The sequence below is a fragment of the Erinaceus europaeus genome, chromosome 12 (genome assembly GCF_950295315.1).
Source record: "Erinaceus europaeus chromosome 12, mEriEur2.1, whole genome shotgun sequence".
Taxonomy (NCBI): domain Eukaryota; kingdom Metazoa; phylum Chordata; class Mammalia; order Eulipotyphla; family Erinaceidae; genus Erinaceus; species Erinaceus europaeus.
Window position 1 is genome coordinate 94,730,516 of NC_080173.1, and position 136,334 is coordinate 94,866,849.

Here is a 136,334-nt window from a genome sequence, read left to right on the forward strand (position 1 = left end):
TACTCCAGCAACCCCCTCTGCTGGGTCCAGCATCTCCCAGACTTCTCACCACATCCCACACCCTCTCCCACCTTGCTGCCTGCACTGGGTTCTGACCACATAAGTCTTTCTGCCCCTCAGCCAGACGAGTCCTTGTCCCCTGCTTGGGGACTCACCACAAGCTCCTGTTCGGGCCAAAGGCCACCAGCTAACAATAGCCCAAATTATTTTCTTTGCTGGAATTTTAGCTAAGGGAAAGCGAGAGTGGTGTCTGGGGGCTCAGGTGACAAATATGCAATACAGATCTGTAGGATGAATGAATGAGGGTGCTTACAGCTAGTATTCCTAATATTATTATGTGTGTTCAACCAGGTGCACCACTGCCAGGCCCTAGTAGTCCTAATATTCCCATTACTTGTGGGGAAAATGGACCGAAAGGGTACTTGTTCATCAGCTAGTCAGTGTTAAGATCCAACCCCAAGAGACGGCAACAGTTATGCAAATAGATTCTCATGTCCAAGGCTCCAAGGTCTCAGGTTCAATCCGCCTGCACCACCGTAAACCAAAGATGAGCAGGGCTCTGGAAGAAAAAGAAAAAAAATCCAACCCCAAGTAGACAAACTCTGAACTCCATCACTGAGATGATTCCGTCATCCCAGGGAGAGAGGGGGAGATGCAGGGACGCCTGATGTGGGTGAGGGAGGGAGAGGAGGTGCTGCCTAGAGGGAGTCAGGCCGGCAGCCCAGGTTGGGAGACCTCTGATAATCCAGTCTACCTCTGATAACCAAAATCTCGTTTATACATGACTTGGTTGAAATAAACCTTTGCACACAGCCTCAGGGGGGTTCAGGTGACAAATATCAATACAGATCTGTAGAATCAACGAATGAATGAGGGTGGTTACAGCTAGTATTCCTCATATTCCCATTACCTGGGGTGAAAATGGACTGAAAGGGTACTTGGTCATCCCTGCCCCCCCCCCAAAAAAAAAAATGGAAGGGTTGTTATCAGGCTGACTTCCTGAAGCTTGGTTAGAGAGTGGGGAAAGCCTTCCTTGGCTCCCTGTTGATGGGAACCCTGCAGGCCAGGATCCTTACCCCATGGACCACAAATGAAAATGGCAGGGCTGGGAGTTGAATTGATAAATTCTTACCCTGCCAGGCTCAGGGGCTAAGGCTGACACTCAGGGTGAGAGGGTCTGAGGGTACGAGTGGGCTGAGCAAGTGTGGGACACAGGGGCTGGCTTCCAAATTCCAGGCTGCTTCAGCAGGGCTTCGAGGCAACATCTGTCTGAGGACAGGACCTGCCCTGTGGACACTCCTGTTGGGATGTCCCAAGACTCTGCACAGAAAGTTATCCAGGGGGTGGGGCGGTAGCGCAGCGGGTTAAGCGCAGGTGGCGCGAAGTGCAAGGACCGGCGTAAGGATCCCGGTTCGAGCCCCCGGCTCCCCACCTGCAGGGGAGTCACCTCACAGGCGGTGAAGCAGGTCTGCAGGTGTCTGTCTTCCTCGCCTCTCTCCATTTCTCTCTGTCCTATCCAACGACGACATCAATTACGACAACTACAATAATAAAAAACTAGGGCAACAAAAGGGAAAATAAGTAAATATACATATAAAAAAGAAAGTTGTCCTGAACTACATACACACAGCAGACTGCAGCTTCAGGTGAAGGCAGGCCCAGAGGTGACAGGAGGCAGGAAGGCAGTGAGTCCGAGCGCCAGGCATACCCTGAGGGGTTTCACTGTTCTTGGCTGCTCTGTGGCGGTTTAGTGAGTCCAGCAGGGTTGTGCGAACGTCCCCTCCCCTCCCCTCCCCTGTCCAAATGCTCCAGTGGCACTCAGCGCACACCTGGTCCTGGGGGTGTCTCCCCTTTGCCCTCTGCCCTCCTGGCCCCCTTTAGTTTCCTTTCTCCTGTCTGTCACCATCCTGTGTCTACAGCCTAATGCCCTCCTGGGACCCCAGTGGTCCTTGGAATAACAAAGACTCGCACTGTCAATTTTTTTTTTTTATTGGAATAGAGAAAAGAGGCAACAGGAAATGGCAGGGGCTCTGGCGCTCTAGGTCCCCTGGCCCCTCTATCTCAGCTCCAAGGCCCGGGGGACTCAACACCCCGCGGGGCTCTCCCGTGTCGGGACTGGGAGAGGCCTCTAACTTTGGAAAGCTGCAGACTGGAAACTTCCAATGTGCATTTCGAGACCAGCTTGGTTAGCAGCCACAGCAACAAGACTGAACTTGACATTTGGGGAAAAAGTGTAAGGAGAGTTCATCAGACCCACAGAGCCACGTGTCAGCAGCAGCTCGCACAGAAGACACACACTGCTGGAGACCGGACCCGTGGACACCGGGCGGCAGGAGAGCAGCCCGAGGCTGTGCTTTCACCCCGGCACAAGAAACAACTGGACACAGACACATCCCCCTTCTCTGGGAGGACACGAGCGGAGGTGCCAGAGGGGAGATGAGAACACTGTAAAAAGGACACAGAAAGCCCATCTCCCCGCCTGAGCGGCATGGGGCCGAGCACGGCAGGGGCGGGTGACTAGCCCGTGAGCTCCACAGGCAGCTCGCGGCCACACAGAGCCTCCCACTGGCGCGCCAGGAGCGAGATGAGCTTCTCCCGGCCCTCGGCGCTGGGGACAAAGACCTGCCACTGGACCTCTCGGCCCTGACCGGCTCCGGCCGGGTCACCTGGCACCTCCCCAAAGTGGTCCAGAGTGACGCTGCCCATGAGGTCATGGCCCTGCACATCGTCAAACACCAGGGTGAGGGCCTGCGGGTAGGTCTGGTAGCCCATGAGCACCCGGTCCAGGTCCCGGACTCGGCGGCCGTCGTCCAGCTTGTACTGGTCTCTCTGTGGCGGCTCTTTGGCAAACTCGGGCAGTGGGTAGTGAACGAAGTCCTCATCCAGGAGGAAGATGTCAGCGCTGGTGAGCAGGAGCGTCTTGGGGCGCAGCGTGCCTCGCGAGTGCCCGGGGGGCGGCGCGCCCACCTGGAAGGCCTGCAGGTACAGCAGGATGCTGAGGGCGGGCACCTCCGCCGGGGCCACCATATTCTGGGCCACAGTGAACGTCAGGTCTCCGATCTCCTCCTCGCTCGGGTAGGTGAACCTGACTCGGCTCGAGTGGATCAGCTCGTAGTTCTCCATCTTCCCTGCAGAGAGAGACACGACCCCAAGCCTGTGGGGAGGCTGGGAACGACTGCGGCCCCCGGCCCCTGCCTCGGCCTGTCAAAGGTGGGAGCACGTGCTCCAAGCCCCGGTGCCGGGAGGACGCAGGCCAGGCTGGAGACTGCCACAGAAAACCTTAGCTAAGCAGAAAGGGAGGCGGGAAGAGAGAGGAGGGCAGACAGGTGCTCCGGGGACTGGTGTGGGCCCTGGGCTGGGTGAGGGCTCCGCTGTCGGCCCGTGTGGCCTGCCCGCAGACAGAGCTGGCTCAGGGTACCTGTGCTCTTGCTCCCAAACTCAGAGTAGAAGTCCTTGTCCACAGGCTCGGGTGACGGCGTGCGCTCCAGAGAGGAGAGCACTGTCATGAGGTGCTGCAGGAAGCAGTGTGTCAGGTAGCTGTCCCGGGTGAGGCAGGTGACCACCTGCACTGGGGAGGAGCCTGCAAAACAAGGGGCTGGTCACGGAGTCCCCCCGAGTCCCAGATGCCCCCGGCCCTCTGGCTATCGCTGGCAGGTCAGTCCCGACCTGAAGACCACAGAGCCAGGGTCGAGGGATGCCTGTGTGGAAAGCACCACAGGACCGGAGGAGACAGTCCTTTGTCAGGCCGGAAGGGCTGAGACACTTCTGGAAGGGGGGACAGAGGCACTGGGGAAAGAGCTTAGCTTTCTCTCTTCAGGAAGTGAGTCAGAAACATCCTGCCCAGGAATCCAGGGCCCACTTTGCCTGCCCGCTGGCCAAGCACTGTGTGCCTGCCCCCCAGGGGGCGAGTTCTGCACTCTCAGCAGTTCCTGAAGCTGCTTCCTCCCACCCTGGCGAACTGGCCTGTGAGCTGAGCAGATAACTACGCCTGCGATAACGCACCCAAACACACAGGGCAGGAGCCCACGGGCGACAATGGCCATCACCTGAAACAGGACAGGGCACAGAGCTCGCTCACCCGTTAGCCGGAAATACTGGTCAAAAAGTCCAACGTTGACCGTCTGTAGGTCGCTGAGTTTCAGAACAAAGCACTGGGAGATGTGGAAGGGACTGTTGTTGTAGTCTGTATTTTTCTGATGCCAGAAATCTGTGAATGGTAAGGACAAAGTGTGAGCATAGCTGTGTCCACCAAGAACAGGCACCCTGGGCCAGCTGGTGAGATGCGACCAGCCCTGCTCACCAAAGGCCTCCTGGCCAGTGCACCTGGGTCTGAGCACACTGGCTCAGTGCCATCCTGGGAGCCCAACAGGCAGGGGCAAACAGCACGGGCCCACCCTTCCTCAGCCGTCTGCTGCCCAGCCACGTGGGGCCAGGGCCATTGCTCTCACACCTGACCATAGCTCCTTCTTTAAAAAAAAATTTTTTTTAAATTAATTTATTTACTTTCCCTTTTGTTGCCCTTGTTTTTTTTTTATTGTTGTTGTCATTGTTAGATAGGACAGAGAGAAATGGAGAGAGGAGGGGAAGACAGAGAGGGGGAGAGAAAGACGCCTGCAGACCTGCTTCATGAAAGGACCTCCCTGCAGGTGGGGAGCCAGGGGCTCAGACAGGGATCCTTACGCCGATCCTTGCACTCTGCACCGCCTGCGCTTAGCCCGCTGTGCTACCGCCTGACTCCCCCCAGAGCTCCTCCTGGACAGCTCCAGCCAGGTACTATTATTTTTCCCGCCCCACCCTCAGACAAGAGACTCGCAGCCCTGGGTAGCAAATCTGCTGCAGCCTGAAGCCTGGTGTCTAGCTGGAGGCCGACTCCTGCCTGCCTCCTCGGGCACCTGCTTCGAGCTCCCTGGCATCAGCAGCCCCCCGCTACCGCCCCCCCACCCCCCGCCTACCCTGCAGCGGCTCTGAGAAGTAGCGGCGGAGGCCATCGTGAAGCACGAGGTACACGGCCTTGGTGGACAGCAGCACGCAGGCAGTCACCTCCAGCCCCGGGGTCTGGTAGAACACAACTGAGGACCACATGAGGTGCCTCAGCTCCTCGTTCTCCACCTGGACATAGGGGCAAGGTCTGAGGCTTGGAGAGAGGGGCTGGGCGGGGCACTCCTCCGCCCGTCCCACCTGGGGTCAGGCCACAGCCTCAGGGAAACTCAGGACCTTCGTGGCATCTTCTCCATGAATCTATCAACCGAGGAAGGGGAGGGGTGGGAGATGCGGGTGCAGTGGGCGCTGCCTGGGCCGAGACTATGAGCAGGGGCACTCGGGACAATAGGCCGAGAGGGGAGGGCGGCCAGGACAAGCGGCCCAGCTCTTGCAAGCTGCAGACGGCCGAAGCTGGAGAAAGGCCAGAGGAAAAGTCTGAGAAGATGGAGCTGCCTGTAAGGTCAGCCCCGCTCAGACACTGGGCCGACTGGGTCCCCCTGCTGCACACGAGCGAGGCCGGCACCCGGGCCACTACCTCCGCGATGCTGCTGTGGAAGAATTCGATGATGCTGCGGCCCCGGAGGCTGGCGACGTGCCGGAGCGACGGGCAGGCGGGCAGGTGCGAGGGGATCTGGTTCTCCTCGGAGGTGGACTGGATCAGGTGCTCACTTGGGTATTGGGCAGGGGCCTCAGCTTGGGCTGGCGACTCTGGGACTGGGGCCTCTGCTGGGGTCTCCTCTGGGCCCAAAGCTGGCACAGAGGCCTCTGCTGGAGCTGGAGTTTCTGCCGGGCTTGAGACCTCTGCTGGGGCTGGGGCTGGGGCGGCAGCCTCCGCTGGGGCCTCTCCTGCAGCCGCCTCTGAGGCCTCTGCTGGGGCCTCCACTGGAGCCTCTGTTGTGGCCTCTGCTGCAGCCTCCACTGGGGCCTCTGCTGGAGCATCTGCTGGAGCCTCTGTTGGAACCTCCGCTGAGGCCTCCACTGGAGCCTCTTCCGAGGCCTCCATGGCAGCCTGCTGGGGTGGCTGGTCACTGCTCCATCCCCCAGAAACCCCAGGAAACACCATATCAATGCGTGAACCTCAAATGTGGGCTGACACATGCACAGACTCAAGGTGTGAGGGACGCATGTGCCACGCACCCCCTCTGGGCCCACCTGGGGTTTCACCGCCAGGCTCCTCAGGAAAGACAAAACCACAGGGAAAAGCGCCTTTCTGAACAGAGGGACAAGACACGGCATGACAAGACAGCTGGTGCCCAGGGTTGGGACAGCCAGATGCAAGTGGCATACGGAGTGGGGATTCACTCTGAGAAGCAGGAGGAAGTGCCAGAGACTCGAGCAGGGTTCAAGGCAGGGGTCAGAGTGCGAGCAGAAGGGAGAGCCAATCAGGACACCCCTCAGCTGGCTGTCGGGTCACCCCATGGGCCGCACTGCTTGTGGCTGCGCGGGGCTCTGACTGGTCGAGCGCTGGATCTGAGAAGGTTAAGAAACCCGAAAGCTCGTGATGAAGGCCCCCCTGCAGTGTGTCTGTACTCAAGTCAAGGGGCCAGGACCCTCAAATGGGGAGTACTGAATTTGTACTGGCTAAGTAGCCCCAAGAAGCCTGGTGGAGCTGCACCTGCTGAGGTAGTTACCCACACACACACATGCAGCCCCACTGTGGGCAGGCTTGGGGGAGGCAGACAAGGGGTTCAGCACAGGGCGTGGAGCTGGGGAGAGTCATGGCCACCTTTGTCCAGCACAAGAGGCTGGGCACAGGCCTTGAGCTGGCACGAGGGTGCATCTGGTTCACCCGGGAAGTGGGAAGCTCTGAGAGCGTCCGTCAGGGAGTGGGCTACAGGGAGAAGGCAGTTCGGTGAGGAGCTGCGCTGAGGACAGGGTCTCTGCCACTCTATCAGAGTGATGAGAGAGCGAGTCAGACTGCCAGGGGATGGGGGGGGAAAGGACCGATGGGGGAGCCCCAGCATTCTGAAGCACTAGGAGACAGAGGCAGCCCCTATGGCACAAGGGCCCCTCAAGTCCCAGGTGGGGTGAGCTAAGGGTACTGAGTACGCTGCCCATAGGCTCTTCATACATCCAGCACCTAGTGGTCCTGGAGGAACACTGGGAGGGCGCCCACACTCAGAGAGGGTGAGGGGTGTGAGAGGGGACAGGACAGCTGTCACTCCTCCCTCTGTACCTGGCCCCCCTCCCCAGAAGTGAAGCTTTGCACGGAGCTAATGCACTGAGACCTTGTTCCCTCGGGAGGGACTGATAACGCTACATGCAGAGGACCGCAAAAACCAACCCAGGTCGACCTTCTTACGAAGGGTGTAAGGCCAGGAACTGGTGGCATCTGGGGCAGTCCCCCCGAGACAAGGAATGGCTGGTCACAGGCCTGCCCCTGCAGCCTAACCCGCGCCAGCGGCAAGAACCCTGGGCCCCAGACGAGCAGGACCCCACGTGACAAGGGACTGGCCCCATCTCTGTGAAGGGGCAGCTTTCCCGGGACTTGGCTGCTGCCTTCAGAGATAAATAGCCAGCTGTGGCTGGAGCCCAGGAGACCAGAGGGGCGCCGCGCACACACACACACACGCACGCATGCACGCACGCACGCACGCACGCACGCACACGGCACAGGCATGAAAGATCCGGTTTGGGACAAGTGGACCTGGGCTCACCTGGCCCCGCCCTGGGTGGGTTGGCCATCCACAACGGGGCCCCGGGAGCCGCCCCCGGCCGCGGGGGTCTTGGTGATGACCACGGTCTTGAGGTCCCGCAGGGAGGCCCGCAGCTGGTTGTAGACGCGCAGGAAGTGGAACTTCTCGTGGGGCAATACGAAGATGGCGGTGACGAAGCGGTAGCCCACCAGCAGCTCGAGCACATGGCCGTCGGCGAAGGCGCCCCGAGGCTGGGTGCAGCTGCGCGTGGGGTCCAGCAGCACGGCGGAGAGCGGCACACGGCTGAGCTTGAAGCTGTTGCGGTTGCGGCAGTCGTGAGTGCCGCGGCTGGGCATGGGGTTGAAGTCGGCCTTGATGACGTTGAGGTGCTGGGGCGTGAGCAGCAGCCAGTAGGGGATGGCGGCGGACTTGACGGCCTCGGAGGGCGCGCAGCAGGAGCGGCGCACGGCCGAGCAGAGCGTGCAGCTGGCCCACTCGATGTTGCCCGAGTAGTCCCCGGTGGCCGTCCGCACCATGCGCTTGTCGCTGTAGACCAGGTAGACGGGGAAGCAGCCCTGGCCGCGCTCCTGGCTGCCCCCTGGCACCTTGTAGAAGGTGAGCAGCTGGCGCAGGAACTCCTGCAGGGTGGTGTGGCTGCCATACAGCACGGGGCTGCACAGCATGGCCACGTGCTGGGGGGCGAAGCAGGAGCGCAGGTCGGCGTGGAACTCGTGCAGGTTGGCAGCATCCGAGATGATGAAGAGCGTGTTCTCGCCGTGCCGCACCTTGAGCACCAGGCACAGCTCTGGCATGAGGAAGCCGAACTCCGTGAGGTCGCCGTGCGGGAAGCAGAAGACGAAGCGCAGGGACGACAGGATGTGCTGGCTGCTCCCACGGGACTCCTGGTGCGGGATCTCGAAGACGGCGACGCCGAAGTCTGTGAGCACGAGGCAGGCGGCGAACTGGCGGATGCTGCCCTGCACGTGGATCAGGAAGCACCAGAGCACCTTGAGGATGCGGATGTGCTCCAGCAGGAAGTCCTCGTCCGCACCCAGGGCCCACTCCAGAGCCAGGCGCTCCTCCTCGCCCTCCTCCTCCTCCTCCTCCTCCTCCTCGTCCTCGCCCTCGGCCCGGCCTCGTCCTCCCCCCCCTTCGCGCTCCATGTCTGGGGGTCCCATTTCAAAGTAGCGGTTCTCAGCGGCGTCCTCCTCCTCCTCATCTTCCTCCTCCTCCTCCTCGCCCTGCTCCCGCTCTCGCTGGCTGGCGGCTTCGATCCAGGCGGGCAGCTGCCGCTCGATGGCCTGTCGGATGAGCGTGCTCAGGCGCTGGATGAAGTCCTGGTTGGTGGCCGTGTAGCCGATGCAGGTGAAGGGCAGGAAGATGATCTGGCCAGACCCGGGCACCACCTGAACCTCCGGCTCCGCGTGTTCCGGGCTGGGAAGGGAAAGGCCGGCTCAGTGACACGCTGGGGTAGGGACGCCCCACCCGACACACCCAGGGCCTGATGCTGTGTCGAATCTCCTCTCTCGACAGTTGAATCTCCTCCCAGGTCAGGTGTCCTAGTGGGAGCCAAGGCACTGGAAGGCTGGGGACACCTGACCTGGGAAGAGACTCAGCTGTTTCGAGAGGTTTGGGGCGTCCAGGGCAGTCCTGCACAGAAACCCCAACAAAAGCCCAGCCAGACCGGCATAAGGATCCCGGTTCGAACCCCGGCTCCCCACCTGCAGGGGAGTCGCTTCACAGGCGGTGAAGCAGGTCTGCAGGTGTCTATCTTTCTCTCCTCCTCTGTCTTCCCCTCCCTCTCTCCATTTCTCTCTGTCCTATCCAACAACAACAATAATAGCTACAACAATAAAACAACAAGGGCAACAAAAGGGAAAAAATAAATTAAATAAAAAAAAAAAAAAAAAAAAAAGCCCAGCCAGGGAGACTCAACAGCCCTGAGCGCAGCAGAACCAAGCGTGCACTCCGCTGGCTGGGCTTGCTTGCTTACTGGTATGCCCAGGGCCTGCGCACGTGTACTTTCATGGGCTGCTCTTTTCATTCAGATAGAGAGACAGACGGAGAGACGCCGCTGCACCAGACCTGGCCCCGGTGTTACGGCATTCCCATGTGGCGCCTGGACTCATACCTGGGCCACAGACATGGCAAGGCGGGGCCCTAGCTGGAGAGCTATTTCTCGGGACCTCTGAACTCACTTGTTGAGAACTCCCCTTCAAGGAAACCCAGAAGTCTTTGGGGCTGGGACAGGTTAGAAGCAAGCTAGAGGGGTCAGGCGGTGGCGTACCTGGTTAATCACACATATTAAGGTGCAGAAGGACCCGGGTTCAAACCCCTGGTCCCCACCTGCAGGGGGAGAGCTTCATGAGTGATAGAGCAGGGCTGCAGGTGTCTATATTTCCCCTCTCAATTTCTGTTTCTATCCAATAATAAAAATAAACACATAAAATATATTTAAAAAAAATCAAGCTAGAGTTCCTCTTCCTTCTGAAGAAGATATCGACCGAGGCCAGAACAATCTCCTTAGTAAATGCCGTAGGCTTTGGGTCTAAAGCAGAAGGGCAGCTCTTTTTTACGGGTTTGGCATCCAAACACGCTCTCTCCCAGGCCTCCTGAAGTACTTTCTCCAGGGGTGTCAGCTCATGTGGGATAAAGGTCATCTGGCTTTGCTGTCCTGCCCCCACCCCACACACACCCAGTGAGAATGAACTGCCTGCTCCCATCAGCCCATGGGAAGAGGGAGAGAGGAGAGTGAACACTGGCCCTTTAAGACTCTACTCCTCGAGCCCCAGCTCCCCACCTGCAGGGGAGTCACTTCACAGGCGGTGAAGCAGGTCTGCAGGTGTCTGTCTTTCTCTCCTCCTCTCTGTCTTCCCCTCCTCTCTCCATTTCTCTCTGTCCTATCCAACAATGACGACAACAACAATAACGACTACAACAATAAAACAACAAGGGCAACAAAAGGGAATAAATAAAATAAAATAAAAAATAAAAAAAAGACTCTACTCCACAGTCTTTTCACGCCTTTAAAATATCTTATTCATTTATTTTGAATAGAGACAGACACTGAGAGGGGCGGGAGAGACATTGGCAGCACTGCCTCACCGCGTGTGAAGTTGCCCTCCTGCAGGTGGGGACCAGGGAATTGAACCCAGGTTCTTGCACATTGTAATGTGTGCACTCAACTGAGCGTGCCACTGTCCCCCACCTCTTCTGAGAGAGAAGGTCCTCCCTTCTCTCTTTAGTAACCCCTCCTTTTTTTTTTGCTCCAGGGTTATCACCGGGGCTCGGTGCCTGCACTATGAATCCACTGCTCCTGGTGGCCATCTTTTTTTATTGTTGTTACTGTTGCTGTTGTTGTTGGATACGACAGAGAGAAATTGAGAGAGGAGGGGAAGACAGAGACGGGGAAAGATAAGACACCTGCAGACCTGCTTCACTGCTTGCAAAGTGAACCCCCCCGGGAGCCAGGGGCTCGAACCAAGATCCTTGAGCCTCGTACTATGCACGCTTAACCTGGTGCGCTACTGCCCGGCTAGAACGGAAGCGGCATTCTGAGCTTAGGGCCAGTACAGGACGGGCTGTAGCTCAAACTGGTGTTCCTCTGCTGACCTCTGGGGCAGCACATCCTGCATCAAAGTTTAGACACTAGTGTCTCAGAACAGACCACAGCCTATCTCATCTGTGCTTATTTAAAAGAAAGAAACTGGGGCTGGGGAGAGAGCAGAACAGTTATGCAAAGAGACTTTCAGGCCTGAGGCTTCCAGGTCTCAGGTCTAGTCCCCAGCCTCACCATAAGCCAGAGCTGAGCAGGGCTCTGGTCTCTCTCCCCTCTCTGTATCTCTCATTAAAATAAATAAATAAAAATATATAAAAAAAAAAAAAAAAAAAGAAAAAAAGTCCAGGATGGTATCTGTGAACAGGTTTTTCACAGAATCCAAAGGGCTCCAATGTCAGCTGAGTGTGTACAAAAGGCCCAGCAGCCTCCTTAGCCTCGTACCTGGCACCGCCAACAGCTCCTGGCATGTCCTGTAAGTCACCGACGGACGCCTGGCAGAGAAGAGAATGCGATTAGCCCCCACCTACTACTGCTCTTCCCTGGCATTTACTGTGCTGTACCCTGAGTGCCCAGCCCCAGCCAGCCCCAACCCTCTCCCTGCCCGTGGCAGGCTCTCTACCAGAAAACCCCCAGGTGGAACCTGGGGATACTCTGGGATCTGAAGAGGCAGAAGGACCCACCCTCTCCCCCAGCAGTTCAGTCCTGGGCTGAGACGCCTTTGTGTGCCTATCTGATCCCATCCCAGAGGCCCAGCCCCTTGCCCAGAGGCTCTGACGCTCTGTAGTTCTGTCTGTGTCTGAATACACCTCGGGCTCCAACAGACAGTGAGGACTCCGTGCAGGGCCCAGCAAGATTCAAGGCTGGGATGTTCCCTCCACATGCCACACCTGGCTTTGGGAATAATCCTCAGCAGGTGGTGTTGCAGTGACAGTGACCCAGACTAGCAGAGTGACACAAAGGCATGGGCAGTATGGCCCAGGGATGCCAGGCAGCACAGGAGAAAATTCTTCTTGATGGCTCTGGAGCCCAAACAAGACCTCTTCCCAGGGCCTTCTGCACTGTTTTCTCCGAGTGAATTTGCTCACAGAGGTTAAGGGTCATCTGATCTTGTCCTGGCCCAGGCCCAGGCCCAGTGGGCACTGCCTGTCCCGTCAGGGGAAGGCCCGGGGGGGGGGGGGTTAACAGAGACTCTGAAGTACAGAGGCTGCACCACGGCTCTAGTTAGGCAGGTCACCCACCTCCAGACAGCCTCTGGCCGCAGAGGGAGCCCACCCTCAGCCGCAGGGAGAGCGCAGTCACCTGTTCTGCAGGGATGGACTCCAAGGACTCGGAGCATTCTCTGGCAATGGGCCGGTCCTCAGGACTCAGACTGTCGGTTGATGACAGGCTACTGGCCAGGGCCTCCTCTTGCACGAACATGATTCCTGGAGAGACCAAGGGGGTGGGGGGGGGGTGCGGGCGGGGGCAGGGACAGCAGCTGTTCAATAACCAGGGCCGGGTCCTTGGACTACTGGCACAGCTGGGGGGGGGGGGCAGCTAGTCAGACCCCCGGACTCACATGGACTACAGAAGAACATGTCCGCACATTTTCAAATCTTGGGATAACTTGAAAAGCAAGTGACTGTTTATCTGATCTCAAGATAAGGAGAGACTTTTTGAGTATAAATGAGACAGCAGAAACTGATGTCTGGCTACATAAAAAACAAGGACAAAAAGCAACCTCAGATCAGGAAAAATCCAGTGACAGGTGAGCAAAATGCTTTTCCATCTATAAAGATCCCTGACAGGTAATGAAAAAAAAAAGAAAAAAAAAAAAAGGGAAAAGATGGGGACGAGGTGGGTAGAAATCCCAGTAAGAGACTGCAAAAATAAATAATTAAAAGGTGAGGTGACTCTACAAAGAACGGCCAACAGGTACAACACAAAGCAAAGCTCGCCCCCAAAAGTTGTCATCAAAGGAAAAGCCGGAACACACGTCAGACACACCGAACCACCCTGAAGCGGCAGACTGGCAAGTGAGAGGGCCCGGCGTGGGAGAGCAGTTTGGCGCTATGTCCCTCAAGAGCCTGAAACGTGCCTGCCCCTCGAGCAAGTCCCTTGCAGGCAAAGCGCCAGAAGCGGCCCCATCTCCAGCTGCCAGCTTGGCGAGGCTTCGCAGACACACAAGGACACGGGCTCCTACCTGCAGGCCTGTTTCCTCTGGCCCAGAAGGGACGACCCCAGACCCAGCAACTGTGGGCTGCTTCTCCCAGGACACACATCCACAAGCTCTCCCCCGGCCACCTCCCACACACAGCACACATTGACTCGCACACCACAGGAACACACGGTGTTTGAAAGGCCTGCTCATGACAGCGGTCTGTTAAACACAGTCCTTCTGGGTCACTCTACTCTCTAGACTGGTTGAAGTTAAAACCCTTTTTTTTTTTTTTGATATTGCTTGGGTAAACACTGAGCATGAACCTCGGTTTTAAGAGGCTGGGCCGAGCTCAGGGCTGGCCCGTGGTCTGTTTTTACTAGCAGTGTCCCCGGGTCCAGGGAATGACTCAAGAGGCTGAGCCCGTGCTCACAGGACAGGCAGGCAGAGGGTCCCAGCTTAGCCGCCTCAGATAGAGGGGAGCGGCGTGTGCCACCCACAGGCAGGAGGGAGGCAAGCACGCAGCCAAGCCTGAAGCGTGCCAGCGAGGGCTTCCCCGGGCTTCTCTTTGTGCTGCTCTCCTGGAATCCATCCATCTCCTCCCCCCCTCACAGCCTCGATCCTGCTCAACCTTGGTGACGCACCTCACACACCACCTCCACAGCAAAGCCCTCTCTGCTCAGACATCGTCTCTCCCTCCAGCAAACGTCGCCAGTCTGCCCTGTTCTGTCTCGGGCACACAGCTCATCTCCCAGAGGGTCCAGATTCAGGAGGGGGTGGTGGCACTGTCTGCATCATACTGAACCCCCACCCCAACATGGACACAGGAGGAGGCCCATGGCGGTGCCCGAGCACCTCCCAGTGTGAGCGCGCACGCCTCTTGCTGCTTCTTCCCCACAGTTCATCAGATCTAAGATGCGTGGCTGTGGTGCCATCCTGGTCTTTAGTGGGTGTCCACGGGTGCTTTTCCCATGACTGTCAGGAATGCCAGCTGGCTGACAGCACTGACCAAAAGCTGCACCTCTGTTTCAGAGAAGTCATGAGGTGAAAATGTGAGCATCTTAGATGCGATGAAGAAAGGTGTATTCACTTCAGGGTTGGGAAACACTTGAGGGTACCGAGCCAGGGACGCCAAGGTCAGTTATCCACCCCCAGCTGTCTGTTCCTTCTCTGCAGCCTCCCCGTAGCCCCAAGACCTGGCTGGGGCATCAGCCCCGGCATATTCTGCATATCAGACTCCAAGGCCACAGCCCTCCGTGGGCCCAGTAAGTCAGCAAAGAGTTAACAGGCTGTCAGAGGTCTGGTGTCCACTAGACAGCGCCTCCTTCAGGCAGGCCTGGGTGTCCACTTTATTCCCAAGTGTGTTCACTTCTGTGGTGTCAGGCTAGGAGCAGAGCTGCTGCCAAGCTGGGAGAATCCCTGCCCACTCGGGCAAGAACCAGCAGCACGTGGGTGACCACAGACATCTGTGGATTCTTCCACATTCATGACAAAAAAGCTGCAATTCCCTCACCATCTCCCCCCCACCCCCCGCGCCCCCAGTCCTGTCTGGCGCTGAGGGCCTATGGATGGAGAGAGTCTGCCTCTTCCCCGGACTGTGGTCAGAGGATGGGTGGGGGACGTCAGGAGAGTGTGGAGACAGGGCCCCCGACCTTTGTTGCTTCTCACAAAAAAGGAAAGAGATGTGCACACCGAGACGTCCACTGCAGTTTTATTTATAAGAGTGCAAATCTGGAGACAGTGTCTAAATGTTCAGTAGCAGGGGAACGGGGCACAGACTACAGTGAGCCTCACTGTGGGTGCCCTGGGGAGAGACAACGGGGGGGGGGGGCCGGGGCCTGCACCTCACCACGGGGCGGGGGGGGGGACACACAGCTTGCTGTAGACAGGCCCTCACTCACTCTGCTCCTTAGCAGCCGCTTTCCGCGTGTGTGTTCTCGCACACTCATTCATTCACTGAGGACCCTGGCCTAGACAGTGAGCTGCATCCAGTCCCAGAGCTCTCTGCAGGCTTGTCAGTGCTGAGGGGCAGCATGGGGCTGTGGCCCCCATGGAGGTGATGGGTAAAGGAAGCTTCCTCACAGTACTACAGCTCCCCCCCCCCCCCCCCGCCAAATCTGCAGGTGAAACAAACAAACCAAACCCCGATTCAGTCAGAAGTGCTATACAACCAAGTCCATGATCACTCTGGCAGCTACAGTCACCGCTCTGCCCTAGTGGCCTGTGCTGGACCCCCAGGCACCTCTTCCCCCTCCTCTCCTGCAGGTGACGTCTGCAGAATGCTATACCACAGCTGAATTTCCCTCTCATCTTTTGATTGGTCACATCCCATGTTTTCCTGGTGGAAATATCGCTGCAGTAAGCATTTTCCCCTCCCCTTCCCATGATCTTATCCCGCTAAGATAAAATCCCCACCAGTGGGGGTTACCAGGTCAAGGGATAGGAGCGTTTTCTGGCTCTTGAAACATAGAGTCAAACTGTTTTCCCAAGACCTCACACCAAGTTCTGCGTCTCCAGGAGCCCGGGCGGGCGGCGTTCTTTCCTGTGTGTCCCGAGCCTCGGCTCCACTCGGGAAGGCACACCCTCCCCTCTTCCGTGGGGGCCGGGCCAGCAGTCACTCTCATGGGACCTGCTTCACTCACTCATCTCCGAGGATGCCTGGGTTCAGAGGTGAAAGCCCTTTGAAAACGCTAAGACAGTGGGCAGGTAAAAGGGAACGGTCTTTCATGGGCCTGTGGAAAGCCCGTCTGGTCCCACAAACAGTTTTGGGACTAGGCCACACCGGGAGAGTCAGAGAAGAGGTGATGATGAAAGGAGGCTCCCCACAAGGTGCCCAACTCCAGAAGTGGCTTCCTGTTAGTGGGGAGCCAATCTGCTCTCACTGCCTCTCTCTGTGGGGCAGGGTCTTCACAAGCCAACAGCCCCAAGTTCAGGATGGCTTCAGAGCAGAAGTGCAACTGGGGTGCTCACTGAGTAAGTGGGAGCTGAGCTCAGCCCAGGCACCCGCCCGGCATGGGGCCCTGCCCTCCCCCAGGAGCTGGCTGCGGGCAGCACTGCTCTCTGCTTGGGTCTTCAGGGAAGAGGCGTTGGCATCTTCCCCCCCAGTCCCAGCCCAGTCCAGCCTGGGGCCCAGGCAGGGCCTGTGTGCTCTGCTGGGAACAAAGATCCACACACGAGTACCTTGGTTGGAGAGGATGGGCTGGGGCAGGGAGGCTGAAGTGGGAGCCACGGTAGGAGGCGAGTTGCTGGGTCTGACGCAGGAAGCGGCCGAGAGCCGGGAGTCCTCGCTGACCTGAGGAGGAGTGGGAGTCAGGCCAGGAGCTGACGACTGGGCGGTCAGGGGTGTGAGGAGGGAGGGAGGAGTCAGACAGTTCCCACAAACACTAGTGACGGTCAAGGTGATCTCACTGAATATAGAGCGACCCCACCAAGCAGGCACTACCACAGCCCACCACCTGCACCTGACAGATGGGGCCGGGCACGGCGTGGCCATGCAGCTCCGAGGGGTGCAGCGTGCACCCAGTGGCCTGTGTGCTCAGGCCCGGCTCCTCTCCGAGCCAGCAACTCCCGCCTCCCAGTCTCACCTTCTTCTCAGGGTTGCTCAGTTTACACTTGACCTCTTTGGCTTTCTGAATCGCTTTCAGCACCTCCACCGTGTCCAGCTCCTTCTCTGTGGTGGCCGTGTTGTCCAGACAGACCTACACAGTGCAGACATGGCTGTCAGCACGGGGCAGGCAGGCAGAGCAGGAGCGGAGCAGCAAAGGAACTAGCCAGGCGCGAGCCAGGCTCTCTGAGACGTGGGAGGCTGTCCCCGAGCTCACTGCCACTCACTGCTGCCCACTGGGGCGACCTGGGGGTTCTGCAGAACCGAGGAGACGAGCACTGGGCAGAGTCTATCTGTCTCTGGGAGCTCCTCTCCAAGAAGGGAAGGCAGGCTCCATTGAGGCAACCTCCTGGGTGGGACTAGAAGGCAACAGCTTAAGGGAAGCCCCTACCTATCGCGGAAGAGACAGGGAGCCAGTGGAGGAAGGAGGGGGAGGCAGCTACTGGAGGCCGGCACTGAGAGCCTGGCTAAGGGCCTGCTTGGTTGGCATGGCAACAGGTGGAGACACACACACACACACACACACACACACACACACACACACACACACACCTGGCAACATACCACACACTGGGCAAGTCTACACTGGCTAAGGGGGGCAACCCACTGGGTCTGCAGACAGACTTTACAGCCAGAGGTTATTCAGGAAACATGTTAGTTTAAGTCTCTTGTTCCGACTCTCTTCAACAACCTGAAGACAGTTCCTCTAGACCGAGCCTATGTTGGCTGGTCCACAGGCAGCCAGTGGCCCCCGCCCCCCAAGGGAGAGTGGAAGGGCCGAGGGGATCTTCCTGGGGAGACAGTGGACTTCCCAGAACCCTTCTAGGCTGGGGTGTCCCAAAGCAATCAGAAGCAGAACCATGGAATCACCCCCACCCCCACCCCCAGCTCTATCCATACGGACATGGGCCGTCTTTCTGCCGGAGCCCAACACCCACCCCCAGCAGCTTACCTCAGAGGCCCGCTCCCCAAACTGAGCCAGCACCTTGGTCCGGTAGTCGGGGATGATGCTCAGGGGGTTGTTGAGCAGGGCCACATGCTCCAGACACGGGAGGCTCCCTATGCTCCCAACCTCCTCCATCTGAAAAGACATGAAATTCGTTCCTCGTGGTTTAGCATGACAACAGCTTTTTTTTTTTTTTTTTTTTTAGATAGAGTTGTGTGTGTGAGATAATAGACCACAGCACTGAAGTTTCAACGTGGCGAGGGAGCTGGGCTTAAACCTAAGTCATGGACATGGCAAAGCGACATTCTCCACGTGGTAAGACCCCAGAGGCCCTCGGGGATGCTTCTCACCTGCTCGATTCTGTTGTTGCTAAGGTCCAGGTTGACCAGGGAATAGAGCTTGTGCAAGCCACTCAGACTCTCCAGCAGGTTGCCTGCCAGGTTCAGCGTCTTGATGTTCCCCAGCTTGGTGTGAACGCCCTCCAGGGAGGACAGCTTATTGTAGGACAGGTCCAGGTGGACAAGGTTGTACAGGTGCTGCGACACAGAGGACGGGAAAACGGTTCATTCCGGCCCGGCTCTGAGGAGAAAGGGCTGGTGCCGCTGGTGCAATGGGCCTTTCAAACAGAAACGACCACTTCCGCAGAATGATGCTCATCCGAGAGGAAAGCCCGTCTTCCCGCCTGCCCACTGGCACCCCCTAAGAGCATGCTCCTTTTGAAAAGGAGGCTCTTCCTCTTCATAACAGAGGCAACGTCCTCATCCGTATCCCTCGGGATGTGTACTTATCTCTCTTCTAATTCTCTACAACTAGAGCAACAAATGCTGAGTGTGTTGTCAGGATCTTAAAGGGTGGCAGCAACTACTGGCTCTCTAAACTTTGGGTGACTCAGACACTTTTTGAACGTCTGTGAGTGAACACCCCTGGATATGGTCCAATCCCTAGGACTGCACCAGCCCCCTGACCTCTGAGAATGGACGGCACGCTGGGAGCAGCCCACAGGCAGCGGCAGTCTCCAGAAACTCGCTTACCTGCAGGTTGTCCACGAGCAGCACGCCATTGTGACTCAGGTCCAGGAACTCAATCTTCGGAATCAGTTTCTTGCAAATGAAAAGACAACACCTGATGTTAATCTAGGAGGGTGGTCGCCACGTGGCCCCTGGAGACGGTGGACAATCGGAGGCGGGGGAGAGGTGCTCTCCCTCCTAACCACAGGCCCCTGGGCTGGCTGGCTATGCAGCCACTGAAAATGACACCTCCCAGGACCCCCTAGCACCATGCCCACGGGAGCACACAAGAAGTGCAGTGCTGAGCACCAACCCATCGTTTCCAAGGTCCCGCAGAGAAGGACCTTCATACTGTCAGCCCTGTCCACACTCACTAAGCACATCTGTATTCCACAACATCACCTACTGCTTTTTATCACAGCAAATGCACCTGCAACTAATACGCTCACTGACCTGCAACAAACCCTGTTCCGAGATGCTTCTACTTTGCAGGCAGTGCACAGAGCACTGGAAACAGGGTTTCTGTGGCCCTTCCAGAAAGAGCCACGTGAGAACCTCAACATCAGGACCGGGGCAGGCGAGGAAAGCCCCTGGTGCCCGCTGCTGAGAAAGCATACCACAGACTCGTCGATCTCAGAGATGCTGTTGTGGCTCAGGTCCAGAGTGGTCAGGGCTCGCCACGTGGGGATGACGGCGGTCACAGGGCCTTCCAAGGCTGTGCCTTCCGGCTCCCACTCGTCAAATTCTGAGGCTTCGGGAACGAGCACTTCCTGTGGAAGAACATCTGTTGGGCACACACTTGGGCCCTCGTGCAGGACTTATTGGAAGCACAATGGTTGCGAAACATCAGGAAGGACCTGAACAGATTTAGCATGTGGAAGTTAACTTGCACTTAAACGGAGATCTGGTCCATATGTCTTTGAACGATTGTGAAATAACCGAAAGACCTGGCAACATGACAGCCCCATGGAATATGTTCTGGCTCTGCTCTAAGAAGCAAATCCTACTCAAGCCCACAAAAGCCTTCTGCTCTCTGTTGCTGTCTTTCCTGGATGAAACCTCGCAGTGGAGAAGTCAGGATCCTTGGTGTTTCCAAGTGACCGTGTTTCCCAAGTCGGCAGTCTGGTCCCCAGGACAGGCAGCAGGCTCTGGCACTTTTGCTTCACGGGAACAGACTCCAAGGGCAGCAACACGAAGCACAGGGCCATGGTGGGGAGGCAGGCAGGCCTCCCTGCTTGGCTTCTGAGGCTAAGGAGATTTCTCTTCTCAACGGACCGATTCAGTTCCACTGAGACAGGGGAGCAGGGAGCCCCTTAGTCAGTGGCAGGCTACCTGATGCCCCTATTCTCCGCACAGATCTTTTTTTTCTTCTTAGCCTACAGCCTCACGAGACTTTTCACCAAGCCTGGATTTATTTATTTTACTAGAGCGCTGCTCAGGGCTAACTTATGGCGGTGCTGGGGATTGCGTCTATGACCTCTGGTACCTCCAGCAGGAGGGGCTTTCTTGTGTACCCATTACACCGTGTCCTCAGCACCAAACCTCAATTCTTGTGAGAACACCCGTTCAGCTGTAAAGTAGCCGTTATGTTTCTCCCCCCCATATCTTAAGGTGACTTGTAGTATTAAAAAGGTAACCAGGAAAAAAAAATTAACTTCTTACATTTTCAGTTTGAGTATTTCTACTGCTCAGATACAAAAAAGGCCTAGAACACCCATAACCTCACCTACAGACTTCAGCACCACAGACAACAAGATGCAACGGAGTGCTAGCCAGAGCTCTTTGACTTAGCAAGCCAGTCAGAGGAGGTGTTGCAAAGCCCTGGACTCTTTCCCCCAAACTCCTTCCCACCCTCCAGTAGAACAAGCAGCGCCTCAAAACCCAGTGAACTATGGCTGGGAGGAGGCTCAGCAGGTAGAGTGAATACCTTTAATGTGTGAGGCCCCAGGTTCAATATGTCCCAGCACTGCATATGAAAGGGTGGTGTTCTGGTCTCTCTCATAAAGACAAACAGATCTTTAAAAAATAACTAGGTCTGGGAACTAAGTTGTTTCTTTGGGGCTGAGGGGGTCCAGTTTCCTAAAATACCCATTTTGATAGCCTGTTTTTCTGATGAAGAGGTGACCAGAGCATTCCAGGGACTGTCAGTGCTGGGGGAGAAGGGGGTCCTGCCTCTGGCTTACGGGAGACCACAGCAGTGTTCACACCCACCCCCGGCGGAGGGGTGTGGCTCCAAGTGCGGGACGGTGCACCACAGATGCACCCTGGGCGGGGAGCAAGTGCCACTCACCTTCATAGAGGTTGCTGAGAAGCGGACGCTGATTGTGGCCAAGGTGGGCTTGGACGCCACCAGTCCCCGGATGTGCTTGGCATCACAGTGACTTATCTGAAACAAGGAACAGCTGGGTCTCAGAAACTTCATCCTTACTTCACTGGGAGACTCAGGGGCGGAGTTGCTGCCACCCACACACAAAAGGAGCAGTCACAGATGAGTTCAAATCCTTAGAGACCTAAGGTGACTCAAGCGCTAAGTCTCGGGTTTTCTTAGCTGGGAGCATGGCCAAGCGCTCTCTGTGGTATCCAGTAAGACTCAGTGAACTGTGAGGCCCATGCTCTCCGTGAATGGCTGGCAGACAGAAAATGAGCGCCATGGAAACCAGAGCTAGACAGCGGGGGTCTCCGCTTACCAGCCCCACCTACCTGGCCTCAGCTGAGCTGAAGGCAGAACCCAAGCACGGTCCCTGGGTCTGAGTGGTGGGGCCTCTGGTTGCCATGCCAACGCTGCACCAGGCACCGCTCTCACCTCCCGGCTCTTACAGGGGCCGTGCCGGCAACGGCGACAGGCCTCAAGTTCCCAGGGAGCCAGGTGGGCCTCGTGGTCTCCGAGACCAGCTCGGAATGCAACAGGCAAAGTGGTCCAAAGGGCAGCAGGCATGCTGGAGTCAGACTGGTGAATGTGGATGCTAGCAGTCCCCTTGCTAACTGTGGCCCTGGCCACACTCCCTTATTTTCCTAAGCCTTGGTTTCCCCAAATGTGAAATGGGAGTGAAAGTGCCCACTTCACAGGGCTGTCAGGAAGGGTCCATCAAGGGGTGTGTGCACAGAGTACAGGGCTGAACGCAAAAGCCTACGCTTGAGAAAAGAGCTGTCAGCACTCATTAGTATTTGTTATCGAGTCCCCTTTTGTTCAGAGAACAGAAGCGGAACTGGCACTGTGAGCCTAGAGTTGCAGAGTTTTGCAGTGAGTGAGCTGCACAGGGTGGGCACACGGGACAGCAGTGCCCCCAGGGCTTTGCTGCCCTGCCTGCCGGGGGTCAGAGGCAGAATTGACTCTGTCAGAGCCTCCTGCGGCTGTGCGGTGCTTCAGCTGTGAGCCCGGGAGGAGCTAGGAGCTGGTGCCGAATCGCACCCCAAGGCTGCCAGTGCCGGGCGCAGACACACGGAGCCAGACTAAGCCAGGAGAGGCCCCTGCTGGCGTCCGGGTGATGGAACCTGCCACGTACCCGGGAAACAGTTAAGCAGCCAGAGAGAGAGCACGCCTATGCTGGGCTCAGCCCTCACTGCAGTCTCACCTCCACCTGGTGAAGAGTCTTAAATATGGACAGGTCGAAAGGCAGCAGCTGCTCCTGAATGTTGCTGGTCCCGAAAGGTCCTTCTGTGCCAGACACCTGCAGCCAGGGAGAGGCTGAGTTAGGCTGATGCTGGCCCAGGACTAGAGCAGTCACCCAAGCTGACCAGAAGCTGTTCTCAACTCTCTGAGGCACCCCCAACACTACTCCCCTCCCTGTCCACAAGCCAGGCTGAAGCCAGGGGACGCTGGGTCAAGACTGCCCCCTGGTGCTCAGAGCCGGAACACCGCGCCAAGAGCAGTAACAGTCTTCTTTGCACACAGTTAGCTTCCCACAGTGCCGGCCGGTGAGTGGGCAGACGCCCTCACCAGCTGCAGCGTTACCTTTAGGTACTTAAGGCGACAGGTGAAGTCCAGGATGTGCCCCAGGTCAGTCTTGGCATCCCCGCTGGCACAGGTGGGCTTTCCCTGCTGCAGCTGCTCAGTCACGGCGTAGAGCTGCAGCGGTCCGATGGCAAACACCTCGCCAGCCCCCAGGAGCTGCTCTCCTACAACAGCCGTGCCCGGCAGGCTAAGTGCCAGCCCCAGCCTGAGAGACAGCGGCCACCGCCCTGCCACATGCAGACGACCCTGACCTCGTGATCATACGTGGGGACGAGGGCTGCACAAGCGTGTGGCGGGGGGGGGGGGGGGGGACGGACGGCGTCCCTGAGGCAAAGGAGGGAGGGAATCTAGGTCTGAGGCGCTGAGTCTGTAAGGCTGGTTCGAGGCAGTATCACTTCCAACAGACCCACGCTGCAACCTCCAAGAGACAGACACAGGTCTGAGGGCAGACGGGGCTTCTAACAAGGGCACATGGCCCGTGCTCTGCCAGGGCCCCTCAAACAGGGTACTCATCCCATCCCCTGGGGAGGAAGGCAAGAAGTTGCTGTACACAGTCCCAGACTGCAGAAAGTACTCAGTACTTGCTAGCGGCTACCTTTCTGCTCTCTGGCAAGACTATGAGCCAAGGCCAGTTTTGGTTTACCACCTGAATCCCTTATGGTAAGGACAGGCCAGGCGCAAGAGGCACCATGTCTTGGGGTGGGCCCTGGGCTTGCGATTAGCTGTGGACAAAGGGGCTGGAGAAGCCCGAGGGAGGACACAGCAGGTGAGCAGCCAGGTGCAGGGGTCTGGGCGACATGGGGGGAGTGTCCTAGGGAGGACTCACTTGGCATGGCACAGTGGATGGAGTTCTGAGCCACCTGGGACCCCAAACACCTTATGGGATGGAGCAAGTCACAGGCAGTATTTCGGGGTCTCTGTTCTCTTACCTTTTTCAAAGAGCTCCTCAGCCAGTGCTGCAGTGATGCCATTTATCTCCTACAAAACAAAACAAAACAAAACAAAACAAGACTTAGGGTGAAAGACGCAGAGACAAAACAAAACAAAACAAAACAAGACTTAGGGTGAAAGACGCAGCTTCCTTTTAAGCTGTGATAAAGGAAGTACAGCAGTGACAAGCTTCCAGCCCTCTTCACAATGATGGTGGGGTCCTTTACGTTTATTTAGTATTTTGTTTTTATTGCCACCATCGTTATCGCTGGGGTTCAGTGCCTACACAAGGAATCCACTGCTCCTGATGGCCTTACTAATTTATTACTGGACAGAGACAGAGAGAAACTGAAAAGAGAGGGGGAGATAGTGAGGGAAAGAGACAAGACACCTGCAGCCCTGCTTCACCACTCATGAAGCTTTCTCCCTGCAGGTGGGGACCAGGGGCTTGAACCTGGGTCCATGTGCACTGTAATATGAGCACTTAACCAGGGGTGCCACTTCCTGACCCCCCTCTTTTTTCTCTCTTTCTTTTCTTTTCTTTTTTTTTTTTTTTTTTACACACCAGAGCACTGCTCAGCTCTGGCTTATGGTGGTGCAGGGGACTGAACCTGGGACTTCAGAGCCTCAGGCATGAGAGTCTCTTTGCATAATCATTATGCTATCTCCTCCCACCTCTTTTTTAAAAAAAATTTTAGTTTATTTTTATTTGACAGAAATTGAGAGGGAAGCAACGACAAAAAGAAGAGAGAGAAGCAGAGAGAGAGAGAGAAGTATCTCCTTTATCACACACTTAAGAGCCCTGCTTCATCACTCGTAAAGCTTCCCACCTACAGGTGGGGGACCGAGGGCCTGAACCTGGGTCCTTGTGGTGGGGCCTCACACTGCCAGTCAACACTACACACCGGCTCACTCCACCCCCCCAGCACCCCGCACCAGGCAGGTGTTATTCTCGAGCGAATCAGGGACGAGCAGACTCAAGTGGAGAGGTGCTGCTAATGCCCCAAGTTCACACAACAGACAGCTGGGAACAGCACTCTCCAAAGCTCCTGGCTTAGAAGTCCCTCTCTGCGGACAACCAACAGCCTTCGCCCTTCAGCGGGGTGACCGCAGGGTTGGCAGGGCCCCTTGGGTCCTCTGTCACACACCCTGGAGGTGAGAATGTCAACTGAGAGGTGGCAGCCAGCAGGATGTTCCATGAACAGGTGCAGACAGAGGCTGCTCTGGCCTTCGCTCCTGATGGCACAGACAGAGGCACGTGACTCATGTTTGTGGGCCTGGAGGCGTAGCAGGCCACAGGAGACACAGTGTTCTCCTCCTGTTTTTGTTTGCCTTTGTCTTTTATACATAATGGATATAATTTTTTTCCCCTACGTACTGGATAATGGTTGTTTGTATGCTGTAAATATTTTCTCTGTTCTCTAGACATATAAACCTTTTAACTTTGTCCCTGGTGATTTTAGAAACACACAGAGAGAGGATCTTTCTTTCTGTTGTTTCCAGGGTTATTGCGGGGGCTCAGTGCCTGAATCCACTGCTCCTTGAGGCCATTTCCTCCATTTTGTTGCCCTTGTTGTAGTTGTTATTGTTGTCATAGCTGTTGTTGGATAGGACAGAGAAAAATGGAGAGAGGAGGGGAAGACAGAGAGAGGAAGACAGACACCTGCAGACCTGCTTCACCGCTTGCGAAGTGACCTCCTGCAGGTGAAGATCCTTGTGCTTTGCGCCTTGTGCGCTTAACCCGCTGCGCTACCGCCCAGCTCCCGAGAGGATTTATTTATTTATTTATTTATTAAACCAAAGCACTGCTTAGCACTGCAGCTCTGGTTTGTGGGGGTTCTGGGGACTGAACCTGGGAGCTCAGAGCCTCAGGCATGAAAGTCAGTTTGCATAACCATTATGCTATCTTTCTAGCCCCAGAGAGAGAGAGAATTTCTTTTTTGATATTTATTAATGAGAGGAGTAGGAAGAGAGAAAGAACCAGACATCACTCTGGTACATGTGCTGCTGGGGATCAAACTCAGGAACTCATGCTTGAAAGCCCAATGCTTTGTCCACTGTGCCACCTCCCGGACTGTGAGAGAATTTCTACAATCACAATGTTTAGTCTCTGATCCTTCTGGTTTAAGAGTTTCCTTAACCCAAGATTATAAAAATATTCTAGTCTTTTTTTAAATATAGCAAAATGGCCTTGTGCAAATATGATACCACCTGCCAGCAGCCTTCCCTGGCTAATTTTCTTGTACCTCTATTTTTAGAGAGAGGAAGAGAAGATAGCTACCTTAGTAGCAATAAACCATCCACAGTGCTCCAATATGGAGTCAAGGGCTTGGTAAATTTGGTGTGTGTGTATGTGTGTGTGTGTGTGTGTGTGTAACCAAGATCTTGCACATGTGTGATACCACAGCTCCAGGCCACTTTCTTTCTTCCTTTTTCATATTTTATTTATTTATTAAAGAGAAGGGTAGGAGGAGAGAGAAAGAACCAGACATCACTCTGGTACATGTGCTGCTGGGGCTTGAACTCAGAGTCCAGCACTTTATCCACTGCGCCACCTCCGGGACCACCAGGCCACTTTTCCACGTAGAGATGACAGGACTGGAGCTTCCGGAGTGACAGCACCTGCTAACGTGCCAGGGCTCGAACCAGCATGGCCGGGCCTGTTCCCTACCCGGCGAGTAATCTTTCTGGCCTCCAGTGTTTTCATTTGAGAATTCTTATTTATGAAAGAGACAGAGAGGCAGAGAGTATCAGGGTGTTAACTCTGGCACATTCAATGCCAGGCCTCAAGCTTAGGACACCATGACTATAAGCCTAATTCCTCCTGGGCTGCCTCCCCAAATGTTTTCTTTCATGATAGTCCAAGCTATCTCTAAAAACATGCTTCTAGGCGGGGGGGATAGCATAATGGTTATGCAAACAGACTTTCATGCCTGAGGTTCCTAAATACCAGGTTCAATCCCCCGCACCACCATAAGCCAGAGCTGAGCAGTGCTCTTGTGTTTCTCTCTGTGTCTCTCTCTGCATTTCTCTCAGAAATAAAATAAATAAAATATTAAAAAAAAAAAAAACATGCTTCAGCAAGGAGGCATGCAAGGATCTCAGTTCGAGCCCCCAGCTCCCCACCTGCAGGGGGGTCGCTTTATAAGCAGTGAAGCAGGTCTGCAGGTGTCTGGCTTTCTCTCCCCGTCTTCCCCTCCTCTCTAGATTTCTCTCTGTCCTATCCAACAACGACGACAGCAGCAACAAAACAGGAGCAGCAGATTCACAGTAAGGGCACCGAGCCCCAGTGATAACCCTGCAGGTCAAACCAAACCAAACCATGCTTCAAAGGGCAGCGGAGGGGTAGAAGAGAACTCTGGGGACTGGTGCGTCCTGAGATTATGCTCATGTGCACTGACTGTGTTGGAAAAGGTATGTTTCAGGGCTTGGGAGGCACACATGGTAGAGGGCACATGTTACCATGCACAGGACATGGGTTCAAGCCCCAGGCCCCTGTCAGCAGAGGGGAAAGCTTCACCAGCAGTCAAGCAGTGCTGTGCTTGTCTTTCTCCCTTCCCCTCTTAATTTCTGTCTTGATGAATAAAACGGCTGCTAAGAGCAGTGCATCTGTTGTGTTGGCACTGAGTCCCAGCGATAACCTCGGTGGCAAAAACCCCAATATTTCTTTCTTTAACCTACCTTAAATTAAGTTTGTATCTAGTGTGAGAAAAATTCCCCACCCCCCCAGGCAAATGAGCAAAAAGTCAAAGAGATAAAAATGAGCAAAGAAAACCCCAGTGTCACGGGGTTCAGAGTCTGACACGTTGCGGGGCTAAGTGGAACCGGGCTGCCTGAGGGTCGGGGCAGGCTGTGAGGTCTGAGCGGGTGAGGCAGCCAGCTCTGAAGGAAAGTTCGGCTCACCTTGAAGCTCAGCTTCGGTCTCCTGTGACAGTGCGTGTTCAGCCACATCCCCTTGACTGTTATGAGGAAGAGCTTGATATGAGCCCCAAATGTGTCTCTCTGCGACAGTTCCGAGAATTAATCTGCTTCTCTGTGCTGGAACTTCCCCATCCTCTCTGGGTCAGAATCACCTGGAGAGCCTTGAGGTTCCTGAGCAGCTCCCAGTTCATGTGAGCCCCTCGAAGGTCTCACATCAGAAAAGGGTCCCTGCCTGCCCAACTGAATCCAACAAAGTTGACAGCTGGTGTCAACCCAGGAGTCTGGAGGAAAAACCCACTGAATACTTCAGCCCTGCCAAGGAGACAAGGCTGGACTTTCTGGAAAGCACAAAACCTAAGTCACAGGGCCGGGTGTTGCTGCACCCAGTTACGTGCACATAGTCATAAGGATCCGGGTTTGAGTCCCCGCTCCCCACTTACAGGGGGGGTGCTTCATAAGTGGCAAAGCAGGTCTGCAGGGGTGCGTCTTTCTCTCTCCTTCTCCATCTCCCCCGCTCCTCTCAGTTTCTCTCTGCCCTATCCAATAAACTGGAAAAAATAGCCACCGTGAGTGATAACCCTGACAGTAAACTTAACAAAAACAAAACAAGACAAACAAACAAAACCTGAGACAGAGCACACATGTTCTCTTCTGAGCAACCTCAAAAGCAAACCATGTAACCATTTCTCTTCTTCCTTGGGGCACAGGAAGTAAGCTGCTGAAACATTATCTAAGCATTTCCTAGGCTGGCCTTGCACCTCAGGAGAATCTTAATCAGAGAGAGACAAAGAACTGCCTCAGGCCTCTGAAATCTAGAGTTTTGGTTCCTTCTGAATGTTCTAGTTACAGTTTCTAAGATTTGCGAGAACTCTGGTGGTTGTCTCTGGGAGGTGGGAGGGTAGGGACATGGGACTTGGGCAGTGGGTGTGTTGTGGAACCACACACTGTTGTAATCTTACAATGTTGACACACACACACACACACACAGGAGAAAAAAAAGTTCTAGTTCCATTGCTGCCCTGTGTGCAGAGCAAGGGCATGCAGGCCCAGGCCTTCCCCTTGGCCAGGAGGAGATGGGGTGGTCTCCTGAGGGGCCCCAAGTCCAAACGACTAAAGATAGCAGTGCCACCTGAGCTGTGAAGGGACTAGGAAGGGCCCTGAGGTGCCACATGCTAATTAGAAAAAAAATAATTCCTTCTACTTCACTTAAGAAAACACTAGCTATGTTTTTTTTTTCTTCTTTTTTTAAAGATTTTATTTATGAGAAAGATAGGAGGAGAGAGAAAGAACCAGACATCATTCTGGCACATGTGCTGCCAGGGATCGAACTCGCGACCTCATGCTTGAGAGTCCAAAGCTTTACCACTGCGTCACCTCCCGGACCACTACTAGCTATGTTTAAAAAGCATTAACAGCCCTGCCCTCCACACATTCTACACCCAGTAGTCAGCCACCTGCCAGGATCAGCGGGAGGCGTGCAGCCTGCACTTCCCAGTCACGAGCCAGCGAGTGCTCTGTGACCAGGTGCACCTCACCACAGGCCAGCCTGCTGCCTCGCCCCTGCCGGGCACACACCTGTGTAGAGGACCTGCCAGCAGGGCATGACAGTACAGCACTCTGGGTCGCACACGTGCTCGGACCGCGGGGCTGCATCTGACTTTGATTTCATGTCTGTGATGAGCCATTCTAGCAGGAGGCAGGTTTGACAGGGGAAGTTTGATTTGCAAAACTAAACATTAGGGTTGAATCGTTGAAGCCCAAACTGTCATCATGTATAAGCACAATACTCTACAGCTGAAACAAACGGACTGGGCTAAGGCCGGTGCTAATATGGTAACGCTATCACAGATCCTGATTTTTTTTTTTTTTGCAAATATTAAAAGTTGCCTTTGTTCTCCAACTGCTTTAAAATCAGAAAAATTAGATGAACGTCTCTGAAGAGGACTGATGGCTTTTGTTTGCCAGGACGGCTGGCATCTGGTGAGTGACCACCATGGGCACGGAGCTCTGCCTCCTCCCTCCTGGGAGGTCTGGGTCACTGCCCTCTAGTTCACAAAGGAGGGACTGGAACACACTGAGGTTAAACAACTGACTTGGAATAAACTATCTAGAAGCAGGAGGGGGATGGATAAGCAAGCGCCTCTTGGCTCCTAAATCCGTCAATGGAGGGGTCCTGCTCCAAACCGCATGCTAGAATTCTCTGTGAAACTGCACTTGCTGAATCTGAACACTTCTCCTCTAGGAATTCTGGGACAAGGCCTGTCACTGACAGGCCACGTGTCCTAGGGCTACCTGCAGACAGCCAGCCCGGCAGTGGGCCTGGGGCTGAGCCGGGCCCCTTCACTGCAGCAGGGGCTGCACTGGCCCCTGGGTTTCTCATCTCAAAGTTGGCAGGGCGGAGAAGCGGTGCTTTCTTTCCTTATCACTAAAGTCCACACTGGAGGGGCCCAGGAGGTGGCTCAGTGGAGAAGTTTGGGACTTGTGTGTATAGGCCTCTGAGGACCTGCTGTGTGTCTGTATCTTGCTCATAAAATAAATAAATCTTAAAACAAAGCAGAACATGCAGCCTGGGAGGTGCAGAGCCACTAGAAAACTGAACCTCAAAATGCAAAGTGTAGAGTTAAAGCCCCAGCATCACTTGTGCCAGAGATAGACTCTGGTTCTCTCTCTCTCTCTTTCATATTAGTCAATGAAGGAATGAATCAATTAAATGAACAAGCAAAAATATTAAAAAAAAAAAGGGCTGGGAGGCATTGTCTGGCTGGAACGTTGACCATGAAAGCATGCATCTGATCCCCAGCACTGCATGTGCCAGAATCATATTCTGGTTCTTTTTCTCATAACAACAAATTGAAAAAAAAAAAAAAAACCAGAGGAGGGTCTGGGTGGTGGTGTACCTGGTTGAGCGCACGTGTCACAATGCACAAGGACCCGGGTTCAAGCTTTGCAAGTAGTGAAGCAAGGCTGCAGGTACCTCTCTTTCTCTCTCCTATAACTCCCTACCCCACCCTTATTTCTGGCTCTATGTATCCAATAAATAAAGATGATAAAAATTGAAAAAAAAAAAATCTGGGAGCTGGGCGGTAGCGCAGAGGATTAAGCACATGTGGTGCAAAGCGCAAGGACTGGCGGAAGGATCCTGGTTTGAGCCCCCGGCTCCCCACCTGCAGGGGAGTCGCTTCACAGGCGGTGAAGCAGGTCTGCAGGTGTCTGTCTTTCTCTCCCCCCCTCTGTCTTTCCCTCCTCTCTCCATTTCTTCTGTCCTATCCAACAATGACAACATCAATAACAACAATAACTACAACGATAAAAAACAAGAGCAATGAAAGGGAAAATAACTAAATATAAAAAAAAATTTTAAAAACTGCAAAAAACAAAAACCTGGGCTAGAAGACAGACCACCCAGCAGAGCACATGTCTTCCCAAGTGTGAGCTACCAGGATGAGAGGCGGCAAGCAGGGGAGCATGACAACAGCAGGGAAGCTCTGTGAGTGAAGCAGTGCTGTGACGTCTCCCTCCCCTCATCCGGCCCCATCTCCATTCGGAGTAAACAGAGAGAAGAAGTCAGGCAGGGAGCAGGGACGCATGTCTAAGGCCCTAGCCCTAGAGAACAGAATTATTTTTAAAAATCCATGCTGCTAATGAATGAAATTGGACCTTTAATTCACACCGCATAAGAAGTTTACCTCATATATAAACAATTAACTCAAAATGAAACAAAGCCTAAATCTGAGAGCTATAACCCTAAAACTATATATATAGTTTACAGATATATATATCTGTAAAACTAAAACTATATATATATATATATATATATATATATACCTGTCAATTCTTGGGACATTGCATTAATCAAAGATTTGTTAGATATGACACTAAAACCATAGGAGAAACCAAGGGTGGAGAGATAGCATAACGGTTATGAAAAAAAGACTCATGTCTGAAGCTCCAAGGTCATAGGTTCAATCCCCAGCATCATGTTAGGCCAGAGCTGAGCAGTGCTTTGGAAAAAAAAAAAGAAAAAAGAAAAAAAGTAAAAGATAAAATAAAAATAAGATAACTTGAACTTCACTAAAATAGGAAACTTTTAAAAAATATTTTATTTATTTATTGAATAGAGGCAGAGAGAAACTGAAAGGGGAGGGGGAGATAGAGAGGGAGAGAGACAGAGAGACACCTGCACCCTGCTTCACCACTCGTGAAGCTTTCACTCTGCAGGTGGGGACCGGGGGCTTGAACCTGGGTCCTTGCACACTGTAGTGTGAGTGCTTAACCAGGTGTGCCACCACCTGGCCCCTAATATGAAACTTTGGTGTTTTAACAGACACTATTAAAAAAGTGGCAGGGCCTAGAGATAAGCTCACCCAGTAGAGCAAGAACCTTCCCACCCACCAATCCCCCGGGTCAGGCTCTTAACACTTCCCTGCACGTAGTTTAGTGGACCGGAGGCAGCTCTGGATGGTGGAGAAGGGCTATGGTGTCCTTTCTTCTTTCTGCTGAAAAAGAGGGTCAAGGAGATAGCATAGTGGCCTGAAGCCACATAGTTCCAGGTTCAATCCCTGGCACCTCCATAAGCCACAGCTGAACAGTGTTCTGGGACAGACAGAAAGAAAGTAGAAGAAGAATGGAAGAAAGAAAGAGACGGACTGCCTCATCCGGGAAGTGCTATCATCAGGCACAGAGACCAGAGAAGATAATGTGCGTGGTTATATTTCTGATAAGGCTCCAGAGTACATGAAGAATTCCTCTCAAACACAAAATGACAACTAGCTTCATGTTTACAAGGGCAAAGGGTCTGAATACATTTCTCCGAAGATATGAAGAGGGGCTTCATCAGCAACCAAATGCCTATCAACTGACGAGTGGAGAAACACAACATGCACCTGCAACGAGAGGACATCACTAAGCCATACAAGGACCAGAGCACTGACCTACGAACGGACCGAGGAAATATGCCGACTGATAGAAGCCGGTCACACACAGGCACACGCTGTCCCATTCCATCCCCGTGACATGTCCAGAACAGCCGCATCCATGGAGACAGAGAGCAAATTAGTGGCTGTAAGGGGCTGGGGATGATCAGAAGTCACCGCTAATGGGTTTCTTTTCTTTTGTGTGTGTGTCGGGGGGAGGGGTAAGTGTTCTGAAAACCCTGGTGACAGATACTCAACTCTTGTGAATATATTAGAAACCAGGGAGTCGCACACTTGAAAAGGGTGAGTTCCATGCTATGTGAATTATAACGCCATTTTTAAAATATTTTTTTAAAATTTAATATTTGTTATCCCTTTTGTTGCCCTTATTGTTTTATTGTTCTTCTTGATGCCGTTGTTGGATAGGACAGAAGAAATGGAGAGAGGAGGGGAAGACAGAGGGGGAGAGAAAGACAGACACCTGCAGACCTGCTTCACCGCCTGTGAAGCGACTCCCCTGCAGGTGGGGAGCCAGGGGCTCGAACCGGGATCCTTCCACCAGTCCTTGTGCTTTGCGCCACTTGCGCTTAACTTGCCGCGCTACCGCTCGACTCCCTGTAACGTCATTTTAAAAAGTCCATTCTTCAGCCAAATAGGGTACCCTGGGCCTATCCTGGGTAAAAACCAGGCCAAGAGGCAGAATGTATTGAGAACAACTTCAGAGAGGACGCTCTTGGAAAAAAGATGGTGAGAAGCCTTCCCGACAGCTCAGGACCCATGGAGAAGATTGAAGATCTGCTTGGCTCCATCTCATTTGAAGACTGAAGCTTGTGGGTCTCAGCGAGGTGCAATCTTGCCCTTAGGAGGCAGATCTGGGAAGGTCTGTAAGTACCTTCAGTTGTCAAAACTGGGGAGGGGAGGTGCTACAGGCGCCAAATCAGAAGCCAGGAACACTGCTCCCCACACAGAGCACAGCCCCACAACTGTCCAGTCCAAAAAGTCAGTAACGCCATGGCTGAGGAGACCTGACTGCTTTCATGATGAGCTAGCCACTTTTCTTCACGCTAAGTCCTTATGAGTGAGAGAGGAAGGACCAGCACACAGTGAGTGCCAGGGAATGAATGTGGGGTCTGGGGTCTCAGGTATGCAGGCTGAGCTCTCTTCTAGGACCTTCAATCCCTTTACTTTATTCATACTCAATTATTTTATTAATAAAAGAGGGGGGTCCCGGGGCCAGGTGGCAGCGCACCTGGTTGAGTGCACATGTTACAATGTGCAAGGACCCAGGTTCGAGCCTCTGGTCCCCACCTGCAGGGGGAAAGCTTTGAGAGTGGTGAAGCAGGGCTGCAGATGTCTCTGTCTCTCTTCCTCTCTACCACTCCCTTCCCTTTAGATTTCTGGCTGTGTCTATCCAATAAATAAAGATGATAAAAAACATTTTAAAAAGAAAACAAAAGGGGGGGGGGCAGAGAGAATGAATAAACCAGAGCATCACTCTGGCTTACGAAATGCCCGGGTTCAAGCTCAGGACCTCATGCTTGAAAGTCCAACGCCTTACCCATTCTACCAATTCTCAGGCTGCTTCAAATACTTTTTATGTAATTCAGGGGCCTGTCTGTTCACAATAATTTCACAATACCCTGGCCGCTGTAAGCCACAGAGCATGCCTCCAACCGGAAGCACAGATAGCGGCCAGAAAACTGGCAATGGCCTTTCTACACTCAGGAGGAAAGAGGGAAACTCTGATGGAACCATTGCAGCTCTCCTTGGGCCTCTAGTCACTTTTCTTCTTTTCCGATGTCAAGACACTGAGAGGGAGAGGTCTCTGCCCCCAGGCTCGCACTGGGAACGAGCAGCTGCCGTATGTTGCCAGACCAGGAAGCCTGGTGTTGTGCATGGCCATGTAGATACTTTCCTACAGGAGACCTCAAAGGCTCAAGTCTCAAGCGAGTCTTATCCTTACATAGTTAATCAACTCTGGCACATCTGATGCTGGGGATCGAACACGGGACCTCATGCTTCAGACTCCTATGATTTAGCCACTGTACCACCTCATGGGCCCTCCTAAATCTTAAAGTACAGCACGTGCAGCAGGGAAGACCTGTGCTGCAGCTGTTTCTCTTTCTCTCTCCCTCTCTCCCCATTCCCTTCTTAATGTCTCTTGGTGTTATCAAACAGAAGAAAAAACATTAAAATTAAAAATGTTTTCAAAAGTGCTAACTACACACATTGATGGTGGACACAGGACAAGACCCAAGGCAGAGACACATCTTCTACCTATAAACGCCTTTGAGTCTCGTGGCCTAATGCTACCTCCCTGTTCCCTGGCTCCACATGGCACTCCCAGGAGGCTCAGCTGCCCGAGTCTGAAAATCCTTCAAGAAAGTCACATTTTAAGTATTATTTAAAATTGGGTCGTATGACGAGGAACTTTCTGTAAACGTACTGAAAGGGGGCAGACTCTTATCTCCACCAGTCGGGGAGCAAGTAAATGTCAATTAACTGAAAAATCTCTCACTCAAGATCTCCTTTGATGTATAACTTTCTAGAACGTTCTTAAACAAGTATATTCATATAAACCAGTTTTCAAATAAAAACAGGACCACCCATGACATAATGTTTCATGGTCTGCTCATTTTGTATCTACTCCCCCCTCCTTTAAAAAAATATTTTATTTATTTATTTATTGGACAGAGAGAAAAGCCAGGAGGAGAATAGGGGGACAGGCAGGGAGACACCTGCAGTACTGCGTCAGCACTTCGCAAAGCTTCTCCCCCGCAGGAGGGCAGTGTGTGTGGGGGGGGCTTCCCAGGGTCCTGGCACATTGTAACATGTGCGCTCAACCAGGCGCACCACCACCTGGCCCCTATAAACTTATTTTCCATGTCAACAAATCCACAGTCACATTTTTACTTTTCCAGCAGCATGGTATCCAATTATACGGTTATACCTTTTGATTTTTATTGAGATTTATGAGAGAAAGAGAGAGAGAGAGAGGGAGATATATGCCAGATGGCACATGGGCAGATATGCCAAGGATAAAACTCAAGGACCTTTCAGGTCCAACTACTATGCCACCTCCCGGGTTGCTTGATTTATTTTTTTTTAACCGCTCTGTTGGACTTTCGAATTGTCTTTGGCATCTTGCTACAATGCTGGAATAACCTTTGTACCTAAATCCTTTTTGCAGTTGTCTTGATTTTTCCTCCCTTGGAAATGATTCTAAGACTGTTAGCTGTTTTTAACATTTCGGTTTCACTCTACCAAACTTCCCTCCATGAGGGCTGAGAATTCGCTCTGTCCCCAGCAGCCCACGAAGGCTCTAAGACCAGAAAGCACCACACAGTTGCATGAGGATGCTCACACTTGCGGGAATGTCTTTCCCCTAACCCTGTTGTTAGCCTAGGACCCTGACAATAACCCAGGTTGGCAATACCCTGCTAATCGATGCAAACTGATCCCTTAATTAGGCTTGAGCTGTGAACCAACAACTCAACGCTAGTTGATGCCAGGTGTTAGCTGCTTCTCATCTATCCCCACCCATCTGGACAGAAATCCAGTGTAAACACCCACAGGGCATCTTCCTCTCCGGATAACAAAAGGCCTAGTGGTGAAGCAAAACTGCTCTAAAGCCAGTCAGTTTACCTGAAGGCTGAGCTGTCACTGTGTGTGCTTCTGCCCACACCCCATCCTTTTCCGGCGTGATTGCCACCCACCTTCTTACCTCATCTCAAAAGTCAGACCTACAGTGGAGGGTAGATAGCATAATGGTTATGGCAAACAGACTCTTATGCCTGAGGCTCCAAAGTCTCAGGTTCAATCCCCCGCACTACCATAAGCCAGAGCTGAGCAGTGCTCTGGTTTAAAAAAAAAAAAAAGGCAGATCTACTAGTTTGCTGCCTAGAGTCTTGTCTGACGTGGGGCTGCAGGCAAAGGAGAAAACCCGAGGAACTTACGTAGAACTGAAAATGCAGGAAGTGGGCCAGTATCCTGGGGGCCACGCCAGGGAAGGTGGCTAGAAGTGTTTGCAGATAGACTTCCAGATCCTTCTCCCTTTTTTCCACCAAGCTTTTTGAGTTTTTCCCGATTATCTTTTTGGGTGGAAGCAGGTTTCTGTCAATATTCTTCTCTGCAATGAGCTGCAGGAAAACACAGGTTTCGTCAACTACAGACAAAAGGTGAGTAATTGTGTGAGACTGAGGCAAGCAGCCTGGGGTCAGGTGCTTGTCACCCCCCACACACACACACAATCCCTTTCGGCAGGAGGGCAAGGGCTAGTGACCCAACTAGTTCATACGGGATTTGGCCCCTGCTCAATTAAATTAGTACTAGAAGCACTAATACGGTCCCGCCGATGATGAACTCTACCTAGAGACTTTGACACACTCAGCAACTACCCTCAGGCTCCTAAAACTGCCATCTTTTCCAAGAGCAGAATGAGAAGCAATCAGAGCAGTGGCCTGTCTTCAAAACACTCGTGTTCCTGACACACCAGGGGAGACGCCACGGCCCTGGGGGAGGCTGCAGTGTTGTGGTGTCTCTCCTGCCCTTTCTCTGTGTGAATGAAAAAGCAGCCAGGGGCACAGTGAAGTTACGCATGTACAAAGGCCTGGCCCACAAGATCATTTTTTTTTCATTCTTTTGTGATTTTTTATTAGAGACAGAGAGAAACTGAGAGGGGAGGAGGAGGCAGAGAGACACCTGCAGCCCTGATTCACCACTTGTGAAGCTCTTCCTCCTGCAGGTGGGGACCAGGGGCTTGAACCCAGGTCCTTGAGCCCTGTAATGTGAGCGCTTGACCAGGTGCGCCACCATCTGGCCCCACCCACAAAATAATATAAAATACTCATGTCACAAATGACCCAGAGCGGGTCTCTCCAAAAGCAAAGAAAGAAACGGAATTCTTAAAGCACAGACTCTGGAGTAGCTAGAGCCCGAGGAACAAGTTTCAACTTGCTTCCTCCCTGAGAAACTGTTCTAGCATCCTGTCTCCACACTAGAACTGGCTCTCTTCAAAAAGCCGAAGTGCAAGTGCGTTTTGTCTACCATCTCATACTAGTGTTCAGCTCCCAGGACTCCCCAGGTTTGCTTTTGCCAGTTGCATCCGTAAACTGGTTTATTAAAGAACACTATAGGGGCCGGGTAGTGGCACACCTGGTTGAGTGCTCATGTTACAGTGCGCAAGGACCAGGGTTCAAGCCCCTGATCCCCACCTGCAGGGGGAAAGCTTTGTGAATGGTGAAGCAGGGCTGTAGGTGTCTCTCTATCTCCCCCTTCTCTCTCAATTTCTGTCTCTATCCAATAAATAAAGATAATTAAAATTTTTTTTTTCTTTTAAAAAATAATACTGAGAGTCGGGCGGTAGCGCAGTGGGTTAAGTGCACATGGCGCAAAGCGCAAGGACTGGCATTAGGATCCCGGTTCGAGCCCCCGGCTCCCTACCTACAGGGGAGTCGCTTCCCAGGCGGTGAAGCAGGTCTACAGGTGTCTGTCTTTCTCTCCCCCTCTCTGTCTTCCCCTCCTCTCTCCATTTCTCTCTGTCCTATCCAGCAACAAATAACATCATCATCAATAACAACAATAACCACAAGGGCAACAAAAGGGGAAACAATAACACTACAAAGCACGGGGCCTGTACATCGCTAAATCTAATAGGCCGCAAAGCCAACAGAGGCTCGGAGGGGAGACACGGGTCTCTAGTTCTCAAGGTACCTTTTCATGCAGGTCGTGGAAGTCGCTGTAGCGATGCTTGACTGTCCACTCATGACTGCCGTCAGTGACCTGGATGATGTAAACCTGGAAGGAAAAACCAACAGTCTTTCCCCGTGAGCAACAAGCTCTCCATCCCCTCCCCACCCCCTCGCTCCATGACACCCAGACCTGCCTAACCCTTGGGACAATGTCGGGTTACCTGTGGCCACAGTCCCTAAAAGTAGTAACCCTTGCTAAGCAGGGGGACTCCCCCTCTAAGGCCCTGGCACTAGATCTGCCAGCGACGGGCCAAGTCTGTGGTTCTATCTCACAGTGGGGACTGGAAAAGGTGAATGTTTATCAAATCACTCTTCTTTTTTGCCTCCTGGTAATTCAAAGCCCAATCCAAACTGAGCTGTAGGTCAGGCCACTCCTTTCGCAAAGAGGCGGAACAGGGACGGGAAGAGTGATCCTGCTGTATTCTCCCTCCCCCCTACCCCCCAAGTCCTGATTATGTCCTCAAGCAAGTACTTTTCCAAACCCTTTCGGCTGGCTCATGGCTGTGACTCCTGCTGCTGAGAGAAGAATCAGGGCACTGAGAAGCTACAAGGCAGGCAGGGACCGGGCAGTGGCTTAGCTGTTTAGGGAATGGGCGTCTGAGGCAAGGAAGACTTAGATTCAAAACCCAGCTTGGCCATCTCCAGATTCCATGAAGCACTAATGTAAGTGACTGAGAGCCTCAGTACTCTTTTATCTTCAAATCTGGTGGGTACCTTTAAGAATCAGGGTAATGTGGTTGAGTGCACAGGTTACAAGGCACAAAGATCCGGGTTTGAGCCCCCGGTCCCCACCTGCAGTGGGAAAGCTTTGCAAGTGGTGAAGCAGGACTGCAGGTATCTGTCTCTCTCTCTATCACCCCTTTCCCTCTTGATTTCTGACTGTCTCTATCCAATAAATAAATAAAGATAATGAAACTATTTAAAAAAAAAAATCAGGGTAGGGCAGAGGGTAGATAGCATAATGGTTATACAAAGTGACTCTCATGCCTGAGGCTCCAAAGCCCCAGGTTCAATCCCCTGCACCACCAGAAGCCCTGGCCGGTGCGCCGTTATGTTCCATCGCTGGGGAGCCAGAGATGACCCGAACTGCCCCTGCGGCTCCAGACAGACTATGACCCACATAGTCAACGACTGCCACCTCTCCAGATTCAAAGGAGGTCTCGAAACTTTACATCAGGCTCAACCTGACGCTGTTAACTGGCTACGGAAGAAGGGCAAATGCTAGAAGAAGAACCAGGAGCCAGAGCTGAACAGTGCTCTGGTAAAAAAAAAAAAATCAGGGTAAAGCAATGCAAAATACTTAGTGCAGGGTCCGACATATATAACGTTTAACAAAAAGCAGATTATGTGAAGAATATTAAACTCAGGACGAGACAGGCAGCATAGCGCAAGGACCAGGGTTTGAGGCCCCAGCTGTTGTGGTGGTGGTGGGGGGAAGCTTTGTGAGTGGTGAAACAGGTTTGCAGGTGTCTCTCTCTCCCTGTCACTTCCTCCCCTCTCAATTTCTCTGTCCTATCTAATAAAAAGAAGAAAAAAAAAGAAAGAAAAATGGCCATGGGGAGCGGTGAATTCATAGTGCAGGTACCCTGCCCTTGTGATAACCCTAGTGGTAATTAAAAACAAATGAACAAAAAAACAAAACCTCAGTATCTACAGAAAAAAAAAAAAGACAGAACTGGGCGGGCTCGCCCCTTCCCCCACTTCCATTCCTAGGAAAGACTCAGCCTTGCCAAGTAGGGAGAGTCCTCTGGAGCTGACCCTCCGGCAGAATGCAGCTCAAAGGTGGCAGAGTCAGCCTCAAGCTCACAACATGCCCCCAGATCCTAGTGTCCTGCCTTCTCTGCAGCATGCAGGGAAGGGGGAGGAGGGGAAAAAAAAAAAAAAAGGCAACTCAGCTGAACCCAGCACGGAGAGGCAGCCATTTCTCCAGAGCCTCACCGCCTGTTGCGCCAGGGGCGACCCCCTCCCCCAGTAACAGGCAAAGAATCTGAGTGGCCCTCAGGAGGAGGGCTAGGATTAGGGCCAAGTGGGTGGGGTGCAAGCAGAGCCATGGTCTCCCAACCTTGGGGGGGGGGGACAAAGGGCAGAAGCTTGAGAGGTGTTCACCGCACCCCCATTTTAGGGTCAGTGGCTGCCAAGCAGCCCACAGGGCCCATTGGTTTAAGCATCCAACTCCATCGACATTCACAAGTGCTTCAACTCCATCACATTTCTGCACACACCTCCTCCCTTCCATCTCCCGCACACCCCTGAAATGTGTGTGTCTTGCCTGCACCTCGCCCCCCCCCCCCAATCCATGGAGACACTTTCAGCCCCGAGCACATCCCGGAAATGCATGTCTTGTGCCACCTCCAACCCCAAATCCATGAAGACACTTTCATCCCTGAGCACCCCCCCAAAAAAGTGTATCTTGCGTCAACTCTCCCCCCCAAATTCATCAAGGCACTTTCATCCCTGAGCACCCCCCCAAAAAAGTGTGTATTTTGCGCCACCTCTCTCCCCCCCAAATCCATGAAGATACTTTCAGCCCTGAACAACCCCCCAAAAATGTGTGTATCTTGCGTCCCCTCTCTCCCCCCAAATCCATGAAGGCACTTTCATCCCTGAGCAACCCCCCCCAAAAAATGAGTGTATCTTGCGCCACCTCTCTCGCCCCCCAAATCCATGAAGATACTTTCAGCCCTGAACAACCCCCCAAAAATGTGTGTATCTTGCGTCACCTCTCTCCCCCCAAATCCATGAAGGCACTTTCATCCCTGAGCAACCCCCCCCAAAATGAGTGTATCTTGCGCCACCTCTCTCCCCCCCCAAATCCATGAAGATACTTTCAGCCCTGAACAACCCCCCCCCCCCAAAAAATGTGTGTATCTTGCACCACCTCCCCAAATCCAGAAATACACTTTCAGCCCTGAGCACCCCCAGCCCCCCGCCCGGTCTGCCTGGTTTCTGGAGAAGAGCCGAACAGCACCCCCAGCGCCCCTCCATCAAGGCTCCGACCCTTCCTCCCGGTTTCGTCCATGGCACCCCCCCCTCCGCATCTATCTTCAGTCCTCCAAAGCCAGAGGCCCGCAGGGGCTTGGGCTCCACGAAGCCCCCCCCCCCTGCCCTTCCCGCCGGGCCCCCTCCAGGCCCAGGTTCTCCGCAGTCGCAGCCTCCCTTTCTGATGGCGCACCTCCTCCCCGAGGCCCCCCGGGCTGCACCCCCAGACCCTCTTCCCGCGCCCGGGGTGTGCAGACCCGAGTCTCCCAGCCCGGGGCGCCCGCCCCCGGACACCGTAAGACCCTCCCCCCGGGTCACCGGGCCCAGGCCCTGTCCCCCCCCCCCCCCGGCCGGGCTCCAGCCGCCCGCGGGGGCGGCGCACCGTGTACGTGTCCACGAGCTCGGAGCCCACGACGCGCGCCTCCTTGGCCGGCTCGGCCTCCCGCTCCGGCCCGAAGCTGCGCGCCGCCGCCGCCATGTTCCGGGCTCTGTAGCCGCCGCCGCCCGGCGCCCACCGGCGGCAGCAGCAGCAGCAGCAGCAGCAGCAGCAGCAGGAGGCGGGGTCAGCGTCCCACCTCCCCCCGGTCCCCGCCGCCCCCGGCTCCGGCCCCCGCCTCCGCCTCCGCCGAGCGGCGCGCAGCCATCTTGGTCCCACCGCCTTCCGGCGCCCACGCCCCGCCCCTCGCGCCTGACTGACAGGTGCAGCCAGCGGCGCGCGTGCGCAGACGGAACCGCTTGCGTAATCTGTCTCTGCGGGTGGCCGCCGCCTGGGCGCCCTGAGATTCGGCTCCTGGGCATGCGCAGGCGGGGCGGCAGTCTCCCCAGCACCTGGGAGCACCGCCCAGGGCACCGAAAGTGCTGCTGTGGTGTCTCCCTTCTGCCTCTGTCTCTCTGAGGTTTTAAAGGGTGGGGGGAGAGAATCTGGCAAAAGCAATGTCATGGTGGTGCCAGGTCCCAGCTGCAATATACATACATACATACGTACATACACACACACAGACACACACACACACATACACACACACACACACACACACACATATATACACCTTGCAGAGCATACACATTAAGGTGAGAAAGGATCTGGGGTCAAGCCCCTGATCTGCAACTGCATGGGAGAACCTTAGCGAATGGTGACATAGTGCCGCAAGTGTCTCTCCTTTCAATTTCTGTCTGTACAAAAAGAAATTATGAATTTATAAATAATAAAGAATTTGGAGTAGGGCACCAAAGAAAAAACCCTGGGTGGAGGGTGAGGGTGAATGTTCAGCTTCATGGGACGGGGGGTGGGGTGGGGGGGTGGGGGGGCGGGGAGTGGGGGGTGTAGGGACACAGTCTTTTGGTGGTGGGAATGGTGTTTATGTACACGCCTATCAATTTGCAGTCATATACATCACTATTAATATGAGAGGGGAAAAATTGATTGAATATCTCAAACTTTTTAAAGCACAGATTGAGTTTTTTTAATAGATAGGCTGAGTCTTTGATATGCTGACTCTCTTAAAAGCCTAGTCCAGGGAGAACAAAAGCAACTGGTAGTACAGCTATAGGCAAACAATGTCAAAGGCCATGAAATATGGTGAGGGTGTGTATGATACAGCAAGTCCTAACAAAGGGATTCTTCAAAGTTAACCCAATTGCCAAACAATGTGATTATTGCAATAACTATCTATTGTCTTCTTAAACTCTAAGACAACAGGAATCTCCTGCTTCGACTATAGAGCCTATGTTTCTCCCAATCCTGGAACCTCTGGGTGGGGCTCACTTCCCTGCATGCTTCTCTCAAGTCAGGCCAAATGAAATTGCATCCGCTGATTCCAACCTAATCAATGCAACGAGTACCACCTCAGCATGCTTCACCTCAGACTGTGTACAGAGACATCAGGCATGGAATGCCAACCCTTCACCCTCATTACTCAGGTGAGACCTTTCCTTTCATGGTATTCTCTAATTCCATTCACTTTGTTAGGAGGTTCACAAAGTCCCAAAACCTAGACATAGGCCAGGTCCCGTAAGATAGAGCATATGTTCACATGTATCCATAAATTAGGGAAAAATATATACCTGAAAGCAAAAATACACAATAGTCTTTGGTGAGTCAGTATCAAGTTCATAATGAAATAGTGTCCACTTAGACTTAGATACCCTCCTCACCTACTTCCTATTACAGTTCTCTCACTCACTCCAAAGCTAACCTTAGCAAAGCAAGGACTGAAAAAGTTGAATAAGGGCAAGAGACTGGCATACTTTAACAATGACTCTTTAGTCACTATCAGGCCATTCCACCAGCTGGGGCCCTAGTCGGGGAGTCCTGAGATTCCCAAACAGACTTGATGGGCCTAGACCTCAAATAAATCCCTCTCTCCATTGTTTCTGGTCATCTCTATCAGGAACAACACAATAGACCCCTTTGTGGGCCTGTATAGGACCTTGCCCTCAACCTGGATCAACAATGGTAGAGAATGTTCCATCCTCTGAACATACTCTATTCTATACCTGAGCAAGATGGGTCAATACTGGGGCAGCTTGGAATGCTCCTACTCATGACCACAGAATGTGAGCTCAGATCTACAGGGATGCAGAGGTCACACAAGCTCCTAAGCTAATTGTGGGCCCCAGATCACATCAAATCAATGGGGTTTACAGTAATATTTATACCCCTTTCCCATATTAGGGAGCTACTCTCTTCCCTGATCCAGCTTTCTGGTCCTTTTCCAGCCATGACATCATCTCCCCAGACAATAATTAGGATTCACCTGCATATCAGATTTCAGGTTCAGGCAAAAACAAACAAACAAAACAAAACAAAATAAAAATACCACTAGTATAGCTACAGGCCCTTTGAAATATAACTAAAATATGCCTACTAGCTATCTACAAAATGGAGGACCCCCCAACTCTTCATCTGCACTATACCAGCTTTTAGGTCCATAATTGTCCACCAGTTTGTTTGTCTTTGTATATTAACTCTCTTGTCAACCACCAGGTTCCAGATGCTAGCAGGATGCAACCAGACTTCTCTGGACAGACAACACCACCAATGTGCCTTGGAGCTCTGCTTCCCCAAAGCCCTTCCCCATTAGGGAAAGAGAGAGACAGGTTGGGAGTATGGATTGACCTGTTAACGCCCATGTTCAGCAGGGAAGCAATTACAGAAGCCAGACCTTCTACCTTCTGGATCCCACAATGACCTTGGGTCCATACTCCCAGAGGGTTGAAGAGTAGGAAAGCTATCAGGGGAGGGGATGGTATACAGAGGTCTGGTAGTAGGAATTGTGCGAAGCTGTACCCCTCTTATCCTATGGTTTTGTCAATATTTCCATTTTATAAATAAAAATTTTAAAAAAATAATAAAGAGAGTAGATATCATAATGGTTATGCAAAGAGACTCTCATGCCTGAGCCTCTAAATTCCCAGGTTCAATCCCCCACACCACCATAAACCAGAGCTGAGCAAGAGCTCTGGTAAGTAATGGAGGAGAAGAGGGAGGAGAAGGAGGAGGAGGAGGAGGAGGGGGAGGGGGAGGGGGAGGGGAGGGGGAGGGGGGAGGGGAGGGGGAGGGGGAAGAGGAGGAGGAAGAGGAGGGGGAGGAGGAGGAGGAAGAGGAGGAGGAGGCATCTGGCCTTAGGCCCAAGGACTGCATTGTGGGAATGGAGGGGCACAGACACAGATGGGAGACCTCACACAAAGGACGAGCCAGGCCTACAAGAGGGAAGTGGTGGCCCAGTTGGAGGGAGAAGAATGGGAAAGCCTGGTACAGACTGGGCATCTGTGTTTGTTGAATGGCTGTTGTGTGAGTGATCCTCGCTCAAAACAGGTACTGCTTGTCCTGAGAAATCCAGGGTGTGTGGCCTCGACCTTTTCCCAAAGGACTCCAAAGCTGCTCTGCCCTAGGCAGACCAGTGATTTCCTCCACCAGTTGTCCTGTGCCAGACCTTGAGTTGGGTATCCCGGGTTTCTCTTGGCAGGCCCCACTCTCCCACCCTTTCCTTGCCATGCTGCTGACCCCCCACTCCAGGAAGAATCAACTTCAGCCAAGGCTGCCAAGATTGTCCCAGACCATGGCAAGTTCCCACCCCCTCCAGGACGCTCAGATTCCTTATCTGGAGAATGAGAGAATCACCACTCTCCTCTGGATAAAGACAAAACTGGGGCAAGACACGGGCCTCACAAAATTAAATTAACCTGGACTTCCGGAGGCGGAGCTACGAGCAGCAGATCGCTTTCTCTCCTCTCCTCTCCTCTCCTCTCCTCTCCTCTCCTCTCCTCTCCTCTCCTCTCCTCTCCTCTCCTCTCCTCTCCTCTCCTCTCCTCTCCTCTCCTCTCCTCTCCCGGATCAACTAGGAATACCAGAGGAGACCACCCGGACCGAAACAAGACAGGACTAGAATGGCCACAGAAACCCAGTAAATCACCCGTGAGTACAAACACGCGCGGCTGGTGACAGAGAGGAGAGAGGGGCCTAAGGAGAGATTAAGTGACTGCTAACAGTTCAACAGTTTGTCAGTGGAGACACCACCTCCAGTCTGCTCCACCAACAAGGGGACAGCTGAAGGGAGGAAAGGACTCCCCAGAGACTCACCAAGTGCAACTCTGAGTCTCCATTGCTACTACCCTCAGAATCTGGAGCAGCAACAGGGAGGGACACCAGGGTACAGAGATCTAACCGGGAAACTCAGGAGAAGACCTATACCTCGGTGGCATAGCTGAGGGGCTGTGAAAGTCTCTTTGCATAACCACTGGATTATCTCTGCCACACCCTGCTTTATCTCTTGGTCAGGAGTCAGTGATTAAGCTAAGAAGCCTATTGATAGTTTAAAAGCCCTCAGGCTCCCATAGCCTACAGGGGAAAAAAAAAAAAAGGCTTTTACACCACTGAGCTCCAACTCAGGGATTGAAAAAACTGTTAACTTATATAAAATGGTTAAAACAACAAGAAAAAATATTGGAGACTCGAACCAGGACAAGAGTCCAGCTAAAAGTCCTCCAGAGGGTGAAGCACAAAACAACGAGTTCAACATCCAAACATTAGCCAAGGAAATAATAATAGGAGTGAGTAAAGAATTTGAAAAAATTGTAATCAAAATTAAATTAACCTGTTGGGTTGTGGAGAAAAGGGAGCTCTGCTTCACTGCTGGTAGGAATGCAAACTGGTGAGGAAGAAAAGCTTCATGAGGAGTGAAGCTGGGCTGCAGGTGTCTTTCTGTCTCCCTATCACCTCCTTTCCTCTCAACTTCTGTCTATCCAACAAGAAAAAAATTATTTATTTTGTCTCCAGGGTTATTGCTGGGGCTCGGTGCCTGCACCATGAATCCACTGCTCCTGGAGGCCATCTTTCCCATTTTGTTGCCCTTGTTGTAGCCTCGTTGTGGCTATTATTATTACCATTGTTGATGTTGTTCATTGTTGGTTAGGACAGAGAGAAATGGAGAGAGGAGGGGAAGACAGAGGGGGAGAGAAAGACAGACACCTGCAGACCTGCTTCACCTCCTGTGAAGTGACTCCCCTGCAGGTGGGGAGCCGGGGGCTCGAACCGGGATCCTTATGCCAGTCCTTGCGCTTTGTGCCAAGTGCACTTAACCCACTGCGCCACCGCCTGACCCCCTCAAGAAACTTTCTAGAGGAACCCCCCACACACACACACACACCCTCCGCAGGGTGGGGCCGAGGCGCAGGGAGAGCAACCTGGCCCTTGCAGCCCTTCATTTGCTTCCTGCCCTGGGCACAGGTCTGGGGAGCTGAGACCAGCCTGAGATCACCACCGGGGGCTGTGGAAGGGGGTGGAGGACATAGCAGGCCATGATGGGCTGGGCCAGGAATGTGAGGCAGGCTATTTAAGCCCAGGGTCAGCAGCAGCTCCATCAGTCTGACCTGAGAGTGAGCTGCCAGCATGGATGACATCTACAAGGCTGCGGTGAGGGGGTGGGCTCAGTGGGGCTTGGGTGGGCTGGCTCCTGGGGCTCACTCAGCTCAGAATGGGAGCCAGGTTGCTGGGTAGGAGTTGGGGGTTGGGGGGGACAGGAGAGAGTCCAGGCGTTCAAGGGGATCTGGATCTGGTGTTCCTAGTTTTGGAAGAGGTAGTGGTGGATGCTGGAGAGAAACTGTCGAGGTGTGTGTGAGGTGAGGGGAAAGGTTCCTGGTTCTGCTGTTGTGTCTCCCTGCACCCCCATCACCATCAGCCTCCAGACATCTCTGTGGTCTCTTAGCTACAGCTCTGACTTTGTTCTCTGGATTTTTGCCTTTCTCAGCCTCTTGCCGCTCTCTGTCTCTGTTATTTTGTCTCTCTGTTGTCCCTTCCTCCTTCCCTGCCCCAATTTTTGCCACTCACAGCCTGCTTCTTACAAACTCACAGCCTCCTCCTGTGCCCCCTCCGCAGCCCCCCCCAGCCCTCTAGGCTAGGCTAGATGGAGATGCTGTAGAGAAGCCACTGGGGTTGGGGGGATGGGCCTGCAAAGCTGCGTCCTGAACTGCGGAGGGGCCTCTGGAGTCTGGGGCAAGTGGGGTGTCTGGGCAAGAAGGGAGAGGGAAGTGGGTCCAGCTCCCAGGGAGCCAGGCAGGCAGACTGAGAGGCTCAGCCCGGAGTTCAGTCATCCCATCCCTGCCGGCGGCCTCCTGGGGTCACTGAGGGGCTTCAGATTTATAACACGGGGAGGGTGGCCCGTAACCTCTCCCCACCCCAGGGACTAGGACATCTTGGGACAGACAGCTGTCCCCAAGCGAACCCCTCTCTCAACCCCCAGACGGCTCCACTCTTGGGCAGAGAAGAGCCACAGCTGGCTCTGGGGGCGCCTGTCAGAGTCCACTGAGCTGGGCTGGGGGCGGGGAGCCCTCCACACTGTGCCCATACAAGGCTCTCGGCAGGGCTGGGGACTAATTTTGGCTTCTGAAGCACCAGCAGGCCAGGGGGCCAGATAACACTGCCCTTCCCCGTGCATGACACAGTCCCCGGAACAATCACCAGGTTTCACTGAGTCCCCCGGTAAAAATAACCCAGTAGCCACCCCGGTCAGGTTTCAGCGGTGTCTCTGCCCACCCCCAGTCTAGTTTTATTGTCTCTCACTGCAGGACAGCTGTCCCGCAGGCGCCTAGCTTGGGTTTCAGGGAGGGCGGAGGTGGCGAAAGGACATGGGGTGGCCCTTGACCACGTGGCCCTGCTGGGTGCCCACCCGTGTCTTGGTCCACAGCCCTGGGGTCAGCTGGGAGACCTCAGAGCCTTAGGGATGGTAGGGAGGGGCGGGGGCTGAGGCTCCATCTCCCCACCTGTGGGCGAGCTGAGGTTCCTGGAGAGCAGCTGAGGCCTGAGCCCAAGGCCCTTTTCCCTCCGTAGGTAGAACAGCTGACGGAAGAACAGAAAAATGGTGAGTGATTGCCTGACCCCCGTGGGTGGGGACAGAGGGGGCTGGAGCAGCACGAGGTCCTCAGGCTGGACCTCTGAGGCCGGGCCCTGTCAGTGGCCCTGGCATCTGAGCCTGGCCCCTCTTCACCCCTTCCCCTGCCCTCGGATGCAGAGTTCAAGGCCGCCTTTGACATCTTCGTGCTGGGCGCTGAGGATGGCTGCATCAGCACCAAGGAACTGGGCAAGGTGATGCGGATGCTGGGCCAGAACCCCACGCCCGAGGAGCTGCAGGAGATGATCGACGAGGTGGACGAGGACGGTGAGCCACCCTCCCCACAGCGCCCGGCACCCCAGCTCTGCTCCCCAGCATGCTTTAGCCCGATGGGGTCTCCGGCATCTCACCCATAAAGTGGGCTGGCAGTGCCAGCGTAGTGGGGGCTGGCGGCCTGCCGTGGTGACCCCCCCACCTTTTGGACATCCCCCCCCCCAGGCAGCGGCACGGTGGACTTTGACGAGTTCCTGGTCATGATGGTTCGCTGCATGAGGGATGACAGCAAAGGCAAAACCGAGGAAGAGTTGTCTGACCTCTTCCGCATGTTTGACAAGTGAGCCTGCGACCCCTGACCTTTCACCCTGGCCTACAGAACTGGGGGGTGGGGAGGGGAGAGTGGGGGCCACCTCAGTCTCTCCTCCTGTGCATGGGGGAGGGGGAGTACGATGCCCCAGTTCCGGGTGGTCTGCCCTGTGTCAGGGGATCCAGGGGCCCGGGTGGGCTGCCTCCTGAGCTCCCCTACCTTGCCTCCCTCCTGAAGAAACTCAGATGGCTACATTGACTTGGAGGAGCTGAAGACGATGCTTCAGGCCACGGGCGAGACCATCACGGAAGATGACATCGAGGAGCTCATGAAGGACGGTGACAAGAACAATGACGGCCGCATCGACTATGACGGTGAGGGGCTGGTGGGGGTGCGGGAGGGGCTGGGGACACTCTGATTCTCTGTCAACAGGCCGTAGGCGCAAGAGCCAAAGAAATGCTGAGTGTCCCAGCTCACACCCTGGAGGGGAGGGGGCAGCAGGGCCTGGCCGGAAGCCACCCTGACCCCAGCCTGCTTCTCTCTGCAGAGTTCCTGGAGTTCATGAAGGGAGTGGAATAGATGCCGACCCACACCTGGATCCGCCTGTGTCACCTGCCACCTGTGGCTGGGCCCTGGGGCATGTGGGGTGGGGGGGCTGGGGCCGGGGCTGGGGCCAGTGGGGGGGAGCAGGGTTCCCAGGGCCTGAGCCGGGATGTGCTCTGCACTGCAGGCCCCCAGCCCTGGCCTGGGGGGAACTCAAATAAAGCCCAGCTTCCTGGAGGCCCGGTATCTGGCTCAGATGACTGGGGCCCACGGGCCCTGGCGGCATCCTCTCTTGCTCTGCCAACCGCTTCAGCCTGGATCACTCTGGTCCTCTGCTTCTTTACTCAAGAGAGGCTGTAGCTGGAGCCGGCTAGCTTGGAGTCTGCACCTCACACATCCTGGGTGCCCGCTCTGCTCAGCCAGCCAGGAGGGGTCTTGCCTGGAGCCCACAGTCACTGCAGCACCTGGCTGAGTCGCAGAGGCTCTGGGCACACAGCCCTGCACCCTCCTCTCTGCTAGGGAAGCAGGACTTGGTGAGGGCCAGGGAGCCTGCCATATAGCCAGCCTACTCTCGAGGCTGCCGGCAGCTCTGAGGAGTGGTCATCTCCCTCCCCTCACCCATTCACCAGCTGAGGACCCTGGGAGCCTGAGGGAGAGTCCTGGCCCCTGGGTCCTGGGCTCTGGCCAAGGGCTCTGTCTGATGGGCCAGGGCTAGAGGGGTTGGACTTGGCAGCTCCTGAGACACGTGGAGGTGTGGATGAAAGTGTGAAGCCCCCTGTTCTCAGCTCAGCAGGGGCGCTGAGGCCGGAGCAGTGGCAGAGCTGGTGGTGCTGGCAGTGGGCAGGGGCAGGGACAGGCTGGAGGAAGCAGAAGTGCCTGTGAGACAGCTGTTCCTGGCGTCCAGACCCCTTCAAGAATGCTGGCAGCTGTCCTCACCCTGCTCACCCACAGCTCCCAGCCTGGCCACCTGCGCCCAAGCAGCATTCCCCAGACAGACCCAGCATTCTGGGGGTGGTGCCGGGATTTTGAACATTCCTCTCGGGGAGGCCAGAGCTGGGAAGAGACACATGGTCCCCAGAGAGGTGCAAGGCATGGGGTGGGACCCTCAGGCAACTCAGGGACTACATGGACAGACAGACACCCGGAGCAGCCTGGGCGTGAGGAGGGAATAAGGCGGGGCTCAGAACCATCATGTGGCCACGTTACATACCCATGTTGCAGCCTACACAGCCTGTGTGCGGGGGCCCACGGCACAGGGCCCAGGCCCTGGCCTCATGGAATTTACAGTCACTTCGGGGAGACAAGTTCAGTGGGAGAACTGCTGTATCCCTGGAGTGGGAATTAGAACAGTATTGTGGTCCCAGCAGACAGAGTGGTCCAGGAAGGCCTCCTTGAGGCGGTGGCCTGCAGATCCGCTGGGAAGTTGCCATGGGAGGACACACGAGCATCTAGGTGGAGGGGAAAGGAGAGAAAGGCTGGAGCAGAAAGGCCCTGCAGGCCAGGGCCGGGTGAGGTCAGCCACCTGAGACTGGGCCGGGTTCTGGGTGAGGAGAAGGTCCAGTGAATCCAGGGCCACAGGACAAGATGGGTGGAGGGGAGACTCAGCCACCTGCCCAGGGGCACTTTGGTGAGCGGAGGTGGATATGAACAAGATGGATCTGAACAGTTGGCAAAGTGCTGCAGACATCCTGGGATCAGAGAGGGATGGAGCCAAGGAGAGGGGCGCGTGTGAGGATGAGTCGGGAATGGCTGTCGGTGGGATCAAGATGGGGCTGGGGGCTCAGGGGACATTTGTCGCAGCTCACATCCAAGCTGAGTGTGGGGAGGGCAATGAAGGAAGAACTGGGGGGTGCCGGGGGTGGTGTCCTGTCCGGGGAAAGGACTGTTCTGAGCAGACAGGCTTGAAGGTTGTGCCCTCAGGGGTAGGGACTTGTGGGGGGGGTGAGTGGCTGAATTATGGAGAAAGGAGTTAGATGAGGAGAACAAGAATCTGAGAGGGGGCAGGGGAATAGCATAATGGTTATGCCAACAGACTCTCATGCCTGAAGCTCCAAAGTCCCAGGTTCAATTCCCCACAGCACCATCAGCCAGAGCTGAGTAGTGCTCTAGTAAACAAACAACCTGAGAGTTCAAGGACACCCGGGGCTTTGGGATACTGGTGGGATTGGGGAAGAGAGGGACCCAAGAGTTAAGCAGCCAATATTGTGAGAAGTAAGTGTCTGTTGCTTTAAGTTAAAAAAAAAAAAAAGCAGAGCAGTGACACGCATGTTCCCATGTGCAAGAACCCAGGTTCAAACCCAGGTCCCCACCTGTTGGTGGGAAGCTTCACGAGTGGTGGAGTAGTGTTGCATCTTTCTCTCTCTTCCTCCCTCCCTTCCCCTCTGTCTCCTTGTTTACTCTCAGTTTCGCTCTGTCTCAATCCAAAACAATAAAATAAAATAAAGTGACCACCAGGAGTGGTGGAGTTATCAGACAAGCCCTGAGCCCCAATCATAAGCCTGGTTGCAAAAATAAATAAATAAAATAGAATAATAATAATAATAATAAAGTCAAACTGAATGAAACAGGAAGGTTGACCGAGGCAGATACAGAGAAGGTGCTAAGGGTCTGGCTGGCTGGTGTCTCAAACAAAGGGGTCCCCCCAGGCAGGGAGCTCCTGGGGGGGTTGTATCCATATTTGTGATGAAGTGAGGATGGTGGAGAAGGAACTGGGAGTGTCTGCTCAGTCCATGCTCAGTCCTTCCAGAATTCAAGCTGGAGAGACTGGGCTATGGCCTCCTCCGCGACCACCTACCTGGAGGCGACAGATATATGGGCACAAACATCTCAACGGGTGCTGTATCGCTCATGTCTGTGGCCAAGGGCTCCAAGCTCCCACCAGCACATGACAGTGTTTCCTGACATGTGTCAGTCCTGCTTCATTTGTTCTGGGCTGTTCTATCTTTTACTTGGATAGTGCTTCCTCCATGAAGCCTCCCTTGATTTCCTTCATCAGAAGCTCTAATTGGAATGTCCCTCATGCCCTTGTCTTTGCTTTCTTTCTTTTTTTCTTTTAAAATATTTATTTATTTATTCCCTTTTGTTGTCCTTGTTGTTTTATTGTTGGAGTTATTGATGTCGTCGTTGTTGGATATGACAGAAAGAAATGGAGAGAGGAGGGGAAGACAGAAAGAGGGGGACCTGCAGATCTGCTTCACCACCTGTGAAGCGACTCCCCTGCAGGTGGAGAGCCGGGGGCTCGAACCGGGATCTTTACACCAGTCCTTGCGCTTTGCGCCATGTGTGTTTAACCCACTGGGCCACGGCCCGACTCCCTAGCCCTTGTCTTTTCTTTCTTTCTTCTTAAATATAGCTTCTTTACTTATGACTGGATAGAGAGAAACTGAGAGGGGAGGGGGAGATAGAGAAGGCAAGAGACAGAGAGACACCTGCAGCCCTGCTTCACCACTCCTGAAGCTTGTCCCCTGCAGGTGGGGACCAAGGACTTGAACCTGAGTCCTTGTGCACTGTAATGTGTGCACTTAACCAGGTGCATCACCACCCGGCCCCTGTGGGTTTTTTTTTTTTTTTGCCTCTAGGGTTATTACTAGGGCCCCGGTGTCTGCACTATGAATCCACTGCTCCTGGAGGCCATTTTTCCCATTTTGTTGTCATTGTTGTTGGGTAGGACAGAGAGAAATAGAGAGGGAAGGGGAAGACGGGGGGGGGGGGGGGGGGGAGAAAGATAGACACCTGCAGACCTGCTTCACTGCCTGTGCTGGTTCTTGCACTTCACACCATATGTGCTTAACCCGCTGTGCTACCAGCCAGCCCCCCCCCTCCGCTTGTCTTTTCACAGTACAGTTACCTGGTAGCTGGCTACTGCCAACTATACCAAGAAGCTGTGGTGTCTGCCAGTGATACAGTGGGCAGCTTTGGGATGGATCTGCTGCAGGTCTCACATTGTCCACTAGATGGCAAAAGATGCCTGGGATTGGGTCTGATGATTCGAGACACCCAGAGAACTCTTGCCTTGCTGTAGCCAAAACGGGCCTTTTCTAGAATTTCCATGTCCCCTTTACAGTTTCAGATGAGGCATTAAGGGTTGGAGAGATACCTCAGCCTGTTAAAGCAAAAAGACTTGCATGCCTGAGGCCACAGAGGGCTTAGGTTCAATCCCCAGCACTGCCTTATGCCAGAGTTGAGTAGAGTCCTAGCTCTGTCTCTTTCCTTCTTTCTCATGAATGAATGGCCCAGATGGAGAAACTGAGGCCCAGGAGGGAGAGGACCACACCACAGATTAGCAGCAGAGCTCTGGCTCCCAGGCCCAGCCTCTATTTCCTCTTGAGCACTCTGCAGGGGGCCACCCTCCCCCTCTTCTGTGCCAGTAGAGTGCCCTCCCCAGCAGCCCCAGCTGGATGCCCGGCTGGGCTGAGACCCCCAGGGTGAGTTGGCAGACCAAGGGCTTGTTGGGCCTCCCGCCCACAGCCGGTGGCCACATGCTGGCTGAGCGGCCTTCCGGCTGCATCTCCAGTCAGACGTTGGCCTTCCGCCCAGGCTGTGGGCTGCGTGCCAGGTGCCCTCCCCAGGAGCCACAGACAGAAGGGGGGGCTCCACCCCTGGAAGGACCAGGATTTAATGTCCATTATGGCAGCCTTTTACACCAACAGTAGCTGAGCCCTGACCTTGGAAGGGGGTTAATCCCCAGAGAGGAGAGACCCTGGGCCCAGTTCTCCAGGGCAGGAAGCAGTGTGGGCTGAGGTCAGCCACTAGCCTCCCTGACTGGCCCTGGCCTAAACCCAGGTCAGACGCCTCTGAGGGGTGCAGGTGACTCTGGGGGAGGTGGGGACAAAGAGACAAGGTTCAAGGCCCCTGGGTCATTCTCATGCTGACTCAAGGGGTCAAGCTGCTGCCCTTCCAAGGGAGAAATGAGGAGGGGACCAGCATCCCAGATGTGAAAGAGAGGCAGTTCCAGAAAGGGACACGCTGAACACAACCTGCTGGGCCTGGGGTCAGGCTCCTCCCTGTCTGATGACCCCCACTCAAGTTTCTTCCTTCCTTTCTTTCTTTCTTTCTTTCTTTCTTTCTTTCTTTCTTTCTCCTTTAAATATTTATTTATTTATTCCCTTTTGTTGCCTTGTTTTATTGTTGTTATTGATGTTGTTGTTGTTGGATAGGACAGAGAGAAATGGAGAGGGGAGGGGAAGACAGAGAGGGGGAGAGAAAGACAGACACCTGCAGACCTGCTTCACCGCCTGGGAAGCGACTCCCCTGCTGGTGGGGGTCCTTATGTGGGTCCTTGAGCTTTGCGCCACCTGCGCTTAACCCGCTGCGCCACCTCCCCACTCCTTCTTTCTTTTTCTTTTTTTTTAAAAATTTTATTTATTCCCTTTTGTTGCCCTTGTTGTCCCTCTCTCTTTCCTTCCTCCTTCCTTCCTTCCTTCCTTCCTTCCTTCCTTCCTTCCTTCCTTCCTTCTTTCCTTTTCTTTCTCCCTTCCTCCCTCTCTTTTAATTTAACTTATTTATTTATGAAAGGGGGAGGGGGAGAAAAGCAGAACATCACTCTAGTACATGCAATGTCTGGGATAGAACTCAAGATCTCAGGCTTTCAGAGTTCAACAATTTGTCCACTGCTCTGCCACCCAAGCTGCTCCCACTCAAGTTTTCTGGGCACTATAAAGCTACTGCTCCTGGCAGTTATTTTTTCCATTAAAAAAAAATCTTTTATTTATTTTCCCTTTTGTTGCCCTTGTTGTTTTATTGTTGTTGTAGTTATTATTGTTGTTGATGTTGTTGTTGGATAGGACAGAGAGAGAAATGGAGAGAAGAGGGGGAAGACAGAGAGAGGGAGAGAAAGACAGACACCTGCAGACCTGCTTCACCGCCTGGGAAGCGACTTCCCTGCAGGTGGGGAGCTGGGGGCTGGAACAGGGATCCTATGCCGGTCCTTGCGTTTAGCGCCACCTGTGCTTAACTCGCTGCGCTGCGCTACCACCTGACTCCCTCCATTTATTTATTATTTTTTAATTGGATAGGACAGAGAGAAATTGAGAGGGAAGGGGGAGATAGAGAGGGAGAGAGAAAGACACCTGCAGACCTGCTTCACTGCTTGTGAAGCACCTACCCTGTGGGTGGGGAGTGGGGGTGCTGGAACCCAGATTCTCACAGGGTCCTTGTGCTTTGTACTCTGTGTGCTTAACTCAGCAAGCCACCCCCAGACTCCCCTGTGACCCCCTTTCTCTGGAGCTTGAGGAGCAGGGTTTGTGGTGTCTATTCCCAGTGGGGCTGGGGAGCTGGGGGAGTGTAGAACTGGGCCGTTGGGTGTCACCTATGGGTGGTGTCACCTGGGATGGGGCCTGGGGCTTGAGAGGCTGCAGGTGGCTATGTCCTCGCCTTAGCTAGCTCGCCCCTCCCTGCCCTCCCCTTCCTGGCCCTGGATGGGGTGGAGCCGCTGCCTTATAAGTGGCAGACCAGGCTGCGACACAGCGACGACAGCGGCTGTGGTGGCTGGAGCAGAGGTCGGCTCTGTGGCGGGCTGGGCGGGCAGGCTGCGTGGTGCCCCGGGTCCCGGCATGGCCTTATCGGCCTGGGCCGTCTGCTGCCTCCTGGGTGGGGTCCTGCTCCGAGGGGGCAGCCCCAGCCCCGGCGGCCCCGTGCCCCGACTGCAGCTCTCCTACAGAGGTACCTGGGAGCCGGCTGTGTCACCTCCACCATGGAGCCCATCAGGGCTGCGCTCACTTCCCACAGGGCCACAGGAGGGAAGGACTTCACTGTCACTCCCTGGGTGGTGTCCCCTGCCCACCGCCTCAGGGAGGGGTCCTGGAGGAGAAGGGAGTGTCGGGGAGGAGGAGCTGGAGATGGGCAGAGGTGGGAGTGGATGGAGGGGCTGGAGATGTGTCTGGGCTGAGCCCATGACCTGCCCATGGGCGGACAGATGGAAGGACGGCAACGAGGAGCAGGGCAGCAGCCGTGGGGCCCCCTCCCCGAATCCTTGAGTGACCCCCCTCCCCAGGGTTGGTCATTTCCCCCCTCCCCACCCTGGGAGGGGCCCCTTTCTTCTCTTGCCCCTTTGGGGCCCAGGAGCTGAGCCCTGACCTGTCATTTGTGCTGCAGTCAGCCCAGCCTCCTGAGCAGATAGGACAGGGCAGGGGTCTTCTTGAGGAAACCACAGAGGTGATCCCTTCCCTTGGGACCCCCAAACCTAGGGCTTGGTCTTCTCTGAAGAGTTCAGGGGGACATGGCTTTATCTGGAGAGTCAGGGGGCCTGAAAGAAGCAGGTGGTCCTGCTCTAGGAACTGTGGTCTGGGCTGTGTGTGAGTGTGTGTCTGTGTGAGTGTGTGTGTGTGTGTGTGTGAGTGTGAGTGTGTGTGTGAGTGTGTGTGTGTGTGAGTTTGTGTGTGTGAGTGTGTGTGAGTGTGTCTGTGTGTGTGACTGTGTGTGTGTGTGTGAGTGTGTGTGTGTGTGTGTGAGTATGTGTGTGAGTGTGTGTGTGAGTGTGTGTGTCTGTGTGTGTGAGTGTGTGTGTGTGAGTGTGTCTGTGTGTGTGACTGTGTGTGTGTGTGTGTGTGTCTGTGTGTGTGAGTGTGTGTGTGAGTGTGTGTGTGAGTGTGTGTGAGTGTGTGTGTGAGTGTGTGTGTGTCTGTGTGTGTCTGTGTGTGTGTGTGAGTGTGTGAGTGTGAGTGTGTGTGAGTGTGTGTGTGGGTGTGTGTGTGTGAGTGTGTCTGTGTGTGTGTGAGAGTGTGTGTGTCTGTGTGTGTGAGTGTGTGTGTGAGTGTGTGTGAGTGTGTGTGTGAGTGTGTGTGTGTGTGTGTGAGTGTGTGAGTGTGTGTGAGTGTGTGAGTGTGAGTGTGTGTGAGTGTGTGTGGGTGTGTGTGTGTGTGAGTGTTTGTGTGAGTGTGAGTGTGTGAGTGTGTGTGTGAGTGTGTGTGAGTATGTGTGTGAGTGTGTGTGTGTGAGTGTGTGTGTGTGAGTGTGTGTGTGTGTGAGTGTGTGTGTGTTTGTGGGGGGTGGGGGTGGTCAGGCTATCAGCAAGCTCAGATAGGGCCAGTTCTCTCCACACTGTGAGTGATGGAGGACTTCCTGGAAGAGGCTGCCCACGAATTAGGTGATGGTGTGGAAGGGTCATCTAGGTACTCCCTCGACACCACATCCTGATGCCTGCCCCCTGCCCACCATCATCCTCATCTTCCTGGCTGAACCCCAAGCTCCTGAGACCAGCATGCCCCCACAGTCACACCCCCCTCCCCATGTCCCAGGTGGACAGAGCCTGACAGCCAGGTGTCCCTCTGCTGGGCACACCCCCCTCCTGCATCCCTGTCCTGCTGACTCAGCCCTGCCTGCTGCTCTGTCCCCACCCCCGAAGGAAGTTGGCCCAGCTGGCTGCCATCCTTCCTGTCGATGGGGCTGTGTCCTCTGATGACGGGTGGGCACAGATGGGCCACTGGGAAGGGGACACTGAGTGGATGGCCTGGGTGGGCTGGCGCAATGTCTCATTGGCGCAGTCAGTTGCTTTGCCATGTTGAAGGACCAGGTTCAAGCTTGGAGAAAGTGTCCCTGTGGATTCTTCCATTCTCCCTACGCCTTTTGTCTCCATCTCAGGAAAAAGTGATTCTGGAGTAGTGATGACAGACATTTAAAAAGCAAGCAAGGGGGTGGAGGGTAGATAGCATAATGGTTATGCAAAAAGACTCATGCTTCAGGCCCCAAGGTCCCAGGTTCAATCCTCACCCCACCACCACCACCATAAACCAGAGCTGAATAGTGCTCTGGTTTAAAAAAAAAAAGACAAAAACAAGCGAGCTCAGAGGAAGGACTCAGAAGTGGAGGGTAAGGCCCCTGGATGGACTGGGCTCCCTTGGGGGCTCAGAGTCTCCTGCCCTACTGCCCCTAGGAGCCATTTCCTCTGAACCCCTTCGGCAGCCCCTAGATGGAAACCTTTTCCAGATGCGAGTGTGTGAGGTGGTGGGCGCACAGCTGGTCGCTCCACTGCCCAGCCTTTGCCTGGCAAAGGGGGTTCACTTCCTCTCCACCCCCTCCTAGACCTCCTGACTGCCAACCGCTCTGCCCTCTTTCTGGGTCCTCGGGGCTCCCTGGACCTTCGTGTCTTGTACTTGGATGAGTACCGGGACCGTCTCTTCCTGGGGGGGCGAGAGGTCCTCTACTCTCTTCGCCTGGACCGGGCATGGCCGGATCCCCGGGAGGTGAGTCAAAGTGGCCCCGGGGAGAGGGTCTGTGGAGATCTGGGCACCTTGGGGGTGCCAAGCCAGAAGGGGGCAAACTGGGACTCGGAGGTCAGAGATGAGCCAGTTGTCACTTCAGGTCCTGTGGCCGCCACAGCCTGGCCAGAGGGAAGAGTGTGTTCGTAAGGGCCGAGATCCCGTGGTGAGTGTTGTGGGGTGCCTGCCTCCCGTCCCCCCCCAGACTTACCCCACAGCTGCCCGTTCATACCGGGTGCATTTGGGGACACTAGAGGGCTTCAGCAGGCCTGTGAAGTGTCACCCCCACCTTCCCTGCCCCGGGAGATTGCACGGTCCCCTTTACCCCACCCCCTGCTGCCCCTAGACGGAATGTGCCAACTTCATACGGGTGCTGCAGCCCCACAACCGGACACACCTGCTGGCATGTGGCACCGGGGCCTTTCTGCCATCCTGCGCCCTCATCACAGTCGGGCACCGCGGGGAGGTGAGCAGGAGGGCTGGGGAGGGGGGCAGTCCCGTTCCCTCTGCAGTCTGGACGCTCCCTATTGAGTCCCAGTCAGGTCAGGATGAGGGGTCAGGAGGGGCCTGAAAGATGCCTTTGTGCCAGGAGCAAAGGTCACAAGGGGCCCTGAAGGGGAGGATGCCTTCCACCCACCCCTGCTCTCCCAGAGTGCACGGTGGCACTGCCTGGGTGGGGGTGGGTCGGGAGGGGGCTGCGGCTGTTCTTGCAGGTGACACCTCCTTCTGCCAGCATGTGCTCCACCTGGAGCCGGGCAGCGTGGAGAGCGGACGAGGACGGTGCCCCCACGAGCCCAGCCGGCCCTTCGCCAGCACTGTCGTAGGTAGGTGACGGTGGGGTGGGTGACGCCCAGGTGAGGGAAGGTCTGGGGAGGGGAGGCCGGTGATGTCACCAGGGAAGAGTGGAGTCCCTCCTCCCCCTCTGTCCCCTGACTCTGGCCTCATCTGCACCCCAGGCGGGGAGCTGTACACGGGCCTAACTGCTGACTTCTTGGGGCGTGAGGCCATGATTTTCCGGAGTGGGGGCCCCTGGCCAGCCTTGCGCTCTGACTCTGACCAGAATCTTCTGCACGGTGAGACCGGGGTTCTGCTGAGGCCGGCTGGGCACTGGCTGGGAATGCGGCACCTTCTCATCAGACCCTCTTCCCCTTCCAGTTGGGTTGGGACCCCTGGAGACCCTCCCCTTGATTTCATCCTATCGCCCACCCCAGACCCCCAGTTTGTGATGGCTGCTCGGATCCCCGACAATTCTGACCAGGACGACGACAAAGTCTACTTCTTCTTCTCGGAGACAGTCCCTTCCCCGGATGGTGCCCCGGGCCGCGTTACTGTTAGCCGTGTGGGCCGTGTCTGCGTGGTGAGCGCTTTGAAGGGGACAGAGAGAGGGGTACAGGGTACAGGGTGCTGGGGATGGGGGATGGGGGCAGGGCTGACTGTGCGCCTCCCTCCCTCCCCCAGAACGACGTGGGTGGACAGCGAGTGCTGGTGAACAAGTGGAGCACCTTCCTCAAGGCCAGGCTGGTGTGCTCCGTGCCTGGCCCTGGGGGTGCCGAGACCCATTTCGACCAGCTGGGTAAGGGAGTGGGCGGGGTTAGCACGGGGCCAAGCAGGGTGGCCTCAGAGCCAATGGTGGCCTTCTGTCTCCCAGAGGATGTGTTTCTGCTGTGGCCCAAAGCAGGCAAGAACCTGGAGGTGTATGCTCTGTTCAGCACTGTCAGGTAGGCACATCACCCCCCTGTACATCCCTGAAGAGGTTCTGCTGTGATGTCCTGGCTTCCTGGGTCACTGTCCCTCCACATGTCCTGGTTTCCCGGGTCCCTGTCCCTCCTCCGTGTCCTGGCTTCCCGGGTCCCTGTCTTTCCACATGTCCTGGCTTCCCGGGTCCCTGTCCCTCCTCCATGTCCTGGTTTCCCAGGTCCCTGTCTTTCCACATGTCCTGGCTTCCCGGGTCCCTGTCCCTCCTCCATGTCCTGGCTTCCCGGGTCCCTGTCCCTCCTCCACGTCCTGGCTTCCCGGGTCCCTGTCCCTCCTCCATGTCCTGGCTTCCTGGGTCCCTGTCCCTCCTCCATGTCCTGGCTTCCTGGGTCCCTGTCCCTCCTCCACGTCCTGGCTTCCCGGGTCCCTGTCCCTCCTCCATGTCCTGGATTCCCAGGTCCCTGTCCCTCTTCCATGTCCTGGCTTCAGCACAGCTCTGCATCTCCACCCAGACTCTTTGCCTCCACAGGCCGCCTCCCTGTCTTTGTCTTTGCCTCGGTGCCCTCGCTTTCCTCTTTGCTTGACATAGGCACTGTCACCCTCTGTTCTGCTCATGGGCAGGGCACCCCAGGGTGACTGACTGTCCTGTCCCCGGCAGTGCTGTGTTCCAGGGCTTTGCGGTGTGTGTGTACCACATGGAGGACATCTGGGAAGTCTTCAAAGGGCCCTTTGCCCACCAAGATGGTCCCCAGCACCAGTGGGGGCCCTACAGGGGCAAGGTGCCCTTTCCACGCCCCGGCATGGTGAGTGTGGGCCTGGGAAAGGGCCTGGGATGGTCTGGGTCTGCAGGGCTCCCTGGTGGTGCTGGCCTGAGGCTCCAGAGCAGCTGGGAGGGCAGAGGGGAGGGAGCAGAGCCCCGCCACAGCCAGGAGCCTGTCCTGTGGCCCCTGTGAGGCTAGGATGTCCATGGTCAGATGGACCCAGGCAGACTCGAGACCCCAGGGTGGTCAGCAGCTGCCTTCTGGGCTCCCCCAGTGCCCCAGCAAGATGACTGCACAGCCAGGACGGCCCTTCAGCAGCACCAAGCAGTACCCGGATGAAGTGCTACAGTTCGCCCGTGCCCACCCACTCATGTTCCTGCCTGTGCAACCCAGGGCAGGCCGGCCGGTCCTCGTCAAAACCCACCTGACCCAGCGGCTGCGGCAGATCGCGGTGGACCGCGTGGAGGCGGAGGACGGCACCTATGACGTCATCTTCCTGGGGACCGGTGGGTGGGCTGAGCGGGGTAGCAACAGGGGTGCGTGCAGGGGTGCGTGCAGCGGGGGCCCAGGGGTGCCCCTTCTTGTCTCACGAACCTCTCCTCTCTGCTAGACTCGGGCTCTGTGCTCAAGGTCATGGCCCTGCAGACAGGGGCCTCGGCGCACCCCGAGGAGGTGGTCCTGGAGGAACTCCAGGTGTTCAAGGTGAGCGGGCTGGGTGCAGGGCCCCCGCAGGCCCGGCCAGGGTCCAGGCCACAGGGAAGCAGGAGCAAAACACAGGAGGGCAAGCAGCTTTTTAATAGTCTTATTAATTGACTGGGGAGGGTAGATAGCATAATGGTTATGCAAAGAGACTCTCTTGCCTGAGGCTCCAAAGTTCCAGGTTCATTCCCTCCTGTACCACCATAAGCCAGAACTGAGCAGTGCTCTGGTAACAACAACAACAACAAAATCTTACTAATTTACTATTGGGTAGAGAGACAGAGAGAAATTAAGAGGGGAGGAGGAGTTAGGGAGAGAGAGAGAGGTAGACACCTGCAGCCCAGTTTCACTTCCCCCTGCAGGTGGGGACCAGGGGTTTAAAACTGGGTGCTTGTGCACTGTGGTGTGTGCACTTAACTAGGTGTACCACCTCCCCCTTTAAAATAATTGTTAAATTTGTTATTAATAGTATGTTACAAGATTGCAAGATTACAGTGTATGGTTCACCCTCCCACCTCCCAAAAATAACTACCAGAGTTCTCACAAGTCTAACAGTTTTCTTGCTTCTGTTTTGTCCAGACTATTATTGTTTAATATTTATTTATTTATTCCCTTTTGTTGCCCTTGTTGTTTTATTGTTGTAGTTATTATTGTTGTTCTTGATGTTGTTGTTGTTGGATAGGACAGAAAGAAATGGAGAGAGGAGGGGAAGACAGAGAGGGGGAGAGAAAGACAGACACCTGCAGACCTGCTTCACCTCCTGTGAAGCGACTCCCCTGCCGGTGAGGAGCTGGAGGCTCGAACAGGGATCCTCCCGCCCGTCCTTGTGCTTCGCGCCATGTGCGCTTAGCCAGCTGTGCTACCGCCAGACTCCCTGATTTTTTTTAACCCCAAGTTCATGTAAGTCAGATCTCTAGATTCCACATGAGTGAGACCATCCCTTTACTTATTTCGCTAAACATAATCACCTCCTGTTGCATCCATTTTGTCTCAAAGGACACAATATCACCTTTTTTGATTGCAGAGTAGAATTCCATGGAGTATATATCCCATTACTTCTTTAGCCAGTCCTTTGTTACCCAAATGCCCATCAACAGATGACAAGCAAAAGAACTTTATGATTTTTCATTTTTTTATATTTATTTTCCCTTTTGTTGTCCTTGTTGGTTTTTGTTGTTGTAGTAGTGATTATTATTGATGTTGTCATTGTTGGATAGGACAGAGAGAAATGGAGAGAGGAGGGGGAAGACAGAGAGGGGGAGAGAAAGACAGACACCTGCAGACCTGCTTCACCGCCTGTGAAGCGACTCCCCTGCAGGTAGGGAGCCAGGGGCTCGAACTGGGATCCTTATGCCGGTCCTTGCGCTATGTGTGTTTTTTGTTTGTTTGTTTGTTTGTTTTTACTGAAGCACTGCTCAGCTCTAGTTTGTAGTGGGTTGAACCCAGGACTTCTGGGGTTGCAGACATGCAAGTCTGTTGCGCTTCTATGGGCGCTACCCCACCAACCTGAGATGAGACTGTCTCTACCGAGCTTGCAGTCATTGGAGGGTCCAAGCAGTCATGTTCGCTGATGCAGCGGTTCCTGCCGGACTGAAGAGCTGGAAACTGCAGGTCCCCAGCAGGTTCTGCTGGGCCCCAGCGGGGTCAGGCAGGGAGGTGCCGACTGCCTGCTCCTGACATGGGTGATTTGGGACAGCTGCTCTGCTGCAAGGGACTGAGCTGTGGGAGAGGATGCTAGGACATTGAGCATTTAGCCGAGCTTTGTGTTTGGAGGCCAGCCAGGGCCGGGAACTTTCTTGTAACCTGATGTCTGGGAAGACTGTCTAGCCTTGGTAGCCAGACGGTGCACTGACCCAGGCTGGGAGATAGGGGCTCCTACCAGGGCTAGAGGCTGAAGCAGGGGTGCAGGAAAGGGTCTCAGTCCGACTCTGTTTCTCCCCCAGGTGCCAACACCCATCACTGAGATGGAGATCTCTGTTAAAAGGGTAAGAGCAGCTGCACTCTCCCCCTCTCCACCCACCATCCCATCACTCCTTCTCCTTCCACTACCTTCCTTCAACCATGGCCCCCAAGTGGACCCCAGTCGTCTGGTTGGGTCTTGCAGCAGGGCTGACGTTCCCGCTGGGTGGCAAGAACTCAAACGACAAAACTACAGACAGTAGATGGTGGCAGCGAGTAGGCTGTACCCAGATCTGGGGAGGGGGTTGAAACAAGGGGGTTGAAAAGCCTGATAGAAAACACAAACCTGGGGGTCGGGCCGTAGCGCAGCAGGTTAAGTGCATCTGACGCTAAGCGCAAGGACAGGAGTAACGATCCCGGTTCCAGCCCCCGGCTCCCCACCTGCAGGGCAGTCGCTTCACAGGCGGTGAAGCAGGTCTGCAGGTGTCTGTCTTTCTCTCTTCCTCTCTGTCTTCTCCTCCTCTCTCCATTTCTCTCTGTCTTAACAACGACAATATCAATAACAACAACAATAATAATTACAACAACTATTAAAAAAAAAAACCTTCCTGGGGACCAGCCGGTGGTACACTTGGTTAAGCACACAAAATACTAAGTACAGGATATGCACAATGACCCGGGTTCGAGCTGTCAGCTCCCCACCTGCAGGGGGGACACTTCACAAGCTGCGAAGCAGGTCTGCAGGTGTCTTATTTTTCTCTCTCCCCCCCAGACCCTCTCTCAATTTTTCTCTGTCCAATCAAATGAAAAGAAAAAAAAAAAAAAGCTGCCAGAATCGGTGGATTCGTAGTGCTGGCACCGAGCCCCAGCAACTAGAGGCATAAAAAAGAGAGAGAGAGAAAGAATGAGAGAGAAAACACAGTTTGTGTTTACATCAAAGAGGCCATCCTTGGAGATCAGCAGCGTGTTCTTTTTCAGAAGGCAAATGCCATCACCCCGAGTTATCTCCTCCATTTATCTTTGGGCAAATCCTTACCTTTGCGTTGGGATAGTTCAAAAAGTAGTGGACCTCCAAGGTCAGAGGTCAGTGAAGATAAAGGCTGAACAGTAGGTAAAAGTCAGCAGGAAGGGCTGGAGATGCCCCTGAGAGAAAAGCTCCAGGGTGGGAGTTGGGCAGTTGTGCAGCGGGTTAAGTGCACGTGGCGCAAAGCACAAGGACTGGCTTTAAGGATCCCGGTTCGAGCCCCTGCTCCCCACCTGCAGGGGAGTCGCTTCACAGGCGGTGAAGCAGGTCTGCAGGTGTCTGTCTTTCTCTCCCCCTCTCTGTCTTCCCCTCCTCTCTCCATTTCTCTCTGTCCTATCCAATAACATCAATAACAACAACAATAATAACTACAACAACAAAGAAAAACAAACAAGGGCAAGAAAAGGGAAAAAAAATAAATACATAAAGTTAAAAATAAAATTTTTTTAAAAAGAGAGAAAAGCCCCAGGGTCTGTGCCTCCCTGTGTTCCTCTCCCCGCGCCTACGTCCTAGCTTGGATTTGAGGCGTGTCAGGAGACAGTGCAGTTTTTGTTTCTGGCAGTGAGCCCCAGCAGTGATGGTCCCTGCAGGGAACGAGAGCCTAACTTCTGGGGCTGCCAGGCTCACAAGGGGCTGTGGATGTCACCCCCTCCAGCAAACGCTGTACGTGGGTTCGCGGCTGGGTGTGGCCAGGCTGCAGCTGCACCAGTGCGAGACCTATGGCAGCGCCTGTGCCGAGTGCTGCCTGGCTCGGGACCCCTACTGTGCCTGGGATGGCGCCACCTGCACACGTTACAGGCCTGGCACCGGCAAGCGCCGCTTCCGCCGGCAGGACATCCGCCATGGCAACCCTGCCCTGCAGTGCCCGGGCCAGAGCCAGGAAGGTGAGCTGCAGCAGCAGGTATGGGGGTGCCAGCCAGGCTCTTGCATGCCCCTCACCCCCTCGGCCCCAGTCCCTGTGAGACATGGCATCAGACTGGTCCTGCTGTAACTGCTTCAGGTCTTGGAGTATGACAGGGGAGGGTCTTTGAACAGGGCTGCTGGCCGGGGGGCGGAGGGCGTCTGGGCACCTATCACGCTGATGGGGGCTTTATGAGTGGTCCCTGGTTGCTGAGCTGGGCTGCCTTCTGTCTGCCGCTAGCAGAGCCAGCAGGACTGGTGGCGACCAGCACCGTCTATGGCACAGAGCACAACAGTTCCTTCCTGGAGTGTCGGCCCAAGTCTCCCCAGGCTGCTGTGCGTTGGTACCTCCAGAGGCCAGGGAGCAAGGGGCCTGACCAGGTAAGCCAGGACCCTGACTCCAGCCTGCACGTGTCTCCTGGCACGCCTCAAATCTTCCAGGGGGCTGGGCGGTGGTGGACCTGGTGAAGTGCACTTATCACTATGCGCAAGGACCCGGGTACGAGCCCCCACTCCCCACCTGCAGGGGGGACGCTTTATGAGCTATGAAGCAGGTCTGCAGGAGTCTGTCTTTCTCTCTCCCTGTCTCCCCTCTCACGTGAGACCCAAAATCCTGTACCTTAGTAAGAGACTCTGGGGGCACTGGGCAGTGCAAGGATCTGGCTTTGAGCTTCTGACCTGCAGAGGGGATCACTTCACAAGCGGTGAAGCAGGTATGCAGGTGTCTATCTTTCTCTCTCTTTCTCTCTCTCTCTGTCTCCCTCTCCTCTCCATTTCTCTCTGTTCTATCCAATAAAAACAGAAAAAATGGCTGCCAGGAGCAGTGGATTTGTGGTGCCGGCACTTAGCCCTAGCGATAACCCTGGAAGCAAACTAATAATAATAATAATAGAAAGGGACTTTGAGGGAGCCCCCTCCCCATGATTTGCTGAAGACGTGTGTGCACTAGGCCCCTGGGTTGCCTAGAAGAAAGTGCTCAGTTCCTGCCATGGGAGGCTCACCAGCCAGATGGGACCACACTCCCCTGTGACGGGAGTCCTCCATCATGCAGACCTTCACCTCTGTTCTGAGGGAAGAGGGAATGGGGAAAGGGCAGGGACCCCCCACTCCATGCCTGCATGTGCACTTCATCTCTAAGGAGGCTCTTCCTCAGGGACTCCTGATGTCCTTCTGCTTCTGAGGCCCCTCCCTGGCCACTGGGCCTTGCACCCCCCACCGCCGGGCCCCATACTTCCTCCCTGGAGTCCAGCTGTCTGCCCAGGCCCTTTCTTCCCCCACCCGGAAAGATCTGTCAGTCCCAGAGACGGTTTCTCTGCAGCAGAAGGATGGGTGTGGGTGGGGCAGAGGGAGGAACTATTCCTGAGTCTCTAGCTCCCATGGGCAGGGTGGTGAGGGAGTTGCCTGATTCCAGGAGGGGCTGTGCTCTCCTTCCAGCTTGGAAACTGGGGGAGGCCAACCTTGGGCCAGCTGTTGGGCTGGGCACTGAGAAGATTCCCCCAGGGGCCGAGGGTAGAGGCCAGGGGCCTCTACACAGCACCTCCCACCCAACCAACCCAGCCTCAGCAGATGTACAGACTAAAGCCAGGCAGGCCCAGGCCAAAGGGGAGGGAGGGGCTGAACAGGATGACACCCCACCTCCCACACTGTAGGTAGCTCTCTGGGACAATATGGGATGGTACAGACCAAACAGTGAAGACTCTCTGATGATTTATTTTCATTTTTATTTATTTTGCCACCAAGGTTATCGCTGGAGCTTGGTGCCTGTACTACCCTGCTCCTGGCAGTCTGCCTGCCTTCCTTCCTTCCTTCCTTCCTTCCTTCCTTCATTTCTTTCTTTCTGTCTTTCTTTTTCCTCTTTCTTTCTTTCTTTCTTTCTTTTTTTTTTTTTGCCTCCAGGGTTATTGCTGGGGTTCAGTGCCTGCACTGTGAATCCACTGCTCTTCGAGGTCATTTTTCTCATTTTGTTGCCCTTGTTGGTGTTATTGTTGTCATTGCTGTTGTTGTTGGATAGGACAGAGAGAAATGGAGAGAGGAAGGGAAGACAGAGAGGGGGAGAGAAAGACAGACACCTGCAGACCTGCTTCACCGCCTGTGAAGCGACTCTTCTGCAGGTGGGGAGCTGGGGGCTTGAACCAGGATCCTTATACTGATCCTGGCGCTTTGCACCATGTGTGCTTAACCCGTTATGCTATCACCCGGCTCCTATTTCTTTCTATTTTTATTTGACAAGACAGAGAGACATTGAGAGGGGAGACAGGGAGAGAGAAAGACAGACTCCTGCAGACCTGCTTCATAGCTCATAAAGCGTCCCCCCTGCAGGTGGGGAGTGGGGGCTCATACCCGGGTCCTTGCGCATAGTGATAAGTGCACTTCACCAGGTCCACCACCGCCCAGCCCCCTGGAAGGCTGTCTGTATGTGAGAGTGGTGGGAAGTTTATTTTATTTTATTTTTTATTTATTTACTTATTTTTATTTAAGAAAGGATTAATTAACAAAACCATAGGGTAGGAGGGGTACAACTCCACACAATTCCCACCACCCAATCTCCATATCCCACCCCCTCCCCTGATAGCTTTCCCATTCTCTATCCCTCTGGGAGCATGGACCCAGGGTCATTGTGGGTTGCAGAAGGTAGAAGGTCTGGCTTCTGTAATTGCTTCCCCATTGAACATGGGCGTTGACTGGTCGGTCCATACTCCCAGTCTGCCTCTCTCATTCCCTAGTAGGGTGGGTCTCTGGGGAAGCGGAGCTCCAGGACACATTGGTGGGGTCTTCAATCCAGGGAAGCCTGGCCAGCATCCTGATGGCATCTGGAACCTGGTGACTGAAAAGAGAGTTAACATACGAAGCCAAACAAATTGTTGAGAGTGGTGGGAAGTTTTAACTCTGGGGATGGGGGTACAGGCCCCCAGTAAAGTCCCACGAATACCCTCTGACCCCCGCCTTTCCCCCTGTGGAAATGTCTGCCAGGACCCTCCTGAGGCCAAGATAGGTGCCCCAGAGCTCCGAGTAGGGAACATTCCGCCAGCCACATCTTTTCCTAGCCCACTTTGCAGGACCCAGGGAAGGTGAATTCCTGCCAGTGACCAGCTCACAATCTTGAGGAGGCCAGGCCTGCCCGGCTGCTGCTGCCCTGTCAGTCCTGGGAGGTGGTCAGCAGGGCAGTGCCCGAGCACAGAGCTCTGGGGTGGTGAATTTGGGAAGGAGACAGTGGGCAGAGCAGGTGCTGCCCTGAGCCTGGCTGCCCACCTGCTCACGCCCTCCCCTGTGCCCGGCAGGTGAAGACGGATGAACGAGTGCTGCAGACGGAGCAGGGGCTGCTGTTCCGCTGGCTCAGCCGCCTGGATGCCGGCGTCTACACCTGCACCACGCTGGAGCATGGCTTCTCTCAGACGGTGGCACGCCTGGCCCTGGAGGTGATCCCAGCCGAGCAGCTCCAGGGCCTGTTCTCCCGGGAGCTGAGGCTGGAGGAGCCTCCTACTTGGGCAGGCCCGGCTGCCGCCCTGCCCAAGGCCTGGTATAAGGACATCCTGCAGCTCAGCGGCTTTGCCAACGTGCCCCGGGTGGATGAGTACTGTGAACGAGTGTGGTGCCCTGCCCGGAGCCGGGGCAAGATGCCCAAGGGCAAGGGCTGGGTGGGGCTGGAGCTGGGCAAGAAGGTGAGAAGCCGGCTGCAGGCTGAGCGGAACCGCACCCCCCGGGAGGTGGAGGCCACTTAGAAGAGCACTGAGAAGCAGGGTGTGGAGAGGCTGCGGGCCCCTCCTGCCTCCCAGCCTCCCAGCCACCCAGCTAGGGCCGTGGGGATCAGCACTGCTGGCTGCCTCTTAAAGGCATGGTCTGTCCCTACCCCCTTTTCGGGCTGCCACAACCCGAGAGGCTGTGGGCTCCCTTGCCCCTAGTCCCTTTCCTGTTCCCTCTCTCTCTGCCCTGGGCCTCAGGCTGGAGCCAGCACCCCCTGACCAACTATAGCCCTGTGGGGCTGCTGTTTGTTCTCAGGGATGTCTCCTCCCCAACACGTTTCCGGTCATGCCCATAGGCGGGAGGGCTGGGTGGTAGTTTCCCAGCCCTCAGAACAATGGCCATTCTGAGTGACCCTTGAGTGGGCCTGTGTCTGTGAGGAGGTGTCTGGACAGGAGACCCTCAGGCAGCAGGCAGGGTTTGGGGATAGTGGCCTTAAAGTTGGCACCCCTCGAGGTGAGCCACCCTGAGTTGGGGAAGGAAAGTGGAGGTACTGAGAGGGTGAAGCAGCAAGGCACCTTGCTGTCTCCCCTCTGCCTAGCACCTTGACGTCTCACTGCCCTGTTACTGCCCACTGCCTCTTCCCCAGCTTCTGTAAGTGTGGATGGCCAGTGTCCCCCACCCTGGGACCTGGGGGATAGTCTGGGTTTTAGGCCTTCCTTTATTCACCAATTAGGGGAGGGTCTCATGGCCTGGCTTCCTGTCCTCAGCACCCTCCCCACCCCACCCTACCTTCGCCTGCTTTCCTCAGGCACTTATACCTCCTGGTGAGCTGCCCCACCCTCATGCTGATGAGCCCAGAAAGGCCAGTGTGGGCACCCACAGCCTGGGAGCCTGGTGGGATGTGGCGGCTCTGGGAGCCAGCTGCTGCCATGGGCAGGGCCGGATTGAGCCCAGGGCCAAAGAGACTTTGTGACGGAGAGCGGATGGCAGGGGCGAGCGAGGACGGGCCATGTAGCCAGCAGTGGGTACCCTGGGGATGGCATCAGTTAGCCTGGGAGCTTGGAGAAGGCCACTTGCTTCCCACCCTGGAGTCGGCGCTTTCCTTTCCGTAAGGCTTGGCCATAGATGGTTCAAGTATGGAATTCTCTGTTTGGTGGGAAAGCACTTCTAAGTCCTGCTGGCTTTGGGACCAAGGCTCAGGCATGTAGGGAAGCATTTCATCCACGAGCAGTAATGTGTTTCTTAGGCTGAGGAGCAGAGGGGGAGAAGGAACCCTTGATGGAAAGCTGTCTCCAGCCTGCTTGTGAGAAAGTTAGTGACACAGGAGACCTACAGGAGGGAGGCGAGAGCCACGGTTTTGGGATTCCCTCCATTAAAAACAACAACAACAACAAAACAAACAAACAAACAATAACACCCAAGTTGAAGAAACTATCAAAAAGCTGATAAAAAGCAAGACAGTTGAGCCGATCTTGGATGGACCTTGAAAAATTCATGTTAAGTGAAATAAGTCAGAAACAGAAGTATGAATATGGGATGATCTCACTCTCAGGTCGAAGTTGAAAAACAAGATCAGAAGAAAAAAAAAAAAAAAACAAGTAGAACCAGAAATGGAATTGGCGTATCGCACCAAAGTAAAAGACTCTGGGGTGGGGGTGGGTGGGTGGGGAGAATACAGGTCCAAGAAGGATGACAGAGGACCTAGTGGGGGTTGTATTGTTATATGGGAAACTGGGGAAGGTTATGCATGTACAAACTATTGTATTTACTGTCGAATGTAAAACATTAATTCCCCAATAAAGAAGTAAAAAAAATGTTCTGAATTAAAAAATAAATAAATAAAAAGCAAGACAGGACTTCCTGTCCCATTGAAGTCAAACCCTGACTATGTCTGCCTTGTCTATTATTCCTCTCCCCATCCCCCAAAGAACTGGTATTTCAAAGAGGTCCTTTCTCTTCTCTGAGTAAAATCCACTCTGATTCCAGCCTCTGGCCCTGGGGGCAGGCGGGCACTCTGGTTGGGAGATGCTCCTTCAAAGCAGAGAAGACAGGATTGTGGGGGCAGGGAGGGCCTGGGCAGAGAGGGGAGAGGAGAGAGGTCTGAGAATCTGGGGAGGAGACGACAGCAATTCCCAGGACACCAGCGGCCACCATTCCTGCCACTCCAGGCAAGCTCCTGGGTGTAGGATCTGAGTCCACTGAACAGCACATGTTCCTGTGTTTGGACACCTATGAACGGCTTCTACCCTCTCCCCTTACTCTCATGGTACTGTCTGTAACTCTCAGAAAGGCCTCGATGTATGAAGTCTAGTTTTGTATGCAGATGTTGGGATGGGCTTTGTGGTTTCTCTGTCTTGGGAGCCCACTTCTCTAAGTTGACTTCTGTTATTTTTATTGAGGGGTTCTTAGCACCAAAATGACGAGAAGGCTGTTAATACAGCCTTAATACTTTGGTCACATAATCACACTCTGATTGTCTTTGTGTGTTGCTGTGCTAGGCTGGCTGATGCCATCTGTGTGGCTGAAAATGAAGCTGCTCCCTGCTGGGACAAGGGGTGGGAAGAAGACCACCCAGGGTAGCATTTTCTTAAAAGGGAGGGAGAGGGAGGTGAGGGGGGTAGAGCAGGGGGGCCCACTATGTCTGTGAAGCTGAGATTACTTGTTAAATTAGGAAAACTCTGCCCAGATTTCTGAGACTGACCTTCTCAGAATTTTGGGGAGGATCTTGAGCAGGGTGGAGGGGCGGGGGGATGGGACGGCTGGCTAAGGGCAGCTGGGCACGTAGACAGCAGCCCTGTTCCTTTTTCACAGTAACACTTGACATTTGCAATGGCAGGACTTGGACTGGCGCCTGTTTTCATCCCAAGCCACATACCAAAGTCTATTAAGCCTGCTGGACTCTTGCCTGGGGGCTGGGGGGCCGTCAGCTGGGACTGTGGGGGTTGTAGCTTCAGGGAGGAGGCGAGACTCTGAGAGTCTGGTCTGCTGGGCATCCGCAGAAGGTCCTACTGACCACTGCTCCCTCTCTCCAAGAGATATCTCATCCCCCATCCCCTAGGCGATCGCCCAACAACAAACTCCACCAGGGCCAAAGGGAGATGAGAAGAAGCAGGGAGGGGCTGGACGGGTGGCACACCTGGTTGAGCTCACATAGTGCAAAGCACAAGGACTGGCACAAGGATCTTGGTTCGAGTCCCCGGCTCCCCACCTGTAGGGAGGCGACGCTTCACAAGCAGTGAAGCATGTCTACAGGTGTCTGTCTTTCTCTCTCCCTTTCTTGTCTTTCCCTCCTCTCTTCATTTCTCTCTGTCTTATCCAATATGATGGAAAAAATGGCCTCCAGATGCAGTAGATTCATGGAAGGTGCAGAAACAGGGATGCTTGAAAGGTATAAAGAGTGGCACCCCACCTCCCCAGAAGACTAACATGTCACTTGAATAGGTCCCCCTAAGGTACACTAAAGACTCAGGGTATTTCATAGAGCTGGTCAGTCACTTTGTTCTATGGTGGGCCACTGGCCTCTGTCCAAACACGGAGATGTGACCAAACATGGATCCCCATCGTCCTGACCAAGCCACCACTGGGAGACTGAAAAGCATCACTGGAGTACCCACCGGGCAGGGTGCTGGTGGCAAGGGCTGTGGGGCTTCCATAGCCGCTTCTTCACAGGGTGCATGGCCTTCCAGAGGACCCTGGATTTCTCTCTAGGCCCCACTGCCCTCTACCTGGAGCCCTATTTCCTGCTTTAGTGATGTAGCTTCCTCTCCCAGCATCCCCCTCTAAGTCACCTTTCCCCCTCATTTTTGGACCTGCTTCAGGATTTCCCACACAGGTTTAATTCTGGAAAGGGGACTACAAGAAAAGAACCACTCGTGGTCTGGGAGGTGGCACAGTAGAAAAAGCACTGGACTCTCAAGCATGAGGTCCCGAGTTCAATCCCTGGCAGCACTTGTACTAGAGTGATGTCTTGTTCTTTCTCTCTCTCTCTCTCTCTCTTTCTCTTTCTTTCTCATTAATAAATAAATAAAATCCAAAAGAAAGAAAGAAAGAAAGAAAGAGAGAAAGAAAGAAAGAAAAAGATTACTCCAGGTTTTTCCAAAATGGTGTCCCGTGGAACAACTATTCCAGGAGGGTGTCCACAGCAGTGGGTGAGAGGGTCACAACTCTGCACCACCGCGTGGTGGCCTGTGAAATTGCTAAAAAGCTCTACTAACTGCATGCCTACTATGTGCTACATGATTCTCCAAAACATTTGGACCCTTATCCTCCTCTGAGCCTCCCACCCCTGGCGGCTGACATTTCCCCGTCTGAATGTTTTGAAACACATTTTGGGGAAATGCTGACTTGATCAACTCCCTCCCCTCACACATGGGATTGATTTGCTCATCTTTGCCTTCTAAACTTGAGAAGCGGCCTACCCTGGTTTCCTATGGTGTACCCCAAAGCAGCAGCTGACATGCCAGGGCCTGGTGGCCAACTGCCAGTCTGCTGGCCCTGGAGCCTGGCCTCTGCCCTGCTCCTCAGCCTGGTCCTGCTCATTTCCCATCCTTCCTGTGTGGAGCCCATGCCCCTGTGAGGGGCTAGGATTCACTCCAAGGCTGACACTGTGTAGCAATCCAACAGGGAAGTTTCTAGACAGGGGGAGGACAGGAGATAGGGCGGGGGGAGGACAGGAGATAGGGGAGGGACAAAATAATGGAGAGAAACCTTTTCACGTTCTCAGATGGCTCCTGTCCACCTCTTTCACTGTGCTAAACTCAAGGCAAATCCCCAACACCCTGAGAGCCCTCCAATTGGAGGGATGGACAGGCGGTGCCATCAGGAACCTGATCTGCTCCCCCCTCTCGGGCTCCCTCCCCCACACAGTCTGGCAGGACCCACTGAGGCAGCTGAATCAGGTGGACCCCAGAGAGCTCACTGTTGGGCTGGGGGAGGTAGGGCAGCAGGTGAAGCACATGCTTCCACTGTGTGAGGCCCTGGACTGAACTCCATGGAGGGTGGAGTGATGTTTTGGTGTTTTTCTCACTCATAAAAATATGAGCCGGGTGACCCAGGAGTGGAGCATGCATGTGAGCTCAGACACCATGTTTAATTGAAAGGAACCTGCCCCCATGCCTCTCTGAGGGCACTGGAAAGTGAGACTTCTTCAGCCAGACCCATCTTAGAACTAAGGCAACTGTGCAGAAACATCCCAGTGTCCATCTAAGTCAAAGCTCCACCCCTGCCTTACCCAAGCCCTGAGCTCCTGGGAAAAGAAAATGCAGTGCCCGCCAAGAGCAAATCTGCAGGGTTTTCTGAGGAGGATAACTTAGCCCCCCGGGTGTGAAAAGAATGAGTGGGTGGGGCTAGTTCTGGCTGGAATAACGGATAAGGAGCTCAGGGCTTGCTGGGCCCCCACCCTGGCTCCCCTTCCGGACTTGCCCACACCCGGGTGCACCATTAGGAGGCCACGGCCCCTGCGGCCCTTACCCACTTCCCTCCGCCAGCTCCCACCTGCCTTGGCCATGGAGGCCACTCCAGGGTCCCTTTCCCTTAGGGATGGTGACCTCATGACACCTTTTGCTTTCCTGGCTGGGTTTTCATTAAGGAAACTGCAGTTCCTCGGTGCTGGGCTGGGCAATGCTGCCTGTCTCTAGGGAGAACCACAGTGGATGCTGGTCCTCACCCTCCCTCCAGGCCAGCTGCCAGGCTGCACTCAGAGCTCGGCTGATGAGGGGGCAGGGCTGAGCTGTCTTCACCTCTTCTCCATAGAGAGGAAGGTGACAACCCTTCACCCACCTCGACGGGGTCATGTCTCAGGACCCTGATCATCCCACTGGGCAGGGAAGGAAAACCAGAGGAGGGGGGAACAGTTGGGGGCCGGCAAGAATCCCAAAGTGAACCAGCAGAGACTCACAACAGAGTCCAGGGGTCTGTCATGACACAGAGGCAACCACGCTAGAGACACCTGGAGCCAAGATGGTCCTGCTTGGAGGATGGGATGCGAATGGGGGCTGCCCTCACAGATAAAGAAGTAGACAAGTAGCATGGTGGACCACTGGTTTGTTTTATGGACATGACCTCATCTGTCCACCCTGCCCCCCTACTCTTGCTGATAAGAATCTGGTGCTGTTTCCTGCAGTCCAAGAGTCTCAGACAATGGTGTGAACGTCTGGCCCTACTGGAAAGGATATTGTTCAGGGAAGAAAAAACAACACACCAGCGCAAAGCCGGGGCAGGGCCTGTCCAAATGTGAGGGCCTGTTTACAGAGCCATGATTTCCAAGGGGCTGCTGGTGGGAGAAACACAATGGGGAATTGTTTTTGGTGAAGCTGGTGTCTCCCCCTGTGGAATTCTCCTGAGGGCTGGGAATGACTTTGATGGCCCAGACAGGCCTCCGATGCTCAAAGAGGGATGGACACTGGTGGCGTGGATGCCGTCCTGTTTATCAGGGGTGCGTGTGGGGGCTGCTTTACACCAGAGACAAGGGGAGGAGCTCCAGTCTGTCTTTCTCCATGTGGGTCTCACTGTCACATAGTACAACGACCCCAGGGCTGATGGGAGTTTGCTAGGATTTTTGTTAATAAGAATAAGATTTTTGTTTTATGTTTTTTATTTTTAATTATTTTTGTTTTTATTTTGCCTCTAAGGTTATCACTGGGGCTCGGTGCCTTGAATGTACTGCTCCTGAAGGCCTTTTTTTTTTTTAATTTGTTGCCATTGTTGTTGCTATTGTTGTTGATGTTGGATACAACAGATAGAAATCAAGAGTGGAGGGGATGACAGAGAGGAGGAGAGAGAGATAGACACTTGCAGGCCTGCTTCACTGCCTGTGACGTGAACCCTCTGTAGGTGGGGAGTGAGAGGCTCAAACCACGTAAAAATCCTTACTCTGGTCCTTGCAATTTGTTCCATGGGTGTTTAAACCGCTGCACCACCTCCCAGCCCCCTAATTATCTTTATTTATTTATTGAAATAGAGACAGCCAGAAATTGAGAGGGAAGGGAGTGACAGAGAGGGAGAGAGACATAAAGACACCTCTAGCACTGCTTCACCACTCGCTGAACTTTCTTCCTACAGGTGGGGACTGGGGGCTTGAACCTGGGTCCCTGTACATTGTAACATGTTCAACCAGCTGCACCACCACTCGGGCCTCCTGGTTTTTGTTTTCTGAAAACCATCAAGTTCATTGCCTTCTAATTGTAATGGTGCTTTGCAAAGACCCTTGCAAATATTTTCTTTATTTATTGTTGGTTTGCGTTGCGGGGGAGAGAACTCGACCGGAGCCAACCTGGGCTGCTGCTTACTCAGCGACGTGGGAGAGGAACCAGGAACTCGTGGCTGAGCGGGAACTCAATGCAATGCCTTTATTGATCAGAGAAAACGCATTTATATCTTTTGAAATGGAAGTGGCAGGTCAGAAAAGGAAATGGCTAGGAGAGGGGGTGGAGAAAATAGCGTGAAGGTAGAAAGCTTCCATAGCAGCTGTTGCGAAGGTTCTAACCAGTGGGATTAACCAATACCCTGCAGGCAGGGCGGGTCTCAGGCAAAACAGTGATTATGTAAATAGACCACAGCGTCAAGCAATGCTGCGGACCTGGCCTAATGACCAACAATTTATTACCAGAGAGAGCACCGTCTGAGTCTGGCATATGGTGGTGCTGGGGGTTGAAACTGAGATCTTTGATGCTTCAGACATGAAGATCTTTATGACGGTCCTTGCACTTTGCGCCATGTGCGCTTAACCTGCTGTGCTACCGCCCGACCCCCAAGACACGAAGATCTTTGTGCAGCACCATTATCCTGTCTCCTTAGTTCTCTTTGCAAATAATTAGCCCCTCTTGGAATGGAGTCCACTTAGTCCCAAGAGAGCCTCCTCACACCTGGCAGTTTCCTCGGTGTTGCCACTCACCTCTAGGCAGCCTGGGAGCAGATGGAGCTGTTGCAGCACCCAGGGTGGGGAGGGCAGGACCAATAAAGGTGTATTGCTCATAGTAATGGCCTTCTGGGCTGCCCACAGGAGGTTAGAGCCTTTGAAGCCACCACTCAGAAGCCCTGGTGTGTGTGTGTTTGCATGAGTTATGTGTGGTATGTGTGGTGTGGTGTGTGTGTGTGTGGTGTATGTAGTACATGTGGTGTATGGTATATAGGGTGTGTGTATGTGTAGTGGTATGTGTGTGGTGCGTTGTGTGTGGTGCGTTGTGTGTGTGGTAAATGTGTGTGTGTGGTCTATGTGGTGTGGTGTATGTGTGGTGTATGGTATATATGGTGTGTGGTATGTGTAGTGGTATGTGTGTGGTGTGGTGTGTGTGGTAAATGTGGTATGTGTGGTATATGTGGTGTGTGTGGTATATGTGGTGTGTGTGGTGTATGTGGTGTGTGTGGTATATGTGGTGTGTGTGGTATATGTGGTGTGTATGTGGTATATGTGGTGTGTGTGGTATATGTGGTGTGTATGGTGTGTGTGTGGTATATGTGGTGTGTGTGGTATATGTGGTGTGTATGTGGTGTGTGTGGTATATGTGGTGTGTGTGGTATATATGGTGTATGTGGTGTGTGTGGTATATGTGGTGCATGTGGTATATGTGGTGTGTATGTGGTATATATGGTGTGTGTGGTGTATGCGGTATATGTGGTGTGTATGTGGTATATATGGTGTGTGTGGTGTATGCGGTATATGTGGTGTGTATGTGGTATATGTGGTGTGTGTGGTGTGTGTGGTATATGTGGTATGTGTGGTATATGTGGTGTGTATGTGGTATATGTGTTGTATGTGGTGTGTTTGGTGTGTGTGTGGTGTGTGTGGTATGTGTGTTATATGTGGCGTGTATGTGGTATATGTGGCGTGTATGTGGTATATGTGGTGTGTGTGGTAAATGTGTGTGTGGTATGTGTGGTATATGTGGTGCGTGTGGTATATGTGGTGTGTATGTGGTATATATGGTGTGTGTGGTATATGTGGCGTGTGTGGTATATGTATTGTGTATGTGGTATATGTGGTGTGTGTGGTATATGTGGTGTGTGTGGTATATGTGGTGTGTATGTGGTATATGTGGTGTGTGTGATGTATGTGGTGTGTGTGGTATATGTGTGTGTGGTGTATGTGGTATATGTGGTGTGTGTGGCATACGTGGTGTGTGTGTGGTGTACGGTATATGTTGTATGTGTGGTGTGGTGTATGAGGTATATGTGGTGTGGGTGTGTGGTGTATATGGTATATGTGGTATATATGGTGTGTGTGTGGTGTGGTGTATGAGGTATATGTGGTGTGTGTGAGGTTATGTGGTGTGTGTGGTATATGTGGCATGTGTGAGTGGTGTGGCATGTGTGAGTGTGTGTGCGTGTGCGTGTATTACAATGGAGAGGCAGAAGAGGAACAGAATCATCTCGTCTGTTCCCCTTGAGACTGACCATTTCCACTTTGGGGGCTAGGAGGAAGGCAGTGAAGTCAGCAGCATTATTTTGGATCATGAGAGGTTAGGAAGGCAGTTCTGTTTGAAGAACAAACACTTTTGGGGAACTGGTGGTAGTGCATCTGGTTGAGCACACATGTTACAATTCACAAGGACTTGGGTTCGAGTCCCCAGCCCCGACGTGTAGGGTGGAAGCTTCACAAGTGGTAAAGCAGGGCTGCAGGTGTCTCTCTCCCTATCTCCCCCTCCTCTCAATTTCTGGCTGTCTCTATACAATAAATAAATACAGGGGGTCAGGCGGTAGCGCAATGGGTTAAGCGCAGGTGGTGCCAAGCGCAAGGACTGGTGTAAGGATCCCGGTTCAAACCCCGGCTCCCCACCTGCAGGGGAGTCGCTTCACAGGCGGTGAAGCAGGTCTGCAGGTGTCTTTCTCTCCCCCTCTGTCTTCCCCTCCTCTCTCCATCTCTCTCTGTCCTATCCAACAATAACATAATAACCACAACAAGGCTACAATAAGGGCAACAAAAAGGGGTGGGTAATGGAAAAATGGCCTCTAAGAGCAGTAGATTCATGGTGCAGGCACTGAGCCCCAGCAATAGCCCTGAAGGCAAAAATAAATAAATACAATAGATTAAAAAACACGTATATATAAAAAAACTTTGGTGGAAGCGTCATTACTAGTTACACTAAGTTTTAAGCCCACAGGAGCACACAAGTTTAGTGAATAAACTTGAATCAGATGTGTTTAGAACAAGAGAAAACAGTAAATCCGGTGTAATCTCAAAGCAGAAACAAGCTTTTTACAAACCACTTTAGGTCGGTTACCTTATCTGAAGGGCTGCAGTCTTGCTCAGCTTGCTGGCAGTGACCTCTGGTGTCTGACAGAAAAATAACTGGCTTCTGAGTATTGGGTCTGAGCACATCCATCGACTGAGTAGACATCAAATTGCTTCTGATTGTGGGGTCCTGAGCCAGATTAGGGGGTGGGGGGAGATGACTAAGTCAGGCATGTCCCTGACATTTTTTTTTAAATATGTATTTATTTATTCCCTTTTGTTGCCCTTGTTGTCTTGTTGTAGTTATTGTTCTTGATGTCATTGTTGTTGGATAGGACAGAGAGAAATGGAGAGAGGAGAGGAAGAGAGGGGGAGAGAAAGACAGACACCTGCAGACCTGCTTCACCGCCTGTGAAGTGACTCCCCTGCAGGTGGGGAACCAGGGGCTCGAACCGGAAACCTTACACCCGTCCTTGTGCTTTATGCCACCTACGCTTAACCCACTGTGCTACTGCCTGACTCCCTGTCCCTGACATTTTAAGAGGCTTCTCATCTAGCGGAGAGGCAGAGCCACACTGGTAGGGTCAGATGGAAAAATGACAGAAGCAGGGGGTCATAAGCGAAGCCCAGTGAAAATGTCTAGGGAAGAAATGGGTCCTGGCTTCTTCAACAGGCTGAACACAAGAGAATGGGGCCCACATGGCCAGCCTCATACTTGGGGCCCAGAGCTCCAGAGTCGTGGGGGCAGAGTGCCCATGGGTGGGGTGTTCTGAGAGATGCAGCTGTGTGGGGCCCTGTTTGTGGAAGGCCTTATATGCCAGTCTCAGCAGGGATCATCCTAAGTAAAGAGCTAGTACATGTTTTGTGGTAATTAGCAGATGGGGAATGGGTAACTTCGCTTTGTCAGCAAAGTAAGTGGACATAAGAAAGTTCTCATGCAGGGAGAAGGCTTTTACTGCAGGCCTGTGAGGCACAGGGGTCTGCACTGAACACTGGAAGAAGAAGAATAAAAAAGAAGACAACGATTTTTTTTTTTTTTGAAAAATTGATAAGACAGAGGGTGATTGAGCAGAAGAAGATACTGAGGTTTCTGGCCCCAGTTGATGAATCTGACAAAGGTGAAGGTTAAAAGAGAAGCAGCTTTCCCCACTCTGGGATGACTTATTTTTTTTCCAGACAGAAACAGAGGGGAGTGTGGGAGAGAGAGAGAGAGGTAGAGAAGTGAGGAGAGAAAGAGAGAGAGAGGAGTGAGGAGAGAAAGAGATAGAGAGAGGAGAGAGTCTGCATCACTGAATCTTCTCCCATCCCATGATTTTAGGGTAACTGAAAGTCTCCAACTCAGGAAAAATGAATAATCACACATTACAGTGTGCAAGGACCTGGGTTCAAGCCCCTAGTCTCCACCTGGAGAGAGAAAGCTTTCACGAGTAAAGGAACAGGTCTGCAGGTGTCTCTTTGTCTCTCACCCTCTCTTTCTTCCTCTCCTCTCTCAATTTCTCTCTGTCTCTATTCAGTAATAAATAAATAAAAATATTAAAAAAACAAAAAAATGAATAGTCACTCCAGACTCAAGTTGACTAACATCAACTCAAAGGACTGTGTGTGCTGTAGATACGATCTTTGGGCTTCTTGTCTTTTTATTAGTTTATATCAAGATAAATCTAGAGAATTTTCTGACAGCTTGTCTCAGCAAAAGTCAGAAGAGTTTGATAAGAGGAACAAAAGGAGCAGGACCTGCACGGGGTGGCACACAGGGAAGGGAAGGTAAAGTCAGCTGGCCCCTCTAACAGTCAAGGTCTCTCTCTCCTGAATGTAGTCTTAAAGGATTCTCGTCAGATTTATGGCGGCAGTGGGTAGTAACGAGCTCCTCTGTTCACATCAGGTATTGAATAGGCTATGGCCTGGAGCTTGACACCTATCAGTGCTTGAGGAATTACAGATTGTCGCTGGCCATGGCTGAGTTATTCTGATACACATCATACTCTGTGGGCTTAGACTCAGGTTGCAAACATGGCGAAGTTAGCTCCCTCTTAGGTGAGCTCTCTCTGGCTTTCCCAAGACTATTTTTCTTTAAAAACTGTTAAATACTTTTTGAACCAAGACTTTTTTTTTTAATTAAAGATTTTACTTATTGGGGCCCAGCAGTGACACGAGGGTTAAGTGCTTACGGTGCAAAGCACAAGGACCAGCATAAGGATCCTGGTTTGAACCCTCCGGCTCCCCACCTGCAGGGGAGTCACTTTACAGATGGAGAAGCAGGTCTGCAGGTGTCTATCTTTCTCTCCCCCTCTCTGTCTTCCCCTCCTCTCTCCATTTCTCTCTGTCCTGCCCAACAATAACAATGGCAACAAAATGGAAAAAATGACTTCCAGGAGCAGTGGATGCATAGCGCAGGCTCCAAGCCCCAGTGATAGCCCTGGAGGAAAAAGAAAGGGGAAAAAAGAAGAATAAAAAAAAAATTTTAACTCACCTAACTCAACAAGACAAACACAGACTTAAAGTGAAAGGATGGAAAACTATCATACAAGCCACTGGGTCAGACTTTAAAATAGATAAGATTAAAAAAGATAGGAATGGACACTACTTAATGCTCAGAGGATCAGTCAATCAAGAGGACTTAACAATTATTAATATCTATGCACCCAATGAGAAGCCATCTAAATACATCAAACTTCTACTGAAAGAGCTACAGCAATATATTAACAGTAACACAATCATAGTAGGGGACTTCAACACCCCACTATCTCAACTTGACAGATCATCCAGGAAGAAAATCAGTAAAGACATAAGGAAGCTAAATGAAGAGATAGATAAACTAGAACTATTAGACATTTTCAGAGTCATTCATCCCAAGAAACTGGAATACACATTTTACTCAAATCCACATGGATCATTCTCAAGGATAGACCATATGTTAGGCCACAAAGACAGCATCAGCCAATTCAAGAGCACTGAAATCATCCCAAGCATCTTCTCAGACCACAGTGGAATTAAACTAACACTTAACAATCAACAAAAGATTAGTAACAGTCCCAAAATGTGGAAGCTCAACAGTACACTTCTTAACAACTTCTGGGTCAAAGAGGAAATCAAGGAAGAAATCAAAATGTTTCGAGAGTTCAATGAAAATGAAGACACAAGCTATCAAAATATTTGGGACACAGCTAAGGCAGTCCTAAGAGGGAAGTTCATAGCTATACAAGCACACATTAGGAAACAAGAAAAGGCACAAATAAACAGCCTGATTGCACATCTTAAAGACGTAGAAGAAGAACAACAAAGGAATCCTAAAGCAACCAGAAGGACAGAAATCACTAAAGTTAGGGCAGAAATAAATAACATTGAGAATAGGAAAACCATACAAAAGATCAACGGAAGTAAATGTTGGTTCTTTGAAAGAGTAAACAAAATCGACAAACCTTTAGCCAGACTCACAAAACAAAAAAGGGAGAAAACCCAAATAAATTGGATAGTAAATGAAAGAGGAGATATCACAACAGACACTGCAGAAATTCAACATATCATGCGAGGCTTCTATGAACAACTATATGCCACCAAGCTAGAGAACCTGGAAGAAATGAATGATTTCCTAGATACCTACCAACTTCCAAAACTAAGTAAAGAGGAAGTGAATAACATGAACAGGCCCATCACAGCTAATGAAATTGAAACAGTTATCAAAAATCTTCCCAAAAATAAAAGTCCTGGACCAGATGGTTTTACAAATGAATTCTATAAAACTTTCAAAGAAGAACTAATACCTCTACTTTTAAAAGTCTTCCAGAAGATTGAAGACACTGGAATACTCCCTGCCAGCTTCTATGTAGACAACATCACCCTGATACCAAAAGCAGACAGGGACACAACCAAAAAAGAAAACTACAGACCAATATCTCTGATGAACATAGATGCGAAAATATTGAACAAAATTCTAGCCAACTGGATACAGCAGTATATCAAAAAGATTGTTCATCATGACCAAGTGGGGTTTATCCCAGGCATGCAAGGTTGGTTTAATATATGTAAATCAATCAATGTGATCCACCACATCAACAAAAGCAACACCAAAAACCACATGGTCATATCAATAGATGCAGAGAAAGCCTTTGACAAAATACAACATCCCTTTATGATCAAAACACTACAAAAAATGGGAATAAATGGAAAATTCCTGAAGATAGTGGAGTCTATATATAGCAAACCTACAGCCAACATCATACTCAATGGTGAAAAACTGGAAGCTTTTCCCCTCAGATCAGGTACTAGACAGGGCTGCCCACTATCACCATTACTATTCAACATAGTGTTGGAAGTTCTTGCCATAGCAATCAGGCAGGAGCAAGGAATTCAAGGGATACAGATTGGAAGAGAAGAAGTCAAACTCTCCTTATTTGCAGATGACATGATAGTATACATGGAAAAACCTAAGGAATCCAGCAAGAAGCTTTTGGAAATCATCAGGCAATACAGTAAGGTGTCAGGCTATAAAATTAACATTCAAAAGTCAGTGGCATTCCTCTATGCAAACACTAAGCTAGAAGAAATTGAAATCCAGAAATCAAATCCTTTTACTATAGCAACAAAAACAATAAAATATCTAGGAGTAAACCTAACCAAAGAAGTGAAAGACTTGTATACTGAAAATTATAAGTCACTACTCAAGGAAATTGAAAAAGACACAAAGAAGTGGAAAGATATTCCATGTTCATGGGTTGGAAGAATTAACATCATCAAAATGAATATACTACCCAGAGCCATCTACAAATTTAATGCTATCCCCATCAATATTCCAAGCACATTTTTAGGAGAATAGAAAAAATGCTACAAATGTTTATCTGGAACCAGAAAAGACCTAGAATTGCCAAAACAATCTTGAGAAAAAAGAACAAAACCGGAGGTATCACACTCCCAGATCTCAAACTGTATTATAGGGCCATTGTCATCAAAACTGCTTGGTACTGGAACATGAACAGACACACTGACCAGTGGAATAGAATTGAGATCCCAGAAATGAGGCCCCACACGTATGGACATCTAATCTTTGACAAAGGGGCCCAGACTATTACATGGGGAAAGCAGAGTCTCTTCAACAAATGGTGTTGGAAACAATGGGTTGAAACATGCAGAAGAATGAAACTGAATCACTGTATTTCACCAAATACAAAAGTAAATTCCAAGTGGATCAAGGACTTGAATGTTAGACCAGAAACTATCAGATACTTAGAGGAAAATATTGGCAGAACTTTTTTCTGCATAAAATTTAAAGACATTTTCAATGAAACGAATCCAATTACAAAGAAGACTAAGGCAAGTATAAACCTATGGGACTACATCAAATTAAAAAGCTTCTTCACAGCAAAAGAAACCACTACCCAAACCAAGAGACCCCTCACAGAATGGGAGAAGATCTTTACATGCCATACATCAGATAAGAGTTTAATAACCAACATATATAAAGACCTTGCCAGACTCAACAACAAGACAACAAATAACCCCATCCAAAAATGGGGGGAGGACATGGACAGAATATTCACCACAGAAGAGATCCAAAAGGCCGAGAAACACATGAAAAATGCTCCAAGTCTCTGATTGTCAGAGAAATGCAAATAAAGACAACAATGAGATATCACTTCACTCCTGTGAGAATGTCATACATCAGAAAAGGTAACAGCAGCAAATGCTGGAGAGGGTGTGGGGTCAAAGGAACCCTCTTGCACTACTGGTGGGAATGTCAATTGGTCCAACCTCTGTGGAGAACAGTCTGGAGAACTCTCAGAAGGCTAGAAATGGACCTACCCTATGACCCTGCAATTCCCCTCCTGGGGATGTATCCTAAGGAACCCAACACATCCATCCAAAAAGATCTGTGTACACATATGTTCTTGGCAGCACAATTTGTAATAGCCAAAACCTGGAAGCAACCCAGGTGTCCAACAACAGATGAGTGGCTGAGCAAGTTGTGGTGTATATATACACAATGGAATACTACTCAGCTGTAAAAAATGATGACTTCACCGTTTTCAGCCGATCTTGGATGGACCTTGAAAAAATCATGTTGAGTGAAATAAGTCAGAAACAGAAGGATGAATATGGGATGATCTCACTCTCAGGCTGAAGTTGAAAAACAAGATTAGAAAAGAAAACACAAGTCGAACCTGAAATGGAATTGGAGTATTACACCAAAGTAAAAGACTCTGGGGTGGGTGGGTGGGTGGGGAGAATACAGGTCCATGAAAGATGATGAATGACATAGTGGGGGTTGTATTGTTAAATGGGAAACTGGGGAATGTTATGCATGTACAAACTATTGTATTTACTGTTGAATGTAAAACATTAATTCCCCAATAAAGAAATAAATTATTTAAAAAAAAAATCACTTTTACATTTACATAAAGCACCACACTCCCTCCAGGGCATTGGTTCAATCCCCACTGTTTCATGATATGTTTTTGCTCCACCCCCTCTCCTTGTCACACCCTGATTCTCTCCGTGTCACACTCTAAAAAAAAAAAAGAAAAAAAGAAAACACAAGTCGAACCTGAAATGGAATTGGAGTATTACACCAAAGTAAAAGACTCTGGGGTGGGTGGGTGGGTAGGTGGGGAAAATACAGGTCCATGAAAGATGATGAATGACATAGTGGGGGTTGTATTGTTAAATGGAAATCTGGGGAATGTTATGCATGCACAAACTATTGTATTTACTGTTGAATGTAAAACATTAATTCCCCAATAAAGAAATAAAAAAAAAGAAAAATAAAAAAAAGAAAACACAATTAGAATCTGAACTGGAGTTGGCGTATTGCACCAAAGTAAAAGACTCTGGGGTGGGTGGGTGGGTGGGGAGAATACAGGTCCATGAAAGATGATGAATGACATAGTGGGGGTTGTATTGTTAAATGGGAAACTGGGGAAATGTTATGCATGTACAAACTATTGTATTTACTGTTGACTGTAAAGCATTAATTCCCCAATAAAGAAATAAATTATTTAAAAAAAAAGAATAAAAAAAAATTTTTTTAAAGGATGACAGAGGACCTAGTGGGGGTTGTATCGTTATATGGAAAGCTGAGAAATGTTATGCATGCACAAACTATTGTATTTACTGTTGAATGTAAAACATTAATCCCCCAGTAAAGAAATTAAAAAAAAAATTACTTATTAATGAAAAGATCAGAGAAACGAAGAACCAGACATCACCCTGGTACATGTGCTGCCAGGGACTGAACTCAGAACCTCATGCTTGGGAGTCCAATGCTTCAACCACTGTGCCACCTCCTGGGCCACTGAACTAAGACTCTTTAAAGCCCATATTATTTTGATAACAACAGAAAAACACATATGCCCCCTTCAGTGTGGTTCCAGGTGAGTCTGGCCCAACTGAAGGTAATCAAACACCTGCGAAATCATCTGTCATAATCAGTGACCATAATTGAGGATGACACTGAGGATTACATGTCTGGCTATGGTCCTGAGGTCCCCTTATGACTCCATGACCCACACTACCACTGTGGGGGCCGGGCGGTGGCATAACGGGTTAAGCACACATGGCACAAAGTGTAAGGACCAGAATAAGGATCCCAGCTTGAGCCCCCAGCTCCCCACCTGAGGGGGGGGGGGGTCGCTTCACAAGCGGTGAAGCAGGTCTGCAGGTGTCTTCCTCTCTGTCTTCCCCTCCTCTCCATTTCTCTCTGTCCTATCCAATGATTACGACTTCAATTAACAACAAAAACAAGGGCAACAAAAGGGAATAAATATTTTAAAAATTCACTCTCCCCAAAGAAGCAGGTCTGTGTTCTAAGGTAATAGTTCTAGAGTTATTTGAGTTTCTTTTCTCTTTTTTTTTTTTTTTTTTTTTTGCCTCCAGGGTTATAGCTGGGGCTCAGTGCCTGCACTACAAATCCACTGCTCCTGGAGGCCATCTTTTTCCCATTGTTGTTGCTGCTGCTGTTGTTGAATAAGAGAGAAACGGAGAGAGGAGGGGGAGAGAAAGAGACAACTGCAGACCTGCTTCACTGCTTGCAAAGAGATCCCCTGCAGGTGGAGAGCCAGGTGCTCGAACCGGGATCCTTGCTCTAGTCCCTGTGCTTTGCACTATGTGCACTTAACCAGATGTGCTACCATCTGGCCCCCTCTTTTTAAAAAATGTTTATTTCTTGGGTAGAGTCAGAGAGACTGAGAAGGAGGAGAGATAAAGAGACACCTGCAACACTTTTACCATTTGTGAAGCCTCCCTCCCCCCCCCCCCCGCGGGTGGTGACTGGGGGCTTGAACCTATGTCCTTGAGCATGGTAACATGCATTCAATTTTTTTCCCTTTTACATGACAACATGAATAAATCACTCTATTCTTCATCTTATCCTATCAGTTATCAGTCCCGAGCTAACTGAGTTTTATAGATCAGAAGGATGTTTTCTTAATTCTCTCACTCTACCCTCCAGCCCCCCCCCCCTTAGTAGGCTAGACAAATTGCAGAATGAAGTAATAAGATGCAGCCAGTGGAGAGAAAACCTTTATTTGCATCACGCATGTAGGTGAGATAACAAGAGGCATTCGAGAGTCAGACTCCAGCAGAAGAATCTCAGTAGGAAAGAAGAGAGGACCCACTAGGAGTCAGGTGTTCTCCCAGCCAGAACACTCTCCTCCGTTGGCATCTGGACCCTCTGACCCCACAGTCCCGGGGGTTTCTTTCCTCTGGTTCCTCTCTCTCAGGCTGCTGGTCCTTCCCTCGTCACAGCTGCAAAATGCTCCCTCTCCCAGCCCTGACGGAGGAGCACCGCCCCTGCTCATAGACACTAGGCAGTGACTACTCCGGAAAGAAGCTGTTACTTGGGTTTTCTGCAGTTCTTAGTGATCTTGACGCCCTTGGACCGACAGGAGCGGACCCTCCTGCTGCCCGAGTACTCTGGCCCGCCAGTCCAGGAAGGGCCGGGGTTCCCTCCCAGGCCAGTGTGGCTGCAGGGTAGAAGGTGCTCCGCGGGGTAGAAGGTGCTGCAGCAGGGCGAGTCGCAGTTTTCCGGCTCGGAGTCTGGTGAAAGAGAGCGGGGAGGGAGGCAACCTTCTGCCTCTCTCAGGTGCAGATCTTTAGCCCTCGCTTCCTCAGTCCCTCCGTCCCTCCCTCCCTCCTTCCTTCCTTCCTTCCTTCCTTCTCCCCTTCCCTTCCCTCCCCTCCCCTCCTCCCTTCCCCCTCTCCTCCCCCTCCCCTTCCCCTCTCTCCTTCCCTCCCCTCCCCTCCTCCCTTCCCCCTCTCCTCCCCCTCCCCTTCCCCTCTCTCCTTCCCTCCCCTCCCCTCCTCCCTTCCCCTCTCTCCTCCCCCTCCCCTCCTCCCTTCCCTTCCCCTTCTCCCTTCCCCTCCCCTTCTTCCCTTCCTCTCTCCTTTCCCCTTCCCCTCCCCTTCTCCCCTTCTCCTCCTCTCCTCCCTTCCCCTCCCCTTCTCCCGGCCCCTTCTCCCTTCCCCTCCCCTTCTCCCTTCCCCTCCCCTTCTCCCCTTCCCCTCCCCTTCTCCCCTTCCCCTCCCCTTCTCCCTTCCCCTCTCCTTCTCCCCTTCCCCTCCCCTTCTCCCCTTCCCCTCCCCTCCTCCCTTCCCCTCCCCTTCTCCCCTCCCCTTCTCCCTTCCCCTCCCCGTCTCCACTTCCCCTCTTCCTCCTCTCCTCCCTCACCCCTCTTCCCCTCCCCATTCTCCCCATACCCTTTTCTTCTCCCTTCCCCTCCCCCTCCTCTCCTCCCTCTCTTCCTTTCACCCTTCCTTTCTTTTCCCTACAGGGCATTTTGTGCCTATCGATCCCACTGCTCCTGATGGGTTTTTTTGATTTTTCTTTTCCATTTCAGATAGAAACAAGGGTGGGGGTGTGGGTGTGGGTTGGGAGGCAAGGACCCAGTAAAGAGCACACTTTACCATGTGCCAGGACCCAGGTTCAAGCCCCTGGTTCCCACCTGCAGGAGGGAACTTCACACACGGTGGAACAGGCTGCAGGTGCCTGTCTGTCTTTCTCTCCCTTCTCCCACTCCCTCCTCTCTCACTCCAATTCTCTGTCTATATCATAATTTAAACAGTTAAACATATTTTAATTGTTTGTTAAAGAAACGGGGAGAGAGAAGAGACAACACAGTACTGCCCCGCATTCAGGAAGCAGGTGCAGAAGCTCTCGTGTGGCACTGGGGCTCAAGAGCAGGTCCTGGCACATGCTGAAGGGCGAGGCCAGCTGTCTCTCGCCCCCTGTCTAGCTGCTTTTCTTCCAGAGCTAAAGACACCAAGCTCAGTTCCCTGTCTGGTGGCTTGCCTCTCCCCCACCTTTCAGGCCCCACAGGTCCCCACCCCAGTTCTTCAGCCAGGTCAGCCCTCTGGTCCCACCTGCGACTTCAGCAGAAGGTGCGCACTCCTCACACTCCCACTTCTTACTGTTGGATCTGAGAGAGGAGCAGTCTCTGTGGGTCCCGCGGGATCCGCACGTATTGCACAGAATGAGGCACCACCTCCTACAGGAAGAGCCAACACAGAGCTGTGAGGATGGACACGTGCAGCACGCCTACTTCCGGGACATCCGCTCAGGGCTTCCCAGGCATTCCCAGGATGTCAGGCTGAGGACTGACTTCAGGAGCCCACAGTCAAGGTGGACAGAGAAAGGGAGGGGGGCCCCCATGCCTCTGTCTGGAGCAGGAGAAGCAGACCCCCAAAGAGAGACCTGTTCACTCTCACTAGTGAGTCCCAGGGAGGGCAAGACTGGGGCTTAGAATTATGTTCCTCCTGAGGTCTGCAGATGAAAATTATTTTCTTGGGGCTGGGTGGTGGTGCACCTGCTTAAGTACACACGCTACCATGCACAAGGACGGTTCGTGCCTCCACTCCCGACCTGCACTGGGAAATGCTTCATGAGCAGTAAGGCGGGTCTGCAGGTCTCTAGCTTTCTCTCTTCCGCTTTACTTCCCTACCCTCTCAACTTCTCTCTGTCCTATCCAATGAAATAATTTTTTTTAAGGGGGAAAATTGCTGCCAAGAGCAGTATTTTTTTTTTAAGTTTCTTTATTGGGGGATTCATGGTTTACAGTCAACAGTGAAATACAGTAGTTTGTACATGCGTAACATTTCCACATAACAATACAACCCCCACTAGGTCCTCCTCTGCCATCATGTTCCAGGATCTGAACCCTCCCCACCTACCCCAGAGTCCTTTACTGTGGTGCAATATAGCAGATTCAGTCCAAGTTCTGTTTTGTGCTTATTGTTCAACTTTTTTTTTTTTTGTAATTGGATTCATTTCATTGAAGATGCCTTTAAAATTTAGATGGAAAAGACTTCTGCCAATATTTTCCTTTAAGCATTTGATGGTTTCTGGTCTAACATCCAAGGGGTGTTGAAATCCCCTATTATTACTGTGTTGCTGTTAATCTACTGCTGTAGCCCTTTCAGTAGATGTTTGATGTAGTTAGATGGCCTCATGCGAAGATGTTAATAATCATTAAGGCTTCTTGACTGACTGATCCTCTGAGCATTAAGTAATGTCCATCCCTGTCTTTTAAAGTTGCATTTATTTTAACGTCTGTTGTGTCAGATTGAGAATAACTGTTCCTGGGGCAGTGGATTTGTAATGCTGACACAGAGCCCCAGTGACAACCCTAGTGGCAATAAAAAAAATAAAAATAAAAAGAAGTGAGTTTCATGGTCTGGGAGGTGGCGCAGTGGATAGGACATCAGACTCTCAAACGTGAGGTCCTGAGTTCAGTCCCTGGCAGCACATGTACCAGAGTGATGTCTGGTTCTTTCTCTCTCCTCCCCCTATCTTTCTCATTAATAAATAAAATCTTAAAAAGAAGTAAGTCTCTTGTTCCTCACATCTGTAGCAAGGCCTAGCTCTAAGATGGTACCAGTGGACGGTTTTTCCAGCCAGGAGCCTCTCCCTACCCTTCATCCTCAAAACTGTCCCGTCCTCGTTCGTACAGGCAGATGGGGGCGTCACAGTGCTGATAGCGTTGATACAAGTCCAAGAAAGCCCCTGGCTCCAGTTCCCAGGCGGCATCTCTGCAGCGGGAGGAGAAACAGTGAGGAATAGTGACCAACGCTGTTGGTCGTAAGAGCTTCTGCCCACCTGGGAGCGAGACAGAACTTGGGGGTCCTCAGTCCGCTGTTAGAGCCCAACCACTGCAGGCCTCCAGGGAATTCGGACCCTCCAAGCACTCCTTTTAGAAACATGCCTGTCTTCACTGTCCTCTCTTTGCTTCTTATCATTGCAAAGTTCTCCTTCCAAAGGGTCAGGCAGTGGCTCACTGCACCTGGCTCAGTACACAGTTACAACGCACAAGGGTCGGGGTCCAAGTCCCTGGTCCCCACCAGCAGGGGGAAGACTTCACGAGAAGCAGGGCTGCAGGTATCTCTCTGTCTGTCTCCCTCTCTATCTTCCCCTACCCTCTCAATTTTTCTCTGTCTCTATCCAATAATAAATAAAGAAAAATATTTTAAAAAGAAAAGTTATTTTACGTCCCGAGGGGTGCGGGGCACTCTGTCACTCAGCGCACTGCTTCTGGTTAAGCTGACCCTCCTCTCTGCATCTCAAGTAGCAGAGCAGCAGTGACCCGGCATCCAGAATCCAGCTGGTTTATCCTTGAAGGTCATACTTCTGAGAGGATGGCAGTTCAACTCGCACCTCCCAACCTTATTAAGTAATGTTTCTATATGTTTCCATGTGTTCATTTTTTTTTCTAAAATCCTAATGAATGGCTCAAAGATACAGAAAATAATGAATAGAAAGCCTGGCTTGGGGGTGAGGGGCAGGTGGAGGCACACCTGGTTAAGCACACACACTATAGCATGTAAGGACCCAGGTTCAAGCCCCTGGTCCCTTCCTGCAGGGGGAAGGCTCCATGAGTGGTGAAGCAGGGCTACAGATGTCTCTCTGTTTTTCCTCCCTTTCTATCTCCCCTTTCAATTTCTGACTATCTCTATCCAATAAGTAAATAAATAAAGACAATAAAAAAAAAGAAATCTGGGAAAAAAAAAACCCCACTCCCCATCCCCAGCTCAATTTCTGCGTGGAGAATTCCCACTACCTGTCTGGAATGTGAATTCCCATCCTTAGCATTTCTTGAGGAAATTCTTCACGGTTATTACACTGCGGACATTTGAAGAAGTGCTTTGCTGATGTGTGGGCATATTTCTATAAGAGACACACAGAAATGCTTTGTGTTTGTGGAAAACCATCTTTCACCACCTCCACCCTGACCCTGACCGGACCCCTGACCCTGACCCTGACCCCAACCTCATCCCACTCTCATGTGACAAGAGGCTGTTCCTAGGGCTGGGGGTGGTTCACCTGCTGACTGCACACATTACCATGTGCAAGGACCTGAAACAAGCCTGCAGGTGTCTTTCTTCCTCTCCCCCCCTCCCCTCTCAATCTCCCTCTGTCCTATCAAATAAAAAAAATGTAAAAAAAGGAAAATAAATGAAGAAAAAAATTGCAGGGGCCAGGTTGTGGTGCACCTGACTAAGCTAAGTGTACACATTACAGTGCACAAGGACCCAGGTTCAAATCCCTGGTCCCCACTTGCAGGGGGAAAGCTTCATGAGTGGTGAATCAGGGCTGCAGGTGTCTCTCTGTCTCTCTCCCTCTCTTTATCTCCTCATCCACCCATCTCAATGTCTCTCTGTTTCTACCCAGTAGTAAATCAGTAAAAAATAAAGATGATATTTTAAAAAGGGGGGGCAGGGGGTAGATAGCATAATGGTTATGCAAACAGACTCTCATGCCTGAGGCTCCAAGGTTCCAGATTTAATCCCCTGCATTACCATAAGCCAGAGCTGAGCAGTGCTCTGGTAAAAAAAAAAAAAAAAAGCAAAGAGGCAGTTACTGCTGCCTGACTAGGGGGGTCACAGAGTCAGGAGAACTCGATGAAGCTTGTGGATGCAGGAGACAGGCTCAGGGTCAGAAGCACAAGAGAGCTCCCAGGCCATGGTCTCTGGCCAGAGTGCAGGCAGTGCTGACCCAGCAGGACCAGGTGCCTGGATCTGTGTTATCTCGCCTGCTATGCCTGGAAGCAGGGCTGGTGTGGGCCATCACTTCTTTTTGGGATGAGTTCACTTGTTCTAGACACCCTGAGAGTTTTGCTCAGTCTCCATCTTGTCAAGAATGAAGTCCTGGGAGCTGGGCTGTAGCGCAGTGGGTTAAGTGCAGGTGGCACAAAGCGCAAGGACTGGCGTAAGGATCCTGGTTTGAGCCCCCGGCTCCCACCTGCAGGGGAGTCGCTTTACAGGCGGTGAAGCAGGTCTGCAGGTGTCTGTTTTTCTCTCCCCCTCTCTGTCTTCCCCTCTTCTCCCCATTTCTCTTTTTTCCCCCTTCTGTTGCCACTGTCTTTTTGTTGTTGTTGTTGTTGCTATAGTAATTATTATTGTTGTTGTTATTGATGTTGTTGTTGTTGGATAGGACAGAGAGAAATGGAGAGAGGAGGGGAAGACAGAGAGGAGGAGAGAAAGACAGACACCTGCAGACCTGCTTCACCGCCTTTGAAGCAACTCCCCTGCAGTTGGGGAGCCCAGGGCTTGAACCGGGATCCTTATGCTGGTTCTTGCACTTGCACCAATGCGCTGAACCCACTGCGCTACCGCCCAACTCCCCATTTCTCCGTCTTATCTAACGACATCAACAACAACAACAATAACTACAACAATAAAAAAACAAGGGCAATAAAAGGGAATAAATAAAAAAATAAAATAAAATAAAAAGAATGAAGTCCCACCGGCCAGGGTGACTAGAGACTAGGCTGCTATCCCTTTGTCCACCCGGGGCCAGTTCTGTGTACAGACCTCCAGTGTGGAGGAGAGCCCCCACCTCACAGCCCGGGAGGGTGGGGCCTCTGAATGGGGCTCTGATTGGGGCCCGTGTGGCAGACCCCACAGCAGAGCAAGCCCCACCTGTATGCATTTGCGGTGGTAGACGGTCTGACTACAACACGGGCCCTGGATGTTTTCAAAACTTGCTCGGGATAAGTCTTCACAGCACAAGATACAGCTTTCCTCCCCTGCACTCCCCGGCTGGATGTCTTGTGTTGGCCGATGTTTTCCACAGAATGATCTGTGGCAGAGTAAACAGACTTGTTTCTTTCCGTTTTATTTTATTTTATTTTTCTGAAGCTAGAGCCTCGCATCTGCACAGTTCTACCAGCCCCAGGTCACTTTTTCATGCAGGCAGAGACAGTGAGGGGTTGTTGTTGGTGGTGGTGGGGTGGTGGTGAGGCCACAGCACTGAGCTTCCTCTCTCGCCATGGCCACTCCCGCACGGTCCTGGTGAGCTAGCTCTCAGATTTGTTTCAGATGCTCCAGCTAAGAAGGGCACTCCCCCCACACACACCAGTGTCCAATGAGTCTCCATAGTCCCGAGGAGGTGCAGAGCAGGGTGGAGAGCAGTCGCAGCTCCTGAGACTGCCCCCCATAATCTCAGGTTCTTGAAGACCCCCACTTAGTTAGGAGCAGCTGTCTGGGAACCTCAGCTGGTTGTCATTTAAGGAGGGGACGGGAAGCACAAGGAACCACACAAAAACCACCGTAAAAATCTCCAAGTCAAGGCATGTTCGCCCTACTGAATGGAGGGACAGATTCGCTGGTGAATCAAGACACATCCTGAGAACTGAAGCCTGAGCCCATCAGTGGCTACATGCTAGGGTGTGTGTGTGTGTGTGTGTGTGTGTGTGTGTGTGTGTGTGTGTGTGTGTGATGGGGGCAATCTTCCCCTCTTCATCACTCACTTGTATTCTCCAAAAAACTGTGAAAGGCAGCCACTTTCTTGGCCACAGGGCAGATGGAAGTTCCTGACGCACTGATCCTTCTGGCAGTGAATGGCCGCTCCCTTTTGCTTGCACACATAGCAGACCTGAAAATGCAATCCCAGGCAGGGTCAGGACCCAGGAAAGACAGACAGACAGACAGACAGATAGACAGACATCAGTAGCACATCACTCTGTGCAATGGTGTTTTTGTGATGATACAGCTACTCCCTTCCCTTAGTGGAAACGGAAGCTTGGGACACTTTGATGCTGAACTTGAGGACACCTTAAAAACCTTTCCTGTTTTCCCTGGATGTTGCTTCTTCTCCTGACTTACAATATTACACCCCCCCAAAGGAAGGAACTTAAAGGGCAGCTGGGAAATCCAAGAGTCTTTTGATTTTTAAAATAGCAACCAAGGAAAAGAAAAACAGGAAAGAGAGGTATGGCTAAAGGTCTACCCCATGGATCAACCTGCCAATGTCCATGTCTAGTGGAGAAGCAATGACAGAAGTCAGACCTTCTATCTTCTGCACCCCATAAAGAATTCTGGTCCATATTCCCAAAGAGATAAAGAATAGGGAGGCTTCCAATGGAGGGGATGGGACATGGAACTGTGTGGAATTGTACCCCTGTTATCTTACAATCTTGCTAATCATTATTAAATTACTAATAAATGTTCATTAAAAAAAGGTCTACTCCCCAAAGTCCACATTTCAGGGGATTCTGACCTTCCTAGAAGCCCGGGCTGCCTCCTTTTTGATGTCTTCAGGTAGGAATCCGTGGAAACCTCTGTTGGACTGGCCCCTCTGAGGTAATTTGCTAGATAGGATCTGGGGAGGGGAGTGAGGGGTGTAGCAGAGCGAGACTGTCAACACTGATGCTGACACAGCCTAGTCCAATGAAAAGGCGTCAGTGAAGCTAAGAAACAGACATTCACTCAACACAGGCTTCTATAGCTTTAGGTATTGGGGGATTGAAATGTTCTTCAAGTATTAGCTCACTTAAGCCTCATAACAACCTCAAGAAGTAGGTGGTGTGGGCCTGGCAGTGGCTCACTAGGTTAAGTGTGAGTGCAAAGTACAATGACCGGTGCAAGGATCCCAGTTCGAGCCCCCGGCTCCCCGTCTGCAGAGAAGTCGCTTCACAGGCGGCGAAGCAGGTCTGCAGGTGTCTTTCTCTCTCCCTCTGTCTTCCCCTCTTCTCTCCATTTCTCTCTGTCCTATCCAACAGCAGCAGCAACAACAACAATGGGGAAAAAGATGTAGAAGTTATCATTACCGCTATTTAGTGTTGGGGAGATTATATGATTTGCTTAAATACAGACAATTCTAAATTGCTCTTCCTCACCTCTGCACTATGCCGTCTCCACTCACCGTAGACAATTTTTTTTTTTTTTGCCTCCAGGGTTATCGCTGGGGCTCGGTGCCTGCACTAAGAAGCCACTGCTCCTGGGTATCATTTCCCCCATTTTGTTGCCCTTGTTATTGTTGCTACTGCTGTTGTTGTTGTTGGGTAGGACAGAGAGAAATGGAGAGAGGAGGGGAAGACAGAGAAGGGGAGTGAAAGACAGACACCTGTAGACCTGCTTCACCGCTTGCGAAGCAAACCCACTGCAAGTGGGGAGCTGGGGGCTTGAACCAGGATCCTTGCTCTGGTCCTTGTGCTTCACGCCATGGGCACTTAACCTGTTGTGCTACTGCCTGTCTCCCCACCCCCCTTTTTTTGTCACAAGGGCTATGGCTGGGGCTCAGGGCTCCGTGATTGCATGATTCCATTGCTCCTGGTAGCCACTTTTTTTTGACAAGACAGAGAGAAATTGAGAGGGGGTGGGTAGACAGACATGGAGAGATAGAAAGACACTTGCACCATGGCTTAACTGCTCATGAAGCTTTCCCCCTGCCTGTGGGGCTGGGGACTTGAACCTGGGTCCTTGCACATGGTGACGTACTCAGCTGGGTACACCACTGCCCAATCCCTGTGCACAACTGTGTGCTGAGCCTTTGGGAACATCACTACCTCCACTTTTTTTCTCTCTCTCTTTTTCACCAGAGCACTGCTCAACTCTGGTTTATGCTAGTGCTTTGGGATTGAACCTGGGATCTTTGTTGCCTCAGGTATGAAAATTATTTTTGTTTTTGCATAACCATTATGCTATCTTCCCAGCCCTATTTTTGTTTTAATTTGTCAATGGGAGAGAAAGAGAGAGAGAGAGAGAGAGAGACTGACTACCACAGCATCACTCTGGCAAATCCAGCGCCTGACTTCCTAGACCTCTGCAGTTTCACTTTATTCTCACCAGCAGCCTGTGATTCAGATAATTAATACTGTGACCCGGCCTACAGATGCCACTGAGTGCAGCACAGTAAGCGATATGGCTGCATGGCCACAGATGGCTGGGTCTGGACCACAAAGCCGGGAGCAGCAGAGTCCACAGAACCCTTGTACTGCCTGTACTGGCCCTCGGTATAAACCCTCTCTAGAGTGTGCTCTCTGCAAGGAAGAAAGCGAGACTCAACACCTTCTGAGTTTAGAGGGAGGGGAGGAACTGGACTTTTCAATAGGAAAACATATTCATAGTCAATACTGAAGGATTAGAAAGAATCTGAACAATTGTAGCAACAGGGAAAATAGTTCAGCTGATACAATCTCATGCCTGAGACTCCTGGATCCATTGCTAGAACTCCATTATCTTTTCTTTCTGAAAAGCGAATGGGAAAGTAAGGGTGGTGGTGGGGGGATCTGGACTGTTATACATCCATAAACAATGCGTGTGTACACACACAATGGAAGGCTCTCGGCACCCCAGTCTCATCCCAACAGTCTTCCAATAACACTGAGGCAGGTGCAGGCTTCCTGCAGTTGTTACGTGCAATGTAGGCTCACGCCACTTTAACTTTATAGAAAAGGTGACTCCGGGGGCTGGGTGGTGGAACACGCGATTGAGTCCATATGTTATAATGCGCAAGGATCCCGGTTCAAGCGCCCGGTTCCCACCTGCAGGGGGAAAGCTTCTCAAGTGGTGAAGCAGGACTGCAGGTGCCTTTTTATCTCTCTCTCCCTCTCTATCTCTCCCTTGCTCTCAATTTCTGGCAGTCTCTATCAAATAAACAGAGATAATTTTTAAAAAGTAGAAAAGGTGACCCTGCAGGGTTATAAGATTTGAAGAGACTTGAATTATAGTTGTAAGTTCCAAACTGGGCTTGAAACATATCGATGTTAACAGTAATTATCGTGGGGCTATAGGACTCTAGGAGTGAGCTCTTTATAAATTCAGTACTGTTCAAGTTTTCCATGAGGAGCCCATACAATGTTTTATCAACAGAAAAGTTGAGAGTTGAGGATTAGGAACAGAAGAACGCTAACAGCGGTGGAAACTGTTCACTAGGTAGGGCGAATGGGCTTGCATGCCTGAGGCACCTGCTTCTTTTCCCAGCACTCTAGGCCGGAGCTGTGCTCTGGCTCTTCTGACTCTGCCTTCTCTTTATGTGAAGTTCTTTCTTAATCTCATATGAAATAAATAGTTCAAAATATTTAATTTTACGAGACCAGGACACAGCTCAGTGTGTGTGCTGTTGTGGATGGAGTCTGGGCCTCACAGGTGCAGGAAAGAGCGCCCCCTCCCCGGCTGCCAGAGACCATCTCAGTACGTCTTTGGGTGTGTGAGGAAGAGCCAAGGGGAGAGCAGAGCACCCTTCAGCCATAGATGAAGCTCTATTTGTTTTTGTCTTTGTTCTGATGTGGTTCTGGGGATCAAACTCAATGTCTCACAGGTGCTACACCAAATCCCTGGCTTCTGAATCTTTCTTGTTTTTTAAAGATGTATTCATTTTGGGGTCAGGAAGATAGCTCACTGGATAGGGCACATGTCATGCCAGGTTGAAGCCCTGGCACCACATGAGAGGTGCTACAGTGCCAGGGGAAGATTCGGACGCTGTGGTGTTCCTTCTATCTGAATGAAAAAAATGGCTCAGGTGCAGTCAAACTGCACATGTGTGAGGCCTTGGTTCCATAAAAACAAACAAACAAACAAACATTGCTGATATAAATTTTAGAAGATCCAGATAAATGTGAAAATAAACATATCTGGGGGTTAGAAGATTTTTTATTGTTTATTATTGGATAGAATAGAACTTGGGAGGGGAGGAGGAGCAAGTGAGTGAGAGAGACAGAGAGACACCTGCAACTCTGCTTCCCCACTCGTGAAGCTTTCCCCCTGCAGGTGGGTATCGGGGGCTTGAACCCGGGTGCTTGTGCACTGTAATGTGTGTGCTTAACCAGGTGTGCCATAGCCTGGCCCCGGGTTAGAAGATTTAATAATGTTTGTCAAATCTTTCCAAAGTGATCTATAAGCTTAATGAGATCCCAATCTCAACAGTATTTTTCTTTCTTTCTTTCTTTAAGAAAACTTGACAAGCTAAATCACAATTTGTGTGGAAAATAAAAGACCAAAACAAACATGGAAAATATAGCAGAAGTTAGAAATTTTCATTTGAGGACACTATAAAGTCATAAAAATGAAGGGAGTATGGTATTGATGTAACAGTTGACACTTAGATCAACAATATAACACAGATTATCAAGATCCACTTACAATCTAGTAGAACAAAACAACCCAACTATTTAATGAACAAAATATTTGCATAGAAACCTCACACACACATGCACACACACATGTGAATGGTGGAAGAGCACAGAAGGGGGGGGTAGTGTAGGGGAGGTGCACAGAACTTGCACTGGACAGGCCCCTGGTTCCAGCCCTAGTGCCGCCTACAACCAGACCTGAGCAGTGCTCTAGCTGAAAACAAAAGGCAAACGGTGAAGTTCCACTTCTTTACTCCAATAAAAACCGCAGCAAGGGGCAGGCAAAACAGCTCACTTGAACAGTATACTGCTTTGCCGTGTTCAGGTTCAAGTCTGGTCCTCTCTGTGTTGAATGAAGCTTCGGGGCTGTGGTCTCTCACTTTCTTTGTCTGTCTATCTGAAAAAGTCATCCTGGAGTGGTGAAGCTTCAACAATGATCAGAACACTAAAAACTAAAACTAAGATAAACTAACGTCAAACCCCAATCACCAGCACACATGCAGTAGAATGATCAGAATCAAATGACTGACAATATCCAGTTTTGGCCAGAATGCTACACAGCTGGACTGCTCAGAAACTGCTCGCAGAAATGGAAGGTGGGAATTGCTGTGGGAATTGCTGGACAACGTTACAGAATGTTAAACACACAGCATCAAGCATCAGCAGTCATTTACCCAAGAGAGGTGAAGACATACGCTGACCAAAAAACAAACAAACAAACAAACAACACCGTGCGAATAAATGTCAGTTTCTTTATTCAACATAACCCTGAGTGGAAGCAAGTCAAATCTCTACCACAGGTGGAGAGATAAGCGAATTACAAGAGAGGCATTTGACAGGATGTAACTAACAATAGAAAGGCACAGGCTACTGATACATGTATCGAGAAAGACGGACTCTGATCAAGTATTACATGGAGGGAAGGAAGTCAGGTACAGAAGTGTTGTTTTCGCCGGGCTGGCTTCACGGGCGGGTGACAGACGACCCGGGACTCATGGCTGGGTTGTACGCAGTATCTCTTTATTCATGCAGGACGCAGCGCAATCTATACCAAGCTAAGCTAAACTAAAAACTACAATCTTGTCCTTATATACTAGCCCAGTAGGGTGGGAACAGGATGCGACGCAGAGAGGGTGGAGAGAAAAGTGACTGGTGAAAATCAGGGTGTGACAAGGAGAGGGGGCGGAGCAGGTGAGAATTCTACCACTGAACCACCAATGCCCTGGAGGGAGGGTGGTGCTTGTTAACAGAGGTTATGTAAATAGAATACAGTGTTATGTAAATAGAATGCAGGGGGGATTAAACCAAATGAAACAGAAGGGGTTTTTAAAAGCAGAATTAGAAGCATACCAACACAGAAGAGTGCACACCAACTGGTTTTGTTCACGTGAGGCGTGAGAAGAGGCACAGAGGGGTGTGGGGGGGTCGCATACCCAGTAGAGCGCACACATTCTATGAGCCCCAGCCCACACCTGTAGGGAGGAAGCTTTGCCAGCAATGGCGCAGTGCTATGTCTCTCCTTTTCTTTCTCTCTCCCTCCACCCACACTAAAGAAAAAGGAGGGGAAAAAAAACACTGGGATCAGTGGAGTCATGCAGACATGAAGCCCCAGCGATAACCCTGGTGGCAAAATAATAATAATGGTGTATTGGGGGGTGGGTGGGTGTTAGGTCCTGGAGCATGATGGCGGAGGAGGGCCTAGATGGGGGGCTGAGTGTTTTGCAGAAAACTGAGAAATTTTACATTTGTACCAAAAACTGTATTCAAAACCATTAATCATCCAGTAGAAAATTTAAAAATACTGTTTATCATTTAAAAGAAATAGGCAAAAGTGATTATCTCTGGGGTGACTGACTGAATAGAGAAGGGAGGAACTTACTGGGGTGATGGAATTTTTTGTTTTTTTTGATTCGACAGTGCTTACATGGGCTTATACATTATATCTTCCTAATATGTGGGCTGATTATAAATTCATACAACTATGCATTTTGGAGTATGCCACTTATAACTAATAATTATAGCTGGGGTAAAATAACGAAGAAATATTCATAGCAATTACTTCTGGGGACAGGGGAGAGACTTTTGGATGCACATTATACTGTTAAGATTTTATATCAGGCATATAATTGCTTTTCAAAATTAGATTTCACTGGGGGTCGAGTGGTAGTGCAGCGGGTTAAGCGCACGTGGCGCGATTCACAAGGACCGGCGTAAGGAACCGGTTCGAGCCCCCGGCTCCCCACCTGCAGGGGAGTCGCTTCACAGGCAGTGAAGCAGGTCTGCAGGTGTCTTTCTCTTCCCCCTCTCTGTCTTCCCCTCCTCTCTCCATCTCTCTCTGTCCAATCCAACAAGAATGACAACAATAATAGTAACAACGGCGATGATGATGATAAACAACAGGGTAACAAAAGGGAAAAAATATCCTCCAGGAGCAGTGGATTTGTAGTGCAGGCACCGAGCCCCAGCAATAACCCTGGAGGCAAAAAAAAAAAAAAAAAAACATTTCATTTGCTTTTACGTGGTGCCAGGGAATGAACCTAGGATCTCACCTGTACTTTCCAGAGCACTTTATTTTATTTTATTTTATTTTATTTTATTTCCTCCAGGGTTATTACTGGGGCTCAGTGGCTGTTCCTAGAGGCCATTTTTCCCCATTTTTGTTGCCCTTGTTGTTGTCATTATTGTTATTGCTATTGTTGTTGGATAGGACAGAGAGAAATGGAGAGAGGAGGGGAAGACAGAGAGGGGGCGAGAAAGACAGACACCTGCAGACCTGCTTCACTGCTTGTGAAGCGACCCTCCTGCAGGTGGGGAGCTGGGGGCTCGAACTGGAATCCTTAGTCCTGTCTTTGTGCTTTGTGCCACGTGCGCTTATCCCACTATGCTACAGCTCAACCCCCGCTGGAGAAAATTTTAAATTCTCTATCCTTTAAAGGGAGTGGGGAGGAGGAGAGTGAGGGAAATACATCAAAGCTTCACTCTACCATTCAGGGGGCTCCTTGCTGTGGGTCACGGTGCTCTTGTGTGGTGTCAGGAATCCAGCCCAGGGCCTCACACATGCAATTTCGCCTGCGATTTATTTTTTTCCCTCTGACAAACCCAGATTTTAGAGAAAAAGGCAAAGGCCTGGAAGACAGCTTACCATGTAGAGCACACATCTTACTATGTATGAGGCCCTGGTGAGAGCCCAGTAAAAAAAAAAGGGGGGGGTCTTCATACTCACAAGACAGAAATAATGCACGCTGAGATTGTCTTTCTGAAGAAATTCCCCTAGTTTTTCTGGATCCCCAGGTTCTTGAAGACATAGCCGACAAACTGGTAAAAGAAAATGTTAAGAATTTACTTGGGGGAAAGAAACTAATGGTGAGGCATGGATATTGGAAATTTTTCTTTTTTTTTTTCTTTTTTTTTTTTTTTTGAGGGAAGCTGGGATGAAGTATGCTTTTGGCATGAATTAGGATTTGTGTGATTTGGGCCACATTTGAAAGGTAACTGTCGGGGGCCAGGTGGTGGCACACCTGGTTGAGTGCACATGCTACAATGCGCAAGGACCCGGGTTTGAGTCCTAGGTCCCTGCCTGCAGGGGAACAGCTTTGTGAGTGGTGAAGCAGTGCTGCAGGTGTCTTTCTGTCTCTCACCCTATCACCCCTTCGCTCTTAATTTCTGGCTGTCTCTATCAAATAAAGATAATAAAAAAATTAAAAATATATATATATGTATATAGAGTCAGCTGTCAATGGTCACTTTCTATAATTTTATCTCAAGTGGCTTTTTTCCTCCTTTTTTTTCTTGATGCCTGGGTTCCAACCCAAGACCAAGATATGGGAGACCTGTGCTCTCCCACTCAGCTATATTGGTCAGCTTGCGAAAGGAGTTGTTTTGTGTGGTCCAGGAGGTGGTGCAGTGGATAAAGCACTGGACTCTCAACCATGAGGTCCCAAGTTCAATTGCTGACAGCACATGTACCAGGGTGCTATCTGGTTCTTTCTCTCTCTCCTATCTTTCTCATGAGTAAATAAATAAGTTCTTAAAAAAAATAATAATAAAGGAGTCTTTTGTTGTTGTTCTATTTTACCAGTTATAACTTACACTGGTGCTGGACAAAAATAGCCTGGTACTTCAAGCCTTAGGCATGAGAGTCCTTTTGCATAACCATATGCTACTCCCCCCCCCCCCCCCCCCGCAAAGACTTTAATTAACTCGTTTCTTAACCTTTGAATATGACCTCCAAGAAACTTGAGACCCTAAGTTTCTCAGGATGTCAGAGCCTAAGAGAAGGAAGTAGAGAGAGGGAGGAGCCAGTCTGCTGTTCTACACTAGTGCCCTTTCTTGAGGTCAGGACTCAGCAGCCAAACAACCTCCAACCCTTCTTACCAGGCCCTGAAGGCGGTCTCCTCTGGGCTACCCTCTTAGTCTTGGCAGGTTTTCTATATGAGAAGAAAAAGGGTGCAAGTGGTCTTTGAGAATCCTGTAGACATTGCAGGCGGCATCTTGCTTACAAGCATAATAAAGTGGGGGCCGGGCGGTAGGGCAGCGGGTTAATCGCACATGGCACCAAGCGCAAGGGCCGAAGTAAGGATCTCCGTTTGAGCCCCTGGCTCCCCACCTGCAGGGGAGTCGCTTCACAAGCGGTGAAGCAGGTCTGCAGGTGTCTATATCTCTTTCTTCCCCTCTGTCTTCTCCTCCCTTCTCCATTTCTCTCTGTCCTATCCAACAGCAATAACAATAATAACAACAACGATAAGCAACAGGGTAACAAAAAGGAAAAAATGGCCTCCAGGAGCAGTGGATTCATAGTGTAGGCACCGAGCCCCAGCAATAACCCTGGAGGCAAAGAGAAAGAAAATAATAATAATAAAGGGGGCACCCAGTTGAGCTCACAAATCATACAAGCACCTGGATTTGAAGACTTCCCTGTTCCCCTCCCCCCTGTTAATTTCTCTGTCCTATCAAATAAATTAGGTGGAGAGAAAAAAAAAAAGGGGAAAATGGCTGTCAGGAGCAGTGGATTTGTAGTGCTGGCTTTGAGCCCCAGTGATAACCCTGGTGGCAAAAAATAAAGAAGTAAATAATACCATATTAAATTGCTTAAGACTTCCTACTGCTAGCCACTAACTCTTGGCACTTCACAGACACTGACTCTGACTCTTCAGAATGCTCTCAAACATAGGTACTGCCATGCGTATTCTGCAAGTGAGGAGACGGAGGCATGAACCTGACGTAACCTGTCCCAGGTTACCTGCTGACAAATGTGAGAGTCAGGAGATGTGCCCAGGCAGTGGGGCTCCAGAACCAGCACTTCATAGGAACATTTCGGGGGTGGGGGTGGGGGGTGGGGGGGTGGGGAGGGGGGTAGGTTACCAGGCTGCTGCTCCCAGGGACCACTGAGAAGAGCTGCCACCACCCAAGGCCCTGCCAGGACGACGTGGAAGCAGCCTCGACTACAGACCACTGGCTGGTTTCTACCAAACTCCCTTTGCCATCTACTCTACCTTAATCTCTGATGGTCCTTCTTCTTTACTTTTATAGTCTTCATTCGCTGCTGCCTCTCTCACCTATCCTGGATTCTTCTATACTACTGTGAGGACAATACAGGCTCTTTCAGCTATAAAATACAAACAGGACTTGGTCAGCAACTTAATTACACTTTAGGTTATCAATTTCTATGAGGTCAAATAGCGAACTTTACCTTCCTACCCATGCGACAAAATAAAAGAGACCCACCCAGTAACAGTGTTAGCAATGGCCCGTAACCAACTCTCAAAAGCCCCATGCAGTAAGGTACTGTCACTATCTTCATTTTCACAATGAGGAGACTTGGGCTTTGAGAGGTCACAGATGCACCCTGGGTAAAGTCAGAGTTAACTGCTGTTACACTACTGCACTAATGTTACACGACACACCAGTGTCACACTCCTACACAGCTGTGTCAACACTGGGGCCATTTACTTGAACTGGTTTCCTTCTACTTTGTGATAATTAAAAGTGCTGAGGTAGCACTCAAGAAAAAAAGGTCTCTGGGAGTCGGGTGGTGGCGCAGCAGGTTAAGCGCAGGTGGCACAAAGCGCAAGGACTGGCGTAAGGATCCCAGTTCGAGCCCCTGGCTCCCCACCTGCAGGGGAGTCACTTCACAGGCGGTGAAGCAGGTCTGCAGGTGTCTGTCTTTCTCTCCCCCTCTGTCTTCCCCTCCTCTCTCCATTTCTCTCTGTCCTATCCAACGACAACAACATCAACAATAATTATAACAATTAAAAAACAAGGTCAACAAAAGGGAATAAATAAAATTAAAAAAGAAAAGAAAAAAAGGTCTCCTTTTGTCCCCAAGTATGGGCGACTTAGATCCAATACAAGCTCCGTAAGGACTGGCTCTTTCCTAGGGAAGGAACCCTTGGATCTGGGATGCAGAAGTCACTGTTAAGGAACTCTATTAAATAATCAAGGTGACTGAAGTCAAGGTGGGTGGAGGAAGGAGCCTTTTATTTTTACACACAGGCCAGGAGCTCAAATCATTCTGATGACTCTGGCCCTGAACGAAGGGATGGTACGAGCTCACATGGGGGGGGGGGTGCAGGCTTGAGAGCAAAAACGCCAGAAGCTGAGGCTGTGAGGTTAAGGGCTGGGACTTGGACCCATTGCTCAAGGTCTGGCTGCCTCAGTTACTGTTCTCTTTCCTGCAGAGCTGTGTCTGGGAAAGTTTAGCCTCAGCATAAGATACACCACGTGGGGTGGGTGGGTGGTGGTGGTGGTGTAACTTTTCGAAGGGTAGAAGCTCCTTTCCCAGTAAAGGCTGAGTCTGACCTTCATCGTCTTTCCTTGTTCTCACTTGCTCACCCAGTGATAGCCAGCCTGCACTAACCACTTGCGCTATCTCAGTTATTCTATTCTGTGTTGAGCCCTTGTTACAAACACACCTCGGCCATATTATTAGCCTATTTCCCACGGCTGAAATTTTTGGAAATTCTCTTACTGCTATAGTGAGCTAAGAGAGAACGGTGACAAATTATCCCAGCTCCTATCCCTACTTTTCACAAGGCTCAGGTGGTTAGTGAGGTTTGGCGTATTCTGAAAAATTCATCTAGATTGGAGGCAAGAGTAAACTATCTGAAAACGAAGACAGCCTAGGGGTCGGCGGTGGCGCACCTGTTACAGTGAGCAAGGATCCGGGTTTGAGTCCCTGGTGTCCCCACCTGCAGAGGGAAAGCTTCGCAAGTGCTGAAGCAGTGCTGTAGGTGTCTCTCTCCCCCCTTCCACTCAATTTCTGGCCATCTCTAGCCAACAAAAATAAAGATTAAAAAAAAAAAAGACAGCCTGCCATTCTCCCTCCCCCCATCACCAATATCTGCCAGACTAAGCCTTTAGTTTTCACTGGCTAAGTGCTAAATCCCCAACATGCAGGGGGACGAGAGAAATAAAACTCACTCCTGCCGAGGAAGGGCTGTTGCCTTGTGAGGGGGAGAGGAAGATGGCATTTAAAAAAAAATATTTATTTTCCCTTTTGTTGCCCTTGTTGTTTAACATTGTTGTGGTAATTGATGTCATTGTTGTTGGATAGGACAGACAGAAATGGGGAGAGGAGGGGAAGACAGAGGGAGAGAAAAAGATAGACACCTGCAGGCTTGCCTCACCACCTGTGAAGCAACTCCCCTGCAGGTGGGGAGCCGGGGGCTCAAACCAGGATCCTTACGGTCCTTGCGCTTTGCGCCACATGTGCTTAACCCACTGCGCCACCGCCCGACTCCCAGAAGATGGCATTTCTTAGAACATTTGAGTCAACACCCTACCGGGACACCCTCAAGAGGACTGCCAGGGAGCTGGCAGCTGATCTGCACCAAGGCAGTGAACCGAGCTGCTCAGAAAACCAAAAGGCTAAATCACCCTTCCTCTGGGTTTGCTCCATCCTCTTGTAACCCAAGAGCTGCATTTGCACAAGTAAATGACATTTACAATAGCAACCTGGACAAGCTGCAACAAGAGCCCTTGGGGGGAGGGGGGCTCCCCCTAGAGCTGACAACCTAGCGGCTCTGGGTTATGGGAGGTGGGTGTGGGGGGGGGTGAGATGCCGACCATCTATCAACACAACCGAAGGCTTGTAACTGCGGTTTTTTTGCATCGCCGGCCCAATACGAGCCTGGAACGGGGCTCTTGGGACAGCTGCAGCCGCCGCGGATCTCCTGCACTGGAAGGTGGCACGATCTGCACTGGGAGCTGGCACGATCTCCTGCATTGAGAGGTGGCACGATCTCCTGCACTGGGAGCTGGCACAATCTCCTTGCACACCCGGGGGAGGCGCGATCTCCTGCACCGGAAGGTGGCACGATCTGCACTGGAAGGTGGCACGATCTCCTGCACTGGGAGCTGGCACGATCTGCACTGGAAGGAGGCACGATCTCCTGCACTGGGAGCTGGCACGATCTGCACTGGAAGCTGGCACGATCTGCACTGGAAGGTGGCACGATCTCCTGCACTGGGAGCTGGCACGGTTTCCAGGAGCTGTTCTGGCCGAGATGTCCCTTGAAGGCGGTCACCAGGTAGTTTTCTTAGCCAGGTGGGTAAAAATGTGTTGAGAAAATTTCAAAAAATAAAAACGCGTGTCTCGCCCCGCCGCAAGAAAAGCACAATGATTTTTTTTTTTTTAGCCAATTCGTGTGGGTCCCCCGAAGGCAGCAGCCGGAGAAGGGGGCTCAAGGAGCATCCCGCGGGAGCCAGACCAGGCTCATGTCGCGGCTGCTGCGGAGCCGGCCGGGGTCGCCTGGGCAGCTCGCTCCGGGAGGTACCGCACGCCGGCCGGCCGCCCCGCTGTCGCCGAGGGCGCCGCCGCGCCCGCCAGGTCTTTATGCGTCGTCACAGTAGCCGCCGCGCCCAGGGCAGCCGCCCCGCGCTGCGGCCGCGGGGGCCCAGGCAACGCCGGCGGATGACAGCCGACCACTCGCCAGCGCGCGCGCGGGGCCACGCCCCTTCCGCTCGCGCCCAGCCGACGTGACCCCGCCCCTTCTCCCAGCCCCGCCCCTTCCTCGCGAGCTACCCGCGCTCCACTCTTTCGCCCCGCCTCTTCCCTCGCCTAGCCACGCCCCCGTCACGCCCCGCCCCTCGTGAGCGCGCGCTCACGCCAGCGGAAGCCGGGCACGGAGGCCGGGCAGAGGCTGTCGCGCCTGGGTGACGTATTCCGCCGGCGCGGGCGGGTGACGCGGCGGGGCCCGTTGTCTTGTGTGTTGGACCGAGGGGCCCCTGGGGTGGCTGGGGGCTCCCGGCGGGGGCGGTGGGTGGGTCGGGAGGGGCTGGACATGGCGCTGAGGGGCTGCCCCGCGGGAAGATGAATAAAGGCTGGCTGGAGCTGGAGAGCGACCCTGGTAAGGAGGGGTCGTGGTAAGGGCGTGCACAGCCCTGGGGAGGCCCGCTGGGCCCGGGGTGCGCCTGCCCGCCTCCCACCCTCTCCTCTTGTCGCCCCACACAGGCCTCTTCACCCTCTTGGTGGAAGATTTCGGTAAGAGCCTCTCCCACCCGCCAGACCCAAACTTTGGGGGCCCCCTGCCTGCGCCCTCTGGACAATGCCGGGGGCTGTCTTGGCCGACGCCGGGGTCCTTCCCTGTCGCAGGTGTCAAAGGGGTGCAGGTGGAGGAGATCTACGACCTTCAGAGCAAATGCCAGGGGTGAGTGTGGCCCCGGGGGAGCGTGCCCCACCCGCCCCAGCCAGGGCAGGGGAAGGACTGGAGGAAGTGGACAGAGAGAGAGAGAGAGAGAGAGAGAGAGATTGAGAAAGAAAGAGGGGGGGCGGTAGCCGGGGATCCCACACGCCTTCTCTTTGGGTGCCTTCCTGATCAAGCTGCTTTTTTTTTTTTTTTCCCTCTTTTCCTTTTTTTTTTCTTTTTCTTTTCTCATAGTCTTCTCTCAGGACGTCTGTCTATGTGGTCGCCCCCTTCGCCCCCTCTCCCCCTACAAATCCCAACCGTCTTTGGGAGGATCATTAAGCGGTCTTTTCTGGTGTTGGGACAGGGAGCCCAGCCCCTTCCCTCGCTCAGGTCACGCAGTACCCTTGGCACAGCTGGTGACGACCGCTCCCGCGTGCCCGCCTGCTGGGGCCCCTGCCCGGCCCTGCCCGGCGGTGAGCGTGTGACACCCGACACACACACCCAGCTGGCCGGCCCGAGGGTCTGGTCCTGGTGGTCCTGCAGGATGTTGACATGGAGGGAGCGATGGGGGAACTGGGACTGAAGGAGAAGTCTGCTTTCATTTCCCAGGGAAGAAGAAACGGATGTTTTTCGAGTATTCATTCCCTTTCCTGACTGCACTGGAGTCCAGGCTTTGGGGTTCAGCGTGAGGATCAGTGTTTAAACTGCCCGTCCTTATGTTCCTTTCTGCGCCCACCTGGCCCCGGGCCATCGGGTTCTAGCTTTTACTCTGGTATCCTAGAACTGTAGACACGTGTAAGGACGCGGAGTCGACTCCTGGAACAAACCACAGCTATAGGTTGGGCTGGTGGTGGGCTCCCGGGATATAAAGGCCTCGATCGGGGCCGTTGGAACAGTGTAGGAAGAAGCCGGGGGAGAGGTGGGGCCGCAGGGAGGGCAACCTGGTGGCGACACAGGGCAGCGGAAGAGGGGGAGGGAGAAAGAGGAGGCTGAGAGCCTTCCCTGCTGCCTGGCGGGTCTAGCTCTGCTCTTTACTTCACCAGCCCCGTCTATGGATTCATCTTCCTGTTCAAATGGATCGAAGAGCGCCGGTCTCGTCGCAAGGTTTCTACCTTGGTGGATGATACGTCTGTGATCGATGATGATATTGTGAATAACATGTTCTTTGCCCACCAGGTCTGCTGGGCTCTCTGTTCTGTCTGGAGGGCGGGAGGTTGCCAGTTGCCTTTGCTCTAGGGAGTGGAAGTGGGTGAAGGCAAGAGGAGGAGACAGCCAGAGCGGTGGTTCTAGAAGCCCCTAGCAGGGAGTCGGACGGTAGCGCAGCGGGTTAAGCGCAGGTGGTGCAAAGCACAAGGACCGGCTTAAGGATCCCGGTTTGAGCCCCCGGTTCCCCACCTGCAGGGGAGTCGCTTCACAGGCGGTGAAGCAGGTCTGCAGGTGTCTGTCTTTCTCTCCCCCTCTCTGTCTTCCCCTCCTCTCTCCATTTCTCTCTGTCCTGTCCAACGACGACGACATCAACAATAATAGCTAGAACAACAATAAAAACAAGGGCAACAAAAAGGAAATGAATATTTTTTTTAAAAAAAAACAGCAGCAGCAGCCCCTAGCAGGAGGTACAGAGCTCTCACACAGTTAACAGGTGCCCACCTTTAGAGCAGAGTGTCATCTGAGCGCACTCATCATGTCACCAGATCCCCGGGGGTGGTGAGTCCTTAAATGGACAAGTGCTGGGCGAAGAGGAAGAGGAAGTGAGCTGATGTGTTTTCCTTTCTGGGCCCCTGCACCCGCTGAGGCGTGAGGGATTCTGTATCTGGGTGGTTGTTCTTGGTTTCACAGCTGATCCCCAACTCTTGCGCCACTCACGCCCTGCTGAGCGTGCTCCTCAACTGCAGCAGCGTGGACCTGGGGCCCGCCCTGAGCCGCATGAAGGACTTCACCAAGGGCTTCAGCCCCGAGGTAGGCCGCAGCCCCCGACCCCGGCTCGCAGCCGGCTGGGAGGATCTTTAAGATCGCTGCTGGTGCTGCCACATGGCACCTGGCATGTTGAGGCTTTGCCCTTTCCAAATTATCACCTACGTTACATTCAGTCCTTGAACTAATTGTGGGAGATAACTGGATTTAGGCCCAATTGTCAGGGAAAAGAAACAGGCCTAGGGTGGGGAGGACACTTGTCTCTCTTCTGATAGTTATTTATTGGATAGAGATCAATTAAGAGGGGATGGGGAGATGGGGGACACAGGAACTCTCGTCTCTACAGGTGGGGACTGGAGGCTTGAACCCAGGTCCTTGTTCACTGTAAAGAATGTGTTCAACTGGGTGCACTATTGTCAGGCCCTGGGAAGATAGATATAATTTATTTCCGGTGAGTGAAATAGGGAGAAAGAAAGAAAGCGAAAGACCAGAGCACTGCTCAGCTCTGGCATAATAATGGTGCTGGGGGTTGAATTTGGCACCTGTGGTGCCTCAGGCAGGAAAGCATTTTGCAGAACTATTACGCTGTCTCCCCAGCTCGAAAAGGAATATTTCGTACATGACATTTTGTCAGGACTTCAGAGATCATGTTGTTCCCCAGTGCTCTACTGCAAGGCCAGTGTAGCCGGTCCTTGGGGTACTCTCGAGCTCTCTTTTTTTTTTTCCTTTTAATATTTATCTATTCCCTTTTGTTGTTTTATTGTTGTAGTTATTGATGTCATTGTTGTTGGATAGGACAGAGAGGAATGGAGAGATGAGGGGAAGACAGGGGGAGAGAAAGACAGACACCTGCAGACCAGCTTCACCGCCTGTGAAGCGACTCCCCTGCAGGTGGGGAGCTGGGGTTCGAACCGGGATCCTTATGCCGGTCCTGGCGCTTTGTGCCACCTGCGCTTAACCCACTGCGCCACCACCCGTCTCCCTCGAGCTCTCTTTTCTTTTGCTCCCACGTGCCCTTCAGAAGAGTCCACTGGTGTTTCTTTTTTTCAAACTATTTATCTGATAGAAGAGAGAGAAATTGAGGCGGGGGGTGGGGGGAGTGGGGAGGGACAGACACCCGCAGCACTGCTTCACCACTTGTGAAGCTTTCCCTCTGCAGATGGGGACCGAGGACTTGAACCTGGGCCCTTGTGCGTGGTGGTGTGTGCGCTTAACTAGGTGCACCACTGCCCGGCCCCACCGCTGGTGTTTCCTTAGCTTCCCGGAACCCCTCCAGACCTGCTCTCCTGAGCTTTGCTGCCCACTCTTAGGCCCACCTGAGAAGTTGTTCTCTTGTCTTATTTTCGTCTCTCTAGAGCAAAGGATATGCAATTGGCAATGCCCCAGAGTTGGCCAAGGCACATAACAGCCATGCCAGGTGTGTGGGAGCCGATGAGGGTGGGGGGAGGAAGGGCTGGCCTGTTCTGGGCACTGACCGGCCTCTCCCCAGGCCTGAGCCACGCCACCTTCCTGAGAAACAGAACGGCCTTAGTGCGGTGCGGACCATGGAGGCGTTCCACTTCGTCAGCTACGTGCCTATCACAGGCAGGCTTTTTGAGCTGGATGGGCTGAAGGTCTACCCCATTGACCATGGTACGCTCTCTGAGCTGGGGGCCCATCGGCTTTCTCTGCTTACCTCCGGGGGTGCTGGAACTCGGGGTACTCAGGTGCTTGGGGCCCAGTACAGGGGGTGTCAGTGAAGACAAGCCAGGTGAGGCGGCGCTCTGCATTTCGTGGCCTGACTAGCCCGGCTCGCTCCCCGCTTTTGCTGTCCTCCACGCCTGGCCAGCCTCAACACAGCCCTTCCTACCTGGTGACTTCTCACCTTGGTCTTTCTAGGCCCCTGGGGGGAGGACGAGGAGTGGACAGACAAGGCCCGGCGAGTCATCATGGAGCGTATCGGCCTTGCCACTGCAGGGTGAGGACCCTGTACTTGCGCTGCCCCCACTGGGAGGGGCACAAGAGGGACCCGAGATGAGGAGAGGCCACGTGGTGGACCTGGCTTAGATCTGGGCGCTTGCCCCATAGCTTTTCTGCCAGTGCTGCCTGTGGGCTGCTTCACGACGGGGGGGAAGGGCGCCGGTTCACATCCTCACAGCCCCTCCACACAAGCTCTTAGAGCCTGGTGTGCCCGGCCATCGGGGTGGGGCCTGGACCTACATCTGCCTCAAACCTGGTGGCCAGGCCAGGGTGGGAGCTCCTCTCACAGCCGCGGCTGTGACTGCAGGGAGCCCTACCATGACATCCGCTTCAACCTGATGGCGGTGGTGCCCGACCGCAGGATCAAGTATGAGGCCAGGCTGCACGTGCTGAAGGTGAACCGCCAGACAGTGCTGGAAGCCCTGCAGCAGGTGGGTCTCCTGCCCTGGCCTCGCCCAGCCACCCACCTTATTCCAGCAGGACATCCGTCTCATGACTCCCAGATCGCTGTCCGTTGTGGTCTGGGCTTCAACTAACCGCTTTTTTTACTTCCTAGGTAGAAAAGGTGAGATATGGGGTGGGGGGAGAGGACAGCTTCCAAAAGAGGGTTAGTATTGGAGACTGTATTTTTCTGGTGAGTAAAATGGTAGGATGGAGGTCATTACACGGTCCTCAGTCTCTGTCTGACCAGGGTAGGAGCCTCCCCCAGCTCAGCCCCCGATTCTGTTTTCAGCTGATCAGGGTAACGCAGCCAGAGCTGATTCAGACGCACAAGGCTCAAGAGTCACAGCTGCCCGAGGACCCCAAACCTGCCAGTGGCAAGTCCCCCTTGGCACTGGAGGCAAACAGGACCCCGGCAGCCTCTGAGGGCACCCACACAGGTACGAGGGGGCTTGGGTGCTCTCGGGCAGAGCAGGTCTTTCCTGTGGGACTTGGGGGCAGTGATGCAGGGGTTCCTGAGGCAGCTTGAGCTCAGATCTTCCAGCTTTCTCTCCCCTTAGTCCCGAGGCGAGCAGCTCTGTGCTGACGACGGCAAATGTGAAGGACTCCAGTTAACACAGGCCCCGAGCGGCCTCTGGAGTACATCCGCTTCCTGCTTTTTCCTCTCTCTGTCTCTTTTTCCGTCTCTCCCTTCTCTCTCGCTGCGGTGCCATGATTTGGAGCTTGCTGTCCCTCATCCTTCCACCTTGCTCAGCTCGTCTTCTCAGGGAGGGGAGCAGGGCTGTCGTGAGACTGAGGAGGTGGCGGGCTGGGGACAGCTTTCCTTGAGCTGGCTGAACGTCTCGTCTGTGGTCCTTGCCCCCTCAGATGGTGTAGAAGAGGCGACTGGTTCCTGTTCACAAGCCCCGGCCCACAGCCCTCCCAGCAAACCCAAACCCGTGGTAAAGCCTCCAGGGAGCAACCTCAATGGGGTTCCCAGCAACCCCACTCCCATCGTCCAGCGGCTCCCGGCCTTCCTAGACAATCACAACTACGCCAAGTCCCCCATGCAGGTGAGCTGGGAGCAGGATTCCCTGCGGGGGTCTCTTGACTGGCCATGCCAGCTAGTTTCCTAGGTGGTTCCTTGGTGTTGTATTTGCGCTGTGTCCAGGCTTACGTCGTAGGCTCCTATGGCTCTTGCTCGGGAGCCCGGGGAAGCAGAAGGAGCACCTTGGGCTTTGAATCAATTCACGTGGCCATGGACCCCCTTTGGTATAGCTCTGTGGGTCGGCTTCTGCTGAAAACAATCCAAGTGTCTTTGCTTCCCCGGGAGGTCTCGTGTACACGGGGAGTTTGGGTGGGCAGCGGCCTGGGAGCCGGGGAAGGGTTCTGGAGTGTTCAGAAGCCTTGACCCGGAGAGCCATGCTGCCTTCCCCTCTGGCTTTGAGCGCCGCGTGCAGCCTCGGCCAACTCCCCTCTGTTAGTGCTGCCCTGCCTCTCCCCCCAGGAAGAGGAAGACCTGGCGGCAGGTGTGGGCCGCAGTCGGGTTCCAGTCCGTCCACCCCAGCAGTACTCGGACGATGAGGACGACTATGAGGATGAAGAAGATGATGACGTGCAGAACACCAACTCAGCCACCAGGTCAGCTCAGCCTCTGTGAGGCTGCAGGGTCTGGCCTGGCTGTCATGACTCCCTGGCTTGAGTACCACCGGCATCCAGGTGACACTTGGTGCCTGCGGAGTACAGCGCCCGGGCTCCACGTCCTTGTCCTTTGGCAGACTTGGGGGGGGGGGGGGCCCGGATGCTCGTAACTAGACGTTACAGCATAGTCCCTGAGCCTTGACAGATTGGATGAAGCAGGGGGTGGGGCTAGCGTTGCTGGATGGAGCAGCACCGGCAGAAAGGCTAGGAACGTGGCCAACTGGGACAGAACAGATTTTCCTTGAAGGCATGTGGCTGCAGGGATGAGGGTGCAGAGCTGAGGGTGTCACGGCGTGACGTGGCCAGGTCAAGGTGCTTGGAGCGAGTGTGAGAAGCTGCCGGCCAGTCCCTGGAGCCTGGATGCTCAGGCCACTCTGGCCACCGCTGGATGTGGTCGCCTGGCCTCTTGTGGATCAGTGCTCCTTGGACCCCACAGGTATAAGCGGAAGGGGCCGGGGAAGCTCGGGCCGTCGAGCAGCCCTGGGGACGGGCAGCTGTCAGTGCTGCAGCCCAACACCATCAACGTCTTGGCCGAGAAGCTCAAGGAATCTCAGAAAGACCTCTCCGTCCCTCTGTGCGTCAAGACGAGTGGCGGGGCGGGGAGTCCGGCTGTGGCCGTCCCTGCGCACTCACAGCCCTCGCCGACCCCCAGCAATGAGAGCACAGACACGGCCTCTGAGATCGGCAGTGCTTTCAACTCACCTCTGCGCTCGCCCATCCGCTCGGCCAACCCCACACGACCCTCCAGCCCCGTCACCTCCCACATCTCCAAAGTGCTCTTTGGAGAGGATGACAGCCTGCTGCGTGTGGACTGCATCCGCTACAACCGCGCCGTCCGGGACCTGGGCCCTGCCATCAGCACGGGCCTGCTGCACCTGGCGGAGGATGGCGTGCTCAGTCCCCTGGCGCTCACAGGTAGCCTCCGGCCGCGGCCGCTCGGTGCGCCAAGGGCGGGCAAGCAGTCTCCCGGCGCCCTGCCTCCTCACAGGTCCTCTCGTGCCTTTTCTTCCCAGAGAGCGGGAAGGGTTCTTCACCTCCCGTCAGACCGAGTCAAGGCCACCAGGGATCCAGCAGCCCAGAGGGGAAGGAGGTGGCGGAAGCCGTGGACGGCAGAGAGAAGACTGGGCTGATCAGGCCTGGTGAGCCCTTATGCGGGGAGAAGTACTCACCCAAGGTGAGGCCCTGTGTGGCTTTCTCTTCCGTTCTGCCAGAGGGCAGGACCTGGGGCACTGCGACCCAGGTCCTAGGATTCTGATAGGAATTTTGGTGTGACGGTTGGTGGCTGAAGCCAGGTGCTCAGAAGCCTGTCTGGGTTGGGTGGTGACGGGGGTCCTCGGTGGGCTCCATGGACCCTAGTGCTCGTCTTCGCTCTGGCGCCTCCTGGTGATGGGCCTGTGGCGTTGGCCAGCCCCGCTCACGGGTGCAGTGCTGGGTCTTGGCAGGAGTTGCTGGCCTTGCTCAAGTGTGTGGAGGCTGAGATCGCAAACTATGAGGCCTGCCTCAAGGAAGAGGTGGAGAAGAGGAAGAAATTCAAGGTGGGTCGCCTCTCACTGCCTGTCCCTGTCTGTCTGCCAAGGCCAACTCCCGAGGTCAGCTGGTGTTGCTCTTGGGGGCTGCCTGCGGTCCCCTCACCGGTGTCTCCCACAGATCGACGACCAGAGGAGGACCCACAACTACGACGAGTTCATCTGCACCTTCATCTCCATGCTGGCTCAGGAAGGTGAGGGGGCCTTGGGATGTGGGATCTGCGGGTCACGGGGAGGGAGGGACCTTGGCTCTCTGCCCGAGACAGTGACCGCCGAGCATCGGGTCAGAGCGGGCCCCCGCCTCTCCGCAGGCATGTTGGCCAACCTGGTGGAGCAGAACATCTCGGTGCGGCGGCGCCAGGGCGTCAGCATCGGCCGGCTCCACAAGCAGCGCAAGCCCGACCGGCGGAAACGCTCGCGCCCCTACAAGGCGAAGCGCCAGTGAGGACTCCTGGCCCTGACTGCAGCCTGTTCTTGCCGTGTGGCCCTTACCGGAGCCCCTTCCCTGCCCCACTCCCCTCTCCCCAGTATTACTGAGTAGTTCCAGCCAGAGAGCCCAGACCCCGGGAAGGTTCTTGGGGCCTGGCAGGGCAGACCAGCCCCATAGTGCTCAGGAAGCAGCCGCTGGAGCTGGAGCACAGGGAGGCGTTATAGCTCCCTCCACAGCTGGCTGTGGAGTGGCAGGACCTGACTTTCTGCCTGGGCAGCAGAATATATATTTTACCTACAGAGACGTCTATTTTTCTGGGCTCTACACCTGACTTTGTCACCACTGTGTTGATACAGCTGGCTTCCTGACTCTGCCTTCTTCCCTGACCACTGTCATCTTGGTGGGCCCACGTCCTTGCATCATGCTGAGTTCACAGCTCCAGGGTCACGGCTGGGAGCCTGGGTGGGCACGGGGCCTTCTGTCGTAGCCCAAGCTGTCTGTCCTCCCTGTTGTGAGGAAGCTAGGCCTGCTCTTCCTTTCTCCCGGAAGAGCCTTGAACTCAGGGCCCTGGCTGCTGGGCTGGATGGGAGTGGGGTATCCCACTGGGTGGGTGGAGCAGCCTGCAGGGGTCCCGTGGCCTGGGCAGAGAGAAGTGTTTGAGCCACTTGGTGGCCTGTAGCCTCCCTGACTCCAGCCGGGCTCACCAGGACTGTTTCCCGAAGCAAGACGTGGGGGTCCTTGTCTTCAGTGTTGTGGTCTGGGCGGTGGACCTGCCTTGGGTTCCTGGGCCCGGGGCTCAGAGTTGCCTCTGCCCAGCTCCTCAGTATTACCATGTCTCCCTCCTCTCAAGGTTAACAGAGACAGGGCTACCTGTAGGAAGTTGGCACCACTCAGCTCTCCCTGCCACGCCGGCTTCCTCAACCCTCTTGAAAGGCGCTCTGGGTGGAGGCAGCAGGACCCAGACAAGCTGTTGGGCTTCCTGTGTATCCAGAAGGCCTGACGCCATGGAGAAGGGGCCCAGTGCCACCTCTGAGCTCGCCTCCCAAACAGCCCCACGGCCTCTGCCATCAGATGGCTTTGCGGGTGGTCCAGGCAGGCTCCTTCTCTGTACATAGTGATGGGGGGTGGGGGCCACAGCTGGCAGGGATGGCAGCTGCCTCTCTCTCTCTGCGCTGAGCACAGTCTGACCCCTCTGGCCCCTGTAAATACTGGATCAGTGAATGGATGAATGAATAAAACTCCTACAAAAACAAGCCCTCCTGTGGTTGCTAACCTGAGGTCTGCAGGCTGGGCTGCTGTTGCAGTGAGGGCCTGCCAGACCCAGACTGCTGACTGGAGGCAACAAGTGTGCATTCCTAGCCAGTGACTCTCGGGGCCCCTAGACCCAGCCCAGGACAAGAGGCTCAGGTGTGCTGCTGAACCCAGAGTTTTGGGCAAGGTGCCTTTGAAAGAAGAGGGCTGTCAGCTCTTTTCCAGATCCGATGGCTCTGCAATGGGGAGAGATTCTGATTCTGGGGCTCTGGCTTAAGACGGCTGCCATTCGTCCTGCCAGGTTCAACATCCACGGAGGGACCCGAGGCCTCAGAGAGCTCACTTCTCTTGTATATGGGCAGGTCCAGTTCTTCCAGGCTCCCTCCCCTCCCTCCCCTTCTCTGCTGAGGCCACTGGAGCACCGCACTCACACTCCATCCCCGTCAGTGAGCCCTGTGGCAGGGGCCTGGTGTAAGCAGCTAAGGCTCAGCTGGACTGCTTAGAAGACGTGACTTTAATGTCTGCCCGCCCCCTGCGCCCCCACCATCAAGTCTAGTAGTCCAGGGCACAGATGAGGGCCACGCCTCGCTTGATCCAGTGTCGCTGGGGCTGGCTGGTCGGGATCTCCACAGCAATGACGTAGTTAGTGGAGTGGCCTGTGGTTGATAGTGTTCCTGGAGCAGACAAGGAGGGAGGGTTAAGTTGCTACAACTAGAGCAGGATAGGGTAAAGGGTGGGGCACACAGAGCTGGGGGCAAAGAAGGGGAAAGATGGGTGGTCTGGGAGGTGATGCAGTAGATAAAGCATTGGACTCTCAAGTGTGAGGTCCTGGGTTCAATCCCTGGCAGCACATGTACCAGAGTGATGTGTGGTGGTTCTTTCTTCCTATCTTATTAATAAAGTCTTTAAAAAAAAAAAAAGGGAAAGATGGCCCACGAAGAGGCCTGCTGGGTAAACGGGTGGAGGGCAAGCCTCAGGTCTATCAGGGCCTGACAGTTGAGGGGGGGGGGCTAGTTGGCATCACTGCCCATCCCCTGCTGGACCTAGTTGGGGCTCTTCCCCTCCCTCCAGGCCTCTGTTACCAGCCTTGGAGCTGCCACTGTAGACTGGGGCTCCCAGAATCAAGGTGGGTCTGCTGAGGGGCCCAGGAGGGTAGTGAGCTCTAGGACTGCCCCTCCCTGCACGCTGGGCCTTATCTTCAGTTAACACCCTGCCGACTGGGGGCCTGGCTCTGTCCCAGCCCAGCTGCCTCAGGAGTGCCAGCCCATAAACACCTTTGCCCTGGGCTGGCCCCCACCGGGGTGTAGGCTCCCTGCCCTGGGCTCAGTACCAGCTCGAGTCAGTGTCTTGTAGATGGGGCACAGGTAGAAGTCATGGTTCCGGACGACGCGGTTAGGCACTGGCAGAAGCCAGATCGCCGCCATCTCCGTGTAGAGCTCCTTGGGCCGGGACTCGGCCAACTGGAAGGCTGCAGGGTCCCAGCGGGCCCCCTCCAGGAACAGTCCGTGGATGTAGCATCCTTCCTCGGGCCTTGTCTTGAGTTCTGACACTGGCCGGCTCATGACCTGCAGTGGGCAGGCACCCCTCATGTATGGAGATTCAGGATGGGTTTGGGTTTGTGTCAGAAGCACAAACTCCCTTGAGAGCTTTGCCTGCCTGGAGTCCCCTCACCCACCATTTTACCTGGTAGCCCCCTTCTGGCCTAGGTCTTGATGCCCACGGACCCCTGCTCAGGGGCCCCCTTGCCCTGCCAGCTAGCTGTGACCTTGGTGCCCTTTCTGGCTGGGCTGGCTATACCCCACCGCGTCCCCTGACCTGGCCCTGGCTACGTCCAGACCTTGAAGTCGAAGGAGATGGTGTCGATAGAGATGACGGACTTGCGAGCAAAGTTCTGAAGGGTGCCCGTCAGGAAAGCCTGGGGGAAGAAGAAACCGCTGATCCAGAAGACAGCCGGGATCCCCTCTTGGATCCAGGTGTGCAGGAAGTCGAGGCGCTGCAGCAGGTCCATGACCCACGAAGACAGCGGCTTGAGCGACGGGTAGGCCTTGGAGTTCCAGAGCTCAGGCACCGTGTTGTTAAACAGGCTGGCGGCCATCAGCTCCAGCTGCGAGGACATCACCACCAGCCCCTTGAGCGCCTTGAGCAGGTCTTGCAGCGTCTGTGAGATCACCTGCAGCAGCCGGTTGTACCTGTTGGAGCCGGTGGTCAGGCGGCAGCTAGTGGTCGCGGCTACTGTCGCCGGCGCGGGAAGCAGTGGCAGGATGCGGGGGCTAAGTGCAGGGCTGGGCTGGGCTGGGCAGCCTGGGTACCAAGGCCAGTGCATGACTTTGGCTGGGTATAAACTCAGCTGTACAGGGGCTGGGTGGTGGCACGCCTGGTTGAGTGCGCAAGGACCCAGGTTCGAGTCCCCACCTGCCGGGGGGGGGGGGGGAAGCTTCACACGAGTGGTAAAACAGGGCTGCAGATGTCTCTCTCTGTCTCTCCCTCTCCATTTCTTGCTGGCTCTATTCAGTAGACGAATAGACTCAGCCGTAAAACAACAGTAACAGGAGTGGGCCGTGTGAGAAGACGGGCTGATGGTGGCTCCCACGGCTCTCTCTGGCGGCCGCTGCCGAGGGCAGGTGGTGGTGGTGGTGGTGGGGGGGTTACCTAATGACCTCCTGCACCAGCACCGTGTTCATGGACTCCTCGTACAGCACGGGGTACTTGTTCATCACCCAGGACACGTTGGTGGACTCGGGCATCTGGAGCAGAATGCTCTGGGCTATGTCCTCCACTATCTGCCGGAGTGAAAGGGCCACTGAGTGTCAGGGCTGCATCCCCCACCCCCACCCTCTTCACAGGCTTCCACAGGGGAGCCGGCAGGAGGGCGCATGGATGGGAGACAGGCCCTGTCCATCCCCTTGGGTCTTTCTTCCCCCCCCCCCCCCCCCCCCCCGCCTCCACCCACCTCCTCCCTGCCCTGGCCGCCCACGGAGGAAGATTTGGGTTGCAGCTGGATGATGGCGCCAAGCAGGGCAAAGGTCTCATTCTGGGCGAAGGTGATGTTGGCGTTGTCGTGGAGACCAAAGATCTCAGGCATGTCGTTGAGTGGGAGGGTCTTGATGTAGGAGAGGTAGCCCTGGGGGGAGGGGACGAGGGGGAGGAGGGGCACAGCTGAGGCCCTGCTGGTTTCGGCCCCTGCCGGTGGGGTGGGTGGCCCTCCAGAGGAGTGCACTACACACCAGCCCTGGCTGTGACGCACCCACATGGCCCCTGGCGGAGTCTGGGGACCACTGGGGGACGGCTGCTCAGCCCTGGGGCGCTCCCTCCTGCTCTGGCTCTGCTCTCTGGACACCCAGCTGGGGGTGGGGGAGGACGGGAGGGGGGGGGCACCACTGCTCTTGACACATTTAGCTGAGGCCGCAGAGAGCTCCCCTCTCCCCTCGGAGCCGCTGCCCGGCCTCCCTAAGTATCCACACCCGGGCTGTGCCGAGAGGGGCGGCAGGGACGGGCCTGCCCCGCTCGCTGTGGGGCCGCTGGAGCACAGGGGCCACGGCTCACCCCGGCCTCGCAGCACCCCCCCCCCCCCCCCCCCCGCAGCCCTGGGAGGTGCGCGCACGTTGAGGTCGTAGGTGGGCTGGATCTGGTGGTACACGCCCGAGGCGCTGTAGCTGTGCTCAGGGAACAGCACAGCGGGGTTGTAGAAGTCCTCCAGGATGTTCATGACGCAGCGCCGGTCCCAGTCGTCGGTGACGCGGCCTCCGTAGTTGATCTCGCCCGCCGTGTACTTGAGGACCTGGTGGGGGCGGGGTGTGTAGGCGGGGGTCCCCCCCACCCCCCACGCAAGCGCCCGGCCGCGCCCCCCACCCCCCACCCCGCCGCCCCGGCGCCCCCTGCGCACCTTGTAGGGAATGTCCTCGTACTCATCCAGGAACATCTTGAGCTGGCTGATGCAGATGCGCAGGTCCCCGTCCGTGAACTCGTAGGGGATGTTGAAGCCCAGGGGCCCGAACTTGCGGCGCTCCAGAGCGTTGCCGTGGAAGAGGCACAGAGACAGCAGCAGGGACTTGAACTCCATCATCTGTGGTGGGGCGGGGGGCCGGGGGCCGGAGGGGGCAGGGTGAGGGTGAGGGTGAGGGTGAGGATGGACAAGTGGACCCAGGCCCGTGAGGTGAGCCGGGCTTCACCTTGTGACAGGAGCTGAGGAAGTCGTCGCTCAGGCTGCTGTAGGTCTTGAGCAGGTTGGCCTTGACTCCGCGGGGCGGCTCGATGGTCATTTTGGAGCCGTTCTGCAGGATGGACACTGGGAACTTGTTGCTGGGGAGGCTGGTGAGCCACAGGCGGAAGTCTCGGTGCACCTGGTGGCCAGGGCCTCTGTGAGCGTTGAGACTTGTGCCCGGCGGCCTCCCCAGCGCCCGATTCCCAACTTGCAGGGACCCTGGGCCACCCACCCACAGCCTTGCTCCACTCCCTGGGTAGGGGGCAGGTGCGGCCAGGCTGCGCACAGCACAGGTCAAGGCTTGGGCAAGCCCCTGCCTGGGTCACCATCTGGCTTTGAGCAAGGCTGGCACTTTGGTCGCTGCGGCCTGGTGACACTTGTAGGTGCTGGCACACTCTCTTGACATGCCAGCTGGGCGGGGGGCTTTCAGGGTGGTCTGATTTTGCCCCATCAGTTCCGGATGGAGGTAGCAGAGAGGGTTGGGGGTGGGGGCGGCGGAGGAGGCGGCACACCTTGTCGGGGTTGATGTGCTCGATGAGGCGTTCCAGGGCTGGCATCCAGCTCGGGGCCAGGTGACAGTTCTGGAAGAAGACCCACTTGCCTCTCTCTATTGAGCTGCGCATCATGGCTTCTGCCCGCGGGCCCTGCAGTGACAGAGTGCCGAGTTGTGTTGTGTGCGTCTGTGTGTGTGTGGTGGGGGGGATATCAGCTGCCCTCCCCCTAACCTGGCCCTGGCCCAGGGAGATGGCAGAGAGCTTCTTGGAGAACTTCATCTCTTCCGCAAACTTGTAGAGGTCGGCGGCAGGGTCAGTGCCAGGTGACAGCACGAAGATGAGGGGTGTGGTGGAGTTGGAGTCTTTGAACACCAGTGACAGGTTGGCTGTCTGCAGGGGGAGGAGAACGGTGGGGCCACCTGGGGCTGAGGAGAGGGGGTACCCCTGGGGTTCCCAGAGAGGTCCTGGGCCTTCCTGGTGGGCAGCCATCTCGGAGATGTTGTGGGGCCAAAGCTGCACCTGTCCAGGTGTGGCCAGGCTCCGTGTCTGGGGAAGGGAGGCCGTACTTGCCTGGGGCTCGATGAAGCGCGGCTCCAGGTTGGCGGCCACGAAGTCCTGCATGGCGTTGGTGACTTTGTCTCCACGGAGACATCGGAGGACCAGCAGCTTCTGGAAATGGTCCAGGTGCTGATCCCAAATGCCAGGCAGGGGCTCCCTGCAACGGTGCCCACGTCTGCCTGAGAACCGGTGCCAGGGGAGGGCCCTGGCTGCTGGGCTTTGCCAGCTGGACTGAGGGGAGGCCAGGAGCTCGGAGGGCACAAAGCCAGGAGCACAGATAAGGTCGCAGCTACAGGGCAGCCCTGGGGGAGGCCCGAGAGAAGGCTCCTGGCAGGTCTGCTTCTGGGCCTCACCTCCTCAGGGTTCCTACCCTGCTGGGCCCCGGGCACAGCTTACCGGTGGGGCTCCAGGCTGTCAAAGATGGCCCGGAATTCCGTCAGGTGGTTGGCGAAGTCGGAGGCGAGGGATAAGAAGGTTGGCAGATTTGAGAGAGCCAGGATGTCCCTCCAGGCTCTGTCTGACAGCCAGTCTGGCGCAGGGTTCTCAGCCCCGACCTGGATGGAGCCTCCAGACAGGAGGTAGCGCCATTCATTCTGACAGGGGACAAGGAGACGTTAGTGCCCAGACATGGTGGCCCTCCTCTGGGCATGCCACCCAACAGTAAGTCCCCTCACCCCCACACCCAGAGAAATGGAGCCCCCCCTGGAAGCAGGGGCAGCTGGACAGGTCTGAATTAGTGTCTTTAAAAAGATTTTTTAAATTATTTTTACTTACTGGCTAGAGATAGCCAGAAATCAAGAGGAAGGGGGAGACAGAGAGGGAGAGAGACAGAGACACCTGCAGCCCTGCTTCACCACATACTTGCAAAGCTTCCCCCCTGCAGGTGGGGACCTGGGGGCTTGAACCTGGGTCCCTATGCATTGTAACGTGTGTGCTCGACCAGGTGTGCTCTCTTTTCCACCTTTTCTTGGTTGTGTACCCTTGGACAAAGGCTGTCCACCTCCCCCCAACTTCATTGGGGAAGTAGGAAGAGCCAGGACCGACCGTCCTGGGAGCTTTGTGGGGTGGGGGTGGGGCTGGGGGGTACGTGGGAAGTGTACCCCACAGCCCCAGTGCCTGGCATACACAGTGTGCCTCAGCTGCACCCCACCTGGAACTCCCGGCCGCAGTGTGGAACCCTTGCACATTCGGGGCTTTGAGGAGGCCTGGCTAACCTGAGGTCTCTGGGCCCCGCATCCCCGAGGCCCTTGCCCTGCACCCCTGCCGCGGCCTCCTGCCCGAGCTCCTCCCCGCCCTGCCCTGTGCCCCTGGGACCGCCCCTCGGCCGCCCCCCTCCCCCCGGGCACCTGGTCGATCCTGTCCTCATTCATCATGATGCGCACGCACAGCAGGAAGGCGAACATGAGCTTGTGCTTCTCAAAGAGGCTGCGGCAGACGTTGCTGTAGAGGCTGTAGGTCAGGTAGCGGTTGATGTTGGCGATACGTTTCTTCAGGTTGTCTGCGGGGGCGGCAGTGGGCAGGGAGAGACGTCCCCACAGGGTCCGGCTCAGCCCCGTCTCCCCCGCCCACTCCCTTGGCCGCAGTCATCCCGGTGGGGCGCCTGGGAGGGCGCGGGGAGGTGTGTGGGGGCCCAAGGGGAGGTTTTGGATGCCGGGGAGCAGGGGGTGTGAGCTGACTTGGGGGGGTCCGCTGTGGAGATCAGCCCACTTCTGCGTCATTGCTGGGGGTGCTGGGGGGTGGGGGAAGAAGGGCCAACCTGGAGCCTGTGTGCAGGGTGCCGGGCCCACCTGCCCTCTCGGAGTTGGCGATGCCCGAGAGAAAGATGTTGAGAAACCACTCGAGGGAGTACTGATACATGGGGTCCACGTTGGCCAGGTCAGACACGCAGAAGAAGAGGATCTGGGTGCGGACGGCCACGGGGATGTACTCCATGCGTGTGAGGTCGATGTCCTTCTCTGTCTGCTCTGCGATCCTGACCTTGGCCTTGGGGCGGGTGGCGGGGAGGCGGTCGGACGGTCAGGCCCAGGTGGTCCGGCAAAGAGCAGGAAGCAGAGGGTGGTGGGGACAGGGACCGGCACTGGGGGGGAGGGGGGTGCCGCAGGCAGCTGCCCACCTGGATCTCAGCGGCTTTCATCTTGGACGCCTCCAGCACCTTGATCAGCTCCATGTCATCGACGGGGTTGCCCTCCGACGAGCTGAGCCGGTACAGGATCTGGTCTTCAATGTCCTTCAGCTCTTGGCGCATCTTGGCGTTGCTGACTATCAGCTGGTTCTTGGCTTCCTCCAGGTCAGGCCGCTCCTCAGCCACTACCTGGCCCAACAGCTGGTCCTCCAGGCCACTGCCAGGGTCAGGGGACACTGCATTTACTACTCCTGCTGGGCCCTGGAGGGCCGGTCTTGAGCCTGCCCTCTGTCCACCTGTGTTCTGGGGATCCAAGAGCCCAGTCCCCCACTGGTGTCGAACTGGGAGGCCCAGCCAGTGTGTGGTTGCAGAAATACAGAGCAGCCTGTCTTCAGAGTGGCCAGTTCTCAGGGAGACCTCAGGGCCAGCCTGGAGTCCCACCAAGGACCCAGACAGTTCAACATGTGAGGGCTGGGGTTTCTGAGAACCATCTTACAGTAAGGGAACTGTGGGTGGCTGGTGGTGATCGAGTTCAAACGTTCACAGTGGCCATTGGCACAGAGGCCTCCCTCAGCCCGGAGAGGGACTGTGGGGGCTGGGGGCACGGATCGACCTGCCAGCTCCCATGTCCAGTGAAGAAGCAATTATAGAAGTCAGAATTCCCCCACCTCCCGCTCCCTAAAAAGAATTTTGGTTCATACTCTCAGTGGGGGAGAACTGGTAGGGGGAAGATGACCAGAGGGCTCTGAACTCCAACTCCATCAGGATTCAGAGAGAGAGAGGAAAAAAGAAGGGACATTTGGATGCAGTAATAGGTGTAGGTGTGACTTGGAAAGGAAGAGAAGATGGGACCATGGAAAAAAATGGGCAACTATATATAAATATACAGTGGTCCAGGAGGTGGCGTAGTGGATAAAGCACTGGACTCTCAAGCATGAGGTCCTGGAGTTCAATCCCTGGCAGCACACATACCAGAGTGATGTCTGGTTCTTTATCTCTCTCCTATCTTTCTCATCAATAAATAAAATCTTTTTAAAAAATCTAATAAAAGTTTAAACACACACACACACACACACACACACACACGAGATAGTTGTAGAAATAATAGTCAACCCCTATCTGCAAACTTGGGAGAACTGTTGTTGCTTCCAGTGGAGGGAATGGGGATAAGAACCCTATCAGTGGGAACGGTAGTGTTGCACCTATTATCTTGTGATTTTATGAATCAATATTAAGTCACTAATTGAGAGAGAGACAGACAGACAGACTGTGGGGTCTCTGTCAGTCAACAATAATCATAATAGCTGGGCTCACAACCCCAGAGAGAGAAAATGGGGCTGGGGTGCAGGAAGCCAGAGTGTGCCTGTTAGGGTTCCCTGGGGCAACATGGGGCCCAGCTAGGGGTGAGCTGCAGGGGCGTGTGGGTTGGCCAGGGAGGCAGGAGGGTCCTGACCAGGTATCAGGGTGTGTGTGGGGGGGCTCAAGTAGAAGCGGTAATGGGAAGGACAGCTGGTGAAGGGACTAGAAAGGTCAGGGCAGCCAACAGGACTTCTGGGGGTTACAGGGGTGTGTGTGTGTGTGTGTGTGTGTGTGTGTGTGTGTGTGTGTGTGTAGAGGCTGGGGCCCCGGGCAGGGCCTGGGTGCTCACCTGGGCGACAGGGTGAAGTTGATGAGGGTGAGCTTGGTGGAGACCTCAGGTGTGTAGTGCGGGTTGGGCAGCTTGGTGGTGATGTACATCCTGAAGTCCTCGTGGTAGGGGATCACCGTGTCCCCCAGCTTCATCACGGTGTTCCCCTGCTGCTTGTAGGTCTGCGGCGGGCGGGGTGGGCAGACACCTCCGGCTGGGCTCTGCAGCGCTGCAGGGGAAGGGGTGCCGCCTCCCCGCTGTCCGGCCCCAGAGCCCCCGCCCCGGCCGCCTGGCGCCCGAACCCACCTGCTTCAGCAGCACGGGCTCCAGGGCCGGGTCCAGCTCCTCGCCCACGTTCTCCAGGAGGCAGGGCTTGCCAAAGCGGATGGCGTTCTCCATGCTGCGCAGGAAGTCCCGGTCGCTCAGCTTGAACACGTCCAGCCCATTGTCCTTCTCCTGCGGGGGCCGGGGCAGGCGGCCACTCAGGCTCTGCCCCTCCCTGCTCTGGGCCCTGCTGGGGTGGTGGTGGAGGAGGGGGGAGTGGCAGTCTTACCATGTTCTTGATCCACTTATTGGCTTGGGCCTGGGGGTCAATGAAGTGGCTCCAGCGCTGAGAGAACTGGTTGATGACACCGTTCTCCACAGACAGCGTGTCGTTGGGGAGGCCGGCGATCTGTGGGGCAGCGGGCACGGGGCTGGCCAGCGGGGGCGTCAGTTACCTCCTACCTTGTTTGGGCTGTGTCCACCCTGTGCCCCGTGGGAGTAGGGCAGGGGCAGCAGTGTGGGCAGGGTCTCCTCAGTTCCCGGGTGGGAGGCTGGCACCCTCGGTGGCTGGGTCTCTCTGTTCTGGCCTTGGTCCCTTTGGCCTGTGCTCACACTCGGCCTCCAGCCTTGCCAGCCCTCCCTGCGCCATCTCTACCTGTCCTTCAGAGCCTACATCAGATGTGACCCCTTTAAAAAAATCATCACTGGGGCTTCACCACTCCAGACTGACTCTTTTCAGGCAGAAAGAGAGAGACAGAGATAGGGGGCTGGGCGGTGGCTGGCCTGGTTAAGTGCACACAGTACCAAGCTCAAGGACATGCGCAAGGATCTGGCTTCGAGCTCCTGGCTCCCCACCTGTGGGGCAGAGGAGCTTCACAAGCAGTGGAGCAGGTCTGCAGGTCTCTTTCTCTCTCTCCTTCTCTAGCTCCTCCATCCCTCTCAATTTCTCTGTCCTCTCCCATAAAAGGGGGGGCCAGGCGGTAGTGCAGCGGGTTAAGCACACATGGTGCAAAGCGCAAGGACCGGTGTAGGGATCTTGGTTCGAGCCCCGGGCTCCCCACCTGCAGGGGAGTCGCTTCACAAGAGGTGAAGCAGGTCTGCAGGTGTCTGTCCTTCTCTCCCCCTCTCTGTCTTCCCCTCCTCTCTCCATTTCTCTCCGTCCTATCCAACAACAATGACATCAACAATAACAATAATAACCACAACAAGGGCAACAAAAGGGAAAAAATGGCCTCCAGGAGCAGTGGATTCATAGTGCTGGCACTGAGCCCCAGTGATAACCCTGAAGGGGAAAGAGGAGAGAGAGAGAGAGAGAGAGAGACACTACAGCACTGAAGTTTCCCCAGTGCCATACCACTCCCATGTGGTGTACCAGGGTGTCAAACCTGGATCATGATGCCACTTGGCAAAGCAGGTGCCCACCCAGGTGAGCTGTCTTGCTGGCCCCAGACACCCTCACTCTGGACACGGCTCCCTCAGCCCCACTCTTGCCCACCCCTTCCTTGGGCTCTCTTCATGCCGGCAGCAGTGCCCCACGCCTCCGCTTCCTCCTCTCCTACCCATCATCCTCCTGCTGGGCTCAGGTAGGTCAGGGGAGGCATCACAGAACAGACCCAGGAAAGCGGGGGTGGCGGGCAGAGTGTGTGTGTGGGGCACAGAAGGCTCCAGCCCAGCCCGACTCAGCACCTGCCACGAGCGGATTTTCACGGGGTTCCCCAGTGTCCCGATCAGCGTGGGCTCGGAGGTGTGCGGGACCTGGTGGGTCTTGAGCTGGGCGACCCAGCTTTCATAGAGTGCTGTCCGGTACTGGCCCTGGGGAGATGCAGGGTTCGGGACCGCATGTCACGATACCAGAGATGCCTGCCACGCCACCCCCCAGCCCAGTGCCTGGCAGTGCCGTGCACAGAGGTCAGAGACAGATGCCTTCGCGTTGGCCCCACTTTGGATGGCTTCCTTGGCCTCTGAAACCTCAGCCCCTCCCCTGTGAAACAGAGGCATGACAGCAGTGCTTCCTGTCAGGGTGACTGAGGTTTGAGTAAGACACAGTAAGCAGTGTGTGTGTGGGGTGTGTGTGTGTGTGTGTGTGTGTGTGTGAAACCAGACTTTTGCTGGGGCTTCCTATGTGATTCCCATGCTCTCTCTCTCTCTGTGTCTCTCTCTCCCTCTCCCTCTCTTTCCCTCTCCCTCTCTCTCTCCCTCCCTCTCCCCCCTCTCCTTTCCTCTCCCTCTCTCTCTCTCTGTCCCTCTCCCTCTCCCTCTCCCCCCTCTCCCTTTCTTTCCAGATACTGAGAGACAGAAGGAGAGACAACACAGCACTACTGCACCACTGGTGAAGCTTCCCTCTGCATGAGGTTCAAACCTACGTCCCCCTGCATGGGACAGTGTGCACTGCGCTGGGTGAGCTTGCCATGGCAGGTCTGGGGGCTGTTTTGTGTCCTCTCTCTCTCTCTGTCTCTCTGTCTCTCTCTCTCTCTCACACACACACACACACCCTGTGCCTGGTGCAGCACCACCTCGGGCTTGGCTCCAGGTCCGTGTTTGGGAGCAGAGGCGCGCCCTGCAGGCACCGCCTGTGGAGGTGAGGCCTCACGGGGCAGCTTTCTGGGGGAGGTGAGACGGGCCAGCTGGGGGGCGGGCTGGGGGCTCCTTACCGTGAAAGGGCCGAGGTAGGCCACGAAGCCGGCAGCCGCCAGCACGTCGCCGGAGATGTTGTCGAGCATGTTCTCCAGGTTCTCCACGGTCTCCTGCCAGCGCACCTTCTCGTCCGACAGCCCGTTGATGAGCTGGGGAGACGAGCCTGCGGGGTGAGCTCGGGGCGGGCGCCCTCCAGGAACCCCCCCGCCCCCAGGGGTCTGCGCACCGCCCCTCCAGGAACCCCCCCCAGCCCCCAGGGGTCTGTGCACCGCCCCTCCGGGAACCCCGCCCCCGGGGCTCTGCGACCTTGTCTGCACGGCCCAGCCGCTGCTCGCACTGCTCGCACTTGAGCTCCAGCTCCTCTTTCTTGGCCACGCACTCCCGGTACTTGGCCTGCATCATGGAGATGCCATCCTCCACCTCCCGCAGGCGCTGCTTTGCCTCCTCCAGGATCTTCTGTGTCACCTCCAGGTCGTCTTGGGCCTCCCGCAGGGCTTGCTGCGGGCGGGCGGGCGGGTGGGTGGCACAGGGCGGAGCTCATCGTGTGCCCCCCACCCCGGGGCGGGGAGGGTGTCCGAGCCCCCTCGCCTGCTCCTCGCCCCCCTCCCTCCGGCTTTGGGCCCCTCCTCACCCGCTTGGGCTCCACGGCCTTGGCCACAAAATGGTACTTGTGCATGGCGCGCACCCACTGGCAGATGGAGGTGCAGGCCTTGGACACTTTGGCGATGGCGGCCGGCTGGAACTCCTCATTGTCGATGTAGGGCTGGATGGCTTTGATCACAGCCTCCCCGATGTTGTCCTGGGCAAAGGGGAGCCATGGGCCCGGGGAGGTTGGGACGGTGGGGACCCCCTAGCTGGCCTCCATGCCCTCTCCCATAGGTAGGCCTCAGTGCAGATGTCTTCCTAGGGAATATATGGCCCAGAAAGGCTGAGCAGAGAGGAATGTCTGTGTCCCCACGTCAGAGGAGACAACTGGCTATTTCTTCCTGTAGGGACACTGGAGCCTCGAGATCTGATAATAGACAGGCTGCAGGTGGTCTGGGAGGTGGTGCAGTGGATAAAGCACTGGATTTTCAACCATGAGGTCCTGAGTTCGGTCCCTGGCAGCACATGTACCAGAGTGATGTCTGATTCTTTCTCTCCTTTTTCTCTCATGATTGAATAAACAAACAAATAAACAAATAAATAAAAAGGCTCCATTGAAAGCACATCTGGAGAGAAGGGCGGCTTGCCAGCAAGTGTGGAGACAAGCCGGTGGTTCTGATGCTCAGCCAGGCTCAGCCAAGGGTAACTACCCCCATTCAGAGAGCTCACCTCCTCCAGGGCTCATGTACACTCCGCACCCAGGAGACTCCAACCTAGTGGTTCAGGAATCCGCATTGCCTGTGAAGCCCCAGAGTCTGGGGCCAGAAGAGCCTAGCACTGGTTTTGGCTTAAATTAAGCCCGTGGGCCTCTGGGGTCCATTCCCACTGAAAGCAGGGATGTGGCCATTGTCTCCACCCTCTAGGAACCACGAGTGACACACAGGGTGGGGGTAGCCTCGGGCAGCTGCTCTCTAGTGAAAGGCTCCCCTACAAGGAATGTCAGCTCCAAGCTGGCCTCATCCTGAGGCAGCCCCCCAAGACATGATGTGGACACTGAGAACCCCAGAGGGACAGGCAGACAGAAGCAGTCAGGGAAGCTGACTCTCAGGTGCTGCGGGCCGGGGAGAGGTGACGCTTGAGGAAGATAAACATAGTCAATAACTGCCACCTCTCCAGATTCAAAGGAGGTCTCAAAACTTTACATCAGGCTCAACCTGACGCTGTTGACTGGCTACGGAAGAAGGGCAAACGCTAGAAGAAGGAAGATAAAGGTCTTGGTCGAGCTCATGAGGGCCACAGGGAGGGAAGGGCACCAGACACACTTGGGCTGCAGAGCCCTGGGGGAGGTCAGGGGGTGTCCTGTGGGCACAGGGGCCTGCGTTCTGGTTCTGGATGCCTCTGTATTGCCTGTGGGTGTTCTCTCTCTCTCTCTCTCTCTCTTTCTCTCTATCTCTCTGTGTCTCTCTCTTTCTGGGCCAGGGTGTGGTCCCAGCCAGCTGAGTGGCAGCAGCAGCACTGTGTGTGTTTCAGGCCCAGGGCCCCGTGGTGCTCTTGATCTGTTTGCTGGCCCGGCCCCGAGGGTCATGAAGTGGGCCTGGGGCTGGGAGAGCTGGCAGACGGCCCCACTCTGCCCTGACTGCACGCCACTGGAGACGCAGGGACAGAGACCACGCTGCGGTGGCAGGCAGGCTCCTCTCCTCGCTCCCTGCCTGGCTGGGCCCTGGCGTGCTCACCTTGTCGAATTTGAAGAGGCCTTCCAGGAAGCGGCCGGGGTCCTGCAGCAGCCCCTTGCCTGGCTCCCAGTAGTCATCCACCTTGGAGCCGGGCTTCTCCCCGGGCACCTTCTTGGGCTTGATGCCCTTCATGATGCACATGGCTTCTATCACCAGCTTCACGCCGGGGGGAGGCCTCTGCATGGCTCGCACCTGTGGGCCAGGCCAGGAGTGGGGGTGGGGGTGGGGGTGGGGGCCTTACTGAGTGGGTAGCCCCAATAGGGGACTGTGGTCAGACGGCGTGGGGCCCTACTGCTGCCCCAGACACAGGGCACACCTGAGGTCCTGTGAGGTCTCCCTCAGCCTGTGGCTCCCGCTGCTCCCCCACAAGGCCCTGGGTGCTCACTGCTCAGGGCCAGAGCCCTCCCCGTCTGTGCTCCTGCCTGGATGGATGTGGGGGGCGGGAGGAGATGGGAACAATAAGCTGAGGCTGGCAGCCCAGTCCTTCTGCACTGCCTGGGGACCCGAAACACACACACACACACACACACACACACACACACGGTAGTGGAGGTGCCCTGTGGCCTCTGTCCCAGCCGGGAGGGTCCAGGAGGGGGGAGGCCCGACCAGAGAGAGACGTGGAGGGCTGTGGGGAGGAGCCGGGAGACTCCCGGTCAGCACCTCAGTCACGTCATTCTTGTTGAGGTTGCGCAGGCTGGCCAGGGCCGCGTCCAGGGCTGGCAGTGCCTCGTCCAGATCCTTCTGGGCATCGTCGGCGATGGCCTGCGCCTTCCTGGCCTTCTCATTGGCCTTGATCTCCTCCGCCTGCACTGACTGCCGGGTCTCCTCAGCTATGGCTGTGTCCACCTGGGAGCCAGACGGAGGGAAAACCCCACTGGCGCTCAGTGTCCACCTCCCCCGCCCCGGTTCCCCCTCTCAGCCTCCCCAGGTGGAAGGGAGTGAAGCTTGGGACACCCCGTTCTCTAAGGGCCCTCTCCGTGGAGATCCGGGAGAGCGAGAGGCCCGGCCTGGTGTCGCCTGAGAGCTCACTTGTGGCCTTGCATGTGTGCCTGACCACGACTGCCCCGTGAACAGGGCCCTAAGCCCACAGGGCACCTTCATCGGGATGAGCTAGCAGCTCCTCCTGTTTGCTGGGAAAGGTTCAGTACGGCTGGGTGCATGCCTGCCGGGAAGCTGCCACTGTGAAGATGCCAATCTCCCATGCTGGGGGAGGGCGCAGGTGACGGGGGGGGGGGGCGTACTCTGCAGGCTGTCTGCGCTCACTCTGTGTTGGGTCTGTCTGTCCTACCCATGTCCTCCTCTCTCCCTCGCCCATGCAGTGGCTGGCACAGGGTGGGCTCTGATCATGCCTTCTCTGAGCAGACCCAGGAAGCAGGGCACCAGAGAGGCCGAGAAACCTGCAGGGGTCAGGCAGCTAGCCCTCTCGTGGCTGAGAAGGGATCCTGAGGAGGTAGGGAGGCTGGTCCCAGGTACCAACCGCCAACCTTGATCTGCTCCATGGTGAGCAGGGTGTCCTTGGCGGCCTCCTCCAGCAGGGGGCGCATGATCTCCAGCTCCTCCTGCATCTTGGCCACGTCCTCTGCTGTACGCAGCAGCTGGGGGTGGGGGAGCACAGGTGAGATGAGGGGCTGAGGGGCGGGGGGGGGGGGAAACGGCCTGGTCAGAGGAGGCCAGAGCGAGGACTTGCAGGACCTCCCTCGTTCATAAGCAACAGGCTAGGGGCAGCAGCTTCAGGTGGCCTGGTGGGCTATGGGAAGGAACCAGGCTCCTGAAATCTTTGGGGTTATCTACTCTGGCCATGTCCTTGGGATGGGGGTGGGGAAAACTTATATTCTTTCGGTGAGAGAAAAAGTCACAGGGGCCAGGTGGTGGGTGGCACGTGTGGTTAACTGCACACATTACAGGGCGCAAGGACCCCGGGTTCAAGCCCCTGGTCCCCACCTGCGGGGGGGGGGGACTTCATGAGCTGTGAATCGTGGCTGCAAGTGTCTCTCTCTCTCTCCCTCCCTCTCCTCTCTCAATTTTTGTCTGTCCAATAGATAAATGAGATTTAAAAAGCAGCAGCAAGTTTATTACAAAGAGAGGGAGAGAAAGGGGGGTGGGAAGTCACTGGTCTAAACTTTGTGGGTTGCCACAGGAAAGGTTTTCCTTCTCTGGGTTGTAGACAAGACACTGGCAGTGAGCCAAGGCCCATGAGCCCCCCACCCAGCCCACCTTGTCCAGGCCACTCTTCATGCGGTTCTTGGCCGTTTTCAGCTCCTGTTTCTTCTGCTCGATGAGGACGGAGAAGATATTGAGCAGCTCCAGGTAGCTCTTAGGGGTCACGTAGTTGTGGCGGGCCAGCTCGGCCAGGTACTCGACGCATTTCTTGGCCACTGACTGGTGGATGAACACGCAGACTTGAACCTGGGGGTGGGGTGGGGTGGGAGACCACTGAAGCTGGCCTTGCAGAGTCCCCCTCAGGGACAGACACCAAGGCAATGCCACTGCAGCCCAGCAGCCTGGACCCCGGGGAGGGAGTCACGTAGCAGCCACACTCCTCCGACTCACGCCTGGGATCATCGTGGCCTCCAGATCAGGGTTCTCCACCACCCCCTGCCCCAAGGGCTTGCTCCTAACCAAGACACCAACCATTCCTTCAATTACTGTGGGGCTGGACTCCAGTTCTGGGATCTCGTTCAGGAACATGGTGGCCACTGACTCTAAGGCTTCTGCCGGCCACTCATTAAACCAGTCGATGGTGCAGCAGTTGACCAGGGAGGGGAACTGTCTCAGGCGAGCTCGGAAGACCTCTCCGATGGGGCTGAAGGGTTCGTATGAGAGCTTGAGACACTTACTTAGGCCCCCTCCCCACCTCCCCCGCCAAGGACCCAGAACCTTCCACAGCCCTGTCGGAAAATTGTGAGGATGTGGAAGAGCCTGGCAGGGCTTGACCTGAGGAGTGCGTCTATCCTGTCAGTCTCTCTCTCTACCGAGAGGCTGAACAAAGAGGAACAGGAGTATCCCCAAAGGTTTACTCCATCTTATCAGACTCCCTGCCTCACAAAGCACCCTGCATTCCAGATACTATGGCCTGTTCCCTTATTATCTACATATTCATTGTTTTGCCTGAAAGATCCCCACCCATTCCATCCTTTGATCTATCTTCTTTCTACCCTCAAGACTCTCCC

The 136,334-nt window shown here is 53.8% G+C and overlaps 6 protein-coding genes and 1 pseudogene across 17 annotated transcripts in view; 4 read left to right on the forward strand and 3 right to left on the reverse strand.

The window, feature by feature from the left end:
- Positions 1 to 1,965: 1,965 nt before the first annotated feature.
- On the reverse strand, positions 1,966 to 41,957 carry NISCH (nischarin). Its single transcript, XM_060204539.1, is given in 22 exon segments — positions 1,966 to 2,654; positions 2,656 to 3,128; positions 3,419 to 3,580; positions 4,079 to 4,207; positions 4,953 to 5,109; positions 5,516 to 6,008; positions 7,638 to 9,050; positions 11,617 to 11,666; positions 12,475 to 12,599; positions 16,493 to 16,604; positions 16,897 to 17,010; positions 17,869 to 17,997; positions 18,213 to 18,398; positions 18,894 to 18,962; positions 19,487 to 19,639; positions 21,160 to 21,255; positions 22,442 to 22,537; positions 22,822 to 22,985; positions 23,751 to 23,799; positions 36,542 to 36,724; positions 38,298 to 38,381; positions 41,697 to 41,957. Coding segments are annotated over 22 exon segments (5,001 nt in total). The 5' UTR covers positions 41,793 to 41,957; the 3' UTR covers positions 1,966 to 2,186.
- Positions 41,958 to 43,186: 1,229 nt separating this feature from the next.
- Positions 43,187 to 50,006, forward strand: TNNC1 (troponin C1, slow skeletal and cardiac type). Of its 3 annotated transcripts, none has more exons than XM_060204540.1 (6): positions 43,187 to 43,234; positions 48,642 to 48,672; positions 48,823 to 48,969; positions 49,141 to 49,255; positions 49,463 to 49,599; positions 49,773 to 50,006. In XM_060204540.1, the coding sequence occupies exons 1-6, from the start codon at positions 43,202 to 43,204 to the stop codon at positions 49,802 to 49,804; spliced, it is 495 nt and encodes a 164-aa protein (XP_060060523.1). In that variant the 5' UTR covers positions 43,187 to 43,201; the 3' UTR covers positions 49,805 to 50,006. The 3 variants fall into 3 exon arrangements, with proteins under 3 accessions (XP_060060523.1, XP_007519224.1, XP_060060524.1); XM_007519162.2 differs by lacking the exon at positions 43,187 to 43,234 and adding an exon at positions 47,114 to 47,228; XM_060204541.1 differs by lacking the exon at positions 43,187 to 43,234 and adding an exon at positions 47,387 to 47,434.
- A 6,230-nt stretch (positions 50,007 to 56,236) lies between these two features.
- SEMA3G (semaphorin 3G) lies at positions 56,237 to 71,500 on the forward strand. 2 transcript variants are annotated; one of them, XM_007519161.3, is made up of 16 exons: positions 56,237 to 56,428; positions 58,787 to 58,947; positions 59,066 to 59,128; positions 59,309 to 59,428; positions 59,696 to 59,786; positions 59,919 to 60,035; positions 60,174 to 60,319; positions 60,421 to 60,535; positions 60,611 to 60,680; positions 61,316 to 61,460; positions 61,693 to 61,924; positions 62,029 to 62,120; positions 64,061 to 64,102; positions 65,696 to 65,924; positions 66,182 to 66,321; positions 69,219 to 71,500. In XM_007519161.3, the coding sequence occupies exons 1-16, from the start codon at positions 56,320 to 56,322 to the stop codon at positions 69,657 to 69,659; spliced, it is 2,313 nt and encodes a 770-aa protein (XP_007519223.2). In that variant the 5' UTR covers positions 56,237 to 56,319; the 3' UTR covers positions 69,660 to 71,500. The 2 variants fall into 2 exon arrangements, with proteins under 2 accessions (XP_007519223.2, XP_016041955.2); XM_016186469.2 differs by having other exon boundaries at positions 66,185 to 66,321.
- Positions 71,501 to 88,287: 16,787 nt separating this feature from the next.
- On the reverse strand, positions 88,288 to 108,452 carry PHF7 (PHD finger protein 7). Of its 4 annotated transcripts, none has more exons than XM_060204550.1 (11): positions 108,251 to 108,452; positions 105,615 to 105,700; positions 104,497 to 104,549; positions 103,346 to 103,437; positions 96,270 to 96,371; positions 95,521 to 95,645; positions 94,691 to 94,850; positions 92,830 to 92,936; positions 91,688 to 91,804; positions 90,140 to 90,264; positions 88,288 to 88,816 (listed from the first exon to the last, which is right to left on the reverse strand). In XM_060204550.1, the coding sequence occupies exons 2-11, from the start codon at positions 105,656 to 105,658 to the stop codon at positions 88,614 to 88,616; spliced, it is 1,128 nt and encodes a 375-aa protein (XP_060060533.1). In that variant the 5' UTR covers positions 105,659 to 105,700; positions 108,251 to 108,452; the 3' UTR covers positions 88,288 to 88,613. The 4 variants fall into 4 exon arrangements, with proteins under 4 accessions (XP_060060533.1, XP_060060531.1, XP_060060532.1 ...); XM_060204548.1 differs by having other exon boundaries at positions 105,615 to 105,727; XM_060204549.1 differs by lacking the exon at positions 108,251 to 108,452 and adding an exon at positions 107,263 to 107,610 and having other exon boundaries at positions 105,615 to 105,727.
- Positions 108,453 to 109,276: 824 nt separating this feature from the next.
- BAP1 (BRCA1 associated protein 1) lies at positions 109,277 to 118,948 on the forward strand. 6 transcript variants are annotated; one of them, XM_007519160.2, is made up of 17 exons: positions 109,277 to 109,469; positions 109,574 to 109,603; positions 109,715 to 109,769; positions 110,792 to 110,924; positions 111,585 to 111,704; positions 113,015 to 113,076; positions 113,149 to 113,291; positions 113,538 to 113,616; positions 113,926 to 114,049; positions 114,352 to 114,499; positions 114,927 to 115,111; positions 115,546 to 115,679; positions 116,176 to 116,654; positions 116,753 to 116,913; positions 117,182 to 117,274; positions 117,387 to 117,459; positions 117,577 to 118,948. In XM_007519160.2, the coding sequence occupies exons 1-17, from the start codon at positions 109,433 to 109,435 to the stop codon at positions 117,708 to 117,710; spliced, it is 2,190 nt and encodes a 729-aa protein (XP_007519222.1). In that variant the 5' UTR covers positions 109,277 to 109,432; the 3' UTR covers positions 117,711 to 118,948. The 6 variants fall into 6 exon arrangements, with proteins under 6 accessions (XP_007519222.1, XP_060060527.1, XP_060060529.1 ...); XM_060204544.1 differs by having other exon boundaries at positions 109,289 to 109,469; positions 113,980 to 114,049; positions 117,556 to 118,948; XM_060204543.1 differs by having other exon boundaries at positions 109,290 to 109,469; positions 117,556 to 118,948.
- On the forward strand, positions 117,727 to 118,948 carry LOC107522319 (uncharacterized; annotated as a pseudogene).
- A 494-nt stretch (positions 118,949 to 119,442) lies between these two features.
- Positions 119,443 to 136,334, reverse strand: part of DNAH1 (dynein axonemal heavy chain 1) — a 102,509-nt gene continuing 85,617 nt past the window's right edge. Inside the window, exons 52-78 of the mRNA XM_060204551.1 lie at positions 135,796 to 135,967; positions 135,379 to 135,570; positions 134,649 to 134,759; positions 133,825 to 134,010; positions 133,165 to 133,356; positions 131,478 to 131,645; positions 131,153 to 131,344; positions 130,864 to 130,995; positions 129,899 to 130,024; positions 128,502 to 128,621; positions 128,255 to 128,404; positions 127,970 to 128,130; positions 126,313 to 126,538; positions 125,987 to 126,182; positions 125,546 to 125,697; positions 124,596 to 124,792; positions 124,212 to 124,356; positions 123,873 to 124,031; positions 123,660 to 123,791; positions 123,116 to 123,286; positions 122,830 to 123,009; positions 122,548 to 122,724; positions 121,897 to 122,067; positions 121,596 to 121,726; positions 120,784 to 121,135; positions 120,277 to 120,511; positions 119,443 to 119,620 (exon numbers count right to left, since the gene is read on the reverse strand). Coding sequence (XP_060060534.1) covers positions 119,499 to 119,620; positions 120,277 to 120,511; positions 120,784 to 121,135; positions 121,596 to 121,726; positions 121,897 to 122,067; positions 122,548 to 122,724; positions 122,830 to 123,009; positions 123,116 to 123,286; positions 123,660 to 123,791; positions 123,873 to 124,031; positions 124,212 to 124,356; positions 124,596 to 124,792; positions 125,546 to 125,697; positions 125,987 to 126,182; positions 126,313 to 126,538; positions 127,970 to 128,130; positions 128,255 to 128,404; positions 128,502 to 128,621; positions 129,899 to 130,024; positions 130,864 to 130,995; positions 131,153 to 131,344; positions 131,478 to 131,645; positions 133,165 to 133,356; positions 133,825 to 134,010; positions 134,649 to 134,759; positions 135,379 to 135,570; positions 135,796 to 135,967 — 4,648 coding nt within the window. The 3' untranslated portion in view covers positions 119,443 to 119,498. The remainder of the gene's footprint in view (positions 119,621 to 120,276; positions 120,512 to 120,783; positions 121,136 to 121,595; positions 121,727 to 121,896; positions 122,068 to 122,547; positions 122,725 to 122,829; positions 123,010 to 123,115; positions 123,287 to 123,659; positions 123,792 to 123,872; positions 124,032 to 124,211; positions 124,357 to 124,595; positions 124,793 to 125,545; positions 125,698 to 125,986; positions 126,183 to 126,312; positions 126,539 to 127,969; positions 128,131 to 128,254; positions 128,405 to 128,501; positions 128,622 to 129,898; positions 130,025 to 130,863; positions 130,996 to 131,152; positions 131,345 to 131,477; positions 131,646 to 133,164; positions 133,357 to 133,824; positions 134,011 to 134,648; positions 134,760 to 135,378; positions 135,571 to 135,795; positions 135,968 to 136,334) is intronic.

Coding starts and splice junctions, on each gene's coding strand:
- TNNC1 (XM_060204540.1), top strand. CDS start 43,202: ATGGAATGCCAACCCTTCACCCTCATTACTCAG. Junction 48,673..48,822: donor GACGGAAGAACAGAAAAATG/GTGAGTGATTGC, acceptor CCTCGGATGCAG/AGTTCAAGGCCGCCTTTGAC. Junction 49,256..49,462: donor CTCTTCCGCATGTTTGACAA/GTGAGCCTGCGA, acceptor TCCCTCCTGAAG/AAACTCAGATGGCTACATTG.
- SEMA3G (XM_007519161.3), top strand. CDS start 56,320: ATGGCCTTATCGGCCTGGGCCGTCTGCTGCCTCCTGGGTGGGGTCCTG. Junction 59,129..59,308: donor GTAAGGGCCGAGATCCCGTG/GTGAGTGTTGTG, acceptor TGCTGCCCCTAG/ACGGAATGTGCCAACTTCAT. Junction 62,121..64,060: donor AGGAACTCCAGGTGTTCAAG/GTGAGCGGGCTG, acceptor TTTCTCCCCCAG/GTGCCAACACCCATCACTGA.
- PHF7 (XM_060204547.1), bottom strand. CDS start 104,817: ATGGAGAAGGGAGGAGAAGACAGAGGGGAAGAAAGAGATATAGACACC. Junction 104,550..104,728: donor GTGAAGCGACTCCCCTGCAG/GTGGGGAGCCAG, acceptor CTTCTCATATAG/AAAACCTGCCAAGACTAAGA. Junction 94,851..95,520: donor CAGTTTTTTGGAGAATACAA/GTGAGTGATGAA, acceptor ACTCTGCCACAG/ATCATTCTGTGGAAAACATC.
- BAP1 (XM_060204542.1), top strand. CDS start 109,433: ATGAATAAAGGCTGGCTGGAGCTGGAGAGCGACCCTG. Junction 114,050..114,351: donor TGCTGGAAGCCCTGCAGCAG/GTGGGTCTCCTG, acceptor TTCTGTTTTCAG/CTGATCAGGGTAACGCAGCC. Junction 116,655..116,752: donor CAGTCCCCTGGCGCTCACAG/GTAGCCTCCGGC, acceptor TTTTCTTCCCAG/AGAGCGGGAAGGGTTCTTCA.